General features: G+C 42.8%; 1 protein-coding gene across 1 annotated transcript; it reads left to right on the top strand.

Annotated features, from left to right (window-relative positions):
- The first annotated feature begins 83,980 nt into the window (after nucleotides 1-83,980).
- On the top strand, nucleotides 83,981-121,062 carry AKR1D1 (aldo-keto reductase family 1 member D1). The gene is made up of 9 exons (XM_065633428.1): nucleotides 83,981-84,243; nucleotides 101,010-101,177; nucleotides 105,664-105,780; nucleotides 110,674-110,751; nucleotides 113,013-113,135; nucleotides 114,847-114,956; nucleotides 115,453-115,618; nucleotides 116,398-116,480; nucleotides 120,906-121,062. The coding sequence occupies exons 1-9, from the start codon at nucleotides 84,151-84,153 to the stop codon at nucleotides 120,946-120,948; spliced, it is 981 nt and encodes a 326-aa protein (XP_065489500.1). The 5' UTR covers nucleotides 83,981-84,150; the 3' UTR covers nucleotides 120,949-121,062.
- Nucleotides 121,063-144,179: the final 23,117 nt, after the last annotated feature.

Genomic DNA, 144,179 nt, shown 5'->3' with positions numbered 1-144,179 from the left:
CAACCACTCATTTGGGCATGGCTATGGGCTCTGAAATCTCATGTGAGGATGGTGAAAATATGGCACCAACTCACAGAAGAGGGCTCTGATGATGCCCTTCAGCATTCAGAAGTCTTGCACCTGCCACTGGTTTTCCTATCACCACAGTCAACATAGTCCCATTCACTAAATTTAGATTAATATTCATATCCTATATTCAGAAAACACTGCAATATTTGAGGCTTATCTGTGCATTATGGAAAGACAGTGGCGTTTTTATACTCTTCCAGACCAAGGATATCCAACTGCTCGAACAAGACCTTCTCCACACATTGCAAACTTTCCCAGGAAAACAGAAGTTAAAACATTACCATTAAAATACTGGATCAGCCCCCTGACTGATCCAGCCCAATAGGTGATCTCAGAAAAGAGTAATACCAAATATCCATGAGTAAGTCTTGTGACTCAGCTGCTACTTGGACAATTGGAGGTGACTGCATGTACATTACTGGAAATGTGTCAGACAGTGATGATTTTTAGCATATCTCCATGATGCTGTTAGGTCTGACACAATTAAAACTGCTAACCGTGTTATGTCAAATCATTCTTTCAGTTACAACAGCTCAAATCTATTATTTTGCTGAAGTCCTGCTGTCTTCCTTTTTAATTACGTTTAACTTATCAACAGCTTACTGGTAACAAAAACTGAGAAAATGCGTAATTTTTTTTTTCTTTTTCTTTTAAACTCAGAGGATGCTAACTTAAGAAGACAGCAGCCAGCAGCTTACCTGCCATCTTCTTTGATCACTTCTATGTTTGCTTGTTGTCTGGAGAAGTGGATGTAAACACTCACTGGAAATGCTACAGCCTAGTCCAGTCCTGCTCTGAGAGAATCTTCCAGTGTGACTTTGCTACAAATGCAAACAACACAGACAGAATTCGTGTAACTGTGAGGCAACACTATGATTTTTGTTTCACTCCGGATTGATGAGAAATCAGGTGCCATTTTATTTTCAGTTATATCTAAATCTGAGATATTGGAAAAGGGAAAAGAGTCGTTATAATTTCTGTGATACTAAGAATACTAATATGGGCCTTGGCTCTGTTTTCTCACCTTCATCATTTTGTGATTGTGAAGAATAGCTCATCTTACACTAGTGGAAATATAAACACTTCATTTTCAGATAATTGGTGTCATTTTCCAGACTGGCTTCCTTTTCAGATTTCTCCATACCCCCATTAGCAACAGCCAGCCTCTGCACATCCCTTGCCCCTCATCAAAATGCATTATTTTCTTTTTTTTTAGCCCCTGCTTACAGCCCTGCACCTACAGCACATTCACCCTTCGATCGGGGTATTACGCGTTGCGTCAGCAGCCTCTTCTGTACGTGCTGCCCATAACTATGGGAAGTCCGCTGCTTCCCCTGTACCCTTTTCTTTCTCATCTTTTGTTGAAGCCTGCATTTATTTTCAAAGACTCCTCTACTCAGCCTTTTATGTGCCATGCTTTAAACCCTTTTATTCCCCTGAGCATTCCTAGCCATCCATTCTTTCCCTGAGAGAGAGGTGGATCTTCCTTGAAGTCATTATTCAGGGAAAGGAGACTGGGCCCCATTATTTGAGAGCCTCTGATTTCACAAGTAATTTAAATGAATGGTATGTATGCGCAACTAGCAAATGCTTGTTAAAATGGCTAATTTCATCATTTCTTTTCAGTGATAGTGGGAGAACATAAAAACAGCAAAATGAGTAGCTAAGCAAAATAGCAAGAATTATGTTTTGTCCTGCTTTCTTTGAAATAATATTAAATGACAACATAAATCCTATAGAAATACTTATGGGGTATTACTATATCTACCAAGAGTTCATTATATCTTACATTATTAGAATGAAAGGCAAAGAAATGAGTGATTAGATTATGATGTTAAAGCTGCACCATTTTCATTTAAGCAATTGCATTACTTGCTGTACAGTGTGCCAGAAAAATGACCAGTGCAGTGACAGATCTCCCTTTCTATTACAAAGCCCCTTTTAACATAATTAACAGGACAGAAAGATACAAAATATCTTTAAATGTAGGAAAAATGAGAAATTATTCTGATGATCTACACTAGCCCAAAGCACTTGCTTTTATGACAAAAATCACTGCTATAATTTGTCTTAGTGGGCTTCACGCAGGGGAGGTTGGACAGGAAGGACAGTAACAAAGGTCTTCAAACAAAAATCTTGCGACAATCTCACTTATGCATTGCTTCAATCCATACTAGAAATTCTGTGCTGCTTTTTTTCTATAAAAATAAATCCGTCTACGATGAACTTATTAAAACATAAACAACTTTCTGATTATATTTAATTAAAAGACCTTGAAAAAATGCTACATTGGCTATAAGTGAACTGGCTATGTTTCTGTTGCCAGACATTTGGGTATGATTTCCACTGACTTTGTCAGAAATTGCACCTGTAATCAGTTAATGGAGAGAAAAATATGGCCCTGGAAATAAAGTTTCCAAAGCCATGTCTGACAGTGTCTCCATTAAGGCTGTGACAATTGCAGGAAGTATGGATGGAAACCACACCACTAAACTTTGCCATGCAAGTGTCCTGATGACAGACATCCTGTTTGGAGACCTCATTGAGGCTTAAGCATATTCTTTAATAGCAGAGCCTTAGTTTTAATGCTAGAATTTCCTATGGGCTCAGTATTTGTTAACCTCCATCCTCGGTCCCAAGCTGGCCTCTCTTCGCTCAAATAGAGGAAAAGAGCTGCAGTAACTCACCATTTCTCCCCAGCCAAGGACTTCTCTCCAGCACATCCCCAGGTGCGTTACAGCCCATGCAGTGCCAAACCCTTTGCCATCACTTTTCGCAGCTCTGGTCCTAGGGGTATCTCAGGGATGGCTTCCGTGCAGAGATCCCCAGCTGTCAAATGCCCCCTAAAAGCCGTGGGCAGAAGGTACAGTTTTAGTTTAAGGACTAAATTAAAATGTTTCTGCTGTCATATTGCACTTGGCCATTGGACTAAATTGCCATAAGACATTCTCTTTACTATTGTGAGCTTGATTCCCACGAAGGACTGTTTCTCCTTGCTGATTAACCCTTCAGTTGTATATTCTCTATGTCAATAACTTTACTATACTCTTAACAAGAACAGTCATATTTCATGCATCTCTTTCTAGCAGTGGTTGGGAAGCACCTTGAAACTGGTTATCATTAAGCTTGCCTGTGCTTATGTACAGTTGGCTAACACTTCCCAGAACAGACAGCAATCACCCTTTGTTCCACATTGAGCCTTGAGCTTGTCAAACCCATGGCACTGGGTCCATCTTTATCAGAAATGTGCTCATTTCTTGGTTGAAACTCCTTAGCTCTTTCTGAAGATGGCTGGAAATAGAGTCTGAAATGAAAGGTCACTCTTACTGAAGTCTACGCAAAACAGTGACTCCAGCAAAGCAAGTATCCTTCAAGATGTACTGTGCCTTCCATACACAGAAAAACACCAGTCTCTTTTATGCAAGCATATCTCTGCATGCATATCTTGTATTATTTATGCTCTAGACTTCATCAGTTTTCCATATTAAAATGTGATGATTCACTCTGTGGCAGCATATGCTGATCATCCTGGAAAATATTAATAATTTTTCTACAGAGTCATTGTTCTGCCATTTCTATCTTCGCACTGGATGAAGGCTTACCCACTGGTGTCATTGTAAGATGATAGACTGTTACCATGTCCTTACTACAGGCATAAAGCTTGTGTTTAAAGAATTAAGTTAATAAAGAAATAGAAACTCAGTGGCAGGAAATAGCATTATAGACTTTAGAACATCAGGAGCATAATTAGTACTGTGGCATAATGATGAAAGAAGGCAATAAAATAGTTTTACTTCATTCTGTGATTCTGAGAGCAATGCAAATTAGCTTGTCAGCAGGGAAGGGTTGGTTTCTTTTCTTTAAATTTCATCTGTATGCTGTCTCAATGTTATTTTCTTTTAAAAAGATTTTGTAGACCACAGTGAATACTGTGCAACTGAATTTTGAGTTCACGTGGTACATGAATGATCATCCTCTTTCAGGCTGAGAATCTCATCTACAACACAATTACGAGGGTCTGTAGTGACTGGAGAGTCAGTGGTTCTCTGGTCCCAGGAAAAAACACAGGATGCAAGTGTTTGATCTGTGATCTCTGAAAAGCTGTGAAGGTTGAGGAGAGTGGAGATAATAGCAACACTGTGTGAGCCTTATTCAAAGCAAAGAGAAATCGTATTGGTGGCAATTTGAAAAATTCAGAGTGATAAGAAGAACCAACATGCTTGAATATTTAAATTTTGTGGAAAACAAACTCAAATATTATCTCATAAAATAATGACGGAAAAAAAGTTGAGGTGATAAACCACTAGAACAATTAGAGTAAAAGCAAATTAGAAACAGAAGTACAAGGGAAATGACACCAAATGCCATTCTGCTGATGCCCATGTAAAAACTTTCCTGCACTATCTGTTATTTCTACCATACATTAAAAGGTGATTATTTAAAGTACTGATCAGAGACATCAAATCATTTTGCACCACTGTTTTATTCCAAATCCTTATATTTTTTATTTCACAGATAGAACATGTTGTGCAAAATTCAGCTAGTTCATGTTAAACAACTGCAAAGGCACTGAAATCAATGTTTTTCCAGTACCAGTCCTGCATTTGCTCTGTAACCATTTCCCTGTTGGATATTTATTTCCTCTTGACTGTTTTGCAGTAGAGAACTGAAACATATTCATTTGTTTTTTATTCCTGGATGATAATTGAATGTCATCCAATTCTCTGCTTTCTATTTACCTTTACTATCTTTAGCAAGGTACTAGAATTCAGATTTCTTTAGAAAGAGAACAGTCAGTCTGAGTTTCCATATGTAGTAAGTAAATTTGCTGCTCTTTCATTAAAACCTAATTTAGACTGAACCAAACAGTTCTCTGAACTAATTAATCTGACATGGAAAACCGCAGAATACTAAATCACTAGAGGTCCCATTTTATGTTAATAAACATAGGCAGATGTATTAATGTCTTTTAGATTCATGTCCTTATGGTATAAAAACATAGAAGAAAAGAGAAGGGAAGGCAAGACCTGACAGGGACATAAGTTTAATGGAGCCAAGAGTGATCAAGAAATGGGACTGGGTTCTTTTAAGAAAAAGGTGGGTAAGAATTACAGGCCCAGGAGATGGGGTTTAAGGCAATTCAGGAAGCCATTTAGTCTGTTCCAGATGATGAAGGTGATATGGGAGAAGGAGCCCACTGTGGCGAGACAAGCAGGCAAAACACAGTATTTAAATGATTTCTATTGAATTACATAAAAAGCCTACATTCAAAGAGTGTTATGGTTGCAAAGTTGAGTACTCAGAGGATAGGAAATGCCTAACTTAAAGTTTCGCAGATAAATGAAACCGGTAATTCTTATATGCACTGTAAAATCTTTAATTACAGGATAGCATATACCTTTTTACACAGGACCTTTGGCCTTTCTGTGCACATGGAGGGAATACATTTAATGAGCAACTATTCATCAGTTTGTTTTATCCTCATTGTTGAGTGCATGGCCTCATGCCTTATTTGCTATATCCTATTTAAACTCTGCCCTGAATACACAATTAGTAATATCCTCATAGGATCCCCCATGTGATTTATTGCTATAGTACTTAGTGCTTCACAAACATTAATTAATGTCTCCAGCCTCCTTGTAAGGACAGGTAATTTTTCTTACTTTTATGGTTGGGAATGGTGTGAGATGACGAAGGACTGATTTTTTTTCAGGAAACCTGCATCCCTATGTCTCTTCTTGAAGAAACAACTGATCACCATTTTCTTTTTCCACCCTGGTGTGAAGCCGGGGCCCCTTCTCCTCCTCCTGCAGTAATACTGTGCTAGCTGTCTGACAAGCCAGTGAATCTCTGCACTTCACCATTTTGGGGCAAGCCTGTCCCACTGGGCTGCCTGCAGCCTGAGCACAGACCAGAAGTTTCCTTGGGCAGCAGGGGGAGAAAGTGAAAAACCACCTGTCCAAACCTACCACTTGAAGGAGAGAAGACCACTGTGTAACCGGAGGGAAACAGTCCTTCAAAACCAACCAGCAGCCTCATGGGAGATGTTGCTCCCACAGCTCCTCATGTGAAAGCTCTGGGAATGCGCGAGGAGGGTCTGAGTGCCTGCAGCACACAGCATAGGAGCAATGCTGCTGGCCAGAGTTGGTGGCTCCTACCAGGAGATGCTTAATTTGCTACATTGCCCCATGCAATGACAGCATTACAGACATCATATAAAGTCCAGCACTTTCAGCCTGCCATGCTGTGGTCTTGCCTGCATGGAGCGTACAGACACCCCATGCAGCCAGCCTGGTATTCCTGCTCCTTCCAGAGCCATAGCATCCTGTTGGGCTCTGCATCCTTGCTGGTAGGACAGAGCTTCTCCTCTGTGCCAGCCAAAGTGTGTTGCGTGAGCAGAGCCTGTTTACTATGGCTTTCCTGGGTTCATAGCCCATCACCGAATCATAGAATCATTCTGATTGGAAGAGACCCTCAAGAACACTGAGTCCAAGATCTTCGAGATCCCCTGGCAAAGCGAGTTCCCACACTGATACCCCCACTGGGACACTGCTCCTGGCCTAGAGAAGGTTCAGGTGGCACAGCTGATTCTCCTACACTTCTAGAAATACGGGCAAGTCTAGAGTGATCTTATCCATGGCTCTCTCCTTAACATCTGTGGCCACTCCAGTGCCTGTAGACACTGGCTCATGGGAGTTACAAAGCTGCCCTGGATTTCACAGAAGCATGCACCCCACAAGTTGCGCAGGTGAGCTACTTGGTACAAATCCCAGGGACATCACTCTAAAAGATGCAGTAATACTGCGATTCTCTTGTCATAGTCCTGCACATTCATGTGAGCTACCTTTAATTTTACAAGTTCTTATTTGCACCCGTCCCAGTGCAGCTGAAACAAGCCTGAGTTACTGCCATAGCCAGCAGGAGATCTTTCCACAATAGGAAATAGCATCAAGCACATTCCTCTGCCTTCCCAGCCCCATTAGATCCCAGCCTGGCAGAAACAGAAGTGCTACACATACTTCTTTGAAGAGCTGTAGTGGAAATCTCAGGCTGGGTATGGATGGGCCAGGAATGGGAATGTCTGGGTGTGGGAGAACAGGAGGAAGTAGAAGAAGAAGAAGGGATGAAAAAAAAGCATGTGTTAATGGCACCTAAGTTAGTAGGTCATGGAGTCCCCAAGCACAACCATCTGCAGTTTCTCTAAATATCTAGATTGAAAAAACAAAACAAAACAAAGGGCAACCTAAATACAACAGCCTGCACCCAGAGAGAGACAAAAGAACAATGAGTTAATCAGCCATTTTGCCTAATGATTCACAGAGGTGGGACAGCTGGAGGGACAATTCACAGTCACTGTCAACTTTTAAAACGTGTGAAAGACACATTCAAAAACCAACCACGTGGTTGCTAATAATAAGAACCACCCAGAAAACATGATGAGAACTAAATAACTATGTTCCCTCACCCTCTGTCACCGCAAATAATTCTGGAGAGGCCACATGCAGACACATCTTCAAGCTGCTGAGTACAAAAGAGCAAGCAACGCCTGTGAGAGAGTGGGGCACGCATGAGTTTATACGAAATAAAACTTTTCCTTCTTATGCTGTCTCTAGTTGAGGTCTGCGCCATTAGTTGAGCTTGGCAGAACAATGCTCCGTGGCTCCCCTCCCACCAGGCAGGTGAAGCCTCTCCTGCCAGGACTCTGCACTGGCTTGGCCTCAATGTGCAGTTTGGCTGTGCTGGCTGACCAGCAGCGCACGCTCCCAGCTACGATGTCCTGGTGGAAATCAGATTTGAGCCCCAGCTCAGGTGATGAGGGAGAACACAGGGTACAGCTTTGGGTGGGCACGTGGCTCTGGCTGTTGTCCAGAGCCAGAGCTTGCTCTGCTTGCCACGGGCCAGCAGCTGAGTGATGCGCTGGGAATGCTACGTGGATTGCGAAAGAGGATCTCGCCCGTCCACCATCACTCCCTGGCCCTTCATTCGCTCCTCCCTGATTGCTGACAAGCTGTGTCAGAGTCACCTCTGCTGCGTGCAGAAAGGTGACATCCATCTCCGCTCCTGGACGCCTGCCCATTGCAATAGTTTTAGGTCACCAGCTGCTGCTACTGAGGTACCCACTAAACTTCACAGATCAGGGAGGGGATCTTAAATACCAAAGCAAACACAGCCTTTACAAGCAAGTCACTCCTCCCTTGCCTATTAATGGCTTTGTTAACTCCTGTAGAATGTAGCTAGAGTACACATCTTTAGAAGTTTTATGAGCTTGTGATAGTCACCTATTCATCATTTATGGTAGGGCACTAAAATATTTTGCTGGCAATTGTATCTAATACTAGAAAGTGTTAATAAATATCAGTTACATAGTGAGAATTACAACTGTCTTACATGTAAGACAGTTGTAATTCTTGTGACATCAGCATAATTAGCATTTTAATTTTCAAAGCACTTTAAACAAGAATGAATCCGTAAGGATCTTCATGGCAGAGGTAGGAACTAAAGAGAAGTTCAAACAATTTAATTTCCATGTCTTACTGGGAATGTGAGGTTGGGTCAGAGTCTTATGCCACCAGGGCTGGAAGCTCTGCTTACATGTATATAAGTAGTACATCCTGTAGCTGTATTTCATTGTATACTGTATTCTGCTTTCCTTGCAGGTAAACTTTTAGTGTGGGCTCTGTGAAGATACTGTGAACAGGCAGTAATCAGAAACAGCAGCATTTTGCTTATTGCCAGGCAAAATAAACTGGTTCAGTGCATGGCTATCTACAAATAACATGCTTAGTCATAGTCAATATTCACACAGAATTAAGTTACTTTCCACATCTAAAAGTTAATCCTCTATTGTAAAACAGATCCACACCATTGTAAGCAAACAGAGAAAATAATGGTAAAGTAAATAATAAAGGACTAGTTTGTTTTCTCTGCATTGCTTCAGCAGTTCAAGGGGACTCCAGTGAGAACTATAATAATGGCCAAAGCCATTACACAGCACAGCTGTAAAATTAGTCTAACAGTCAGAGGCAAAAGGTAGATATTATGGTCAACACTCTTTAAATAGTTATTTTCCAGCCCAATCAACTCCCTGATCTGGTTTGTTTTACAAATAACCATCCTGGCACTGAGGGCAGAGAAGACCTAAAGGGTAAAGCGCTTCTCGAGCCCTCACCACCGGCAGGTAAAGGAGCTTGGAGCTGCAGCTTTATGCTCACAGTCCAATAGAGTTCATCTTTCAGTAGCAGTTTGTGGTGTCCTTCCTCGTGGTCATTAGGACACAATATTTTTAGAACTAAGTAATCAGGGGCCTGTACATCCAGGAGAAGGTCCAATCTTATGAAATGGTCAACATAATGTAAACATTAGGTGACAGCCAATCAAATATTGAGTCTGCAGAAATCTAGCAGCAATTTAGCTGTGATGTGATAAATAATACAGGAATAGCTTTATGGCTACAGCCACCAACTAATTTCTACAGATACGTAATAAATTTATACAAAACCCCTAAACTGCTCATGTTATTCAGACCTGAACTGAAAACTCAGAGGTGTTTTTTTCCAATCCTGGATGTGCCTACATTAACAGTGACTTCAAAAAGGACTTTAGTCTGATCAGGTATTACAAAATGGTGGCTACCATTTTCCCAGACAGAATTTTGGTCTGGCTGCGAGAGAATTAGCCTCTTTGCTTACAAAACTAGCTAAAACCCAGTTGATGGTTTTCTCAGAGTTCGGGACTCACCGACCTGATGATCCCTGGTAAAGTTTAATATTAACAGCTGTGGCTCTTCACTTAACTCCTGCTCAGATTTTTGGCTAGCACAGATCGTTTTAAGGCCTGGTGTATATTTGGAGCAGCACCATTAGGTCAAAGCAAGAGCACCAGGTAGGCAGGACAGGATGGACAGGATGGACAGGAAGAGATAAAGTGCCATTACCACCTGCAGTTCGCTGTCTCCTGCAGCCGTCATCTTTGCATATTGATTGTCTGGCAGTTTTGTCAGAATCTGCTGACTCATGGAAATGGCACAGACCAAACTACCAAAACTTCCAGCTTAACCAAAAAGTTTTTGAAGCAAGTCCAATAGCAACCAGACTGCTGAGGCTTTTGTGCTTCCCAAAGTGATGCAGGGGATGTCCACACCTTGTCAGAGGAGGAAGGATGAGCCCTCTCACCCTCAGCTGGGCAACTATTTTGCTTCCAGGTGTACAAAGTATGAGTTACTATTCATAGGTTGTGAGTCGCGCGTTGTGATTTAGAGAACTTGCAAGTGAGAAACCTCATAAACTAAGTGATGAATTAATGAATTCATGTGATAGGCTAATCTGTGCAAAGGGGACTGAGCCCTTGTTGTGTTTGTTTCTTTTCTGATGAGCTCATAAAATAAAGTTTAATTTACAGAGTATATTGCCCTGTAAACCTGAGAGATCCAAACGGACTGTGCCAACAGTCTTCAAAAGTTCAGTTTATTCCAACATTGCTTAGTCTATTTCTGCACAGAAGATTGGATGAGAAGTTGAAATAACCTACTTCAACTTATTTTGAAAGAGTAAATAATTAAAACAAACAAACAAAACACAGTTAAGGCCTGATGCATATGAAAGTTTGCCCAGGTGAGCCTAGGCAGCCATATTCGCTGCTTTGATTACATAACATTTCTTTGATGCCAGAGAGATACAGACCCCAAATAAACTGATTTAAAGCAGATTGGACTAGCTCTTTTGTTTTGTCCCAATCTACTACACATCTGCCTTTGAGGTCTGGAATTCAATCACTTCTGCTCCAGGTTTCACTATAGGGTTTCTTACATGACATTAGCAAACTTCTGTCATGTATTTCTAGAGATGCCAAAACTTCACACAGCATAGCTCTTATGCTTGTGGAGACTTTGAATTTAATTATACCACTTTGCACTTGGTATGGTTTGACCAAGGTGAACCATCTCGATTAACCTCATCACCAGCCTTTCTTGACTGCTTCATTTGTCTGTCAACAGCTTCCCTTATGAGGGCAATAATTACCATTGCAACACCCAAGAGTGCTTTCTTAAAGAGACTCAGTTCCTCTTCTGTGATTTATTTACAAGCATGGTCTAACGCTAAGAATTTGTAGGTAATTGTATGGTCTCTGTTTAGGCAATATAGCCTGTCAGCGTTACTGATTCCCTGTAAAATGCTTAAGAAAGTAACCTGGGCTTGAGCCAGTTCAGTATATTTTTACTGAAACAATAGAGAAAACAGAGGAAAGAGAACTGGATCTGCTTCACTGATATTCTGTCATAGAAGAGCTTTTACACCAAAACGTCCCTGAGAGCTATCAGCGAGTCAGTGTGCTGAATCACACGGATGCTAGGTTAGGATGCTTTTCTTTTCAATGCTGTGTCAATACCCCTGATTGTTTATGACATACCTTGTGATAGCTCTCGGAAGTGGACCAAGACTGTAGGTGTTGTGTTGACAGAGTAGAAGAAGGTCCTGGCCCTCAAAGCTTCCTGTATCCCTATGCAATGCAGGCAGGGTGAGATGGAAATCCCATCCAGGCACACTGGCTCCAATAGCCACAGCCACAGCCACAAAGCTGTGCTTGAACATCAGCGGTCTGATGTGCACCAAGTCTGCCTTGGGGTGGAAAAAGAGCATCGTCAGGTCTGGTGAAGTAAGACAGCCAAGAAATCAGCAGCTAATGTAGTAGTGTACGGCCCAAGGGATGGCCCTTCTCTCTTGGCCAAGGAATGGAGCCATGGCACAGAGGTGTTTCCTCACACAGAAGACACCAGGGCTGGCAACTGCACTGTTTGCAGACACGCTGCCTGGTCCCACGTAAATGGAGCTGGACAAATGTGGCAAGAGAAAACCAAACAGAAGGTCTGTCATGTGACTTGCAATAATAAATATTGTGTTGTATAACCCCACCCCAGCTCTCCTTGTGGTCAAGAAAAGCAAATAGTCACTGGCAAGGTAAGGCAGACATAAACAGACACACCAAAGAGGGGGCAGAAGCAGCTCCTTGTCTATAGCTGGCAATGACCTTTTTTCCTTGGATGGACAAGAAGCAAACCTGAGAGCATTCACAAACACACATATTACTGTGCCCACACACTTACAGTTCTCCACTTCTGAAAGCAACTTTGTTGTTGTGCAGACTTTTGTTTAAAACAAACAGGATGGGCGACCCAAATGTAGCTTGCTGACCTAGCACACACACTCTTGTTTAGATAGGTCACACCATGCCACTCACCCAGAGCAGCACTCAGAGATGGGACCTATGGGTTTGCCAGCACCACTGTGGCAGAGGCTGGCCACACTTGTCTCCTCATGCTTCTTATGTAGTATTTCCTGCTCTGCAAAATAATTTAAATTCTCCCCTAATGTAGCTGCATTCTTATAGATGTTCTGCTACTAAATTTCCTGTCTGGGAGGGTATGGCTGGTTTCATACTTCCAAGACAGCAAGTCAACTGCCAATGTTCCTTCCTCAGACAAAAGTCACTCACCAGGCATCTCTAGCTCTGAGTTGCTATTGTATTCTTTCTCGAACTGGAATATCCTTTCCTATTGCAGCACTTATTATCACATTCTCCACTATAGATAACTTAGATGCCCTAGCAGCCAAAAATCAAAGGATGCATTTCCCAGTTAGGTGGCAGGTCTTGTGCATCTGTTGAGAATGACTCTATTCCTCGTAAGAGAAAACAAGTCCCAATTTATGTTCTTTGAGCAAAGTCTTGCATCACTGTAAAATCCCACAGCAATTTGTTTAACAACTGTCTGCTGCATTCAGCTTTTATTACTGGCAGACTTGCAACCCTCAAAGGAAGAGGTGTCTGAAACGAGTAGTAGGAGGGCTCATTCCACATCCCTCAGGCAACACAAAACTTCTGCCACAGAGTCCACTGGGGCCTCTTTCCCTGCACCTCAAGGGCCAGAATTTACTGACCAGCAAAAGCTCATGACATTGTTCCAGCTAATTTCAGCTCTAATCTACATGCGGTTCTGGCCAAAACGTACCAGCTTCCAAAATTTCCCACTACTCAAAGCATTTTCAAATTTCACGTAATCCTCAGTAATCCCTGTCAAATCTCAGTCAGGGCATTGCTCTGCTCTTTCTAACCAAAAAGCTGCACAACTCACCCCAAAGCCCCCCTGCACCCATCTGGCACTTTCTCTGCCTCCTGTAGCCTTTTAATTACACTCATTCCTCTCTCCTTGTGTTGATGCTCTTGAGCTCTCCAGCTCAGGATCTGCCACTTTCTGACTGTGGATTTGCTCTGGTTGACGTCCAGCGCAAGGCTCCGATGTGCAGGCAGCCCTGTGTAGCCAGGGGGCTCAGCCAACCTGTCCCATATGGCTGCTTACATCCCTGGACAGGCTTTTGCTGCTAATCAGGTTGACCTGATTCCCATGGTCTCTGCTTCTCCAGTAAATGTTTCTGCCTAAGGCTGGTGGAGTTCACATTGCAGCTCCAGTGCACCCATTAGGGTATCCTGATACAATGGTAGCAGGCAGGCACACACAAGCCCGAAATCCCTCTCTTTGAAGGGCAGTAGCCTGAAATCTACCTTCTGTTCTTCTAACAAGACTCCTCCTTGCAGCTTAATAATGGTGCATTACCTAGGAGCTTTTACTCCCTCAACAACTAAAAGCATTTCAGGTGTAGAAAGCAAGTAGAGAGGTCTGCAGTTTCCCCATCCCTGGACATTGTAGCAGGTCAGCAGATGCGGACACAGGACCACGCTCAGCCTGGGATGTAGACAACGCTGCTGGAAGTGCAAGCAAAGGCGCTGGGGCAGCTGACTCCCAGAGACACTGGCTTTCTCCAGGTTGAAGCATTTTCCTGGAGCTGGGCAAAGACTCAGTTACAGTAGCTGTTCCCAAGCTATCTGGCTGCAGGAACACCCATCTGTCAAATCCGAAGTCTACAGAAGTAGCCAAGCGTAAATATTCATTTCCAACGAAAACAAGAAAGTAAGAGGGTTTTGATAACCTAAGATCCCAGGAGGCAACTTGTTGCCTGGCTTACTCTTTCTTGCCCTGCTGCAAGATCATCCCAAAGGCTTTGAATCAAAAGTCCAAAGATTCTTTGGGAATTTGAGTTTTAAAGATGCCTGAGAAACCCGCAACAGGTTGTTCAGTAAGAGGATCTGCAAGAGGTGGCTCTGCCAGCTCATCCTGAGGGATCAGGCTTAGCTCTGCCAAAGGATGCTGACACGTTTCTCCTGGACATAAAGAGACAGAAGGAAAATGTCATTAAAAACACCAAAACCAACCAAACAAACCAAAACCAAACAAAAATACCACGCACAAAAAAGCACCGCATGTGAAAAACCATGAAGGATGTAGCTACACCTGAATTACATCAGAGATGAAGCAACTTCTGGGTTTGTTAAGCTACAGCAGAAGATTTCAACCAACCAAAAGCCTGATGTATTTGGCCAAGTGCCTGAGTTCAGAGAAGTCCAGCGGGCTGCCCCAGGCCCACCAGGTGGGACAACCCATCCTGGCCCCCTTCCCCTTCTGCCAAGCTGCCAGGGAGGGGCCCAGCCACCAGGCCCAAATAGAGACCCTCAGTCCAGTGGAAGGTTCCATCCCTGGCAGCAGCAAGGGTTCAGAGGTGGGCTCTTGCCTCAGTGTCACATCAACGCCCAGTGGTGGCCACCAGAATGACGTGCCGGCCATGACACATACTCCAGCTGCCTCCGAGAACAGCAGCGCAACCAGAAATAGGATCAGTGGGGACAATCTCCCCATTAGGAGGAAAGCATTCACCGCAGAAATGAGCAATGAGCCTATAAAAGGATTTCACTATCGAGGGACCCATCTGGCTCTCACCAGCAAGCATTTGCGTGGCTCCCAACATTTAAAAGTAGAATTAATAAGAATCTTTTTCTTTCATCAGTTTGAGGCAGTAGGAGGAACAGTTGATTAGTTTGCTTGTTAAAGTATTACTGACATACCATACTGCAGTTTTCAAACAATCAGATCTTGATTAATTTTGGTCATGTAAATAAAATTCTTACAAGTATTATTTTCAGGCCTATTTAACTCTATATATAAATGCAGCATTATTTTCAAAGCTCAACTTCCCTTGCTCGAACAAACTAAAGTGCATGTTTTCATGCACATGGCACAGGAAATGAAGAGTTTTTATAGGAATATTTAAAACTTTTTCAGACAAAGCAGATTTAGAAAGCCTCATGGAAAAGGGTCATTTTTTTCAAGGGGCAAATTATGAGCCTTGGAAACAGCATTCATCCTCCCCAAATAATTTCATTTTAATCACACTGTTCACTGGTTTCTTGTAATGCACATAGAGAAGATTAAAGGTGGAAAGATGGAAGGATATAAATCGCGCAGAGCTTGGGAAATAACCTCAGATTCTGGCTTTGGAGAGAAGTCCTTTGGACATTCTTGGTGAGCATTCTTATTTCCATAACAAAACCAGAAAACAGACCTCTTCCAGATGCACTGGATGCACTACAGTGGCCTATGCCCACAAGTACATGTACTTTGCGAAAAGCCCAGATTACCAAGCTTCTGGGCCAAGGAACGAACAAACAGCAACATAAATGTTTCTGGGCAGAGATGGACTCTTGCCCGTAGGACCGCAGGCTTCCCTGGCAGAGCCAAGCATCCTCAAGGCAAGATGTGTTTCAAGAGCATGCAACATGCCAATCTAAATATAAATCTCTGATTCATCTCTCCTTGCACAGTTTCACACTCATACTTTAACTGGATGTTCCTTAATGAAAAGCGAAAGGTTTTGGGAAATAAAAAAAAAATATATATGAAGCAAGTCTACAAGGAAAAATCTATTGACAGCAACATCCACTTTACAAAGGCACAGACAGAATTTTCCTCACACCCCGTTAGCCTGTAACTCTATTACGGAATAAGCAGGGGACAGCCAAGACACACACTATGAAGGATATGAACAGTGACACAGAGCAAACGGCAGGAACTTTTAGATCATCAAGGAACAAAACTCAAATGTTCATCAGAAAAAATACAAAGTCAAAAGAAAACCTGTAAAAGTAGGAGGATATCTCACTGGGAGGGAAGGAAGAAAATTCAAGAATCAGTTCAATAGCAAGAGGAAAATATCTCAGCATGATTTTCCACAGGCAGTGCATTTTGGAAAAGAAAATTGAATAAATTAGGAAATTCAGGTTGAATTCAGCTAAATTCTTGGCTGAAAGGAGAGCATAGGAATAGGTTTTTGATTATGGCAAATCTTTCCATTCCAATGGTTTGCAAGTAAAATTTTGCACCTCATTTGCTCCAAGTGTCATTAAATTAAAAAAAAAAAAAAAAAAAAAGAGAGACAAGAATAATCAGAACACAAAACATTCAAGTAAACATTTTGGTTCATTCAACATTTTGACATGATGAGCTTTTTGGTTTCATTTTGCCAAAGAAAACTTTAGAAAATACTGACCCAAGACATTTTTTTCCTGCTTTTTTTCATTTGGCCTCTAAAAACCAAACAAACCAAAACAAAACACATCACCAAAGCAGTATTTGCCTGGATCTATTAGAGTCATTGAATGAAATTCTGCCAAGTTAACATCATTTTATCATAAAAAAATGAAGAGGCTAAAGCATCAGATTAATCCAAAGCAGCTGTTTGCCGTCTTATGCTTGCTGACTGCTGAAGGAAATACAACAGGAATGATGCGATATTACAGGTAAAGAATTCTGGAATATGATCTACGTGTCTAGAACCCAAAGATGATGGAGACTTTCTCTCCCTAGGCTTCTGGCCACACATACCAATAATATGCCGCTAGTTATGAAGACATGTGCTCCCCAAAACTTTTTGTTTTAAATGGACTTCACTGACAAACAGTGGCTGCCTTTTGCTAGCACAAGTATTGCCTTAGCCTTCACAGGTTATTTATCGGTGCAGTGCTGCCACACACTTCATTTCAAAAGACATTAAGTCATTTTAGCTGCAGAGTTATCTCAAGTCCTTTCATTTTTTTTTTTGTGCCCTCACTTTTGATGCCCAATGTTGTCCAGTAGGTGAGATGTGATGGTTCATGAGATGGGCACAGCCTCCCGCTGCTCCCTCTGCTTCATTCCTGCAGCTCCTATGGCCATTCCTGCCACCGCCGGGGCCACCACTGGGACCAGTGAACCGCTGCCAGCATCAGGAGGAGCAGCATGAGTGGAAACACGTGTATTGGGCGAGCCTAAGTTTTTAGAGCTCATTTCTTAGATTAAAAAAAAAAAAAATCTCATATTGTCTTCACCAGAAAATATATATACACAGAGCACCAATAAATAATAATGAGTAGGAACTAGCAAAGCAGTTTATTAATAAAGAAGGACTCCTCACAGTACTCTGCTTCTGGCAGCAATGATCTCTGCCCATGTTGATGATGGTCTCTGTCTGGGGTTTGAGGGACTGAGAGCAGCATTTGCTGCCAGGTAAGGAGCTGCTCCATGCCCCCTCCATGCTCCCTGCTATGGCTCCATCACAGAATGGTTCTATCTTATATAGAAATACAATAATTAAGCAAGCACCAATAAAACATATCTATTTGAAAAGCACCCAGTCAAACCTGCCAATTAAGTGTTACATGAAAGTATCAGTAAATGCAGTGTGTACTACAGCCAAACCAGAAATAGTCTTCCTGATACAACAGTAAACAAGAAAAGCAATGGAACAGTAACAGAAATGATGAATTAAAAACAGGGAGCATGACATTTTGATACTCATGCAAGAGCTTAAGAACATTCTTTTTGTACTGGCATGAAAACTCTAAGTAGAGTAATATAATAGGGTGTGATATTTTCAGTGGTTATTAGCCCATTGGCTGGCACACATGACATCCAAGCACTTTGACAGTGATATTAAGACTTGCTTAAGACCACCTGGGAGGGGAGACAAAGTGATTTAGAACAACATTTTGTGGTCTGGTAAAGCTCAAATTAGTATGCTACGGTTTACTAGAAAGGTCCAAAGATGAAGCACAGAGAAAGAGGACCTAATAGGGAAACATCTGCTTTTTCATATTTAGGATGATGGAAGAGTAACATCTACATATTGTAAATCTATGTCTGGTCATATTTTATTAAAAAAAAAAGAAATCATGTTGTATATAGTAAAGCAGTATTAAAGGAGAAATACTCCTGTCAGAAGACAAAGACACTGTAACTATTGGCTAAAACACAGACAGAAGACAAGTTGTTGTTGGAAAGAAGATTTTACAGGAAGCCAGGTAATGTGCACCCACAGGCATCCTTGCCCCTATTCCCACACTGCTTGAAACAGTTGCTCCCCAGAAGAACAAGTTTAGATTTAAAAGTACAATGTTAGGTCAATTTATTATTCAGCACATGGTGCACACAACAGGTGAGGGTTTCACTTCATAGTTTTCAGGTTTATAATGAAAGCATAAGTCAAAACTGCGTACACAGGCTGTATTTTAGATTGGGTGGGTCTGGTACCCTGAGCAGCTGCTTTGCACAAATCCTAAATAAAGGATAGAAAACTATTTTTACACTTACTGAACTTTTCTCTTTTGAAAATGAGGAGTCTCAGATAAAATTCTTGATGAGGTACTGAAAAAGAAGACAATTTCAGTTGTTCAGAGAACATAAAACCTGAATATCTGATTTTGAAGACATTTATGTTCTTAGGTAATTAACATAGATTAAAGTCTTAAGGACCCTTTCACCAGCACTAATGTCTATTCCCAGTATTGCCATGCATGAAACAGCAGGAGAGACGAGTTTGGAGACCCTCCCTTTAGACAGTGGTCTTGCCAAGACTAAATTACCTCTGCATCTTTCAGTGTAGAATCGATGTTTTTTGTTTCACAGATACACTTTGTCCATAGTATTTGTTCCACATAGCTTAGAAGATGCTACTGGGATGGGAGTGCCACTGCCTGCTGCACAGAGGATGCACCTTCACCTCAGGGACTTGCCTCCTTATCTGACAATGCTTGCTATGAGGAGCTCATTTTGAAGTGCTACAGCAATAGGCTGCATTTAAACTGCTGCTCACAGAAGTCCTGAAAATAGGCACCAAGGAAAGATATATTTCCGTTCTTCTTACTGGTCACTTGTATCAGGCAGACCAGACTGCTGACAGTTCTCTTCACTCCATCCCGTAAGGGCAGGTGAGACCTGCAGGCTTGGTCTTAATTTAGGCAGGCGAGAAGTCAAGCATGGATTGCTGGAGCTACAGAGTGACATGGCCTTCACGGCACTGCGTGACCAGCCTGTTGGGTTCAGAGCAGATGTTGCCCAAGTTAAGCATGTCAATGGGGACCTGTAGTACTAAGACTAGATTTTAGGCTCTTTGGTCCAGGAAAAGCATCTTCCCCTTTGTAGAGTGGAAGTAAGAAAGCTACAGCTTCCAAACGTGACAAAAATCTCTACTATAAATTATGCATTAGCTTTCTCTGCAAAGGTGACAGAGCAGCAGATGGTTTTTGAGTCATGTGTATATGTTTCTCAGCACAAGAGGTTCCTGTGGAAGCTTCTAGGCACAAAGAACACAGAAAACATCAGATAAAATCCTTTCAAAGAGGAAGAGGAAAAGATGTCATTCCAGTGACAACTTAAAAAAAAAAGTAATCGAATACTGAAAAAGGTATTTCAGTATATATTTAAAGTAGAAGTTTCCTGGATTTAGACACAAATGAATATATGAGGCTTCGTGCCTTTTTTTCCTTTTAGTGTTTTTTGAGCAGGTTGTCAGAGGGGGCCCTGAGAACATACTCATATGATAACAGGCACAAGACAACACAAGAGGTAAAAACACAAATCACAAACAGCTGAGGACTGGTCAGTAAAGGAATGCAACTTTGAGAGCTGGGCAGGGCTCGCTTTAGAACATAACAAAGAAGCCATAAAAAAAGGAGCAAAGAACATATATTGAGCAGGCATAAAACATCTCCTATATCACGAGAATGCAAAGCAAGCACAAAAGAGGAATAGAAAAAAAAGACAAACAAACAAACCCCTGCAAGACTGGGAACACAGGAAGAGCAGAGCAACAGGAGATGTCCCTGCACTGCACCTTCCCCTTGCCCAGGCAGTAGGAGCATCATGCCCAGCCAACACTGACCCACAATGAGTCCTCGCTTCCCCTCTGTGGAGGAGTTCTGTCCTGCTGAAACTCAGCAACCACCTGGCAACTGTTATATTTTTGCCCATGGGTTAAATAAAGTAGAATTATAAAGTTATGTACACGCGCAAGTGCCTGCACATGTGTTAACACATGCATGTGTCCCAGCCTTCCCACACAACAAGGTGATTGAGATGAGAGCACCAAGTCAGACTAAGGGTAGACTGAACCAGATTGTTTATTAAAAAAATAATTTAAAATGTGGAATAGTGAAAGCAAAAAAAAAAAATCTCCACAAAACCTCTAAGTACTTAAAGATTTATAAAACGCTGCAAAACTTCAGATATTGAGTAAATAATTCATTACACAAATACTCTAAAGACGCATTTCCTTGCTTGAGGAATTCCTGAAATTAAGCTTAGCAAATGCAACGGACCTATGAAAAGAACAGCATTAATTCCAGAAGGTTCTGAATTTAACAGGTTGCCACCTTAACATGAGATGGGAATTATTATTCCGTCACTCTTTCTGGAATGACATTAAGATTCAGATGCCGAGTGTGGCAATGGAGTGCGAAGGCTTGCTGCACGCCGAGCAGCTCCTCGCTGCACCTGGTTACGATCGATTGCCTCATTATCATTTCGCACAGCGGGAAAGAACACGGGTAAATTCTCCTTCGGAGAAAACTGAAAATTCACTAAGCTTATTAATGTCCCTTTCATGTGCAGCCCCACATGCTTTTTCCTGCAGGCCAGGCAGCACTACATGGCTGTAACAAGGAGCTTTATTGCCCAGCACAGGATGGCAAAGAATCACATCAGAGATGTCTCCAAGCTGCCAGGATGGCAAATGCATATGATAGAGCAGAGAAGTAGGAAGCCGTGCCCATATGATGTTTTGGGGGTTTGTTGGTTTGGTTTTGTGTTTGTTTTTTGTTTGTTTGTTTTCCCCCAAATGGGTAAATCTAACTGAGAGCAAGGATGGAATAACACATGGAAAGGAAGGAAGTAGGAAAACCATCACATTTTTCATGGTTTTGTAAGTCATAATAAAATACCATCCCTGACTATTTTCATCCCTGCTGCAGTTCACAGAACCAGCATTTGCGGTTCACAGCATGGTTTTTTCTTCCCAGGCTACTGAGGGCTAGAGACCCAGTGCTGCTGGGCTGCTCGCTGCCTTCAGAGCTGCCAGGAGGGCTTTGGGCATGCCTCTGGGCACTCCCCAAAGCTGACTCAGGGAGTAACCTTGACAGGTAGCCTCCTATCCCCTTGAAAATGAAGTTATTACAACCACAGCACCGTAAGACAAAAAAAACCAAAACAAAACAAAAAAAACAAAACAAAAACAAAACCCGAACACCATAGAGATGCATTTAATCAGTTCTGATGATCCTTCTGACAATATTTGCAAGCCCTTATCTCTCTTTGTTTTTCATATGCATACTGCTGAAAGCAGAATTTATTTGCACATAGGGAAAACTCAGCAGATAGGAAAATATATTCACCCAAAAGAACTACACGTAAGAATCACACATGCAGAGACTGCATAACCATCACACAGACATAGGTGACCAACCACAAGCCCCAAAATAGCGAATCACAAGTGAAATAGTTGTAGCACTGGAATATGTTTCCATAAATTATTCCCAGAGTAATTCTGAATATTGAATATGTACAATGTTAAGACAGTCTGGGAAACTCTGCACACATGCATTTCTCATTTTTGTAGATTTTTTCAAACACTTGTCCTGCTGGTCCCCTTAATTTCCTCTCTCCTCACAGCCTTTGCAGACAAAGGTGTAACTGAGTGTCCCTCTCCAACAGCAGACCTCAGAACTCAGTCTGACCAACTCCGAACACTAAGAGGAATAGTTAATAAGAGCAAAACGGTTAAATCAGGATTCCTTCATCACAACAGCTGCCTGTCCGTTATTAGCAAATCCTATTTGCTTGATGCTGAAAATACAGAAAATAAATGCTGAGCCGCCTTGTTCTATTTGCCACCAATGCATTGCACTGGCTTTTGGTTGCCCAGATCCTATGCTGACTAGTCCATAGCAATCTGTCACTTGCCCAAAAACTGTTTGTGTCTGTAAGGTGAGATAAAACACTAATGGTCCAAAAAGAGGCAGTTTGACACCGCTATTTATCTCCTGTAATTGATTCAGCACTATGCAAGTGGTACCATGCAACAATTTCAGTTCTTTTCCAGGCTGAAAGGACTCAAGAAAAAGAAATATTCCTTTCTTAAGATTCACAGAAGGTTAAGGTTGAGGATTCTCTTGATTCATCGTGAACAGAGCATTTGATTCTGTTCTGACAAGTGCATTAATTTAAGTCACTGCATCTTGGGTGGAAAAGGTAAGAATCAACCAATTTAATTTTAACTATATTCAGAAGTAAAAAAAAATAAATAAAAAGGAAAAAAAAAATCATCTACCTCTTTTCCTCTACTGATTCTCCAGCAGTAAGCAAAGAGTAAGAAGTGTTTTGTGCAGGGTTGTAAATTCTCCTACTAATCATGGTTCCCTCTGGTACTTGTGCACAATGGACTGAAGAGGAAGCAATGCTAGCTTGTTCTTGAAAAGAGAAGAGGCAGAAAATTAATGTCTGACAGGTAGAAGATGCCAAACAAAGAAGGGGAAGGTGGAAAACAGCAGAAGTCAAATGAAAGGAATAAAACAACCAACAACTTCTGAGAGGTTTCAGAGGCAGAAGCCCTCTGGTTTTGAGTCAGTGAGGCCCTAAGCAAAAAGTGGTTAGCTTATGGTCACATGCAATCCTTATTCTCAACACTGAACTCTGTCCACTGTCTCAGGATACATCTTCATGGCACAATGTCAGGCCACAGAGACCCTGAATGAACTCACTCAAAGAGCTAAAGCAAGTAAAGCCCTTCTGAGAAGTGTATTAGGAGTGACACTTTATCCTGGCTAGACTGCTTCTAGTCCTGAGAGGATGACTGAATATAAATCTCTCAAGGTATAGAGAAAAATGTAGGCATTGGGTGCTCGTGTGCCATCTGCATGATACAGTATTTTTCCATCTAGACAAATTCATCATTGTCTTGACTGATGCTGTATGTTTCTTTTGTGTGGCTAACTTGCAGACCTAGTGATGTAGGGATTATTTCAATTATTACAGGAAAAAAAAAAAAAACAATGTAAAACAAAACATAAATAATAATAAAATCCCTTAAAGAGTAAGGGAATCCACATAAATCAATAATAAAATTCACCACTGATCTCAATATTACAAGAAGTTCATCTTTACAGCTCAAAACCTCTTTTCAGAGAGGATGGAAAGGTCAAATTAGCATCAGGAACCATGTAGTCCTATTTGTGGTAAATTTATGACTTCTGTACCTATTAGGCATGACAACTTCACAATTGTTAGTACATTTATCAAGTATATGAATCATCCCAGCTCCATTTTTCAGGTACAAATTCAAATGCCCCTCAGAGAATGTCAAGATACTTACCATTTAACCTTAAACAATTTCCATGGAAAACAAGTAGCCATTATACCTTGAAGAATCTGACACTAAATTACTTCCCTCCAGTCTTACAAGTAATCAACCGCAGAACAGGCAACTGAATCCAATTTCCCAAGTTCAAGGCTGGCAACATAATCTCTGGACAGGTTCCCTCTCCTGAGTGCTAAAGCAGCAGCCTGGAAAAGGAGCCATTTGGTGCACATCCGTCAAGCCCTTGACCTTGTCATGGCACAAAGGGTTGGTGGGACTACTTAGGGCGGGCTATGAGAAGAAGGCTTGCTATACAGAGTAAACACTTACTAGAGGATCTTATTGCCCAGAGACATTTGTGTGGGTATTTATTGCTACAAGAAATATCACAAATCCACCTGATTTTTAAAAATTTATTTATTTTATTATAATCTCTTCCATTGTACAAGGAATTAGGAAACTCAACACTAGCACAGCCCTACCGAGAGCCACAGTGGTAATTCCACCATCTCTGAAGCAGAACATGTTTTTGGCGTTGCAAACACATGCATGTGCTGGTGCGTTACCAGCAGCCCCACGTGCTTCTCAGTATTGCTGCTAAGAACAACAGCTGAAGACCTCAAGGGAGAAGGGGACTACACAAGAAGAGCAGCCTTCTTGAGCTGAGAAGACCTGCAAGTTTGGAAGCAGATTGATCTCAGCTTCTCTGGCATGCCTTTGTCGTCAAGAATCTCATGCTTTTCTCTCCTCGGGTCCCAGAAGACTCTCCTTCCCCACCTCCAACCCACAATTGAGTCATAAGTAGAAAAACATTTCAAGGTGAACGTGGAGGTATTTCCTAGGCCTCCTGCCCCACTTCTGCAGGCTTTACTCAGGAGAGTGATGTAAAGCACCAAGTCTGGAAGGGCTCCTGTAATCCCTGGGATTTACGTGTAAAAATCTGATCAGGATTAGATCTGCCTTCCTCATCTCTAAAACAAGTGTATAAGACTTTGGATTTGTGCACTAAATAAATAAATTCTTTGAATTATCAAAGCCTCTTTATTCAATGGAGACAAGAAATCTGTTCCTCAGTGAGCTTGCAGGACTGTAGAAAAAATTCCACAGTTAAATACAGTCCTTAATCTTCAATTTCTTGTTCCTCATAATAACAACAGATTTAGATCTAATTAGTTTGTTTATTTATAATTGAATTATTCTTTTCATGAAAGATTGTAAAATCTGAATGATTGCTTGACAGTGGGTTCAGAAATTACTTAAACAAGGGCTTGATCCCAAGACTACTTAAATCAGTGCTTCCAATGAGTTTTGGATTATGCACTGCATAAAATAAAATTTGTAAAAAAAACCTAAACACATTCTGTTGTGTAGGAAGAGTCTAGAAAATCTCCTGCCTCCCTATACAATCATTGCCTTAGGATCACCTGTTGCTTCCTCAAAAAGATTTGAAAGACATTTTATTTGGAAACAATTTCATCAACATGTCTCATGCATAGTATACTTTCCCCATCACTCTGTTTCAGTTACTACTAGTATTATTATTAATAAATCACAATTAGTTGCTATGGAGATAATTAAATCTGCAAATAAAAAAGATTATGACTGAGCTTTGAAGCAAATAAGCAGTATCACAAACACATTAACCCTAAACTAGCAATGAGTTTATTTCCATGTAAATTGTGTAATTAGAAAAAGGGGGAAAGAAATAATTAAAACAAAACAAACAAAAAATCAAAACAAGTAAATCACCCTCTACATCCAATGTCTTCTGATGTCTTCCAGAAGACATCACATCTGCTAGAATATTTTACTTCAAAATCTGAATATTTATTAAACTACACTACAGCTATCCCAAAGACCAGGCACTAACTCGTTTTCACACCGACATGTTTACCAGTGGCAGCAAAGCCAGTCAAAAACAAGCACTAAATGTTCCATGTGTGCACAACTTCTTGTATGTGCTTATTTTAAGTAGGATTGCAAAGTTAAAGGCAAATGTACACTTTAACATTGATTCAAATGTAAGGTTCAGCATGTGAAAAAAGCTTTTAGTCTTGACCTTTGAATGTGAATGTACCAGGCCAAGTATTTTGCTTACAGTAAATGAGGGGTTTCTTCGTAGTTTAAGAGGCTGCTAACAGAGCCTCTTTATCATCTAGGCAGAAGATAGTTTCACCTAGCCATGCCCAGAAAATACAAGTATTTCTGAAAGTGAGGTGGCAGATGGGAGGCAAACCCTTGGGAAAAGATTGAAATCAACATTTTGATTAAATTACATTCTAAATGGAATGACAGAGAATAAATTAGGTATAAACATTATACCCAGAAAGGATCTCAAGAAACAAATTTGGTTAAATGTTTTTTTGCTGCACAGAGAAAATGAACTCGAAGAGGCTTTAAGTATGGGTGGATGAAAGAACAGTTTTCTTCTTAGTTCTGTCTCTAAAGTCCTTGTAATTGTGTTGCCGACATTTGAGATATGTAAACAAATTCTCATTTACATTTACTTTCATCTTTGCTGCTGTTAAGCATGATTTCAGGAGAGCTAGAAAGCAAGGAAGCTTGGGTGTTAAGAAGCCTTAAAACTCTCCGTGCTGGCCACTGCAATGCTGTCTGCAGGGCCTCCAGAAGGAAAAAGCTATGTTTTTCTGGAAACCAGAGGGGTCAGAGCTGGCCACTCACAGGGTTTGCACAACAGAAAAGTCCTTCTGCACCCACAATTAGGAGATGTTTTCCCCCGTAGCAGGTCACTGAGGAAGACTGCCAGCACCTGACAGCCTCACAATGAGTTTGTACCAAGCGTCCCTCCTTCCTTGCAAAGTTTAAGGAAAACACTCATCCTCATTAACTCTCTCTCCAAAGATGTTAGCCATCTGTTGTTCCCTTTCCCCTCCTTCCCAGCTTTCATAATAAGTGCTAATGGAATAAAGTACAGTCTCTCCTTCACAAGGTTGACTGCAGGTGGTCACGGTCAGAGTCTCATGTAATAGCGCTTCAAGAGCAATTCCCATTCTGCTAATTAGATGATGTTCTCAGCACTTCAAGAAAACAGAGAAGGAAATTTAAAGTAATAAAGTCAACAGCTGAGACATGATAGAGAAAACTGCTAAACAAACCTGAGATTTTTAAGTTCAAAGTAATAACAAAGACCTTCACAGGCAAAAGCTTGAAGACATATCTGTGGAAATAGAGCCTTTTTCTTTCTTTATAGTCTCGCTGATGCATCACTTCAAGCTAAAGACTGTTTTGACTTTCCAGTTCATATGCATGATGTATGACTATCACAACCCTGATTTTTTGAAAGTGTTCAGTACCCACAACTTTAACTAAACTCAACAGCATCTGGATTGTCCTAGTTCCGCTGAAAAGCAAACTACATATTTCTCTTCTCTGAGCAACCTTTTCAGCACACACCACATTGAACAAATATATATTTACAGCAATTCTACTTTCAGAAATTCTGAACAAGGCATCGAAGTATGATGTTCTGGCTGATTGCAAAAATATGTATTTTCCTTAAACAAAAGAGAGTCTACATGTGACCTTTTAATCCAAAATGGAAAACTTCTTGCATTATGGAATTTCCTGAAAAAAAGTGGAACCTCTGGTTCCTGCCCAGCTCTGCTCTCTCCAGCCTTCTTCCTACTCAAGCGTGAAACCTGGGAACCCAGTCATTGCCACACTCTTCTTTCACATCTCATGGTCCTGCCAGGTGGCTACAGCTGTGTTTTGTGCTGCAAAAGAAGAGGCTCAGCTGCTTCTATTGCTGAGCACAAAGACTGATAGTTTAGCAAAATTTACAATTGCCTTGGTATAGGATTTCTATTCATGGGCCATTAAGCTTCCTCTTTTATATATAGAGTACATAGGGAATTTTGTATGACAAATGAATTGCAAATGAAGACAATTTGAAAACTTCCCAAATATGTACTGTCTTGGGGAGGGAGGAGGGAGGAATCCAACACCTTTACATTTTGGTTTGTCAAAAAATATGCAAAGGTTTTCATCTTACTCTTCACAGCAGTCTGTAGTTACATGAATTTCCATGGTTCTTTGTAAGAGCTGTTGTTCAGATAGTTGCAATGTGTTCCTCACTGCTAGCTGAGCTCTTTGGTTAAACTATTATAGCTCCTGTGATGAATCGTTACTTAAGACAAAAAAAAAATGTTAAAATATTGAAAGTCATCAAAAGATGAAATTTTCTCTCCACACCCCATCATCTAGCTCTGCTTAGAAAATTTTGCTCTTTACTGAGCTTTACTTTCATCAGTTGTTTTCATACATTACAACCAAATGGGTTTGGTGGATGTTGGACAGGATCTGCGTAGAGCCTCCAGCACCATAAGCACACTCCTGTTATCAGTACTAAACGATTGCAAAATCTCATTCAAGACTAATCTCTCTTTAGTACATTAGTAAGTCATGTTTTCCATAGATTTAGCTGGAAAACCCCTGATGAATAACTTCTGAGGCTTTTATAAGCCTACCTGGGGCACAGCCAACCACATCAGTGAAGAAGAAAAGGTACCGTGGAATAACATGAGCAAGTAGCAACCATGATTTGCACCCAGGCACTTTGAAGATAAGACCTTGAGATTTGAAGCTGAGGGAGGAATTTCTACATTGGTGTGAAACTCAGGGTAAACATTTGTTTTCTACTCTAAGAGTGGAAGAGTACCATCTGATGGTAAGATCCCATCTGAATTGTTATCTCATCTGGATGCTGGATCTCAACTTAGTGTCTAGTCTTTGATGTCTGCAGAGAGACATAAGCATTTCTGGGGGTGATTCAGTCCACCTTATTTGGGATACCTAGAAAGGATATCTTAATTTTTGCTAGCTAAAGCTGGATCAAGTGAGTCTGGACTGATGGTGAATCTCCGTCAAGCTTACTCAGGGCACCTTTTAAAATGTATGTAGGGCCTCATTCTATCTCCTTCTACTCTGCCATGAGTACACAAGTGTCAGGGCCCTGAGGGCACCCACAGACTTTAGTCACCCTGGCCAGTTGGCAACCATCTTTCTCTGTAGTCTTCCTCTCACTTGGGTTTGGCTGTCTGTGCTCAAGGTCAGCTCTGATACATATGGCACTGGTGGTTTAGCTGTGAGCCCTTGAGGTGAAGAGGACCAACGAAGTACTAAGCGGTATTAGAAAGGGCATAGCCAGCAGCTGAAACAAATTGACCATCTTCCCTTCTATTCCACACTTGTGAGACCACCTGTGGAGTACCATGTCCAGCCTGGGGATCTCCAGTAGAAGCAAGACATTGACAAACTGGAACAAGTCTGGTGAAGGGCCACCAGCATAGAAGGACTGGAGGGCTGGCTTATGCAAATATGAGGAGAGGCTGAGGAACTGGTCTTGTTCAGCCTTAAGAGATGGAAAAAGCTCAGGGGAGATCTTATTGCTGTCTTCTACAACCTAATGGTAAGTTACAGAGTAGACAGAGGGAAACCTGCTTGGAGGTACACAGCAAAAGCACAAGAAAAAAAAAATTGTGCAACAGGCAACAGACAGAAGCTGCAAGAAAGGAAATTCCAGATGAAAATTTTCCGGATCAAGTGTGTTCAATTATGAGTGCTCAGAGAAGCTGCAAATTCTGCATCTTTGAGCTCAAAACTCAACTGGACAAGGCCATGACAACCTGACCCAGCTGCCCGTGCCTTTAGCAGGTGGGGCTGGATGACACCCCAAGGTCCCTTCCACCACAAGTCTTGGGTTTCACTCAGCTCCCACGAAGTCAGTTTCAGACCTTCACCTACTTTAGTGGGGCTTTGTAGCCATTCTATTCCATTACACTTGGAAAATAATGATAAAATTCATGCTGAAGATGGGACAAAACATTGAGGAAAAAAAAAAAAAATCCAGAAATGAAGAAACACTTTATTTCAAAATTTCCCAACCAAAACATCTGATTTGGGTTTGTTAGTCCAATTGTAGATGTGGTGAAACCCCCAATTTTTCTAACCTCCACTAGCACATGCATGTGTGAGGGTAAAATTATTAAGATTTAACATTGAGAGGTCTGGCTAAGAAGTTATCTTTACTGAAAGAGCATTACTTCTGTCTAAAATCTGACAGTCTATGATTGTTTCCAACTCCTTATTTCTGAGCTAAGATAACACTGGGTGTGCCACTGCTATGCACTCCACCAAGAGCCACCCCTCCACATTGTCATGTTATTTACTGATTGATTCCTTAGTTTTGTGGCAGTTAGCAAGATACTTAAGGAGTCCATTCTTCCCAGGTATGGATACCTGGCTTTGTTAACTTTGAACTGATTTCCTCATCCCTTTCTTTTGTATCTGAAACAGTATATAGGTTGGGGGTCTGCAACCACTTGGCAGGGAACGGGAGAGCAGAGAAGTAGATACTGAGTGTTCTCTCACCATGAACATAGCTTCTGTCTGACCTGTCCTAAATTGCACTTGCATAATTATGCACTTGGAGTCCCCAGATTCTCTGACACATGCAAATAAAAATTAAAATTGAGGTACTCAAACCTGTACAACTTTGTACTTTATAAGGGCTTTCACAGCTCACCAATATACAAACTGAACAAAACTCAAAGGTGCAAAAAACAACTAATCACCCATAATCACAGGACTGAAACAAGATGGAAAACTTAAAGGCAGTTTTCCTCCCTACAGTAGCTCACAGCAAAGCCAGTAAGGGGAGGGGAGGAAATCTGATAGAATCTACTTTGCATTCGAGGAGGCATAAAACAGAATTACTGAACACGTGGGGAGAGAAAGAGAGAGAAGTGAATAGGCTGGACAGTGTTCAAGGCAGTAATGGTTGTGAATGCTAAAATTCTTGCCTCAATTCCCAACTAAGCCAACTTAATGCGATGACAAACAGCAATAAAAACTCAACACTGCATCATGCTCCTACCATAACATCATGACACATGCATGTTGCAATTTAAAGATAATTAACTTACGTCATCATAAAATTTGGCCATGGTGTCTGGCCTTGAAGTATACCAAGAAGGTAAAGAAATTCTGCACCAAAGCAGAATTAGACATTTACAGCAGATTACCTCTCAGGGTGTGGTAAAATTGTACTTCTACCCAAGTACATGTTTCCTGGTTTAGCACTGTTGAATAAACTGCTTTATTTGTGGCCTTTATTGCAGCTCCCCTTTCATTAATTGAAGAAGAAAATTTATATAATCTCTCTGGCAGTTGCTTAGATTATTAAATCTACTCCCTGTAGAATTGGAATCTCACTACTAGAAAGGGTACAGATTTCTGTTACAAAGGATTTTGTCCCTATTTTTCTTGCTTTCTAGAAAAACAACACACCCTCCTCACTAGTGGAATAAATACTCCTTTCTTCAGAGCATGGGGATGTCCTATGGCATCTGAGCAACACTCCGTGTGACAGTGTGATCTATTCCTGAAATCTGAGGAGCTTGGATAAGGCTCAAAGCTGAGTTTCTTCAGAAATGGTGTTTCCTAGGCAAGTTTGATTAAAATTTGGCTGCTTCATGCAAGATTCTATGAAGAGCTCAGATAGTGAAACTCTTGTAAACCCATGGATAAGATGCTTTCTTCCTAGAACTACATGAGAAATCACATAGTTTCTGAATCAGAATCAAGAACCAGATAGGGTTGGTTGACTTCCAGTTTGCTTATATCTATCAGCTTGTTTTCTTTCTTTTATGCATGATGTTCCGGCTCAGCTGGATTGATGGTTCTCACATATTTTCCTCGGAATAAAAATACAACTATCTCAGAACAAGTTCCTGAAATTAATTATTTTACCACTGACCAAAATACTTTGAAGATTAACATCTCAATTATCAATTTATCGCTTGCAAGACTGTTAAAGATAGGCAATATATCTCAGATGGCTGACACAGGTTGAAATCTATGCTGTTACCTCTTTGCTTTTATGGCTTAGCCATGCCAGAATAAAAACCAGTTGCAGATTTTTCTAAATCTGGTGTGGCTTTGCTTTCAAACTGTGCTGTTGCTGGTGCAGGCTTGTTTAGTGTTCTTCATAATAGCTAGCACGAGGTTATGTTTTAGACCTGTGCTGAAATCAGCATTGATAACACAGGGATGTTTTAGTTACTGCTGAGCAGTGCTTGCAGAGTCAAGCGTTTTCTGCTTCTTGCACCAACCCACAAGTGAGCAGGCTGGGGGTGCACAGGAAGCTGAGAGGGGTCACAGCCAGGACAGCTGACCCCAATGACCAAAGGGATATTCCATACCATATGACTTCATGATCGGCGTATAAAGCTGTGAGAAGAAGAAGGAGGGGGACATTCAGAGCAATGGCATTTGCCTTCCCAAGTAACCGTTATGCAGGATGGATCCCTGCTTTCCTGGAAATAGCTGAACACCTGCCAGCCCATGGGAAGTGGTGAACGAATTCCTTCTTTTGCTTTGCTTGTGTGTGTGGCTTTTCCTTTACCTATAAAACTGTCTTTATCTCAACCCACAAGTTTTCTCACTTTTACTCTTCTGATTCTCTCTCCCATCCCCCTGGGAGGAGAATGAGTGAGCGGCTGCGTGATGCATAGTTGCCAGCTGGGGTTAAACCATAACAAAAACACAGAGTACCCATCCTCTCTAAAAGTCCTACAGTCTTCACCTTTTCATTCACACAGTTGAAGGAATGCAAATAATGCTGTAACTCAATAGCGTCAATGTAGGAAATCTCAATTCAAGACTGTATAGGAGGGGAAGGTGACTATTTTGAAGAAAAACATATTTCACCCACTGACACTGTCATACCTACAGGGATCAAGATGCACATGCCCAAGTGCATTTGAGCACCGGGCTTGCACGCATCCAGACATCTGGCCACAACTACTTTTTGTGGAGGAGGACAAGGTATACAGTTATCAAATCCTCATTGCCTCTTCAGGGCTATTCTCAGGTTAGTTTTGGATATATGTACCCTTCAAGAACAGGGACTGTGATTTTCCCTTTCTACATCTCCTCTTGCCTCTGTGAATCATTAGGATTTACATACAGCTCCTTTATCTCCATTCCTGTTATCTTCCCACTAAATCACTTAATGGCTGCAGACTGGCCTTTGTTTTCTTCATCAGGATGTCCTAAGAAACTGCACGTAGATGAGAGTGGATGTTGATGACCTGCTAATCTAGGTACTATCAGCACATCACTTGTACATCCCCCATTTAATTATTTCTCTGGATGATCCCATACCCAGAAGTTCCCCATCTAGGCTAGGGTGCTCCTTAGCCCACCACCTCTTCCTCTAGGCAAGCCCTGATACAAGGCAGCTCTAATCTTGGATCAGACTGGGTGGAAACAGCTAAATTCTGAGAAGGCGTGATAAGACTCAGTATGGGCTTTCATCCTCGGGTTTGAAGCTGCACTTGGTCCTTGCCTAGGACCATCCCTATGCTATGGAGAGTCCGCTAACCAGCCCCAGTGCCTTGTTTGCCTGGTCTCCTCTCACCTCACCCATGGGATGCCTCAGCATCACCACACGCCCAGCCACCCAGCTAAGCCTGGTCACCATTGCCACAGCCAGTGGCCCTCACTCTCCGCAGGCCATACCAGCATTAACATTTGATACAGGTCTCCACACTTTGGTCACATTAATGAAAAATATCTGTTAACAAAATGAACGCAGATTTTCTAGCACCACTTTTTATTCCCAACTCTGCTTGTAACATCTGGCAATCACCGTTGCAGCTTCTTTTCTGACTTTGTTTTCCACATACAAAACTCTTGAAGTTAATTCAATTATGAGTTTTTAAATTCACTTTTTATATATACTAATAACTGATTTTTGTTTCAAGCACCAGAAAGTGTATCCCAAATTTTGTTCTACACTGAATTACTGAATTATTTCAATTAATGTAATGGATTACACTTAAAAATATTTTCGGTACCAAAATTCATTGTTAAAGTAGGTTCCCACTTCTGTAAGAACTTTAGCATTATCTCACTAATATTCCCTAAAGCATTGTAGGAAGGTTGCTTGTAGTACATAAATCCAACTGAACTTACTTTTTTAACACAATGAATAAAGCTTTACAACTGCTTTTCGCTGAACATTCTGAACCTCATAAAATATCTATTGTTGACCTGGATCTCACTAAATCTCCCACACTCACTTTTGGATCACTAGGGTTTTATAAAAACAAGGGAAATTTTAGGCAGTTATTCTTTATCACAAAGCTTGAGGAAAACCCCTCGGTGATTCGTTTCTTACGATGGGTTGTTTTTGTTGTTGCTTTTCATTTTACAGGGATATCCTTCATATCTTGAATTTAATACTATAGATTATAGTCTGTTTGAAGATAATAGGAAAAGTTTTATTTTCACCCTGTTTACTAGCTAGTTTCTCTATGAGCTTGGACTAGAATCTGATTATCACCACACACAGGAAACGACTGTTTGCCTTACAGATTTTTTTTAAGCTGTGGCATTCCTGTTACTTCTAATATAAAATATATTAAGGATCTCTGACAAGTATTAACTTTGTGGTTGACATACTTCTCCTGGCACTGATTTATCATTACAGGGTAAGACTCTGTGAAATTTGCAGTCCCTTTGAATTCTCTAGATTGGCATCCATACAATTAACCCCCGCCCCCCCCCAAAAAAACCCCCACAAAACCCAACAAACCACAAAACCGAACACCAACCAAAAAACCCACCAAAGTCCCGTGTCCCCCATCCCCACCCCCCCAAAAGGGGGTGGGGGGAGGGGTGGGAGTGACAGACATACTGTTCTTTACCAGTTATAAACTTCTTCAGGCTTGAGTGATCAGACAGAGCTCGTTTCCTCTGCTCTCTTTATAAAATTTACTCTTTTCTCAAAATAACAGCTAAGGATTCCAAGTTGGTAATTAAAACAGAAAGCTGATTACTAGAAAAGAGACATCACGCTAATTTAAACCCTAAGAGCTATCCTAACAGTATATAACAAGGACCTTGACTGTAATTCTCATACCCAACTTGCTATTGACTTCTCCTCAAGCAGAGATTGATACTGCCATCTCTAAATAAAAATAAATAAAATTGTGTTAACCGCAGCCATAATTAATGACCTCAGTTTATCACACTACAATCTGGGTGCACAAACCTAAACTCTATTCCGTAAGCCTGATTTCACTGTCATAGTTTCTTTTCAAAAAGCGATTAAAAGATTTTAAATAATTCACAGATACATCTCTGAATATTGAGGAGCCAAAGAAAGAACACTTAGGTGAAGTAACTCAGGGATGTCTGATTAAAATTAGCGCACATAAGTATTAGCAAATCATTGTTTGTCCAGCTTGGCTCTATGATCACGCAATATTCTATAGTGTAAAATTTTCACATCTCAGTCATAGGCTTAAAACAGCCATAAAAATAAACAAAAATGCTCGAAGGTACTTTATATCCTCTCAAAAAGAAAATATGTTGACAAGTACACAGGAATTTTAATTTTAGATATGCACATATAGTCATATTGGTGTATGAACTGGATTTGCACACTAACTTTTCTTTTCTGTGAAATATATCATCAGATGTTTCTGGAAGCAGTTGTGCCTTGTTCTAATTTCTCTTTAACTGTGTAAATTTATATTTAATACTTTTCTTTAATTCCATCAAGAATCCAAAGTGTTCAGATATGTCCTGTTATTGTGTTAACCCTTTTAGTCTTTTTTTTTTTTGTAAGCTATTTTTTCTGCTTTATTTCTGCTCATTAATTACCCGCTTTTTATCAACCTAAGATGTTTTTCTTTCCATCTCAGGTACTCCTCAGTGTTTGTTTGTTTTTATTTAGCATGCTGACCTCAATAGCATTATATAGATTACAAAGCTAAGCAAGCACAGGGCTGAGCCCTTTGTTCCTAAGTTATTCGGAGTTTGCACATTTCGTTATCTGTGAACAGTTTTCCTTACTCTTAACTTGAATTATTTTAGTTATTAAATAAACAACTACTGAATATTGCAGAAGAATACTCTCCTTTCTGGGGACAAATCCTGAAGAATCAGTTTTCAATTATTCATTGGAACATGTCTCCCTTAGGAAAATAGTATAAAAATCTGAGTATGTGTATTTACTTTCTGTTGTTGTTTTCTGATAAATTTATTCACATTGTTATGTTCCATGAAAAACATCCTTTATATTACAGGTCATCCAACTATATTCAGCCCACTCTGCTTTTTCACTTAGACTAAAAATCTTTTCTTCGTTTTCAATGTATTTTTCTTATATTGTCTTTTACCAAGGAAAATTACTTAACTTTTTTTTTTTTTAAGCTTTCCTACAACAGTCTGCCATTTCTCATCTATTTATGCAAATGGATGCATAACCCAAACAGCCATAAATTCATGTTAAATGAGTTGCAAATAAAACCACCAAAAATCACTTTTATTCTATTTGAGCTCCTCTTGTCATAGGCAACGATGAAGAACAGCAGCAGACATAGGAAATGACTATTTGTACATCATGACCCCAAACTTAATTGTGTCTCAGCTTAGCATCTTTTTGAAATAAAGTAGTTTAATCAAAGGAGATCTCTTTGAAATGTTTTGCTGGCCCAAATGGCCATCCCAATTCCACAAGACACAAATCTAGACAAAACACCACCAAAATAAAACTAAACACAAGGGAGGTGAGAGAGATTGTGACTTGAACTTCAACAAAATTTTCAGTTCTCTTTGTTGCCTCTCATTCCTCCAATGGTGTTAATTAATTAAGAACTACCAAGACGTTGCTACTACCTCTCCCTACATCTGCTCCAGGAAAGGAGAGAGGAAAAAACCACAACACTGAAAAGAAGCCAGCCTTCTTTTAACAAAATTCTTCAGCACATGCTTAAGGTTAAGCCCACATGTGACTGCTCTTGTTTACACACAAGAATTACTAGATAAAATGCTATGGTCTGCTGCACACTTGTTCCTGACGCCTTAGTATCTGTGAAGCTTTCCCCATGACCCTTAGCAGCATCCATCGTTTTTGTACAGGAGCATCGTGACCTAATTTTTAAGATCTTCAAACAAAATCATTGGCTAATTTTAGCAGTCTGCTGACCCATTTTGATGTCTCTGTGTGTAGAGGGCTACCCACTGAGGAGATTCACCTCTCTCCCCAATTTTACTAGCAAAATTTCACCATCTAGGGACCACAGATGCTAAAAGTCTCCTGTAAGTCTGAGCTAAGATGGAGATTTCTCCTATGGACTACTACAAACAACGATGGCCTTCAGGAGAGATTGAGGTCAAGTTGCCAGCAGTCACGGCTAACCTCTGCATGCTAACAGAGCAGCTTATGGCCTTGCAGAAATAAATTATTCGGTTCAGTTTTTCTTTTCTTTGTCGGCAGCTTCCATTGATGACCTTTATTTAAAAAAAAAAAAAAAATATAAAAAGAGCACAGAAATTAAGACATCGGATTTTTGACTCTGCCAAGACATGTCTCTGCATGACAGGAGTCCCTCTACTGACTGTATCCAAAGGAGATGCTTTGAGTGTGATTCATAGTGGAAAATAAGAGCAGCAGTGCAGTTACTCCACAGTATGGGCAGGCATTAGTGATTAATCTAGTACAACAAACATTAGCAGTGTCCCTTCAGGGACTAAAGAGCAAGAACTGCATTAGTCTTCAGAGTCACATATGAAAGGCAGGGCGTAAACTGCAATATGACTTGCTTAGGAGCACGAATTCTACCAGGGACTAAAAACTTGAACCCTCAGGGTCAGTGTGACCCTGAAGATCCAACCTAAACAGGCTCTCACCGGCTGAGAACACCCCACAACAACAATAAAACAATAGGAGATTCGCCTAAGGAGGTGAAGTGTATAACCATGATTTTGGAGTCTGATCACACATCCCCAATTGGTCATGTGCCTCACCCCCTCGGAGGTCCTTCATCTGTTGGGCTAGGGCACCACTTCACATATAGCTAATATGAGAAAATAAATTCCCTTATTAATTCTGTAGTCCTGCAGTTTGTCTCCTCAGTTGGCAACAAACCAACTTTGATGCAGGAGAACACCGTGTCAATGAAAGGGAGAGACAGGTCAACCACCATCTCCAGTATCAGCTCCACCTTCGCAGTATCAGAGTTGTCAAGCAGTGGAACAGGCTGCCCAGGGAAGTGGTTGAGTCACCATCCCTGTAGGTCTTTAAAAGGCATGTAGATGAGGTTCTTAGGGACATGGTTTAGAGGTGGACCTGACAGCGCTAGGTAAATATTTGGATATGATGATCTTAAATGCCTTTTCCATCCAAAATGATTCTATGATTATTTCTAGTCACTACCAGAATGTCTGTCCTACCAGAATTACAGGATGAATGTCAATGTCACAGCATGGGGAAGGAAGGCTCTTACAGACTTTGCATTCTCTGGCATGAAGATATGCTGGACTATTCATTATTTTCTCATAAATAAATTAAAAAAAGGCAAATATATATTCATCAAAAGACTTCACTCCTCCGGTTTATTTTTTTAGGGAAAGTAATTGCAGAAGCTACCTTTTTTTGGTAGCTAAAGTTGTAAAGTCCAGGATGATGATAATCAATACAAGAAGCGTTTCCAATTTATTACCTAAAGGAAGTTTGTTTCCACTGCAGGATTGCTACAGATTGTAGATACTCATTCTTTCAAACCTAGAAGTGTTAAATATGTCTGTGGCATCTGGTGTGGCAATGCGTCCTACGCTATCAAATGTCTTTTCTGTATCAAATTCAAGTGCTCTTGCAGCTCTTCTGATTTATTTCATGTATATTCTCTATCATTTGTCTTGGATTATCAGAAACTGAACACTGTGGGAAATAAGTAAAAAGAGAGATTTTCAGGTTTACTGTTCTTACTAAGAAGGCCAACTGAAATCTTATTTAGCCTGTTAAGAAAGTGTTTTCATAGGCTTTTCAAACCCAAGCCTAGACATCTGAAATTATTGATAAATACAAAGAACAGTCTTCCTCAGGCTTTAGAAAAAGACTGCAAAACACAGCTAAAAAATATTATATTTAATTAAAGGAATTAATTATGGGAAGTCACAGATCCTGTAGAAATTTTTTGTGAGATATTACCCACTCCAGTCATTTTGTATTCTAATTTTAAACATTATTTATTTCCCAAGAAGGAAAAAGCCTCAATCATGCTTCTCATGCCTACTGCTAAAAGTTTTGAAAGGTAGAAAATAAATTAAAGAAAATCCTCATTCACACAGCAACTAGGATGTTTTCACATTTAGTCCATGGTAAAATCCTTTAAAGTGAAAAAAATAACGCAGAGGGCTTTATTCATATGATTCAGTAGAGTGTTTTTTCTCAGATGGTCACTGAAATGAAAAACAAACATCACGATATCAGTTTGGCTTGCATACCTGCTAGCACTTCTCTGATCTGAGCAAAGTCAATTATTTCAGAATATTGTACAAACTCATTGCAAACCTGAAGCATAAGTGATAGCTATGAAATTATGGAGGGAGGAATAAGCAGGTCAATGCCTTTCCAAACAATAATGAAAAAAGCATGATTCACATCTCTTCAGAAGATCCTGATGCCAGTCTTGTGTCACCCAAGGACATAAACTAATGGAATATTCTCCATCTACAAGCTCAGATCTGTAATCTCAGCTGAGTACTGGTTGTTGCCAGAAACTGAATAAGGACAAAACATCACAGATCAATACCATCAGAAACTCTGCAGCACATGCAAAATAAAATGCTTTTGGTGTCACTGTTTTGAAAGAACAGGACAGCAACGACCCTGACAAAGGATAAGAGAGAAATTTCTAAGAAGTCACCAAGCTCCAAGTGTGCTAATGTTGTTACATTACAAGAAAGAATATAGGTTTTGCTGGAAGGAAAACAAGTACCTAAAAAAAAAAAATCCAAAAGACTCATGAAATGCTAGGTATGTGCAACATGCCACATGCAGAGGGATGGTGCAAAATGTTGCAGTGAGGAAGATGGACAGTAAAACCTCTGGTTTTGCCAGTAAACAGACTGTGGCTCTACCAGATTGCTGACCTATTCTCAGATGATGGGGAAATTCCTGCAGGCTGCTCCTCCACAAAGTTGGAGGTGTGGGGTGGTGGAATGTGTGTCAGGGAGGGAGGTGTAAAATCAAGCAAAGTATCTAGTCTGGCTTTATTTGCAACCTTTACTGAGCAACTGCTTCTTTACTTACCTAATTACTACTGAACTTTTCTGTTATGTTTGCTAATTGTATGTGTCAGTTTAAGGTGCAGCACTTCAACTACAGACCCCAAGAAACAGAAATATTATTCAACATTTTAAAATTTTAACAGACAAAACCAGCATTTACCCACATGTATTATTGTATTGTGTTCTGTATTGCGTTATTTTTCAGCAAGTTTTTTTCATTATCCACAGGCAACCACTTAAAACAGCGAACCAAAGGTGAGACTATATTACATAACAAAGTTTGCAGTGTTACAGGCAAATCCCTCTGCTTAGAGCTAGTCACACACCCAGTCAAGGAAGCTGAGCTTCTCAAATAATCTAAAATTGGTTTACAACAGAAATAAACAGTTAGGGTGAATTCAGAGACTGTCATCATCAGGGACATACTAATCACTATGAAATTTACTGCACAACTCGGTGCCTCCAATGATGCATCCCAACCAGTCACAGCCATTAAAGAAGCTTTTGAGCTGTACTAGATAACAGGCTCATTTCCATCAACACAAAGGAGCACAGAGGAAACTTCAGTAACCTGATAAAAGAGAGAGGACTCCCCAGCCCTGGGCCTCACAGTATTTTTGCATTGCTCAGGGCTTATAATGGGATGTTTAAGAGGAATTGTAGATGGGAGAAGTAGGGAACAAGATGGTTTTGAGAAAGACATGTTTGGTATAACATAGGGATAAGAGGGGGAGAAAGGGGCTGGTCACCTATAAGCAGGGCTGGGTAGTATGTTTGTCTAACGTCAGATCACCACAGTCTTCACCATAGTTGCACCAGCATCAAGCAAGAGTGCATGGGTCAATGTGTGAGCATAAGCGAGTATCAAGCTGGACAACCAGAGAGGAAGGTATTGTAAGTGGCCTGGGAGCCAAGGTGCACACGTGTGTGCTTCTGAGACACAGAGGGCCCAGCTACCAGAGGGACCAGGAGATCCAGACCAAATGCTGGAGATACCATTGGGTCAACTGAGTGGTACATTTGCATGTATGTGTGCGTGTGATACTATATATTTCTATGCATGAGGCGGCTGGAGATGATATGACCCAAGGGCCATTTACAAGGCAGAATGAGTGTCTAAGGCCATCACCTGGATGGCCCGATATTGCATATTTATATGTATTTCCCACTAAAAGACCTTCATCCTGATCAGCCAGAAGTGGGAACAGGATGAGGCTGTTGGTGCTGTTTGTATTTGCATAAGAAATGAGTGTTCCTGTCTGTATTAATCCATGGGACTGACTACGTGTGTACCTCTGAGTGCATTGTATAGGCATGTTTGTGTGCACATCTATTGGGAATACACAGTCAGCCTCACAGCTAGTGGGACCTGTGGGAGTGGAGCTGTAGCAGCCTCTTCCCTATTAGACAACTGTATTTAGGAACCCCTAGCAATAGGTTCAGCAATAATATACCTGCCAGTATATCCAAAATAAGGTTGAAAGGTACACCCAGACAAGATTTACTGATGCTGACAAAGTAACTGGTTGCATTGGAATTTATTTGTGCGGAACAACAATTGGCTTTTTCAAGGTTTTGGTCTGCAATGCTACTAAAACTTCTACAGGTAAAGAATAGCTGGAAGCTGTGAAGCTTCAGCGAAGGGAATGAAATTACCAGCAAATCTTTCCCAAGCTGGATTTGAAAGTTTTGCACTGTTGTTTTCAAGGCTCCCCTTGGCTTGTTTATCCCAGTCACTGTTTTCCTTGGAAGTAATTAAATTTGTTTTTCCTCTAGTAAAATGCAGTAATCCATTTGTAGTAAAAGTTTCTCAGGCTTGTGGCTGCAGCTAATCTGGTGGAGCTGGTCTTGTTGGAGTGATGTTATTTGATTTCCACTAGCGGTATGAGTCAGCTTGCTCCAGTGACGGAAGCTCGAATGCTCCAGTTCTTATCAGATCTTTCAGAAATCTCAAGAATTCAGATTCCATCTTGAATCCCCCTAGAAGTGAGATTGAGGGCAATGAATGCCATTACCAGCTCTCCAAAAGAGCTCAGCTATTAGCCATCATAGAAACTTTTTAATCCAAGCTGAGCTTCTGCAGAATAGCAAACAAGAATTTAGGGCTGAAACTAAGTGTGAATCCAATGCAGTAGGGACACAGCTGGAAAGCAAGGCCATAGGGAACTCAGATGATTGGCAGATGACTTGACCATCACCAACCGCAGCAGCTCTGACAATTGTGAAATAGAACCATGTCTGTTCCTGCCAGATCAATGAATACATGTAAATTAATAACTGACTTCTATCTGCAGCACTATGGAAAAGTAGAAAGCTCTCCTACATATGAGTGATACAAAATTAATGGTGGGCAATCAAGACTTGGAAGACGAGGAAAAAAAAAGAGAACCATGATACTGTTCCAAATACACATCTAATGTCCTGCATGTGCCTTATAGCACAACACACTATAAAAGCAAGGAAGAAGTTATTACTGATTGTAACAAAATTCCACTAGTGGCTCTTATGCTTTTTGGTTAGTGGGTATCCTCCCTCATACACAAACAGTTTGCTGTTGCATAGCTGCAAAGTGCTTCCATTTGAGGAGTAATACCAGACTTGCTGCTAGTGCACACAACATTCACACTTAGTGCAAGAAGAAGAAAAGACTCAGATTTTACCCAAACTTCTACAGCTCTGGTGAGCATGGATCCCATTACCCGTGTGGTAAGGACTGTCCCTGTGCAATTCTAGCAAAGAATATAATGTTGTTAGCACCTTTCTTATTTTAAAGAACTGGTCTCCTTATAATCAGTAAATAGCAATACTTAAGGTGTAATGAAACAAACAAATTAAAAAACATGCTAAAGAAAGACAAACCAAACAAAAAACCTAAAGAAAGTCAAACCAAAACAACAAGAACAAATAAACCAAAACACACCAGGAGGGAAAAACACAAACAATACACACAAACCCCCCATGCATACAAAAAAACCAAAACCTGATCAAAAATCCCTCATTTATCAACTAGGAAGTGTCATCAGTGATTACTGCACACAAGGCAGTACTCAGCAAAGGTTCTTATACCTGAACTCAGTCCACAGACTTAGGTGTCTTTAGAAAGCTTAATCAGAATTTGCCATTTCAGGCTGCATCATCTGCTAAAGTTTCTGACACTTGGTTCATTGACTAGAACATGTTGCATGTTTGAAAGAAGGTCTGGTAGACATTCTGACCCTGACAAAGCAAGCACTGGCTGGATAGAGACCAAGGGGCTTCAGTCTTTCCATTGTCTGCAGTATATCATTGCTGAAAGGTTGGGGTTTTTTTAAACAACCATTTGGAAGGAGCAGTAACCATTGCAGGGAGGAGTATCACGTAGGTGCCAGTGACAGCTTGGCCTGTCACCCAGCAGGACTGGTAGTAAGGAAATTGGACAGCACTTCGGTGCATGGGCTGCATCCCCTCCCAGAGAGGTGAAGGAAGAGGGGGCAGATACAGGCACAGCACATCAGCACTGCTTCTCCTGTCCCTATGCAGACCTAAACCATGATCCCTGTGACCTCAAAGTCTAGTCTAAAGGGGGGTGCATGGTAAAATTTTGGGGAAGGGCTGGGTCAACACTCCTGAAAAACCCCAGGAAAACAAGCTGCTCCTGGGCTGTCACTGGAGATGCCGTTTATGAATGGTGCTCCAAACCACCTGAGTGCTTCACAGACTTGCCATCCTCTGTGGATTTTAGGGGGAGGACACCCAGGATAACTCAAGCCCCCACAGTATTTTATTGGGTGAGGATGGTAAATGAAGTCTAAATTATTTGAACTGGAGGCACAATAAAACTGACATGATTTATTGAGCCTTTGTCAAGCAGCAAGTGACTTTTTTTTTTTTTTTTTTAAAAGTTTAACTTCCCACCAAAGGTACCTAACCCATGTCAGTTGAAATCAAGTTTGGGTTGTCATAAGAATAAAAACTGAATGTGACAAGGAAGGAGTAAGGAGCTGTAAGTGCGGATAACTTTGCAGAGAAAGGACAGGACACTGGAGTTAGCAAGTGCTGAGGAGACAGGTCAGGAATGTGAAGATGTTCTTTCCCGCACAACACCTTCACCAAAAAAAAAAAAAAAGTGGAAATAGTAGAGAGAGGCCTCTTATATTCATATTTAGAGATTAATGCTCACTGAATAACTGACCCACAGGAACATGATGTGGCAAACTGCATGGGGAGAAGATCTTGCTGCCTGGAAATGGCATCTCGTAATATTCTTGCCTCTCAGTCAATGTACAGAAGACTGTGGCCTCACCCAAAGCAGTCTCCACGCAGGGGGCTGCACAGCTGCCACACCATCCACTGATAACTAGGAGAGTGGGAAAAAAGCTTTGTAAGCCCACTATTGCAAAGATGATTCCTATATACAGCAGGAAAAAGATAGCAAGAAGTAAATTACTCAGTGCTTTACCATGTATTAAATGCACATAAAACTTGATTTTTGGATTATGGATTATCAAATGCTGCCCAGGTCTGGTAGGAACTTGAGGTCTAGATACCCTGTTGTAAAGAACATGTGCCTTTCTCACCTTTCTCTTCACTCTTATGTCCTGACTGAGTAGAGCCATAGATAAAACGTGTCTGGTGGTAGTTTAACATACACTGTCTTTTTCCATCCAACATCTGAACCAGTTGTACTGTGGAGCACACAGCTAACCCAGGAACATGCACATTTAAAGCAAATTTCATGAATGAGTTCTGGAAAATTATTTTTACCATGTAACATAAGAAACTAGATCTCGATGGCCCTGTCTGCACTTCACTCTGACCTGTCCAAGTTACTTTTACCCTCGCAAGCTCAGGCACTGAAAGAAATTTAACCACAGAAACAGAGGACACCATCACTAGCATCCCAGATATTGACCTGTCTCCTTTGGTAAGTTTTACAGACTGTGCTGAAATCCCTGCTACAAATACCCGGGGAAGTTTCAAGTTAAATTAGCTTTAGATATGTCCACAAAACCACCCCTTCTCTCTCTCCTGGTCCTGCTTGTGAAGCTGCTGACGCTCCAGATCATAGCCCGACACTGGACATGGAGACCTGAATTGCTACAAGTGCTCGATAAGGAAAACAGAAGTGCCACCAAGCAGCTTCCCCAGCAGAGTAGTCGCCCACTGCTTAATATGGGGAAAAAAAAAATCCAGTGGATATCCTTTAAAGTTATACAAGAATAGAGGACGCTGGTCACGTACACACGTTGCTGGATAGCCGGAGATTTCAAGCAGCACTATTTTTGCCTGTAGACAAGCTTGAGTGTTAAAGCAGATAACTGTGACATTTTTCAGAGGGTCAGCTCTGCAGTGCCAGTGCAAATCAGAATTCTGGAGGCACAAGGAGGTATTAAATTAACAGGAGAGCTACTTGCAAGTCACAGAATCTTTGTTTTGGGAGGCTTGCACACTACACTGACAAATACCCAACTTCCCTGCCTTTAGCCTCATGTCCAGTGACATTATCCAGAAAAAACTGGTGTTGAGAAGTCACTTTAGGCTGAAGAAAAAAAAGAGATGCTGAACTGGTCATCTGAGGGCTGCTGGAAGCTGTTTTGTGCTAGGGAAAACGATAAGCCACATTAATACACTCCAACATTTTTAAAAGCGTAATTTAATTGAAAATTCATTTCCTCAGGGGAAAAGAAGCTCAAAATGGGATTTACTTGACCAGACATTGTGGTGGCTGTTATGGTGATTAAGAAGTCTGAGATAAACTGTGACTGGAACATATATTGACATTAAACCCTTTAATCAAAGAAACAAACACATCATTAACAAGCAATAACTCAGTGTGATGGATAATAATTACAGTTAGAATGAATTGAGATCTAAATCACAGGACAAAGTGGGAATTTTGCATGCCATAGCAAATATTTTGCATTTGGGATGACTGTGGTTTCACACTATTGGTAAGATGTGGGAAGTGAATTACACAGATTTTATCTTATGAATGTTTTATGTAGAATACAGTCATAAGGCATGTGAGTCACTGAAAGCCTCAAACCACTGTATTATACCTTCATAAATCTATTATTTGTGCCATTCTGTAGAACATAAATTTTCTTAAGTGTCCTCAAAAGTGATTCAGTCCCTATGTGGTGGAAATAAATCAGCCTAGGACAAAACTAAACTAATTTTTCCAGTGACTTACCCCTGGGATTTGAGTACAAACCCCTTCATCAAACAACATAATAGTTCACCCAGTCTTCAGCAGTGGGGGCATTTCTGTATCTCTGTGTTAGCAGGAGAAAGAGGATTAGCCCAGTTTTGATGCTGTAACATTAGTGGTTCTGACCACTGCTCCACCAAAGCCAAGTCCCCTTTGCACACAGTGGGTCAAGGCTTGGCACTAAGTTCCTTTTCAGTGGCACTATCAGCTCCGACATTTTCCAACACGTTCGTTCCTCCTGCACACATTTCCTCAGCAGCACTGGTGCTTTTCTTCCATCCCATGCCCTGCACTGGTCAAGGTGTTTGAATGGAAAAGGGGCAGAACACAGGTGGAGCAACAGAGCTGCTTGTGCTGGTGCTGCTGCCACCAAGCTCAATGCTGGTTGGTACACACCCAGGCTCTGGTCACAGATGTTTTAATAACTCAGTGATGTCCTCTTGATGCCAGTAAGAGTAAATAGCTAACATGAAAAATGCAAGGATCTTCTTTTATGTGAAAACCAAAACAAAACAATACAGCACTTTCAGCTTTTAAGGAAACCGCTTCATGAACAAAGGGCCCCATCTGTGCAGGAAAAGAAACCACTTCTGCCACGTGTAAGCCAGGATGGTAGATACTGGATGTAAGGATCAGAGATTTGGAGAGATTTTGCCATGCTTTTTTCCTGTTGCAGCAGTTCCAGAGAGCAGGGCCACAAAGACACATTCATATTGAACAAAAGCGTAGTGACCTTGACTGTGAATTGCCCTAGGGCTCCCAGGCCTTGGAGAAGATACCAAAAGTTATATTGGAAAATAGCCCTCAGCTGGGAAGTCTGCCTTTTGCCGAACCTGTGATGGCTCACAAAGGCAGGGGGAAAACGATATGCTCTTGGAACACCACAGTTCACATGCAATCACATTTTTTCAATGTTGGCAGCTAAAGTTTCTGCCTAGTCCTTGAGTTCAACCCAGTCTCTCCCAAGAGCTGGCTGTAAGTAGGGCTGCAGTGAGTCCATCCTACACCAGCTTTTGGGTGTGCTCGTCTCTCACCACCCGTGAGAGTGCCCCATTGGCCCTCAGCACAACCCTTTTCCTCACAATTCCAACACAAGACCTACCACATACATTGCCTCAAGGATCACTAAGTACATTGCAGGCCGAGGCTAAGACATATACAAAAGGTGATCTGCACTCTGCGTGGCTTGGAAGCAGCCCTGCAAGATGTGAGGGGACAGCCAGGAAGGGGACTTACAAATTTTGTCAGGAAGACCTCTTTCACCAAATCTCTGTAGAACTGACTGATTTTCCCCACAGAAAGATTTTCTTTATCTTACATACCCACCAAAACAACCTACAAAAAGAACATTTAGGTTCAGCAGTCAAGCCCTGAGCAGGACACCGCCAGCAGCAATGCTGCCACTCCCCTGGGGATGCCCCAACACTGCTCCAAACCAGCACCATGCCAGTGTGCAGCCCTCGGGCCACGTATGAACTCAGTGAAGAGATAGAGCTTTGCATCTCCAGCATGTACTAAAGAGAAACTGCTAAATTAATGTATTCTGTGATTAAGTTACAAAAGACGTATCCATCATTAGCCAATTGACATGATAAATGCTTTCTAACCACCTGCAAAGCAAGGGGATATTTTTCAAGTTTTAGATCCATCCGCATGACAAGAGGGAGACAGAAGATTAAGTAACATATTGTTTAGAAGCAGAGTGCTTAGCTTATATTTGACTAGTAATTAATAGATGTATTGTAAGTATGAAACTAATCAATTATAACTAACTTCATACTAACCTTATGATTATGCAATTATTTCTTAGTATAGATGTATTGTATGTTAAAAATATTCAAAAATTGTAATGAATATGTAATAACTGTGTGAGTATAAGCAATGCAAGAGCATCCAGTCATTGGAGCACTTATGGAGGATGATCCCCAGCGTTGTTAATAAGAGAATGCCTGCTTAGCAGTATAACTGACTTTGCTGTTAAGTTTAATTCTTTGTTTCAGTACCACATCCAACAGGCTACAGGAATTTCACACCAGAGCTGGCTCCCTCCTGGCCAGGTGGCAGGGAGTGCTGGACAAGCCCAGGTTTGCAGAGTACTGTGTACATATACCTTCAGCCTGCAAAACCATCATCCTAAGCATTGTACCTTTAGTCAAGGAAGTTGCGTAGGCCACATAGCTTTGCTTGGTCCTGTCAAGAGCCTCCAGCAATCCCTCCTTTATTTATTGCTACTTTCTATAAAAAAAAAGGTTTGTTTGTTTTTCTTTGTTGTTGTTGGGGCTTTTTTTTGTTTAGTTTTGTTTTTTGTTAAGTGTAAACAGAAACGTTTGGCATGAAAGCCTATTAACTTTCACGTGGCTTATGACCATCTTAGGATCAAAGACACACATTATAGGCATCCAATAACATCTTCCAGCTAAATGAGAAGCAAAACAAAACCTGGGATTTGAGTTAGACTTCTGATTACAGAAGATTTTTGAATCTAAAGTTAAACATAGAATTTAGTTTTGAAGTCTAAAGTTGTAATGTTGCCAAAGATTAAATAAGCTTTACTTAAAACGAATTAAAACCCTCTATTTAATGTATTTCAGATGGGACAGAGCTAACCTACTTAATATTCAAGGAAATTTATTTATGCACAACTGGATGAAAATTTTCTTGTCAACAAAGGAGGGAGCAAATATACACTAAACTAGCAAATTAAAAAATAATTAAAAACCACCCATGATGTTTGACCCTTGGGACAAAATGCAGAAGTTCCCACTCACTGGAAAAAAACCCTTAGATTTTGCAGAAAAGGATGAGCTATCAGATGGCATAGCACTGAAACATGCTCATTGACCACTGAAAGACAAAATATACTTAAACGCATAAGTTACAATAAATAAAAATGAGTGTAAAACCAATATCAGTTGTAGGTTAGAGCAGTCAATTTTGCCTTAAAAAAATAATTACTGACCTACATACTCAGCAATAGCAATTAACAACAGCCACATCACCATCCTGGAGGAAACTGGATTGGGAATCAGCCTCTTACTGCCAGAGACATCTGCATGGCTGCCCCACAAAGGGAATTAAGCAGGAGCCAAAGGTCACTCACCTTATCCAAGATCATCATTGAGGGATCCAGATCTACATGGATTGCTGGTAACAGTGTCCATTGACATTCTACAGCTCAGCAAAGAAAAAGCCAGGAGAAAGAGCTGCCTGGGAGACAAGACTGGAGCCCACCACCCCACAGATGAGGTCAAGAAAAGACTAATGGCCCCAGGCTGAGCTGAAATGGCCCCCAGGCCGTGGTGTGGTTGGAAGCCCCAGGTGGAGCTGATTAGGGTAGTTAAGGCCTATTAGTGCCCCATAAGGTACTTCCACAGGTTGTTGAGGCTACAAAGACTTTGAGCACAGGGCCAAAGACCTTGAGCACACAGCCGTGGCTCACAGTGCATGAGAAACTCTGCAGAAGTAACTGAGTTCCAGGTGGCTAAGGGACCTAGGACAAGGATGTAGACCTATGAACTTTTGTAACCTTCCCACGTGTCTGAACTTATGCATACACCCACTTGGCAAAATGAGGTCAGAAAGTCTGAACATGGAATAGGACAAATCTTAAGAAAGCTTGAAATGAAACAGATCAAAGGCCACTTGGAACTTTATGTTTAGAATTTCCCTTATTTTGTTTGTTTTTGTTTTCCTCTTTTAAGGTTGTAATTTCTTTTCAAACACAATGTGTTTTCAAGCACTATCACCAAGAGGTCTCTAAGCTATCTCCCTTCCCCTAGCATGGCAATAGCCTTTGAAGAACAAGGACTCCAGAGGTCCCTTCTGGCCTTGATTATTCTGATTCAAAGCCATTTTGGTTACTCAGCTCACAGAACTTTTAAGCAACCAATTTTCAGAGGATGGATGCTTAGAAAAATTAATGACTCCTTGAGTTGGAGGAAAGCAAAAGCATTGCCTACATTTGAAGGTGCCAGGATAGAATATTTCACTGGTGTAAGAAAATGTCATAGAGCTTGTTTCCTTCAGTCAGAACCTGCAAATCCCATTATGGGCCCTAAAATAACTATGCCTTTAAAGTTCACCAAATACGGTTCTGACTAATCTGATGACCTGTAGGCAAACTGAAATTAGGTCAAATTATCGACCAACCTATTTTTTCCTGAACAGAGCATTAAGTCCAGTGGGCATACGGATAGCATGTACATTCATACAACAGTAATTTCCCTGAGGACTTTGCAGCGCAGAAGCTAGCAATTATGTTATGCAACATTTTCAAAACACGCTCCATACGTTCACAATTAACCACAGAACTATGTGCCTGTACCTATAATTTTGGTCTCTGAAGTGTGGTTCTTCGTGGGAATCACTGTTCTTGCACCAGTGCTCTTCGCCCGTGGTGAGGTGAGAGGAATCTGAACCATGAGAGGAATCTTGCTCAGGAGCTGGTTCCAGTGGCCTAGTTTTCACCTCGGATTTCCATGATCTGCGAGTTTACCAGCTGGAAGATGACAATCCCAAATAAGAAGCCAGTTAAGATGAAAGCAGCAGCTGCAGAGTCCTACAAATTTGTGGCCCCAAACCCTGTGCTTAACTTCATCCAGGGCACCTTCCTACTGACAGTCTTCCTGTGCACTGCTGCTGCTATGTCATGACAAGCAATTACTTCAATTCATCAACGCCAGCAAGAAACCTCTTGTGTTTAACCTTTAAACATGACCTTTAAACAGCCATGGTAAGACACAGAACCTCAACAATCAGTGGGAGTTGGATGCCTAAACTGAATACAGAATTGGAAGCCTCATGGGTTGCTCACAGCACCATTAGATCCTCAGATTTGTTAGAAATTTTACTATGTACCTGCCTCCTAGGATTTTTCAGTGAGACACATGCTGTTAGACATCTTTAGACATCTCAATACGAAAACAGGACTTACCTGCTTCTGACTCACACCTTATCCTGCAACCAAAGCACAACATTGTTTGATTTTTCTTTCAAATAATCCAAAAGACTAAATTAGCAGGATGAGTTCCTCTGGCATCTACCTGGTGTTCCCCACAAGACAAATGCACATATTTTTTGAGAAGCTAATAAACAGCCAAACTGCCAGAGTTGATTAAACACTAGGGCTACTGGAAAAACCTCTGACATTAGACACACAATTTGCTGCTATCCACAATTACATGAACCTGAACTAGAAAATGAAAATTAATGAAGATGGCAGGTGGGAAACACTAAAGCTGTCAGATACCTTCTAACTTAGGTCACACCAGGGTTCTGAGCATACAGGTAGCGGATATGTCTGTGAGCTCCTATGGTTTTTGGGCAGGGAACAGCCTGTTTTCCCCATGGGAAACAACAGAAAGATGGTGATATTTTCGAGACACCACCACCAGGCATGCCATAGAGCAATGCCTGCCATGTTGAGTGCAGAGCAGTTTGAGAGATGAGGCTGTAACAGAGCCCTAACTGCTTTAAATAGTCTGGTTTCTGCTTACAAGCATAAATGGAGCCTGCTTCTTTCAAAAATTTTAGGAAGTCCACCTCAGGTCCCCAGTAATGCAAGTCCTGGCTTTCCCTTGGCTGCATACATGTGCCACAGTGACATTACTGCTGTGTCCACAGCTCAGCAGGAGTTGCTCCATTGCACAGACACAGGCTCACAGGAGCTTCTCAAATCGTTAAAGAGCCCGAGAAGAAAACTGAAAGGAAACTATTTATAATAACCAGTGTCATGGCAGAAAAATAAATAACCAAACCAAGTGGAAAAGCAGCCCTGTCAAGGGAATACAAATTCTGTTCTCATATTTGTTTTAAAGCTTTAAGAGGTGAAGGTAAACATTGCAACTCTTGAGTCCTGCAAGCAGGAGTCCATCTGCATGGTGCTCACGTAAGAACCTCACAATTAGGAAACTGCATTCCCAGGGGGTGATATGTACATTTGTTAATGAGGTCTGCAATGAGGAAGGCAAATATTTCAGGTCTTGTCTGGTCTTCCAGCAGCGTGCAGGGCTGAGTTTTGCTGACCAGCATTGTTCATGTGCTGTGTATGGGTCAGAAGGTCTGCATTTCCAGAGATTTCTGGAGATCGCTGTGTGGTACAGCAATTTTGTGAAAATTCCTTGTGTTGGAAGTTTCAGAGCACTGAAACGAGGGCGCTGATGGTACTGCTTAGTCAACACATATGGTGCTTTGCTATGATTTCCATCTCAGAGTGTACTATCACTTATTCTCTGTTTTTCTCACAGCTGCTCACTCCCAGTGTTAGCACACCCAGAATAGTCTGCTGGCATATAAATAGGGCTCTCCCTCTGCCACGCATGGCAGTGCTGCAGACTGTACTGCTTCCCACTTGAGACAGTGTTAGTGCCATTAATGTCATTCTGTGTCTTCCCAGCCCCAAGACTCTGATACACCACAATTTCCTGGAGTTGCTCATTCTGGGGGGTAGGCTAAATGACAAAACAAATAATTACATTCCAGTTTAATCAGCAGAGAAAGCAATATCAACAAAATATGATCTTACTAACTCCAAGATCTTACTAACTCCAAGTATCTACCACATGATTCTCATGAGTTTCAAAACGAGCACTCAACAAAGCAGCCCCACCTATATTGTTTTCAAAGAAAACCCAGGTTTTGGGCAGCACAGTTCTCCAAAGTCAAGCTTGTGGTATATCACCACCAGATCCTGACTACGTGACCACTTCGGGCACTGTCACATTTCCCAACCAAGAGAGATGTTCAGCCCTGACGTTTCACTCAAGTAGTTGTAGCCAGACCATGGTGTCCCCAGCTATTTCACTTGTCTGTCCTGTTCTAAAGTGTTGCACAGCCTCCCATGTCATTCCATCAGGTATCGGAATTCAGTTTTCTGAGACATTGTGAGGAGCAGCAGTCCCTTCGCACCTCGTGCTGACCATAGAGAAGGATTATAGAGTGCAGTTACAGTAGGTGAAGGTGACAGTGCCTGAAAAGCTAAAGAGGAAAGATTAGGGAAGAGCACAAGGTGTATAAAATAATAATAATAATAATAATAATAATAATAATAATAATAATAATAATAATAATAATAATAATAATAATAATAATAATAATAATAACAACAACAACAACAACAATAATAACAATAATAACAATAACAACAACAACAACAACAACAACAACAACAACAATAATAATAATAATAATAATAATAATAATAATAATAATAATAATATTTTAATAGGGAGCACATAAAATAGGTACCAAGAAATACTGAGGCTTCTGCTTTTTTCTCCAGCTTGATATATAATTTCTATTTTCAGTATGCCCTTGGAAGAAGTTTGAAAACTGTGTTTTGCTCTCAAAGTGATTTTCCTTTTTCCATTTGGCAGATTCCCTGCCATGATGAACAAAGATGAAACAAAAAAAATGATGAACGAATCAATAGATCTTTTTTGTCTCTCTGCCCTGACCACTAGTATCAGGGTATTATTTTAATAAAAATATTTACATTCTCTATTTTTATGGACTCTCGTATGTCAGGATCTTGAAGTCTGGGTGGCACTCCTAAATGTCACTGTAGTAGAATGTAAGTATAAATTAGAAGGGTTTTAACTGTTTGCTTCAATGTATTTTTAACCAATAATTACTTTTAAACCAAAGTTATAAATACTCTGTGGTCTAAAACTCCTAGTTTTCTGAACAATAAACCTGACAATCAATTTAAAATAGTTACTTGCACTGTCAGCAAAAGTTAAGATTGGATTTTTTGAAAACTAAACCACTCCAAACCAAAACATTTTCTATTTTCATGAATGGTCAAGGATTCTCGTAATTTTTACACAACAAATGTGCTGTCCAAAAATACTGGGAGTAATTATGGTCATGTTTCCAACTACTTGGTTAAATTAATAATGCCACACAAATGCTCCCTCTGTTGGTTGATTTTCAAAACTTATTCCAAATATCACAGTAGCATGCACTAACAGAGTATTTTTTTTTCCTGGGGGGAAGAAAAACAAACAAAAAAACCCCACAAAACACGCCATCAAGCACACTCCATAACCCCAATTATGGCACACAGAATAATTCATTCAAATTATTGCCAATCTGCAAAACAAGATTAATTAAATTTGAACAGCCATTAAGCCAAATTATTTGGATACAGAACTAAATAATACTCACACATCTGAGCTCTTAAAATTTAATTTTGGAAGGTTAGCATAATATTTTTTTTCTGGACCTGGAGAAGTACTTTCTTGCAGAGGAAAGAATACTACTGTTATTCTATTTTCCTGTGGAGTGAAAAGACACCGCTATGCATCATTAAGAAAACAGTTCTCTACTAGTATCAACAACAATAATATGAAGGAGGAATTTGGGAGTTCTGTTTATACACATTACATTTCCAATAAGTAGTTCTTTAGGAGCTGGAGCAGTTTTGTGCAGTGAGAAGCCTTCCCGAGCCTAACAGTTACCATCAAGGAAAAATATTCTGTTTCCATGGAAACACCCGAGGTGGACCAAGCATGGATTAATCAAAATACAATGAAGCCTTTTTGCAAGATACTAGAAAAAAATCCTGTTTAAAGTGAGCACCACTGCCCCTTCTTTCCATTCACACTGGAAAGCATGGGAAATTCTCCCCAAATGTCTATGCAACATACAGTTTAATTAACATTGTAAAAAGTTAGGCTTTCTTATATTTATAATGAGTGCGTGGTTGTGAACTAAGAGCCAAGGATATATTAACATGAAAAAAGAGAGGGAGTGAAATAATTTAAAATTACATTTACACTCCTCTTTTATTTGCTACTGATTTTATTGAGTCAGTCTCTTTATGTTTAAAAAAATTTGGGTTTGGTTTGGTTTGGTTTTGTATTCTTGGTATTGCATGCTCATTTCTTAATACTGAAGGCGCATCCTGATTTTCAAAATCCAAGCTATGGGTTAGGGATTCTTTTTTTTTTTTTATGATTGTACACGATACTATATCATTCTCAGCTACCATCAGAGAAGTTTCTGCCATCAGAATTTAGCTGCGAGTTCTGCCATTGCTCAGGGATGAACAAAAGAGAAAAACCAGCTGCTCTTCACCAATGTTCTCAACAAAGAAAAACGACAACACTGCTCCATTTTTATAAGAGCACTTCCACTAGAAGCAGTTCTTTTGTCAGTTCTTTGCACTAGCAAAATAGACATCTTTTTTAATGACAGCTGAAGTTATTTTCTAATTATTCTATTATCAGAAGGTGTTAAAATACTCTGAAGGTGGAAGAGCAGCACACAATAGTTACATCAGAAATCAACAAATGTCAAATGGCTGCAAACCCTCCATTTGTTCACAACAACATGATACTAATGTCAGAGACAAAAAATGCACTTCCACTTCTAATCCTACCTCGGAGTGAGGCTCTGCTCTGAAAAATTGCCAGTAATAGCATTGGCAGGGTTCCACTTTTGTGTTTTTCAAAGGTTTGGTAGCAAATACACTCACAGATTTTGTTCCTCTTTATTTTATTACTTTCCAGCAGGGATCTGAGAATCAAGCTGGGTTTCCCATCTCCAGCATCACCCTTAGTAATAAAGGCTATGTTGGCCAAATTATGATCACAATAATCCGTGTGTAGTCCCCCTGTTATTAAGAGATTTGCTCAGACGTTACTTGGTGAAGAAGTCCCCAACTGGCAAGCGGCACGCATGGATACCTTGGTGCATGAGGAGGATGAGCGCTACGTGCTCCTGCAGGTTTAAATGAAGTAGAAAGCAGCAAATGCTTCATTTCTGTCATTCAGGCGGGCAGGTATGACTCCGAATACACAACAGCTTGGTTCATGCAACCACCCACCGCAGCAGCACGTCCTAAGAAACAGATTACAGTCAGTCAGTTATTACTTACATTTGAGAAATTTTCATAACATGATAGATATTGTCAGGGCAGATAAGCTGCTTTCAGGGCCATTTCGGGGGCATGCACGCCCCACCACGTGTGGGGTGGTATGTGCAGAAGGTGCATGGAGCACCACAGGGGACCGTGAGGAGTTGCCTTACACAAGTTCAGGTGAGTCTTTGCAAGGGCACAGACATGCCGAACGGCGCAGATGTCCACGCCAAGGTGCCAGCCACGGGAGCTGGGGACATATGGAAACACAGTGAAAACATGGCCACACATCAAGGGCACAGGGAGGAGTTAACTCTTAAAGGACTGCGAGACAGGCCGGCACACTCCCATTGCTGGAGGCTGCCCTCCTAGTCCGGTTGTCGGACTGGTCTGGAGAGGCGAGAGCCCCCCCCGGCATGGCAGGGCCGGCACAGCGGGCTGGAAGGATGCTCAAGCCACATGGCAAACACGAACCGTGTGGCCGAGCAGTGTGGACTCCACGTGGGGCTGTGTGTTGGGTGACACAGGGCTTGGGAAGCATAAGGAGAGGTTCTGGGAGGCCAGGTGGAAGCAGGTTTGGGAGGTTTCCCTGTGCTCCCCCCCAGGCACTGCCTCCAAGAGCTTGCAGACCCTTGCCCTTAGCTCTGCCTGGTCTATGCCTACAGCAGCCCGACCAGCCCTGTCCCCTCCCTCTGGGTGCACATGGAGCCTTTGGGGCTATAGCTGCACCAGAGAGTCGGAGGGGCCGAGCCTGGGGTGATTCACAGGGAAGGGGAGAGGTGGCCCTGGGGACCATGCTGAGGAGCCTGGCATGTGGCTGCTGCTGTCCCCACAGGGCTAGGTCTTCTGCTGGACAATGGCCAACTCCTGCTCTCCCAGCTCACACAAAGCAGGTGATCTCCTGCCCCTCAGCAGCCTGCAAAGAGGAGGAAAGGTTTTATTTGCTATTTCATTGGCTTCTGTCTGAATCAGAGACCAGCTGGTCTTCCCCCCAGTATGTATTCTTCTCCCTGCTGCTAGTAGAGAGTGTTTCAGGTCCAGCAGCTCTCCAGAGAAGTGACCTCTTTTTCTGGCTTTTTTCAATATAAACGTGCCTAAAATGGAAAAAATCGCCAAGGAGGTGCACGGAAGGCCCACAGGTACTTGCCCCACTTCCCCATGAGCTTTGCTTATACAGGCTGCCAGGAGCTCACCTTGCACCACACAAGTCTCTGTCAGAGTTGGCAAAAAGTTAGCCAAAGCCACAGCGTTAGACTCACTAAACCAGCATTTCCTACTGTGACTTTATTTCACCAGGAAATATTTATTTGCCCTGGTGGAAATACTCCTTCAGAACAAACACCCCCCTACAATGGAGTATCTTTCTCTGAGAAATTAAATGAAAATAGAATAAAGAAGCAACTTTCTCTTTGCTACCCATGACATTACCTCGCAGGCTAATATAAGACTTTTTTCTTAAGGCAGACACAACTTCTCTTCTTTCTCTGGGAAATTAAATGAAAATAGAATAATGAAGCAACTTTCTCCTTGCTATCTATGACGTTACCTTGCAGGCTAATACAAGACTTTTTTCTTAAGGCAGACACAACTTCTCTCCGTATTTGACACTTTAAACATCATACACATCCGCAGCGCAGGGATGGGGACAAGCCGCCTGCCTCATTGGGTGACAAGGGACATCTAGCGTCATCGCGGCTGCCAGCTCAGGCCGCAGGGACTCAGCAGACACAGCCACCTCACCTGTCCCCATGGCATCTCACCCCGCCGCAGCAAAACCCCAAGGCTGACACAGGGAGTACCAGCTCTCAGTCTTCCCCAGCCTCACATCTCACTGCTACATATAGAACCACAATCCTTTGCCTCCTCCTCTCCTCTCTCACTTGGGTCTGCTCAGCACTTTCAGTCCTGCTCCATAAATTTTCTTAGTGATTTAATAACATATTCTATATATAATAATAATATACATGCAGTAAGAGGCTGGTTACCTCAGTGGCAAAGGCCTGTAATGGGTAAGAAAATGCATAGACTGCTCCCTTTATTCAGAGAAACATATGGCTTAGGAGGAACACACATCTGCATGAAAGTAGAATAAATCAGAACATGGTTAGAATAGGACTCTTGAAAATTGCAGCCACATGTCCTGGAAATATTTTCATTTTGTTCAATTAAAAATTAAATAAATAAAAATGACATGACATCCAACTCAATTATTTGCATCAGTAATCAAGAGTCAAGACAACGTCATTAGAAACAGATCAGTACATACTGAAGAAGTCAATCTGACAGAATTTCAATCTCTTTCATGAGTGATGCCTTGTTACATGGCTTTTCTCACATCAGTGAGGGTCCCCGGTGAGGGAGTCAAGTCCAGGCAGGGAAATACCAGTCCCTGGAGACTCAGGGAAGAAAGGAAGGGTGGTTCGGGGCAAGGAGGAGAGATGCAAGGCCATCTGAGTCTGAATCAGACCTGTCACATAGTTGTTTCATCGGAAGGTAAAATGCTACAGGTAGTAAAACACAAAGCCCGGGGAGCAGTCTTTTATCTACTCACTGGTCAGAGCATATTGTGGAGCTTCATAGGATTTCTGCAAGTCTCCAGCTGGAAGGCGAGCAGCAGGACTGAGTCCTGCTAGGAAGCCAGTAGGAAAGAACCAGTCCTAATATCTTATTCCTTCTGATCATACACGGGTTTTGGGGGGTTTTTTTGGGGTTTTTTTGATAACCTTAGAAAGTTCGTTGTGGGGGTTCTTCAAGTGGAGCAGCTCCCCCAGAAGGGATGTCCCATTCTTGTACATTTCCCGGCATTTCTGTGCTTTGTTTGGTGACTCTCCAGCAACTTCTGGCTTCCCACCCTCAAGCTTCCAGACGTGCCTTTAGTGACTCAAATAAGTTCCTGCTGTTGACTAAATCCGTGATTTTCTCTTTATTTTTAATGAACAGATTTTAACTGCTATTTTATGGATTCAGCCATAATTGGTACAAATAAAATGTTAAAATGGCAGACCCTGAAAAACTCCTAATGAGCAACATAAATCACAAAACCTTATAAAAAACCCAAACCCTTTGTGAAATGAGGTTAAAACACTAAATAAAAACTTTTCTCTACTCAGCAGTTTAAAGTAAAACATGGCAATTAGGCGATTTAAGCAATGACATGCAAAGAAGGAATCCAGCTGAATGCCTTGTAATAAGCAGACTATAAACACAAGTATTACAATAACATTTCTTATTATAGAACTTTACTCTTGTTACATTTATAATGTCATTAGATTAAATCTATTTTCATATATGAATGTGCTCTTAATGCCAGCAAGTAGAAAACCAGAATGAGTACTGTGTGGGAGGAGGTGGAGGCGAGAGAAAGACCAGGATGATCACCTGGGGTTTGGGAGACTGGATTATCTATCTCCCAAACACTGAGGTGATGTTACACATTGTGGCTTAGGTCCACCTAACAGTTTGCTGTCACTGACAGGGGGTGGTTATAGAATCATAGAATCATTCCAGTTGGATGAGACCCTCAAGATAATTGAGTCCAACCATAACCTAACTCTGGCATTAAACCATGTGTCTAAGAACCTCATCTACGTGTCTTTTAAACACCTCCAGGGATGGTGACTCCACCACTACCCTGGGCAGCCTGTTCCAATGCCTGACAACCCTTTCCAGAAAGAAATTTTTCCTCATATCCAATCTAAACCTCCTATGGCACAACTTGGAGCAATTTCCTCTTGTCCTATCTCTTGCTACTTGGGAGAAGAGGCCAACCCCCTCCATGCTACACCCTCCGAGTTTCAGGTAGTTGCAGACAGCGATCAGGTCTCCCCTCAGCCTCCTTTTCTCCAGGCTGAACAGCCCCAGTTCCCTCAGCTGCTCCTCATCAGACTGGTGCTCCAGACCCCTCACCAGCTTCATCACCCTCCTCTGCACTCTCTCCAGCACCTCAATGTCTTTCTTGTGGTGAGAGGCCCAAAACTGAACACAGGATTCGAGGTGGGGCCTCACCAGCGCCCAGTACAGTGGGACGATCACTGCCCTGGTCCTGCTGACCACACTATTCCTGATACAAGCCAGGATGCTGTTGGCCTCTTTGGCCACCTGGGCACACTGCTGGCTTATGTTGAGTCGGCTGTTGACCAACACTGTCAGATCCTTTTCCACCAGGCAGCTTTCCAGCCACTTTTCCCAGAGCCTGTAGTGCTGCCCGCGGTCGTTGTGACACAAGTGATACTCCACTCTCCCCTGCACACTTCCTCGTGTCAGGTCTGACGCTCACTTCTGATAGAAAAACAAATTAACCTGTGAAACTAATATCCCCATTCTCCCACTCCCACAAAAGCTAGTTGAAAATGGGTTATGAGAGAAGTCGATTGAGTGGCACTTGCAGGTGTTTGCAGCACACATCCGACATGATGTAGTTATTTTGATCTGCTTCGACCATTTCTTTCTCCGCCTACAGCTATTACAATAATTACAACCATTTTCTGGAATATACAAAAGCGTTTGCTAAGAAACAACAACCCCAACAACAACCTCCTTACAGTTTTTGAGCTCAGGGCAGTGGTGGTTTTGTGCTTGGTGAGGGAGGTCTGGGGACACATATGGCTCATTTCTACTAAGTATGGCTTTTAGCCCCTGTATGTGTTTATATGCAGGACCCAAATCAGAAATGAGAATAGTCTCTGCTCTTCTCCCTCTTCTTTCTTTTCCAGATTATTAGAAAATAGGACTGTGAATTTATCTGGGAAGGATATGGCTAGTATACAGGTCAATAAGTGAAAACTATAGTAGAAACAGAGGGTTGGGATATTGTCATGTTTGCACCATGCTCAAACAGAGGGAAGAGCCCCAAAAACATGCAGTGGGACCTCAGAAAACATTGAGTTTTGTAGAAAGAAAGGAAGGAAAGGAAGGAAAGGAAGGAAAGGAAGGAAGGGAGGAAGGGAGGAAGGGAGGAAGGAAGGAAGGAAGGAAGGAAGGAAGGAAGGAAGGAAGGAAGGAAGGAAGGAAGGAAGGAAGGAAGGAAGGAAGGAATTCCTTAAATTAAAAACTCCTTTTCTGTTTATTTGCTTTCTGCTTTCTCAGATATTAGGCAATACTTGAATTTCACTTTCAAACCAGCACCCCTAGGAATCAGGATATCATAGACTGGGATTGTCCCCTTATTGCTCAGATTTCCCACTCCTGACACTTAGCAAAGCCCCTGACTGCCTCAGGACACACAACATAAGCAGCACCACATTGCACACAATTTCTCCTCTGCTGAGGGGAGTGCGGTGGCCCTTCCATCCCCAGTGGTGCCCAGGGCCACCTCAGGGCTCGGAGAATGGACTACAGCAACAGGTTGGTGGGAGCTACTTTTGTCATAGGATTTATAAGCTTCACCTGAACCCCCCACCCCGCCCCCCAAAAAAAAGACCCCTGAGGTTTCTGTTTCACAGGAGGAGTTTCCATGTTCTTGTCTTTCAAGGTAGCATCAAAATGCCTTTTTTTTTTCCTGCTTAGTTTAGATTTCTCTATGAAGGGATTGAAAAAAACCCAAACAAACCCAAAACCACAAAAAAACCCCAAACAAACAAACAAACAAAACAACCAACAACCACGCAGATGAGTGAAAGGGTAACAGAGCTCTGGAAGAGGTACTAAACCTGCTGGATGGCCAAAGTTCTCTGATTTTGGCTTAGAGACCCTGTGTGGCTGCAGTCCACCTGTGCTTCAGCCTGGGCTTACCACATATGTTTAAGAATAGCTGATTTATTTGTTTTCCTCTCATGTTGTGTTAAAAAAAAAAAAAAATGAAGACCATTTGTGGCTGGGAGGAAGGAGCAAAAGGCCCTTTGGGAGGTGCAAGAAACCCACAGAAACCCTGACTCATCAAACTCACTTTCAGTTTGTTTGGCTGCCTGTCTCTACTCCTTTTTTTCTTCTGCAAACTTTCCCCAAACATCTCTCCTTGGTTTCTTGCTTTACCCATTCACCTCTTTTCCCTTTCTCCGCAAGGTTTTCTTAATATTTTTTTCCCCCCCAGTTTCCATCCATGTCCCCTTCTCCTGCCACCTCCTGCAAACACTGTAACCACCTAGAAAAAGACCACAGTCCAAAAAGGAGAGGAGACAGGGCAAATACAAAGCCTTATGGAGCAAAACAAAAATGAGAACATCTTCTTATGGGAAACTTTTAAAGAAGCAGACCAGACTCTTCCATTCGATGTTCCTCTGGGGAAAAAAAGAAAAATCCATTTTTTCTACTAAAGCATTTCACTGAAATTGTAACAAAACAAAACTTACTGTACATCTGTACATTATCTCCTTTTTCTTACCCTTCACATTCTCTTTCCCTGTGTGGTACCCTGTGCAGAAACATGTAAATGACTGTCCATTTCCCTCAGACCTCATCATGGCCATAACACAGGAACATCTCAACTTTGTAGCTGGCAAAATGCTGCCACAACTGAATGATCAAAAAACCCCAGGGAACGCATGACAACTTTCATGCTCAGAGCAGAAACCTTCTCCTTCCTCCCAGCAGCCAGCCTTGTGAGACTGGGAAAGATCGGAAGAGATGAGGAACTTTAAAATGACAGTGACAATTAGTTTTAAAATTAATGTGAGAAATGTTGCAAAGAAAACTAACCAGCACGGGCTTACCTGGCCACAACGGAATATTATTTTGGTATGGAAACAAGGACAATCAAGCTGAGATATTACTGCTAAGTACCCAAATCATCGGCAAAGGGATGCTGTGTTTTAGGTACCGAAGCCCTCAGAATTAACCCTACAGGGACAAGGGCCCCCCGCACAGCCAGTACCTCGGCAGGCCGGGCTCAGCAGCCAGCAGCTGGCACTGTTGCTCCACGGGAGGAGCGACAAGCAGCACCGGCCCGGGGATGCTGCACCGGCCCGGGGATGCTGCACCGGCCCGGGATGCTACACCAGTCAGGGATGCTGCACTGGCCTGGGATGCTACACTGGCCAGGAATGCTGCACTGGCCCCAGGATGCTACATTGGCCAGGGATGGTGCACTGGCCTGGGATGCTACACTGGCCAGGGATGCTGCACAGGCCCTGGGATGCTGCACCAGCCCTGGGATGCTGCACCAGCCCCGGCCAGGGATGCAACAGTGGCAGCAGGCAGTTAAAGTGTGAGCACACAGACAAGTCTTCTGAGCATCGCTTGAAAACACGGTCATGACGATACATATTGCCTGCATGTAAACACACCCGCATTAAATACACCCTCAATGCAGACATGTCATGATAAAGGAGAAAAGATTTCCATTCTGCATACATGTACCACCCTTGCTTAGACCCTACGAGTGCAAATCTAATCTGTCCATTGAGACAGGTGGAAAATAAGAGTGATGTGCTGCAAAAGATTTGGGAAATTCAAATTGATTTGCAGTGTTTCACAAAGTAGCACATGGTACAATCATTCACAAAAGCAACAAGATACTTCAACTCACTGCAAGAATATCAAGAATATGGAAGCTTTCTTCCAAATGGGAGGGACCCTCTTCTCTTTCAGAGGTTCACTGTTTGCAGTGGCAGCACAAGTAGCGATAGTTGGTGCAGATGAGTGAGGCAAGGCCAGAAGAGGGGATATCACAGTGGAAAGGCAGCCTTGCAGAACTTGCTGATAAAAAGGCATTTGCTATCTTTTCCTATCGCAGAGCACTTCAGTATCTCACAAGTCTTGGAAAAGTCACAGCACAGCAAAAGGTAAAGTGAAATCCTATGACTTTATAGTTACCACTTATTTTTCAGAAACTGGTTAAATTAAAACAACTTACACTTGTGCAGCAAGGGTAGGAAGACTCTCACTGGGGAAAAAAATACTATCTCCACTCACAAATCTGCTCTTCATGGATTTTAGTACATCTTGGCAAAAATGTAAGTGAGGAAGAATGGGAAAGAATTAAATAAGAACAAGTTAAATTTTCAAAAATCAAAAGATAAGCAATTGGAAACATCTGGGAGGTAAGAAGGAAGGAATAAAAAAAAATAAAAGAAAAAACAATAACCAAACAAACACAAAAAACCCATAAAAACAAACAAACAAATAAAACCACAAAGCCAACCACATTTCATTGTGAATCCATGAAGAAGGAAACCACTTAAGTACATCACATGGGAAATTTCATCTATCTCCAAGTACAGGAGTATGAAAGTTTATCTGAAGGAAGGGTACGTGTCCAGGCTCTGCCTGTGCTCCCTGCTCAGCACCAGAGCTATTTCACCATTGAGAGCTGTTCTGTAATCAAGGTAATAACTGGCCTTGAGCACACAAGCCAGAAGAGCAGAGAAAAGTCTGGGCTAAATAAATTAGATGGTTAAGGGTGAAAGATTCTTATTCAAGCTCTTTCTGCTGGTCACTGGTTTGAGGAGGGAAAAAAGACCACATGCTAGGAGAAAGAAAAAGAAACAAGAAAGAATTATTGAGAAATAGCAAAGAGACATTCAAAGAAATGAATTCTGGGGTTCAGAAAAGAAAACTGGCCAAGGAACTAGAGCAGACGTTTCCTTGTGTATTAAGAAAACCCCAAGAACAAGAGACAGCTTTGTCTGATAATGTGCCACAAGAAAAACACGGCAACAGCAGCAGCAAAATCCTTCCCTGCTGTGACTGCAGCAGCAGCAGTTCCAGAACACATCAGGGGGCATGTATACATAGCATTTGGTTTAACAACCTGAAAAATAAGTAAGTAGTTCCTTTACATTGAGGAAATGATACATTTCTTAGACTGAGGAGAAAGAAGCAGCAGTTTAGCAAGACATTGCAACATCTGCCTGTTGTAATGATCCTCATCAAGGTGGACCACCCCTTCGGGAGCCGCACCTGAGTTTCTCTACTAGTTATTGGCACAGTCTCAAAGACCATTTTGTCAAAGAGTTGTGCCTCTGAGAGTACACTCCCTCAGAGCAAACCTACCACCAACAGTATAATATTTACCAAGGAAAATATTCGTAAATCCTAAAAGAAAATAAGATTATATTAGTGATCCTCTTCTAATCTCCCTGCAAAATTTATTCACTGTGTTGTCTTACATTGCTACCTACAGTTACATACATTCGCTTTAGTCGAGCAGGATACAAGTATGTGCACAAGGGGGATACAGTGTTGTCTCTTTTTGTTTGACCCCATGCTAAGGCCCCAGCTATTGTCCAAGAGAAGGTGATACATGATGAGAAAATCAATGCACAGTATTGAGAAATCAACTGCCAATTTCTGCATGTCTGTGTCATACACCAGGGTCTCACTGCACTGCCTAAGTCAGGAATGTCTTACACATTCTGTGTGTTCACATACAAAAATCAAATTACAAAGTTTCAATTACTTTTCATTACAGTCTGGGGTCTCTGTGTGCAGAGACAGAGGCCACGTAAAACTCCTCAGGCCGAGTCAGGAAGACAGCAGCGGTTTTGCACTAGTTTTGCCCATTTTGCATTTGGAAGTCCCACCGCCGCCAACGGGATTGCTGCACGGAGACTAAGAGCTGAACTTTGCCTGCATCCAGCAATTAAAGTTGGGAGTTTCTTTCGCGAGGACAACATGACACAAGATACCTTTTATCTCACTGCTGCCTCTGCCCGTCGCTTTCGAGGAAGCTGCAGCAACAATGGAAAAACTAGAAGCCTTTAGTTACGTGGAAATCTGGATCATAAAATACCACCACTAGACGTCCCCTTAGCTCCAGCCAACCAAGCAGAAGTGCTTCTGTAGCCCTGATGGTTTCTTCCAGCCACACCACGCAACACAGATCAACACAAGCAGGAGCAAGGACTCCCCAGGGACTCTACCTACAGCTTTGTGGTTTCTAGACCATGTTGGCCGCACACATGATTTATGTGCTACAGCCGCACCCCGTGTTTGCCAAGCAGAGACATACCTTAAGTGTTAGCGGTTGGCTGAGAAGAATGGGTCCATTCACAGCTGGTCGCAGCCGGCTTTTGCCTTCGCGGCTGCCCAGGTAGAGCCACTGAGGTGGATCTACAGCAATCTTGATCGCAACAGGTCTGGAAATTTCCTCTGATACCCTAATTAAGAAGCCAAGGTTCAGGTGGTGTAAGGCAAAAAAACAGCTGTCAAGGGAGCGATGCCAGTCTAGGCTCTCCGTGAATGGCCCTTACCTTTCAGAAGAGAAAGTCTTACATTTCCCACATCCTGCCTGTGACATGAGGTTTGATAAAATGTGTTTAGGAGGCACGACCTGGCCTGTGGCCCAGCTGTCTGGCCACAGTAACCACACTCTTTCCTTATAAACAGGACACTGTTCCTTCTGGGTATCTGTGATTTGCTAACTCAGCTTTATTCATTTCACTAGAATGATTTTTTTTTTTTTTTAAATGAATTTTCCAAAATCAAAGCAATGGCTGTGGAACACTGTTCAAAACCACTGCTTTTCCTGCAGATTTGGTGAAACATGGAGAAATCGGCTGTTGCATGGCCACTTGAAATGGGTTGCTTACGTACTTGAAAAGATGTTAACCCAGTTCTCAAGGAGACTTCGCTGTTTGAGAGCTGTGTTCATCTTCTGAAACTGACACTCACTTGCACCTTATGTCATAGCTCACAAGAATGACATCATTATCATCACTTCGGGCGTTTCAGGCTGGAATAGAGAAGCAGTTAAGAGCCAAGGTAAATGCTGCTCTAGCAGAGTGTCAGGAGAATAGAGTAAATGACCCCAGGGAGGATTTTCTGTCTGGTCTCCAGTTAAAGCAAACCACCATTAACCTCCTTACTAATCATTTTCCCCCCTCGTTGACATAACTGCAATATTCTTTCTACCAACAGGGAATATTGTGGATAACTCATCACGCCACTTACCTATGCACAATTACAGATATCCTATTAATAACCACCACAAGATTGCCTGCTGTCTTGCTCTGCTCAGGATCTCACTGTTGATGCTGGTACGCACCCGTGGTTGCTCACCCTAACCTGGACGAGGTTGCAGAATTGCTGCTGTTCCTGCTCCTGCTGGATGTTCTCTCATGAATACAAATGCTCTATGTTAAGGTAGGCAGAACATACATAAAGTATACACAATGCGTCTTTTGCGGGGTTAGGGCAAGTAGTAACAGTCTGTAAATCACAGGCAGAGAGATTCAGGTGACAGGTGAAGGCTTGTTTTGTGGCAGCAGGGATGACGAAGCAGTGGAGTGGAGCACCTGGGGATGGTGTGAGACCTTGGACACTGGATGTCCTTCAGGACAGGTCGTGAAAGCAACGCCGATAAACATTTGGCTGCAGCTGATTCTCCTGAACATGTCCCCAGCCCCATCACAGCTCCACAGCAGGGGCAGTCTTGCTCCTCTAGTTTAAAATGAGATATATTCTTTCTGGGAACTGCGACAATAGCAGTTGCAGGAGATGCAGGAACCCTTTCTCTTTCAGACCTCAGCTGGGGTTATTTCACAAGGACAACCTTCCAATCAAAAAGGGGACAGAGCTAACCCATTTCTCTGCCAGCTCCACCCTCCATGAGAAGATGGCAATCTTTCTTTGAACTTTGTCCCTGAATTAGAAAGGTAACCAGAAGGCATCAGATAAGAAGCTGGACACATCAAAACAGTCAAACAAAACCCGAAGGACTTTGATAATAAGCACACATGGAGTGAAGACACTTTCACGTGGATTCCTTACTTCAGCATGTAGGAAGACCCACAGCAGGAATTTTGTTTAGGAGAATAAAATACAACATTGAGATCTTTATAGTAATCTCTAGACACTCTGGGGCTTTTTGTCCCATACACAGACCTCAAGCTCACAGAGGTGTCATCTTTTGGGCACCATACAAACATGAGACAAGTGCAGGAATGCCCTTGATGGTAACATAATACAAACAGAGATAAGGGAAAAAGAACACCAGTGAACAAATGCAAATGCACTGTGATGATCAGAAAAATCCTGGCTTGCTTCCTAGAAAAGCCATGGTAGCACCTGTATCAAAGGGGCCTCCTGGAGCAGAGGACAATGTAGTACTAGCCAAAATACATTGGCTAAGTAAATCAAACAAGAATTTCATCAACATGACAAAGCAAAAGATACCCAGAGAAGTACAATTAAAAGATTCAGTATAGGAGCAATGTACTCATGCCAGTGTAAAAGGCCACTAAAACAAACTAAAAACAGTTCACCTGGCTTAGCTTATTAGTTAATTTATACAGCAGTGTCATGCCAGCACAGCAAGGCTTGCTCAGAGCGTGGGAACTAAGCCAGCTACATCCCCTCACCAAAACATCTCTCTGGGCAAAAGCTGGATGGGAGATGCAGTGGTGCTGGTGGAAATGGGCTCTGCTGCTCCAGCCCGTGCCCCTGGGAGGTGGCACAGCTTTGCTGGCCTCCTGGCATGGTGGTGGCAGTGGCAGTGCTGCTGCCCCATGTGAAAAACATGCACCCACAGCCGTGTACACCAGGCTCCTTCAACAGGCTTAAACTCACCCCTGAATCTGTCTGTAACTACGGCCTCCTCCACATTCCCTCCTAAACTGAATACGGTTGGTACCAGATCCGCCCTTCCTCTCCCTCTCTCAGTCACATCCACACGCACAGAGACATGCTAAAAATAGATTGAATTCAGTGTTCATTGAGTGTAATTTCTTGAGTTTCACTTTCCAACAGACATTCTCCTTGGCTGCTAGCTCTTCTTCAGGTTATGGCCTGGTTATGGCCTTTCCCTCTGGTCTATTCAGAAAGAGTAGAGTTTTTGCTTTTCCTTCAGTTAAGCAAATGAACGAGATTTTCACACCACAAAACCCAGCTATATTCATAACTGTGGCATTAACATACAGGTGAAATGGAGACAACTGGAAAGTCTTTCAGCTTTCAGTGTCAGAGAGTAACTCTGTGTGGACCCATGAAAGGAATTATTTTTTTTCTTTGAATAGTTCTCTCTACTACAACTTTGATACCAGGCTGCTATCTCTACTTGAGTATGCAAATCTGAGCTTGCCACCAAAACAAGTGTGAAAAACCTCCCTGGGAATAAAAGTGCTGTTTGTATAAACTGTCGCATCCTTCTCCCACCTCCTAGCCAAAGGCTGCTCCAGCAGCTGGTAGGATGAGGCTCTTCCAGTGAGATGGGAGCGGAAAGACGACAGCTTATCATTACACACCGTCTTCAGTGTTTTGCTGAGTTAGGAAGGGACAGGACAACCAAGCACATTTCCAGGCACTCTGCCAAACTGGGGCCCAAAGGGTAAGCAGAAAGTCATGTGCAGGATGCAAGTGTCTTTAAAAAAAAAAAAAAAAAAAAAGCACCAGATGCTCAATGAAGTGATCCAGAACAAGGGAATGTGAATGAACATTTCAAGTTCTGCTTTAACACCTTATTAAATGTATAAGGATCTGTGTCTTAGGAGTGGGCTGTGTTCTGGGAGAGCCACGTCAGGCTGAGATTTTGCAAACAATACATCTCCTCTGCAGTCACCAGTGAAGCCACCACCTCAGCGCCCAAGCATCCCCCTCCTTCCAGTGCTACCGTGAGACATAATTACCCCAGTCATTTTTTCCCTAAATAAACTCACTTCCAATACCTTTAAGCAGTAAATTACCACAAGCAAGTTTTGTTCATTTGCTTTTTGACTGCAGCCTCACATAACACAGTGTGCAAACCATAACGAAAGGCATTTGTACGCCAGTGCAGGTCGATACCGTAGTTTAACAGAGAGCAGCTTTGTGAAGGGAGAACAAGGCTACTGCAGCATGCTTTAGGGCTTTTACTTCCTATGGGCAGCACCAGATTTCTGGTCCACATTAATGAATGGCTACTGTTCATTCACCAGTCAGGGTGGTCTGGTGGGACTTGCCACCATGGGAAAATTCAGAGGGGCAGGACAGCGTGCAAAGCCCCTTCGCTTCTCTGACTGCTTCACGTCAGCAATGCTGGCAAAATTGTCCATGCGTATCACAAAACTTGGGAAGCCATACGGCGTCATTTAGGTTTCATGCTGTTTGGTTCAAAGACACAGTGAGCAAGAAAAGGGCTTTGCTTCTCAGAGAAATAGCCAAGATGTGGCCATCGCAAAAACTGTGTCCCTTTGGCAGAGGATTGCAGAAGAGCTTTTGGACTATCACAAGGCCCCCTCATCTGGTTGGATATGCAAGAAGCCACCCACCCACATAAGCTGATGTTCCAGTGATTTGAATTCAGCCTCGACAGTCTCTTAGCTACTGAATAGAAATCCCTTTCTAAAATTTGAACACTGAAATGAAATTTCAAATGTCAGAAATTTCCACACTCCCATCCTCCCATTTCTCTGCAGGGAAGCATGCATTTGTTCTTTAAGAGGTCACGAGCTAAAATCTTGGGAGCTGCTATAAGGGGCCACACACTGACACAGCAGGAAGGAGCCTGTGTACAGTGAGGCACAGAAGATACCTGGGGATCACTCTGCAAAATGAATTCCAGACGACCTGGCACAAGGGAAGTCTGTTCTTCTTCTGGAACAGTTTACCAAGCTTTGTCCAGGCATGATTTTCTACAAGTTTAAATGATGCATCACATGCTTTTTTGATGAGGTGTGAAAATGGTGTATTAATTTCAGTCTGCTCTTAATTGATCTAAGATAAAATAACTCAAAAATCAATCATTAAAAAAATATTCCACCCTCATGCTGAAATAAGAGTGCAGGCACTTGTACTAGTTTACTGGAAATCTGCTCAAAGACATAACTTTAATTAAAAGGGTGTAGCTCTTTTTTACACAAGCCTGGAGAGGCAGCCTTGCCTAGGAAAGGTGATGGAATAGGTGAGGAAGGCCAGCCCACGGAAAACCTGGCAGTGTGACTGCAGGGGATTTTTCCTGCTTTCCTTTTCTTCTCTGCCATCTGTGCATCCCGCCTGGGAACCTCGCCACCTTCCTAGGCACGCATGAAGAACGAGTCATGCTTCCAGCCCATCCTCTCTGTACCGTAGCTTCACCAGCCTCACGACAGCTCAGTCAGACTCCTCTTGCCTTTCTTCTCTCTCCCTCGAAAAAGTAAATAAAATCCCCAAGCCTCTTCAGTGCCAATTACCAAGCAGAAAGGAAGCAGAAACCCCAAACAGAAACATTGCCAGGAACAAGATTGTTTACAAGCTCAGGAGAAAGAAATGCAAACACATACCCAGGGACTGCTCTATCCTTTTAGTTTCTATTACCTTTTTGTATTGGCAAAAGAAATAGCCAGCAAGTGACTGCAAGGTCAGGGTATCTCTAGTTACAGCAGCATCTAAGAAGCGTTGTTCTAGTAAAATGATATCATGTACGAGCCACACTATATAAAAAGCGAAGGAGGCACAGGATACGAAACACTCCAGACGCAGACATAGCCACGCCAGCCTTAAGTGATGATACCCCAGCTACAGGTCCTGCCCAAAAAGCAGGATGTTAGCCCACGCTAAACTCAGCATGGCCCTGGCAAAGCTCTTACGATCAGCCAGAAGAGTTACTGCAGCCTGGGTCCGTGGGCAGAGCTGGTACCTCCTGCTGTGTTGGGAGGGGGTTCATGTGCCTGACAGACCTCTGGTGCATGCAGGTAATGTGAGCAGCGCTGCGCCGCCCTGGCGACACCAGTCATAGGGCAGGGGGAGAGCAAGGGGGATGTCCTTACCCAAAAGTTTGGGAGACAACCGGTCCCCCTGCTCCCTGCCTGGTGTTCCTGCTAGTGCAACACAAAAAACAGCCGCTTTGGTTTTTGCAGGTGTCTGTACAAGATTTCCTGTCCCAGGAGCATTCCTTCCTCTTCTTTTCTGTTTGCTCTGAATCCTCAAGCTATTGAGTTTCACCTGATTTCAAAGAAGTAGCAGAAAATCTGTGCAGGGTCATTAAACATAGCGGAGACTCCCCCAAAGGTTCGCAAATCTTTCACTAAGCTGGCCAGAGCTTCAGCTTTCTACCAAAGTGCCTGAAAATGACTTGTCTGCTTTCCTGTTTCATTAGGAGGCTCTTGCACAGCTCTACCACTGATATTGGAGCAAGGACCTTTTGAAGCTGCTGCTGGGCATGTGTTTTCTGTTTATTTTCTAATAAAAAAGAATCATGTGCACTAAGTTTTCTAAAAAGCAACTGTACCAGCACTCAGCCACGCAGAAAAAAAATTGTAAAAGCCCCTAATGCTTTCTGTTAACATTAAATTCAGACAGGTTTGTTTACAAATAGGACTGACCTCTTATTTAGTTAACTTTTTTAAGAAATAAAATCTGTGAGAGTTTATTAGTCCACTATGAAAAATACATTCTCCAAGCAACAAACAGGCCTCTGATCACTTTCGCTTACATCCAGACATTCCAGAAATGGTTGAGTAGATGTTTTCTCATTTTCAGTTAGGGGGGGCTGATGACAGTTCACACACTGGATCCTTTTCCCATTAAAATCATCACCTAAATCCTCACCAATGTCACTAGGAGGAAGAGAGAAAAGGAGTGCTCGAAGCCATGTGCTCCTATAAAAAATCTCAGTTTTTTCACACAAAGCCCCACTAATCACATTTCAATAGCATCCTCACAGTAATGACGTGTGAGAGTTTAGCAAAGCCTCCCAAATTACTCTCTTTTTTTTTTTTTTTTAACTCAACTTTCTAATTATACTTGCACAAAAGCCCATAAGATGTTGCATAGAGGTATAACCAAACGACAGCTGTCTTCATCAAATCCCATTTGCATTCCTGGAAGCGATGGGAAGCACTTTGTGGCAACTTTTTCCCAGGAGAAAATCTTGAGTTGCTGCAAGTTCCCAGCCCCAGGGAAGGTCTGGCTGGTGAGAAGCAGGACGAGCCCCAGCAGCCGCAGGGGTTACAGCGCTGGAGTAGAACATAAAGAAGAACGTTTAATTTCTCGTTGAGACAGATTTCAACAAAGGCTTGAACTTCTGCCTCCTACATCACACCCAGGTGCCCTGCTCTTATGGTGAAGTTAGTAGCCATTTGTTTTCTCATTTTTATTCTCACTTTCTTAATCTTTAAATATTGATCAAGCGGGGAGCAGCCCCAGCCAGCATGCTCACAGAGTCAGGGACTTCAGTTCCACATCCAGGTTCACCCAAGCTGTGACTTGAAGCCAGTTGCCCCTTCACCTCCCTTCACCTCCTGACATCTTCCCTCCTCAGGTTTCTTCCCGCCATCATTTATAAAAGTCTTGCTTTGCTTTGATGAAGTATGAAAACCAGACATGCCAATCTCGACTTTTTAATGGGAAAATCTTCCATTGCCATTTCCTGCCAACCCCAACTGTTGCCTTATTAACACACATGTGTTTCAGGGGTACAGACTGCCTCAACAATAGTGGAAATGTAGGTAGGAATTGTGGAGCAGGGGCATAATATACAACACACAACACAACAAGAATCTAGGTAAGGAGCAAATTAGGACTATCAATATTTGTACAGATGTGTTTCTATAGTATATACAATGATTTCTGCAGAACACGGAGTATTTCCAAAAATGAAATGGGGAAAAACAAACAAAGAAAGTGAACAAAGGAGAAAGGAAAGAAAATTAAGAGATTTATAAGAGAAAGGAATCTTTAAAAATACAATGATGGGGATATAGTGAATTTAAATACCAGCCTGCAACAAACTCCGTGTAACAGGATCCCTGAACAGAGCCCAGGTCTGAGGGAGGTTTCAGCTCCACTTTCCAGGCCTATCTTTTCGACCTTGTCTCCGTCACATAAATGAGCTGCCATGAACATATGTTTTTAAGTTTGTTTCTAAAATAACCAGACTGAAGCAGAAATACTGTGCTGCCCACACTAGTCTCCCACACACACCTTCCTCAGGGGAAAGAACAGAGAAAAACCATGCGCATTAGTCACATCAGATGAAGTGCTACAGTCATGCGGATTTATACAAAACAGAACCAGGAGAAAGGTCTGTCGGGTCCCAAATGCGAGTGCAGGAGGTGATGGGCCAAGGCTTGCTCAGCCCCAGCCTTGCTGGGCTCCCCGAGATGCATGTCAGCCCTGCAAGTATGCGGGAGATCACCAGGAGCGTCGCAGGGATGGGTCCGTGTCCACCCTCTGCAACGTGCAGAACTGAGGATGGGCACCGAGTGCACCCTGTAAATCGATAGTGCAGGAGGGGCAAATACTGCTGCTTCAGCCTTTGCTGTTCTTTCACATGCAGGGGTAGATCACATCAAGGGAGTCCAGCTACCAAGGAGATGCTTTGGTCCTTCAGCGGATGCTACAGCAGCCTGAGAGGTGCCCCGTCAGGCTCCCTTCTACCCAGTTTCCCTGCAAGTAAGACCTACTCCAAAAATAAGCCCTAGTTACAGTTCATAAAAAAGTCGATTTAAATAGCGTCCAGGCAGCTATACATGTAAAAAAGTAAGCGTCTTTTGGAGCAAAAATTGTATAAGACCCTGCCTTATTTTTGGGGAAACAGGGTAAAGAGCAGGGAGTTTTATTCAGGGTTACTTCTAAATCTCTTTTTAATTGTTAGAGACGTGTGGTTCTGGGAAGGAACAAGCATAAGTAGGGAATAAATACTGGATGTAATCAGCTGCTTCCCGGTGAGAGAGGAGACGGCTAAAAGAGCATGCACACTTTTCATTTCAATTGATCCCAACAAAAGTAATTTCTATTTCAAAACCAAATCATGGAGAAAATTGCCACAATAAAGTTATCTAGTCTAAAAAGCTGTTCCTTACTTTTTCTTATTCCACGCTCAGCTGACAATGTAACCTCAGGTGTGCTCATTTTATTTACAAGTTTATATCCCAAGGGATAGGTTTGTACCTTTTGGAGATGGGGAGAGCACAGGGCTCTCGCATCCTCCAACCTTTTATTCCCATTCTGTCTCTTGGCCCATACTGCATGAAACTCAAGGCAAATCCTGTGCCTCAACATCAACGATTCCCTCTAGCTCCTCTGCACGTTTCTCATATCGCTGCAAGTACATTGTTACCTACAAAAGGCAACTGTGACTGCGTCTACAGCCACTTGTCTCCATTCTACCCTAAACGCTGAGCCCCACAGAGCCCTTTCCTTTCACAGGGTTGCTTGTTCCTTGAAAATGCAGGCTGAATGCTCCTCCCCCACCCCAAAAAAAGGACATTTTACACTTGTGTCTACAATAAGCAGAACAATATATTTGAAATGGCATCTTAGCTTTTCATGAAAGCAAATTTTCTTGAAATTCAGATATATGGACTGTCTAATAATTATTATTATGCTCACTAAAGGATGTTCTCATTTCTCACTTTGGAGATGTTTTCAGGACAGCCTGTCTGAAAGAGGTATCATCAAATTGGTAGGAGAAACCAAACTCTCCTGTCTAAAATGTCACTTACTAAGACTATGAGTAAGATTTAAAATACTTGTGTAAATGAAGGAAGCTAGGATAAATTATTTTCCACTTCTGAGCATTTACTCATCTGCTCACATCAATACTGTGCATAACTAGTCGAATAGCTGTCACACTATAGGGTCAGTATCAGCAGAGCATACATAGCTTTTTTTTTGCTTTTTTTTTTAAAGTAATTAAAAGTTTCAGGACCTAACACTTTAGAGGTGCTTTGACAACAGCAGAAAAGAATTACTTCACAAAATTTTAAAAAGCTGGAATTGGAAATGTCTCTTTAACTGGTTTTAAAACATTTAATAGAAGTTTTATGGTACAATCCTACCCTAGGGCCACAATTAATCCCTTATGGCTATGAAAGACACCAAGTAACCTATGGAAGCTGGAAGAGAACATTTTGTACTTTGTTTCCCACCTATTACTGCTTACTAAACTAATTACAGAAGATTTAGCAAACCATTTCAGAAAAAGAAGTTGCTGCAAACTTCCCTTTCTTGTTATGACAGGCAGCCCCATGACTTATTCTGGGTTCTAGCCCCAGCTCTGCCCCAATTGTTTTTCCAGTCTTAGGCAAATGAGGAATTGTTTGCCTCCATTTCCTAATCCCAAATTGAATCACTACCATTTGATTTGCAGAGATGCTACACAATGCCTCTGAGAGAGGAAGTTCAACATCATGCTGCTTTGTTGCACAAGATGACACAAGGCACAGAAAAGTGGTAGAGTAGAAGGATGGACCTTTAATAAAAGGCAGCTATTTGAGCATAAGCTTGAATAAACCTGACAATGAAGTTCCAATGGGCAAGGTGGTTTGGAAGACAATCAATAGGTTGGTAGTGCTTAACAGAATATGACATGCATGCCATACAACACAGCAGTAGATTTCCCAATCTGCCAATGCACATGTGAACATCAAAAATCCAGTGGCAACGTGGGAAAAGAAAAGCAGGTGATGAAAAAAGAAGTTTTTTACCTTGGCTGCAAAGCAGACAAAAAGAATGGCCATTGCAAATTGGAAGGGTACTGAGAGGAAAAAAACACCTTGTGGTCAAAGTGCGGAACTAAACATGGAATGAGAGTTGAACACAGCTGCAAGTCTCACCAGCCCCAATAAAACCTCTGTTCATAACTCATAGACACTCAAGTGGGACTTTGCTTCCTTTCCAGCCCCATTTTGCTCCCCCCAGCATCACACTCCTCCCCAGCTGCTGAGATACACCCCTGCAGAGAATGGAGAACTCTTCTGGCACACCAGCTCCCGAAGTACTAACCCATGCAAAGCTGAGCTTATCTGGCCTTTTAAAGCACCCTGGCACACTTTAAAATGTGTGCAGGTAGACTAAAATGCATCAGTGGGATGCTTTAAAGCCTATGTTTCTATATTTCCTGTTGCTGCTTGCAGAAAGCATTGCCCACTAGCAGGTGGCACCAGTAAAACCCACAATGTCTTCTATTTTTAAAGCACCCACAGGAAATACCTGCAAGCAAAGAAACCAGCAGGCTGTTAGACTTTACCTGCAAGGTTCTCTTTACGAGCTAATATTATAGTTTCCTCTTCCTGACATTGGCTCTGGCCCAAGTGAGATGTACTTCAAAGCAAGAGCCTCTCTGGTAGGGATTTAAAGCTGGAAGTGCTGTGGTCAACGGGAACTGGCCATTTTGGGACCCTCATCTCTAAGCCTGTGTTGCTTTCACCCTTTTGAACAGTGTGAAATAGGAGAAAGAAACTGCAAGTGCATGTTCCCTGCTATTTTATCTCAAGACCACTTGCTAGGTGGTGTGCTGTGGAAAAATGTGCGTTTTGCATGCTGTCCTGACTGCAAGAATGTGCCAGCACGGCTCTGTTGCAATTAGTCAGATGTGTCTGCTTGTTGCTGGAGGCAAGGAGAGGAACGATGTGTCAGCCAGGTTCTTAAACCAGGTAACATGGAAAACAGCTGTTTATCCAGCGCAAGGAAGTAAAATCATCATTCATCAGAGCTGAACTAAGAAGATCTCCTGTGCAGCCCTGGGGTGGACCCAAGGGAGGTGTGTGAGGTTATATGTCAGGTAAACATGGGAGACAGCTGGAAGACCGGTGGTGTGCTGAAGTAAGGTAAGCTTGGCCACGCTCTTTAAAAGGACACAAGACAAATGTCATGTTTTTGGAACATGTTGAGATCTGGTGATGCTTCTTACTCTGTTCCAAGGGCCTGATTATAAGTGAGGGACTCACACAGGGGCATGGCCCTCTCAGCAGGTCACTCACACTGAATCAGGAGGGAAAAAACCCAACACAATCTCCAAGCCCCCAAAACACCTTAGTTGCATGACACAGGCAGTATCAACATCTTCCTATGGTGGCTATCTCTCTTTTGTCTGAGGAAGAGAGCTGACAGAGAGGGAGCCACCACGGCTCCTCTGTCCCTCTTGCCTCTGTAAGAGGGGTTGTGAATGCATGGCCACCTCTTTTTGGTCTGTTCCTTCAGCCACCGCTTACTCAGAGCTGGGTGTAATGCACGGGGTATTTTCCAGCGGCGTCAGGTGATGGCATACTGGATATCATCAAGACCGGGGCTTAGATTTGCAGGATGCCGAAGGAAAGGCCTTTATATTGGACAGGATCAAATAGCAGACCAGAATAAATGAGGTGAGATATGAGGACACTTACTCAGGGACAAAGGTTAATGACCCACATGACAAGGGTCGGTATCTGGGGAATCCTGAGGCCACCGTGCAACTGCTGACCTTTGCCCGAGGATCTGAGAGACAGTGCTCATCAGCTCCAGGGTTGTGCATGTACCATAGCAGAGACAGTCTGCGCCAGAAAATGAGTTACTGTTGCTAGAAGAAAGCGATAAGTTCGGTAAACAGACTGAGGGAAAAAATAAGGTAGCTTCTGGCTTGATTCATTGCAAACTCTGCTAACATCAACTCAAGTGTGAGGACAGTGCGCAAAAGACAGCAGGCTCATGAAACACTGCCTGTGTAAGTGAAACTGATAAAAGACTACAGGATTACCTTTCCAAAGGATTAGGAGGATTACCTTTTCAAAGACAGCATCTCTGGCCCTTTCCTGATGGCTCCACAGGAGCTGCTGGTCTTCCACAGGGCTTTTCAGCCCATCAGTAGCACTCCCCAAAGTCTAACAGAGCAACTCAGCACCTGAAATGGACCTCAACGGGAAAAAAGACAAAATTTAGAGGCCATAATGCTAGTGCCGGCCACCCTCTCGTTGTGCCATAGGAAACATGGTGGCGGTGTATAAACAGTCTGGCTAATTTTTGCTCTCGTGTCATCAGATTTTCCTTCCTCTCCTCTCTCTCAGCTGTGGAGAGGGCAAGCTCTTCTGCATGACCGCTGCCTCCAGTACAGCATCCACCACAGCCACATTTGGCTGCTACAATCCAAACAAGAGGGGGGTTAAACTGCTGAGCAGGCAATTGTTACTCGTACAACCACCAGCCCTGGCAGAGCAACCCGTGGCACCTGGCACAAAGGTTGTGGTAACCTGCATTTGAGGTGATGCCACAGCCCCGGGCTCTGCGCCCGCTCCCAGCCAGCATGGGGACAGGGACGGACTGGGACTGCCATCACTGGGCTGGCCTGCGGGGAAGCCCACGCGGCTTGCTGGGGTGCGAGCACAGCTCTGCAGCCGCTGGAAGCAGTGGGAGGATAATCCAGAGCAGCTGCTGGCATCCCTCCTGTACCCTAAGAGCAATCAAAGCCAGTGGCCTGACTTTTCCGGTGTTCCTAGGAGCAATGGAACAGCATCAATGATACCTAGGAATTTCCCTTTTATTGCAGCTGTAGCCACAGCGCGTTTATAGAAAGCAGAAGGGATATGTGACCCAGCCATCAAGTATTTTCCTAATTCTCTCCACAGGCACAAGTGGTAGGCACATTTTCTCCCTGTCCTCGTGCTCTCCCTAAGGATCCAGAAGTCCTGCACCAGTGCTGGAAAAGTGTGGCAAGATGAGGTCTGCGGAGGTCAGGTACTGCTTTGTGGGTCTTGCTATAAAGAGTTTAATTATAAGTGCACATATATTATGCTCCTCTTGTTACCAAGCTGTAGGTCAGATCCAGTTTGAAAGCAAACCTTGGGCCTTCAGAGAAGGACTTACCAAGAACAAGTCCTTAGCAGACATAAAAAAATATTTAAATAAACAAGAGCATGTCACTTAAGCATTCCATTGTTTGCAAAGTAGTTTACATGCACCAATAGGGAAAAAGTGTCTGCATAGAAGCTGCTAAGAAAGCCTATTATATCGTACTTCCCAACAAAGCCCAGGCTGTTTTCCCGGCTGTGATCAGCCTCATTGTGCAACAAACATGATCAAAGGGAAGAGATCACAAATGCTTCCAAGAAACCCCTTGGCCACAAAGGGAGGGAATCATGCAGGTGGTATAAGGTAGCACTCGTCTCATGGGGTGTCCTTGAAAACTAGACCATGACATATGTGACAATAATTGGAATCTGACAATAAAGAGTAAGAAGATGCTACAACATTTTTTTTCCCGAGAAGAGCTGTTCTCCAGTTCAGTTTGTATCATTTGTTTCCACACTGGAAGAAGTAGCAAGAAGAAAAAAAACCCCACAAAAACAACAACAAAAACCCCCTTCATTTATAGTCCCCCTACAAAACACTACACAGACCTTATTTCTTAGAGTTCAAAAGTGAAACTAGAAGGGTTTTTTTGATATGTATTGGTTTATCTTAGCAGTAAAAAAGGAAAAGAAATATTAAGCAGGACACATGCTACCAAAATCTCTAAGTTAAATAGCTGAAAATATATATTACAAATAGACATTCCACATGCACGACAGACACATGCTAGTTTATGTGCATTATTAAAGGACTAGGCTGAAAATATGCAGACTTTAAGACTGTATTTTAAGAAATTTTAACTAAAAACACATGCAGAGCACACATTCTAGCAGCTAATTACACATAGCGTGGAGCGGGGCTCATACAGAGAACAGGAACAGTGTAGCAACATGCACTTTTTATCTAATGTAGAAATACGTGTATTATAAAAGTGCTTCCTATTTTCCTTTTAAATAAAGCTAAATTTTAGGCATTACAGGTCACCTACCCCTAGAATCTCACTAATCTAATCTACAACATGTAAACAAACCCAGATTTACAAGATCCAGGAGAATACTGTTTTTAACATCTTCCCTTGTCCAAAACATTAGCTTGCTTAAGGAAAAAAAAAAAGGGGGGTGGGGGGGAGAAGAGCAACCCACAATTCTCAGAAAACATGAAACCTAGAGGATGACAAGGCCAGTCCTTCCCAATCAACAACTCCTTCTCATTCCCATCTTTTAACTTCCAGGAACAGTGGAGGCTATATTTAAAGGCTTCACACTTTTTCTCCCATCCCCAGGACACCCAGCAATTTGAGATAAAATCAGTAAAAGGGTGACCTCTTTACCTTAAAAGATTGCTGACAAGTTTTGTTCAGGTAAGGAGGCCGTCAAGTTCTTTCTTTACTTGAGATTTCTGCAATTTTTTTAACAGTAAGAAACCTCAGATGTCTGATCTACTTTTCCTGTAAAAAATTATATGTAATTTTTCTTTGTATTTTTAAATCTCTTTTGTTTGTGGGTGTATACAGGCGAGGGGGAAACCCACATTTAAGTATAAAATGCTGCTTTTCAAAACCCTACTCTTTAGTTGTCTGAGTTGACTAATGTAGCTATAAATGTCTGTTCCTTCAGTTCAGGAATCATGAAACTACCTTAGCCACTTTTGAAAGTGGTTTTGTGTGCTTTACAAGCTTTGCTAGAGATTGCGAACTTGTGTTGATAGGATGGTAATTCTCATTACTTGCCAGTAAGCCCAGGCTGAAACCTCATTGTTTTTGTTTCCTAGAGAAAGAACTGAGATCACATCTGCATTTTATAAAAGCTCCTGAATAGTCGCTGATCAACAACAACCAGCAGCCAAATCTTTGCCTCTAGAAATTTGCATTGTTTTGCAGTTGGAGCTTGCTAGATACCATGTCCTCTTAAAAAGTCTGGTTAAGTCATTTAAGCTCTGAAACTGAGAACTGTACTCCCCTGAACAGCTAGAAGAAATTGTAACTAACAAAAATTATATGCAACAGGCTCTGGGCTGCATTATTTGACTTCCTTTGTTCTTTAAAGGATATCCATCCTCAGCTCAAGACCCGCTAGTATTTCTAGTTTCTATGAAATAAGGCTATTTTGAGTTAGTAACTCAGATGTAAATGAAAAAGAAATTAATTTTCCTATCTGTTTTCTGGGGTTTAATATAAAATCTGCAAAGGCATTGAAACAGTAGGGTAGGGGAGCTAGCGCTTCTATAGGAATTAAAAAGTCGCACATACAAAAAAGCATTTGTTCTTTTTGCTGTCGGTTGAGCCATGAGGGTGCCGGGAAGGACTTGTAAAACCCTCTGCCTCTCTCCAATTTCTCTGACAAGCACATTGGCTGAATTTTATGAGGACCGGTCTCGCAGTGATTTTAGAAGAGAGGTGACTTTTGCCTGTTAGCCCAGGGCTGTCTGTCCCACTGCCGAGTGCCGGGGGGCTCGTGCCTGTAGTGGGGCAGGCGTGCCTGAGGCTGCCTGGCTTGCCTCGCTGGGGGACGGACCGCTTTGCTTGGCTGTTCCTAGAAGCAGGAGTTGTTCTCCTGCCCAAGCTCCCTTTTCTGTGAATTATGGCAAGTCTGTCAGTCCTTCTTTCTCAGTTGTTATCAAGGGCTATCGTGTATCAGCCTGGTGTACTCCTGCCAGAGCGGCTCCTTGCACTTGCTCAGGACAGGCACGGCAGACTCAGTTGTGCTTTGCTTTGCTCAGGATCACATGCAGCTCAGGGCACATGTTGCTCTGGTGCCAGAGCACATGAGCAAGCTGGATGTGTCAGAGCCTGAAGCAAATGAGCGAGCTGTGCCATAAAACCCTCCTCAAGCTGCTGGATTGGGAGGAGTTATGGAAAAGTGGGTTCTGGGGTGGACTTGGAGTGTGGGAGTTCAGGGGTAGGAATCAGTCACTTGACAGCAGGGCTTCTTCATGGGATACTAGTAGAGAGCTGGAAATGGGGAGGTCTCTGAATGCCCTCTTCCAGATCAGACTCTTCTCTACTCACTCTGTTTCCATCTCTTCCCATGCTTTTGCTCCTTTGTTGGAAATACTGCAGAACAAGGGCTATAGCTCAGAGATGAGGCAGTCTATTCCACACACTGGCATTGACGTGTCCTCCTACAAACACACAGTGTGCTTAGGCATGGCTGGCATGGATAGAAGAGATAAGAGCTTATCCTGTAGCAAGAAAGTGGCAGCCAGTTACATGGGAACAACAGGGAGGCATGGAGAAGGTCACTGGGTTCTCTTCCTCCACGTCACATGCAGGTACACACAGCTTACAATAAAACACACGTGAGGTCTAGCAGGTCCAGGTTGTCTACAGCAACTACAGCCAGGCTGTAGTTTGCCCCAGCTTCCCCACCTCAGATGAGAACCCAGCCACCTTACAGCTAGTTCTTTGCCTTGTGTTGTCCAGGTAAAGCACAGGCTGTCAGGAAAACCTCAGCCCACCTCCCAAGGAGCATTTTACACCACAGCATGCTACCTTTGTCTTGCAGGTTGTCCTGGCTCTCTACAAGTCTTTGGGCAGGGATCAAGTGGGCTTGCACTCAGTCATGAGCTGCTTGGCATGTTCCTACTTTTAAAAGTGGCAATTCTTCCATCTTCACTGGAGACTCTTGCAGGTATCTAACCTGTAAAGCTAAAAAGGTCTCTTGGTGTGGTGTTCTCCAAGCAGGTCCCCAGCCTTAACAGCCACTAATCCTTTCCCCAAATGCAAACTAGTGCACACCTATTGATTTCAAGAACCCTGCAAAGGTAACTTACCACAGTGGATCCATTAACCCCTCTTGGAATTGCATAACCTGCTGAACTATTACCATGCACGGGAAGCTCGTGGGGTATTAGAGGAGATAAAACAATCTGCCAGGCAAAAGACGTTGTTATGGCTGAGGAATAATGTTCTCCGAGGTGTGCATTTTACATTAGTCTAAGCAGACATACAAAAGCATACACTGCAACATCAAATGGGGAGAACTCAACATAGACGCAGTTGCAGGACACAAAGCAGCTGGCTCAGGCTACATCTCTGCAAAGCAGTGGAAAGGCATAGCCCTGAGTGCTTTATGAGGGTCAGAAAGGACAGCAAGAGCCATGGGTTCAATTTCATAAGGGCATTGTCTTCTCCTGGGATATCAGTGGTAGTAAATACATACATTTTTTTCCACATTGCAAGAGGACCAGACTCTGAGGAACTTGAGCCCATTCACCGTAGTTTGGGACTCACGCTGAAGCAGACAAGCAATTCATCAGTCTGCTCTCTGTGATTTTCTTCGTTCCTTCCCTGTCCCTACAGCAGTGGTTTTCAACCTGTGGTCTGTAGCCTTTGGAAAGGAGAGGTGGAAACTGTACCTGGAGGACACCAAGTGTCCCTGGTAATCCTGAATTTGGGGTTTTGAAACAAGGCTTTACACCTCCGTGGGAAAACTTCCAAGATCTGCCACCCCAAGGCTTAGGAAGCCGGTGCCCTGCTGCTGGGGCAAGGTTGGCATAGCAGACACCCCGGTAGGCGGGTGATGGACCCCTCGCCGGCAGGGCGGCCCCGAGCGGGGCTCCGTGGCAGCGGGCAGGACCCCTCGGGGTGCAGGACGCCCCCCGGCCCGCCTCGACTTTTCGCATGAAGCAGCCTCTGCCCTGCGCGCAGCTTCTGCCGAAGTGACCCCGCGGGGGCTGCGGCGGGGCCGGCCCGGGGCGGTGCGCGGGGGTCCGCGGGGCGGTGCGCGGGGGCCGCCGGTGTCCGCGGTGGGGCGGGGCGGGGCGCGGGGCGGTGCGCGGCGGGGCGCGGTGCAGGGCCGCCACGGGCACACGTGGCTCAGCCCCCCAAAAAGGCAGTCCCCGCCGGTGGGAGCGGGCACTTCGTACCACAGCCCCTGCAGAGGTGCCGTCGGTCCGGTCGGTCGGTGGGTGTCGGTGCGCAGGGGCGGCGGTTGGTTGCAGAGCGGCGGCTCCCGCCCCTGCGGAGGCAGCCCCGGCTCGGGGCGGCCCTACCTGCCGGCACTATGAACCTGACAGCCGAGAACCACCGCGTCCCGCTGAGCGACGGGAACAGCATCCCGCTCTTGGGGCTGGGCACCTACGCCGACCCCCAGAAAGTAAGTCCGGGGGCGCCGGGACGCCCCGCTTCGCTGGCGGGGGCAGGTGGCAGCCGCCCTCACTACTGAGCCCCCGAGCCGGGGCTCCCCGCCTGTTCCCCAATCCTTTCCTTCCTTTCTTCCCGGCTATTTCTCTTTTTGCTTCTTTCCCCGTGCAAAGTTAAAGCCCGAGCTCTCCCGTGAGCAGTACGGACGGCGCGCAGAGGAGGAAAAGGTGGGAAAAAAAAAAATAAACCGTGCCCAGCTTGCAGAGTGGTGCTCACCGCACCGCCGCCCAGCTCCGCGCTGGTGGGCACACGGGAAAGGGGTGCGGGGGACGGGGGAGCAGCTCTGCCGCTGTCCCGGGGTGCTGGGGGTCCGGGCGGTGCAACCCCGGAGCCGCTGCGGTTACCGGGACGGGATGTGACACCCGGTGAGCGCCGGCTCGCTGATAGGGCGGCTTGGAGCCTTCGGTCCCGAGAAGCCCGGAGAAGAGGGGGGACGGTGTCACTGGGTCTCCCGGACCGGCCCCGCTGCTCCTCCCTCCCTGCGCCCAGCGCAAGATAAGATGAGGGATTTCGGACGGTCTTGCAGCTGGCCCTGACACTTTCCAAGGAATGTTCCTGAAACAAAGACCCAAATTCCTGCATCCTGATGCCTGCCAGCGGCCAAACCACTCTCAAATATTCTGCACCCTTTGTTTTTGCGTGTCCCGGGCAGGCATCCCATCTAACTGTCCCTGGTTCAGCTGCATCGAGGCAGTGGAAGCACACCTGATGCTTCTTCCTTCTGCGCACCTGAGAGCACAAAGGGAACTCGCTAGCTTTGCCTTTTGCTCTTCTGAACTGCCTGGTCTTTCAACAGTTCTTTTTGTTTGTTTGTTTGGAGAGTAGGAACAACGATATCATGGCCAGAACCCTTCTTATGTAATAGTATCACAGTTTGAGGTGCAATATTGTGTGTATGACTCCAAATACCACAAGGTATTTAAAAATACCTTTTTAAAGAAAACTCCTGATCAAGGCCATTTAATGACCACGCTTGTACTATAGTATATTAATAACAGTGTCAAAGAAGATCTCCAATAAACACTGCTGCAGGCAGTGCATGAGTGATGCAGAAAGGGTGTAAGAAGTCCCCAGTGCTGCAGATCTCCCTGGTTAACAATGGTAGTTTACATGGGAAAAATTAGTAGGAATCTGTAATTTCGGAGGCTGGGCACCGTCCCCCCCATCACTAGAGTTTTGGGAGATATTTTTAGCTAGTATGTTCTTTGAATAGTGGTTAGGGGAACAAAATTAAGCTCTCTAACAGGAATTTTAATGTAGCAAAGCAGAACGTTGCATAATTCAGTGACAAAATAGCTGCGAGCAAACTTGAAGCATCTCTTCCTAGACTTTTATATCATCCCCCCAAACCCCGAGTTGAAATTTTACAGTAGTTTTAAGTTGAGAAAAGCGAGGCTGCCAGTAGAAGGGGTGCTCCTGCCTTGTTGTGCTTCCCACCTGCACTCCGGGTGAACCGTGGCCCAACGCTGGGGCATTAGCCAGGCTCAGGCAGGGAGCTTGGAGCAGCAAGTAACCTGCCGGAGCTGAGAGGGGAGACAAGTGGGATGCCACTTTCAGAGGCAGCTTCTCAGAAATGCTATAACCCTGCTAAGAGTTCGTTCCGCGGAAGTTCAAACGTCCCCTAATCATCACAGCAACGGTCCTGCTCCTTCTGTCTCAGCCCTGCAAACTCCTGTAGCTTCCTTTGCCCTCCCGTGGGTTGAGGTGGACGGTGAGCCTTTGCAGGGACCTCATCCAGCAAAAATGAATCATATTTAGTTAGGTTTTTTTTTTCTTTTCAGCCGAATCAGCCCCGGGTAGTGGCTTTTTGCTTTTTGCATGTACCTCCTTTGTTTTCTGGTGACAGAAGGGGACGACAACAAGACTATGCAGGCAGGGCATTGCTATAGCAACTCCAATTTAGAGCAATTGAAGCTGCCGTGTAACTGCACCCTCAGTGGGGATGGGTGCCTATACCCAACCACCCATTCTCCCTCCCCCCCGGCTTTTGTAGGAGTTTGATTTTTCTGAGCTTTCTCTTTCTACGTGATAAACATGTTAGAAACTTATGGGTGGGAAGTGAAGCTGAGAAGACGTAAAGAAAGACTGATAAGGCACTTGTGAAAGTCTCATTTTCATAGAAGACCAGGTGAAACGCTATATGTTTATCTAGAGCAGCTGGGCTGGAGCTTTCTGCTAGGATTAGGACTGTTTATTTGAGTCGGGGAATTCATCACAGAGAGCAGCTGGGGAAATGCGGTAGCAGGGCACTACGGAATTTGTTGCAAAGAGAGTTTGCAGCTACTGGTTGGTGACGGGGCAGGGCGTTTAAACAGGTCATGGCTTAAAGCTTGCCCATTCAGAAAGGCTGCTTTTGCTGGTAAGAGGATGGGGTGGGGGGAGCTTCTGTCAACACCTTGCTGTGGCAGCGAAGTGTTGCTTAGCTGTGATAAGCTGCTCTGCTGAGCTATGACTTCTGCATGGTGCAACTTCCACCGGGATGCCCGGTGAGGCTTCTGACCTGCTTCTCCCGCCTAGAGAGTTGAAAGGTTTTGCGGCGACTTGGGACGGTTTCAAGGTTTATCTTAACAAGCGAGGCTATAAACTAGCACTGACACGTTTCTCTTAAAATGCTTGACTGTAGCCTTTTGTGGCTGAATTGCTTAAGAAGCGGCATCTGAGCCACCCGTTCTCCAGCAGTGGGGGCAGGCAGCTGATGGTAGCAACGGTGCCAGCCGTTCCCAGCACACTATTTCTGCTCATGAGTCAGATCTCCACAACTTCTAGTCATTTCGTGCCTTGATATAAAATACAGAGCCATTCATTTGTCAGATTATTCGTCATGCTCTTGGATACAGATTTTTTTTTTCCCCCAAAGGTTATTCACCCTGGCACCTCCATGTCAGAGCAGCTTGTCCAAAACAAATCTGTTTTCTCAGTCTCACACTACAGCCCAGAGTTGTCTTCCTGAAGCGCAGGAATGCGCTCACTGGTTAAGCAAACTAGGCAGATCTAGTTCACCACGGAGCAGGGAAATCTGCTGCTTCAATGGTTGGTTAGAAGAAAACGGAGGCAGGAGGCCAGCTTTCATGTTTTGGGCTTTGTCTGGGTAAACTGCACAGCAGTGCCTTCTGAATTGAAATGTGTCGGCAGCTTGCCTTGCTCATCTTAAACAACTGAATTGAGCCATGTCATCTTTGGGAGATAAGTCATGCTTTTCCAGTTGTGAAGCACTGAAGAAAAAATAGATCAATTGACCCAGATTAGGTCCCATGTACAAGTTTACTGACTCAACAAAGTACATCGCTCAACTGGAGCAGAGCTGGACCACTGCGGAAAAGGTCTGTTTGAGAATCAGATTAATTTAATTGAACACCCTTTCCCCCTAGGTGTAAGAGAGCTTTTCTTCTGACAGGATACAGGTCAGGATGACAAGAATTAAGTTAAGTCTTGGAGACCGAAAACACTGGGAGTGTAACGTTGGGGGTTTGTTTTTGGTTTATTCCCCTAGCACAGCAGGAAAGTGCAATGAATCAATCCACTTGCTATCAGCTCATCTAATAGCAGAAAGAAAGAAGTCTTCACTGGGTTGTAGAATTACTGATAAATTTGGGCTAGTTATCAAGAAAAGCACTTAGAAATTTTTTTTTCCGCTTTAATTGGTGTTTCCTGTCTTTATTTTTAAGGGAAGGTAATAATTCTATAATGAAAAAGCCTAGTTTGCTTTTTTGTTCAGACTTCAGTGCTCTGAAGTTGGTTTTGTGTTCTCCTTCACACAGGGAAGGAAATGTGTATGTTGTATTTGAGTTTTGCTTACGTAAATTAGGCTGTTCACCCTAGCAAGGACGGATTCAGGTGAAACACTGAAAATCTCAGTCACCAACTCCTTCCCCTATTCCCTCTTCCTTTCCCCAAGTATTCTCTCTTCCTCTTGAGTCTGGGAAGAAACCACAGCAGGAGCAGCAAATCTGGACTATCAAGACTTTCCAGATGGCTTTAAAATTTGAGGCCAATTCTGACTCTGTCTGGCTCTGCGGATCCTTCTGGCAAAGCCCCGCGCGCGCAGGAGCAGCTCTGCCAAGGCTCCAGCAGATGTGCCGTGTCCAGCATTCCCTCCCCGAGGGCCCCCCAGCCGCTGACCCAATTCTCTGGGGTATTAAATAGATAGCGGGGGGAGGACGACCCCCTTGATGAGCCCGTGGCATGGCCACAGCACAGCCGGGTCAGCCCCCTGGGCGCCCGCCGTCTCCCAGCATCGATACTCAGTTCCCAGCACGGCCCCGCGAGCGGCACGGGTACCCATCTGGAAGCAGGATGAGGCGTGGGGATGAGCCGGCTCAGAGGGGAAAGGTGCTAAAAACACTCCTGAATCCTGGAAATCCTACACCTCATTAAAAACGGCACTTATAACCGCTTCACTTTATAACTCATCCCTGTCAACACAGTTAAGATCATCAGCCCAGCGTCTTCACATAAATACTCGCTGTCTCCCTGGAAGGTCAAGGGGCCTTGGCCGCAGCTCCTCTCCTGCCTTCCTGTTTTGACTGAAGGAGAAGAGGGCTTGGAAGGAAGGTTGTAGCAACCACACTGTACCCAGGCACTGCTTCTGAAATGTAAGATTGGGCAAAGCGCTCAAGAATAGCACCGGGTGAGGGTTTTTGGCAAGTTGTGACTTTGCTAAAAATGAGGTTCTGAGGTAGCCAAATCCATTCATAAATTGGAAGCAGTTTTGTGGAATATTTTCAGGCAAAACAAATGGCAAAGTATTTCATTTTGGGCACTGGCAGTACAAGCTGAGGAATCAAAGGATTATTAAAGCACTTGGAGGTAGCAGTTGCCTTTCTGTGAATAGCCTGGTGGTGAGGGAATCCACACGGGACGTGGGAAACCAGGTTCAGTCCTCTTCTCTGCCTCCGGGGATTAAATTCATATCACACAGCTCAGGGAAATAACGTGATTGTGGGGGTATGTGATAGCAGAGAGAGGCAAGAAGAAACATGCACAGGCTGGAGCAGGACGAGCACCCTCCCCACGGGAAAGCGCACTGCCCACCAGCCCCACAGCTTTGGATGCCGAAGAACTTGGTGTGGCATCCAGCCAGGAGGGAGGGAGACTCGTTTTCCCCAAATCCTTAACTACCACAAAGTAACCCTTGTGAGCGCCCAGACAGTCTGGGTTTTGTTTAAGAAGAAATTGCTGGTTTGAATCAGGGAGAGGAAAAGTTCATCCAGGGCTCCCGTATCCAATCTAAGTGACCAAGTAAAAAAAAAAAAATCTGTTTTGGATAAGTAAAAACACTGTTTTGGCACTCTGAATTACTTTTTACACCCAAGCTAGAAGCTGAACAGAGTAACTTTTCGTTGTACAGACCTCGCAGCCCCTAGTGCTCTCACCAGCAGTGCTTTCGCAGGACCTTTTATACCAAAAAAGTTCCTCCCACAAGGATATGCACACACAAACTATTTCAATTGCTCTTAATGATGCAGGCTGCATGTCTGCTGCAGGCTGGCTGCCTTTGGAGCTGCCATGGGCTGCCTTTAAGTCAAAAGAGGTAATAAGTGACGTGTCCCCTTGATGCGACCTGGATCTCTGAGCTGCAGTAAGCGGGGGGATTACACACGATTTAACTCTCTCTGTTTTCCTCTCGGCCACCACTGGCTTCTGAAACATGATCATGATGGAGACAGCAATGATTTCAGGTGACTCGTGGAGAAAGTCACCTGGCCTGACCCAAAGCTATGAAATGGGTTGTGTATTGAAAGTCCTAGGCAGGAGTGACACTTAAGATCTGTGGAGAGAGAGTTTAAATTTCAAGACCTCCGGTTCTTGATCTCTTTCCTACAAATTTCTCCTTCTCTGGCTCAGACAACTGTTTTCCTCCTTCGGTAAACCTCCCACTTGGCTTCTAGATTTTTTCTTGAAAGAGATAAGAGAGGCAGTCACAAGAGCAGGAATTGCCCTGACATGCAAGTGTCCTTACAGCCTTAGCTTACTTCCCATGACATGCTATTAAAATAAATGTATAAAGAAAATACCACAGTCCTTTTAATGTAAACAATTACACATGAGTAAGTGTTTGAACTCAGCAAGTCCTGAGTCCAACTTAGCTCTGCCATGAAGTGAACTTTATGAACCTACATGAAATCGCCACAGATGTAGGCCAGGGAGATGTTTTGCTGTTTTCATCTGTAAAAAGGGTACCGGGGACCTGATTTGAAGAGAGCTGGGGGGAGTCAGCTGGGATATTTGGCTACAGAGTCTCATGTTTATGCCCTGAACTTAAGTGAAGAAAGTCCCCAAAACAAAATTGGTTTTTTTTTTTTACGTTTTTGGGCTGTACTCCTGACCAGCATTTCCAAAGGAGATTGTGCCCCTTTACAGTCCCTTTTGGTAACCACTACTGGCTTTCTCAAGGCATTTTCTGTTAAAGCAGCAGTATTACCTCATGCAGTACTAATTCTTCTTGTCTTTGGGGAGCGCTTTGGAGCAGAGGAGTCACGGCTGGCCAGCACATAGCAGCACACGGCCTTTCAGGGTCAGGATTTTTGAGATGTTTCAGAGGGTGGCCTTATGTTCCCTTGGTCTCTGAGGATATCCTAAAACCATACTCCTGAATTGAGACATGTACACTTGAGGTAAGGGCAGAAGGAAAGAAGATACATCACTGCAGCCTAGGAAGAGAACTGCACTTGATCTGCTACATCAAGGGTGTCAAACTCATTTTCAGTGGGAGCCACATCAGCCTCGCAGTTGCCTTCAAATGGCCAAATGTAATTTTAGGACTGTATAAATGTAGGAGTAGTTGCATTTATACAGTCCTAAAATTGCATTCGGCCATTTGAAGGTGACCGTGAGGCTGATGTGGCCTCTGGTGAGAATGAGTTTGACGCCCCTGTGCTACATGTTCCACAAGGCTCCTTGCCTGCCTGCTGGCAAACTCTTATTCTAGCCTTCATGCTGAAAGACATTTATGCTGAAACCATATATCTGTAGCCAGATGACTCACTAAGTTGTGACTCAGTTGCATGCTTGGAGGACTAAAGTGTACTAAGATGATCCCACAGATGGGATGCTTTTCCTTCGGTGGTGGGTATCCTGGTACTGAGTGATGCTCTTGTTGCTTAATCTCTCAGATTTTACTCCTTATTCCTTGACTAAGTCACAGTTACTGGCAAGACCCAGTTGCCAAGAGCAGATAAAGGCAGGATTTCTTGGTATCCCCAGATGCCTTGAAGAGGCACAGTAGCAAGTGTCAGCAGAACAACGTGGCTGTCAGGCAGGAGCACGGCTGCTCACTGGAAACACGATGAAAAGCACCGTAAGAAGATACAGGAAGAGAAGTCTGCATGAGGACTCAAGAAACTGCAGTGGCTGTGGCGTGTATTATTGTCTTAATCCATCCCTGCTGTTTGCTACAGAGGTGGCAAATATGCCAGAGAATGAGGGATGAGCATTTAAGATACTGCTTTCACAGATAAGACTTCTCATAGCAAATAGGTGAAAGTACAGAGTAGAATAATGCATTAAATCAAAAAAGTCTCAGACAAATTGTGCTTTCATCAATGACTTTGCTAAAAACTTAATGTTGCATGACGTGTTTTAAAGTTCCCTTTCATACATGATTTAACGGCATATTTACCACCTACGAAAAGCAGAGTTCTCTTATCTTACATTCACCTTTTCTGTTCTGTCACTGGAACAGTCTATCTACATTTCTGTGCCCTCAACGTGTTGTTGTCTTGGTGTTCAGCCATGACCTCTCCTCCCCTGCCTGCAACCACCTCTTGACGCCTCAATTCCTGCTAGCTCCCTGTAATCTCATGTTATACAATGGAACATTTTTGGCTTGCATAAATGCAAGATTGCATCTTTATCTCATTAAGAAAGGAAAATTAAGTCATCTAATTAGGAAAAACAGGTAATCAGAAAAGGTAGCTACTTTTTTCTGAAATGCGGCAGACTCAAAAACTCCTAGCTTTTGTGTAAGAACTGTATTTTAACTACTAAAGTTGGATTTTAAAGTTGGATTTGATAAAATGACTTATCACTGTCAAGCTGAAGGAAAGATTCTTCCATGCAACTTTTTTGACAACACAGGCTGTGTTTTTATGACTTCGATTTGCACAAAACCTGTGGCTCTAAGACACAGTTGAATTTGCAGAAATGCTCATTTACCTCTACCTATCTTCTCTCCCGAAATCTCTGTGGTCCTTCATTTCTATGAATCGTGAAGCTTAATAGAAAACAAATTGATAGTATGACTAATCTCTCCTTCATGCCAATGGTTTCTGTGGTGTTTCCAGCTATGAACGCAATTAGTGCCTAATCATGTGTGGCAGATTAAAAGCTGCGTTTACTGAAACAGTAATTCCTGATGAGGATGGGCCCAGCCTTGTAGATGAGGGTGAATGGAAGACTAACTTTCTAGCTACAAAGTTCATCAACCTGTGGAAGACTTCTGAGTCAAATGGTCACAAAATTGCTAGTCCTGGAAAACAGTGGACTTTTCAGTTTGCTTTATGGAATAGATTGTGTTCAGAATGACTCCCCCACCCCTGAATCTGAGCATGCCTTGAATTATAAGCCTTCAAAAAAACCTCTTCTTAAAAAGGTAGCACCTCTAATCTACGCTGACATCTCAGCTGCTATGTGAAAATGTTTTCAGACTGCTCCTGGACTGAGAGATGTGTCCCCCTGCAGAGCACAGGACTTCTACTAACAAAACTGTTGACAGCCAGATAATCACCTGGCCCTGTGCAGCGATGCCTGCCAAAGCCAAGTGGAGGGTCTGGCTCTTACAGCCAGTCTGGCACGGCGTCACTTGGCTCCCCAACACGGTACCGACACATGCAGACAGGGACACCGCAAGAGCTCTCCAGAGGAAATGTTCCCAGAGCAAGGTGACATCTAGGAGATGACAACTTTGTCAGGGAGTCACTACGGCTTTCAGGTGGTGGGTATCAGATGTTAACATCACCCACCGAGCTACATGTCTGGCTATGACATAGGGTAGAATTTCATTGAATAAGCCCAGAACCAAAAGTAGTAGAAGGTTAAACCAGATAAGCTTTTAGGACAGTAGCACTACACAAAAAAACTCATAGGGATTCTTGTTTGAAAAGTAACCAAACAGAAATCAGGCCTTCCATAGCTGTATTCTGCAGTGACAAGCACTAGCTGTTTCAATATAGCCCTCTTCTAAATCCTGCAAAGCTAGCTGTTACCAATGCAATAGTATCAAGGCCAAATACTGACACACACACACAAATAGATTGTTTTTTTCTCTTTTTCTCTGGCTTTCTAAACATGCTGGATTTTTAACCCCACTCAAGAAAGCCCTCCTATATAAATAAAAGTTATGAAGGTTGTTTTACAGAAGACGAGACAGGGAATCACTCGCGTTGTTGAAGAGGAGAAAAACTGAACCTCTACAAGCGAGCAATTTGAATTGACACAACTGAGGGATATACTTTTTGGCAAGAACACTTAACGCCAATTTTCCAGACAAACCTCCATTTTCTAAAATGCCCCCAACTGACTCCATATGTTAAACATGGCTGCGCGCTCCCCTGTGTCCTTGATTCCTCACAGTTCCCCAAAGAACAGTGTAAGCATGTTCTTACAGCTCATGTGGGAAGCTAACATCTGCGTTGTGTCTTCGGTTGACCTAGGAGGCCAAATTTGTCAAAACTTGAAAACACTGTGAAGAAAATGCCTCTCTAGGCTTCTTCAAAGGCAACTTTTGTTGGTTCAGCTAACTAGGTGGTGGAATTCCCCAAGTTTTACATCTGCCTTTGCAAACACTTCTTCGAACTGACGCCAGAAACCTCTCCCCTTTAACTCTAGGGAACGAAGCAGAAGAACTACTGGCAACCTTTCCTTTCTCCTCTGTTATTGCACAAGCTGGTGCTTTATCTTTGCCTTGCACCTCACGCATCCCTGGGATCACGTTTTTTGTCTGAAGAGTGTTTTGGTAGCATCCACCCTTCCACTTAGATCCGTGCTTTCCAGGGCTTGCCAGCTGGCTATTGTGTCCTCCAGCTCTTCAGGAAACTGTCCCGGTCCAACCTGCTGGCACTGCCAGTGTGCTACCCAGGTGTGCACGTCATTTGCTCGGTTTGCTTTAATCCTCTAGCTGCCGACCAAGTGGCATGGCAGCCCTTTAGCTTAAGCTTCCCTTAAATGAACTTGCGTCAAGTGAAAAGTTGCAGCGATCCTAAAACTGAGGATTCTGCAATCAAGCGGTAAAAATAACTCCAGCAGCCTCTGCCAGCTACAATAATAAGGCTTTCCTGAAGACAGCTTTGGCTAAATCCTAGAATAACAATGTCACAGGAATTCTAGAAATGCTGAATCTGCAGTTATGCAATCTAATTTTGGTTGTAGAGGCAATCAAACCTCACGCTTCAGGCCACTGACAGGACATCAGACTAGAGGAGAAAGGCACCCCTTGTCCACGCCCATTCACAATATGACATGAGGCAGAGAGCATCGCTAGTCCCCCCATCTTCTCTGGGCACAGTTGCTGTCCTCCACTTTCTAAGGCAATGCACTGGATGACGTAAAGCAAAGCTCTGGGCCAGTATAGCAACTCGTGGCTCTCAGCCCTGCTCTCTGCCCCCGTTCTCAGCTCTACCTGCTTTTGCAGAAGTCCCTTCACTGGGTTTTGCTTCCTGGATGGTGGCTGCCAATGCTTCCGGGGGATGAAAGCCAGATTTTCCTGTGTACGAGAGAGAGAGATGTGCTGGCGGTTGCATTTTCCAAGAAAGAGGTGTAGAGTACAGCTTCTTCTTTACAAGATTAAATAATTCTAAGAATGTACCCTTGCGCGGCTCACATCCTCTGGCTTTGTAAACTCAACCTATGCTTTCCTGTAATGCTTTTAGTACATGTTTTCTGTGCTGTGTTCCTAACATCTTAAGCCAGTCCTCTTTGCTACTTTGTCCAGAAAAGAGGCAAATGGAAATAAGCAACTGGGCTTCTAGAAACTCGCATAAGAATCTGTGTCCGAGTGCTGAGCTCTGGCGAAGGAGGCTCTGAGCCCAGGAATGTACCTACTTTCTCCTTCCTGTATTTAGCTGACTAAGATTCTTAAACAGCAGCTCCACATCTTAAATTATAGGTTAAGACTGGAAAGCTCAGCCCACAGTTTGGAACTCTTGTGTAATTCGGCTGCAGCTACATTCAGATTTTTCCAGGAGGTGGCCCTGTCTCTCCCAACACCTCAAGCTTTTCCTCTCAGGATCATTGTTCCCAGCTGAGGGGCTGAATACCACTGCACTACCCAGGTGGGGTGCCCAGGACTAAGGTAAACAGCTCCTTCTCTGAAGGAGCTGCCAAGACTGGTGCAACTCTGTAATGCTGCATATATGAAACAAGGCAGAGCAGAATCTGGGAACCCAAGTCAGACTGTTTTCCTTTACTCTATGCACTAATAAAGAATAAAACATAGAATGGTTTGGGTTGGAAGGGACCTTAAAGATCATCTAGTCCAATTCTCCCTGCCGTGGGCAGGGACACCTTCCACTAGAGCAGATACTCAAAGCCACGTCCAACCTGGCCTTGAATACTTCCAGGGATGGGGCATCCACAGCTTCTCTGGGCAGTCCATTCCAGTGCTTCACCACCCTCATGGTGAAGAATTTCTTCCTTATATCTAATCTAAATGTATCCTCCTTCAGTTTAAAAAAAAATGACGATAGTGATGTTAAGCCATTTATAAAAGCAGTGCCTATTGTAGCTGTTCACATGGTTTTGCAAGATTATAATCTACTGCTAATGTGTCTTGTTAGCTGTGACTTTGGAGGTAACCAGAATCCCTCTTTATCAACTGAGAAGCTGATGGAGATTGCTGACCAGAAAAGGATGATATAGAAAAAGCAAATTAATTGGAGGCCAGCTGAAATGCAACAGTAAATAACAGTAGTGAGTAGGACAATCAATAACACTGCTAAGCAAATACTGTTCTATTTGAGAGGGAACACGGGTATGCCTGCACAAAAAAATATTCTCCTGTGGCTTGGTCACATGCAATCACGAGCAAAACTGAAGCTGTACATTTTCTATGGTAGGGAAAATAGTTTTTGACAAAATGGGATGTGATGGAAGGTTTCTGGAATAAACATTAAAAAACCAAAAATGTTCATGGTCTCAGAGGAAAAAGAGAGCAGACCCTTTCAGACAGGCAGAACTGATGAAGCACATTGCTTTTTCAGATTCACAAAATGTGGTAAACTGGCCAGTTGGCCACTTCATCTATGGAGAAGGGGCCAAATTGTCTCTTCCTTTCTTTCAGTGAAGGTGCAAATCTTAGTCTACTCCCCCTGTGCTTCTGACAGATTGATTTACTGTGGAAACAGATACTGGTTTACTCTGTCATGCATGGTGGTAAATCAGCAGTTTTATAAGCTATCGATAGATAGGGGGGGATAATTGCATGTGTTGTTTCCTTAAACTCTATGATCTTAAAAATAACCTAGGTGCTATTGAAGAAGTTGTTAGTCACTGAGTGAGTGGCTCTAGTCAACCAAGCAGTTTTTCTTTTATTGTAAAACATGTAATAAATTTAATACTTTTTTGGCACAAATTAGTGGCTGACTGTGAGAGCATTGAAGATAAAAATCTGACTTACAGCGTACAAGTGGTTATAAAATTCCTGTTCTAAAACAACAGTCCTTGATCAAAGTAGCACAGTTGCAGGGCACACTGATTAGAAGCTGAAACATTAATTACAGCTAAGGATCAAACATACCTCTTATCTACACTTAAATAAAAAGTAATAAAGAAGCAAAGATTTGTCTTAAGGCCAAAGCACCCAGAATTACTACTGACAATGCACAAAGGTTTAAAGCACGAAGATATTTCAGTACCTCATCCGGCATTTGTGCTGCTCTAAACACGAACCCTGCTTATTTGGGAATGGTGCAAGAATAAAAGCCTACCTGAAGCGAGTAGACAGCATAGGCGACTGTGTTTTAGGTAACATACACTAGTGAGTATAACCCACAGTAAGGAGGAGGAGGTCTGGATTTCCTGGTAAAGGTGGTTGCTCCATGGCCAGGCAGCCTGGAAGTCACTGCTCCATCATCTGCTGTGACTGAAGTACCGACCCTTATACAACATCCCAAGATGTAAAAGCAGCCATAGCACAAACTTCTATTTGCACTTAAGTAAAAGTTGTTTTTCAGTTGGTAATCTCTGATCTGGTTACTATTAAAGACTTTCTTTCCATGAAAGGCAGAAGAGATTAAAACTCCCCAAGCTGAGCAGTGAGACAGAGGGGAAAGATCCGGGTTTGTGCCTGCTCTGATGGATGAGCACTGGTAATCCAAGTCATCCAGCTTTAATATGGTCTGTCAGGAAACAATGGAGTAAGATATGACACTTAAGGCAACACTTCTAAAAAGTGGCAAAACCACAACATGACTGGCCTGTGCAACTCATCAGCACAGTTTACCACAGCCTATTACTGCAGGATTTGGAAGGATTAGATATGTGAAATGCTAGAAATGACAGTTTCTACATTAGAATGAAAATAAACATATGGGATAAAGTTTCCAGACTCACAGATGTCCCAGGCCTTCAGCTGGGAGAGTTCAATAGAGGCAGGATTTTCCAAAAACTGTTCCCTAGGTTGCCTTGCATTTTTATATGAAGCACCTTAGACCAGAATCTGTCAGAACTAATATACCACATCAGATGAAATGAACTAGTGCAATGAAAACATTTATATTTAATGTAAACCCATCTCCGGCCATTGGTAATCAAGACCTGATCCAAAAAAAGCTTCCTCAAGCCCCTGAAGAATAAGATTATTCCTTGAAATGGAGGAGGTTTTCACAAGATTATTTGTACAGATGTGTGTAAGTCCCATGCAAAAAAATTAAGAAATACACAGAAGTTCAGTTCTAGCATAAGTTAACTGATTCAGCCAAAGGCACTTGCAGTAACAGTGAGCTTTCTCATTTTTCTCTGTTCCACACTCCTCCCAAGTCTGCAATTATGCTGCTCCCCTATATGTCTGCCTTTCTTCACCTGTTCCTTCTGCTTTTGTTACTGACCAAACTCACCCTGGTGTCTGAGAAAAGATGCAACTCAAAAATCAACATTTCCTTGCTTGATGGAGTTTAGTTTACAGCTTCAGGTAACAACTGGGAGCCGTGTTAACGAAATCTCTCACGAGTGCAAAGAGAAGAGAGAGGAAATTCTAGGATTGGATCCACATGCCATTTCCAGAATCTTCAACAAAAGGGGAAAAGTTAAAAATATATATATATATATATATATATAAAAATCTGTATTAATGTAATACATCGCTGTGCTCTAAATGTTCTGCTTCCATACACTTGAATGGTACAAGTCAAACAGGCAGAAGCAATCTAGAAGTCACACTTTGAAAGATCAGCACAATAGAAAAAAGACTGATTGCACTTTAAAAACCACATTTCTCTTTTGGGTAACTAGTCATCACTTAGACTTGAGCTCACAAGACCTTTAAGCTGAGCCCCATTGCTCTGTGCTAGTCAGCCTGAGCTTTGCAACTGCGGCTGAAGCCTCCTGCAGCTCATTGCTGAGACAGAGGTCTGAGGTTACCACCATCAGCAACTGCAGGCTTGTAGTACTCGTGTCAGAGCTTTTTGCCTGGTGCCTTCCTTAAATCCTTCCTTGCAGGTTCAGACAGGGACAAGGCAGTGAACACGTTGGAGGTTGTCACTGCTCCATGCCTCGTGCTCCTGTGACGCTGCCCGACATGCCTCGAGTGAAAACTAGCCATTGACAGAGCCTGAAAGGCTTTTAGCTGCCGTGGTCTTCATTACATCTTACTAATAATGAGGAATGGGCCCTGGCAGGGGCTGAATGTGCCTTTGGGAGGCTCTCGCAGCAAAGCATTCAAACAAGAGTTTCGTTGTCTCCCTCAATTAAACAGACAATATTGCATCGGTACTGCTATAAATACTTTAATGTGCCAAATTGTGATGTTTTGCCTCTCAGCCCTCACTCATGTCTTCTATAACAATTAAGGGCAAGCGTAAGCGGCTTTGCGTTTTAAGGAGCCTTTAGGCACTGCGTCATGGAGTGGAAAGTCCCAAGCCTGAACAGAAGTCAGTCCAGCCGTGTCTGATAGCAGCCAGCCCAGATGGGACACTGAAAAGCAAAGTGAGCCGGCAGGGACACGGTCCCATTACCCCAGAATAATCTGCTCCCAGCCTACAGCTCTGGAACTGAAAGAGAGAGATGTTGACCCTCAGGTGTCTTCAGCAGTCCTTCATAGATGTTTCTTCCATTAGTGTGGAAGGGCAGGCCAGTGTCCTCAGCCACTGCAGCATCCTGTGGCAGCTACAAGTTTCACACTCTCTAGTTCAGCAGGTGGTGGAAGAGCAGCTGCTTATTTTATGGCAAACTCCTGGACAGCCAAGCCAGTGGCTGCTGTCACAGGACAGCTTGGAGAGAGAGGAGGGAGACTGACTGCTGTGGTGGAAAGTGGTCTTTCTCAACAGCAGCTATTGCCCGTCTTGCTTCTTGTCTTTCCTTGGCATCAACAAAACCAACAAACTTGACATCCCCTCTTCATACTCTGTCTCATTTCCAGATGTCTCTGGCATCTGTTTTTTTCATAGAAGTAGCAGCGTGGTCTCGGCTCTTCACTTGGCGGTAGCAAAATTCCCCTCTTGGCATCTGCTGCTGGCAGACAGCCGCGCAGCAGAGCAGGTTGACTTACCCTATTTCAGTTTTCTTTTAAGTGAATCAGTTGTCCTTGTCTTAACAGTGCAATACCTCTCAAAAGGGTGGGAGAATATTGTTGCCACGTGTTGCTAAGAGCCCTTGACCACCACCACTTAGAGCTGCCCTCTAAGATGTTTTCAGTACAATTTCAGTGATCAGTCAAATGATTTCAGTAACTAGACTTACGGTTTTTTCCTTGGTTTGACCTACCTGTATTTTGCTTGCCACATTAGCTAATAAAAAATGTGACTGTTCTGAAAAAGCAAGCCTACTCTGAATTTCAGCAAAGATGAGTACAGATAAGTGCAGCGCACAGTACAAAAATGCCACTTGGACTTGTTAAGAGGTTTCTTGGGCTCATCTTAAATGGAAGCAGTAGGATGTATATAAACATACACTAAAGCTTCTACTGGTTCTTATTCACATGGTAAAGCAATTGTCCAGAACTGGGAATACCAGTAGACAGTCCTGAGCTATCACCCTTTGGATTTTGATACTATCAATGGTAAGTTGATTTGAGGAGAAAGTGAAATCCAGATTTCTGCCCTGCTGAAAGCTCTACTGTGCCCTAAGGTATTCAAGCAGCCTCTGATCAGGTATGTGGTTGACAAGCTGTGCTCAACCAAAAAGCCCTCTTCCACTTGAACAAGGGATTTTATCAAACGGCTTTTGTAAAAAAGCCCTTGATTTTTAGATAAGAAATTCTAAAATAATTTTAGTATCGAATACATTCGATTCTACTTTCTGAGGACTCTCACACTCTGTTTGCCAGACACAGAGAGAATTTTTTGCTTTGCTCCTTTTTTGGTCTAATTCCACATTTGCAACAGTCTTGAAGAAAAGCACACAGCACGTTTTTATTCAGAAGCTGAAACACAAGTGTCTGGGGAGGTAAAGGATGGTTAGACTGGATGAACTCCGACATGAACTTTGTGCATATCTCAGGGACCCTATAGCATTGCAAGAGCAGCAAGCAGAGGGCTGAAACTATGTTTATTCTTTTTCTTCTCCCATTAGACTCCTAAAGGTTCCTGTTTGGAGTCGGTGAAGATTGCCATTGATGCTGGTTACCGCCATATCGATGGCGCCTTTGTCTACTGCAACGAGCATGAAGTGGGACAAGCCATCCGGGAGAAGATCGCTGAAGGAAAGGTCAAGCGGGAAGACATTTTTTACTGTGGCAAGGTGAGAAGCTGCGCTCAGATTATTTACACTAAATCCAGGATTCCTGTGAATGGGCTTTCTTAAGAATGCCAGTGGTCAACATCTGACATGCTTCCAGACCCAACATCCTTTATTTTTCTTTCCTAGCGTTACCATAATGCCTCAGAGCTTTATGAGCACTAGATTTGCTGTTAAGTGCAGGAATCACTGTTGTTCTCAGTTTAAAGCTCTGTTAGCAGTGGGAACCATGCAACATCCATTCTGCCTAGTACTGTAGGTACCTGCAACTCAAGACTGTTGCTACACTCAGTGGTGCTGCCTAAGCTGTTACTACTGCCCCATGTGTTATGCTGGCACGCACATTTGTATAGTCACACCGTGAGCCCAAACTGTACAACGATCCTGCAAATGAGTTATTTTCTGTTAAGAGCAATTCCCTGTACAGGTTTGCCCTGAGGTTGCACAATGAAAGGGCTGGGAGCAAGCACATGCATGCGTCTGTGTACGGGAGAACAGCAAGTGCTACGTTGGTACTACTACCAGATAATTACTTGTCAAGCTACACCCTTAGTTACTGTATCACCTGTCATTAAAAAGTTCTACAGTCTTAAATCAACTCACTTGGAGAGAAGATGTCATCACACTTCAGCTTTAGAGCAACAATGCTGCAGTAGTGCATGAGCTAGTTAATGCTTTAAAGTCACAGCTGATTTTCTGCTAGAAAAATGAAATCCCTTTTCTGAAGAAGCATCTGACAAAAGCTGCTACAGCTACAGTAACTTGATCTTAGATATAAGAGAGAGAGAGAGCTCATTTGCACATTGCAGAATAAAGATCAAATGGCCCCAGAAAGGTCATGGTGCCTGTCCAGTTTCTAATGGAGTTTATGGCCTCAAGTTCCCCTTCCTGCAGTGCTTCTTTGGACATATCAGCCTAATATTTTCCCTTTTTCCTTTCCCAAATAAGACGTAATCCTCAAAAGTTACTCAACAGCCTTGGAAATAAATACCACGGTTCCTAGAGTGAAAGATCCCATGGGATAAAAGGCCCCTTTAAGTGTGAGTAATTTAGGTAAGCTCTGTGATCTGGGAAACTGAGCTTTGGATTGGGTAGTTCACAGACCAAGTGGATTTTCAGTAGCTATAGACCAATTTCCAAGCAAAGCAATTTCCAATCTATAAAGTATGCAACTCTTTTCCAAGTTCCCTGCTCAGGTCTACTGGGAACAACCTTGCCATCCTGAGAAAAGATTCACATTCTCAAAATTTTCCACCTTTATCAGAGTAGTCTGTCATATGCCAAGTATGTTGATTTGGATCATTCAAAATATTTTGTTTCAACTGTTTTATAGTTTCATTACTGCAAATTACCAGTAATATTTGAAATCAAAACCACAAAGTTGTGCCAAAAGGTTAGAACCAGATGTCCTAACAATTTCGAGCCTTCAACTTTCCCAACAGCTTCCCCTGCAATTTATTTTCCCATATAAAACTTTAGGTTCTGTGGCAGTGCATATCTTGTCGAAATTTTATCAGGATTCCAAATTTATTTATTAAGCCTTTCTATATTCAGTTGTCTGATTTAACCACCGGATGTTTTTCCTAGCTGATGATCACTACTTAAACATTGAGCCACCTGTGAAACTTCTTAATTGTAAATTCAGTTGTTCCCTAGACTGCAGATCCTACAAGCCTCAAGGCTGCAGCTCGCAGCACCACAGTAGTCAATGCCTGTGGTTTTTCATCATGACTTGTGACCATGAGATGGGACATTCCTGGATTTATCTTTCTGTTGTGTCCTGTTTGTGTTTGACAAAACCTCAGGTGCTCAGGGGAATAGCTCATCAGAGCACCTCTGTAGTCTTTAAAGAGTTCAAAGGCAAAAGTGGAAAATAATCTGCAACCAATTCAATCCATCACAATCCAGGATTTTCATAGGTTTCCTGAATGTTTTCACAGCAGCTCTGAACTTCCCAAGAGGAGTGGGACTGGATGTTCCTTGTCTTATGAGCTTATGTATCTTCAGCTTTATGCACCTTACAAACTTTCGTGTCTTATGAACTACAGACAAATATCAAGCCACTGGTAGATACGTCAGCCATCGATTGGTAACTGTCTGATGTGAACTGTTGCATCTTCTGGGAAATGTGGTAGATACAGTAGACCATTCTTGAAAGTAGTCTGTACAACAAAAGCTGGTTTTGTTTTCAGCCCTACTGACAGCAGAAGTACTAGAAATTCCCAAGACCCATCAGAAACAAGCCCCTCATGCAGATCTTTCCATAAACAAAGATGATGCAAATTGAAGGCTGGTCCATCAGCAGGGACTAACAAGAAGAGCCCTGCTGAGTGGCAGCGTTGCTGGAATAGTGACTTGGTGCTATCGGGCTGCATCTGCCAGTTGAAATCATCAGCACTTGCACTTGGCTCTTGCTGCTGGCTGGCTGATCAGGCAGAGCAGCTCAGCATCCAGAAATTTTAGAGGTTTTACATCAACTGCCAACATCTCGCTTGGCTTATATAGCAAGATCTTTTTGGTCTCCTCTTTCATCCCAGGATATTTCTTTCATTAAACTAGAAGTAACATTTCCAGGAAACGTGGTGTCCTGAAATGCCAGAGCCAGCTGGCAGCTTTGACTGCTCAAATGTCTACATGGGTTCTACTTAGGTAGATAATACAAGAACTTGTACAAATAATGAAAACAGTTATGAAACTCAAGTTTCCATGGCATCTATGTATTAACATAGTACAAACGTTTGCTATTTCTACAGGCTGTTTCTTTAGAACCTCTGCAGTTTTTTAAAGGGAAGTACGTTTACTGGCAAGTACTGAGCTCAATAGCACTAGGCCAGAAAGGATGCTCGGAAAAAACTGCTTCTAAACTATCAACATAACTCAGGTTACCAAATTTCCAAAACATGGTAACAAAACAAACTAAACATCAAGGGTATACAGACTCATTTCTTTACCCACATTTAAGTCCAAAACAACATGTACTTTTACATGTAAAATGCTTATAAAACCCCCAGACCAAAGGCTTTCAGGAAATCCAGTGGAACAGCTTGAAACTCTGAGAGCAGGACCTTGGTCCCTTTACCGTAGTACACCTCAGCCTGTGCAACCACCACCTAGTGATCATAAACTCTTCACGCCTTGCAGCATACAGCTGGGGAAGGCCTAGTATGATTTTCCAGGTGCCAAACCCTGCTTTGGTTTGTCAACTTAAGGCAGGGTCCGATCTGTTGCTCTCAGTACAAATGAACTTCAAGACAATGTGTCCTTGCCTCTGCTGGCAGAACTGAGCAGATAGTCATTCCATGGGAAAACAATAATCTTGTTTAAAAAAAATCAAACATCTAAAATACTTTAAAACTTACCCAGGCTGTGTCCTTTGACACCTATAATCATTATCTTCTCCTGAAAATGGCAATTCAAGTGTTTCATGTCTCAGGAACGAATTGATTCCATACCTTGGCATGAGGTAACCACCAGCTTTGGTGGCAGAACTGTCTAGACAATGACCATACCAACAAACAGCAGGTTTTCCCATCCAATAAAGGTGCCAAAAAGCTCGACATGACTCCACATCAGTTTTGTTCATTGAAAAAAAAAGATAAAATAACCCAGCTTATTGTGTGCAAGCAAATGGCACTTTAAACCTTCTATTCTGTGTTAATTCTGGTTTTTTGTTGATTTTTACTGCAGCAATCAGTTTACAAAGAGCTCTTGGTTACTAATTACCATGCTATGGTTTTATTCTTGCAAGAGATTTGCATCAACAGAGTTCAGTTAGAGATAGTGCTGAAAGCTAATCAACTAAGCACACTCCATAGCAACCTCAGGGCATAACCCTGTAAGGAAGCAGTTGTGATTAAAGAGGTTGAAAAGGCTGGGCTTTAACCAGTCACACCTGCCTTACAGTAGCTGAACAATAATACAGTTTTCAGTGGGGACTGGGGGCGTAAATTAAAACTTCCCTAGGTCAGACAGTCACTCAGGCTCCATGACCACAGGAGAAAACCAAAAGATTCTCTTTGTGCCGGGTCCTTGGCTGTTCAACAGCTAACTCACATGATCTGAGCTTCTGCCTTCAAGCATAAAACTGACCACAGATTTCTTGTGGGAACATAGTTTTCCAGTGAAAGCACATGCTTGGAAAGCTCAGAAAACAGAAGGAATCTGCCTAAGTTCATTGAGCAAGAGTTTACAATATACTCAAGTCAGAAGAACCTGTTTTGTAATAAACAAATGTGTAACGGCTTTACTGGGACCGTCCTGGGCAAGGATTCCTGTCTTAACCTCTCCATCTGCCTCTGGCAGAGAACAGAATAAGGCTCCTCACCTTTGTCTTGCAGTGATGTAGACCACAGTGTCATTGCACTGTGCATAAAGGGCTCTGTCAGAAGGACAAGCGTGTGTGTGTGGTGGGGAGGGGGGGCGGTGTCAGCTGGAGGGTGCTCGCTGTTCCTCCTGGCACCCAAAAAAGAGCCTATGCTTGCCTCCCCAGCTGTGGAATACCTGCCACCCCCCAGAGCTGGTGCGCCCTACGCTGGAGAAAACCCTGAAGATCCTGCAGCTGGACTACGTTGACCTCTACATTATTGAGCTGCCAATGGCTTTCAAGGTAAAAAGAAAAACTGCCCTACAAAGTGCATGGCCGGCTTGAACCAAGGTCTTCATCTAGCATCCTCCTTGCAGCTTCCAGTCCATGTTGAATATAGCACTCTGGCCAGACATTTTTTGATACATACTGCACGCATGCATTTCTGTGCGCTACCCACAAAGAGAGAGACTTATAGACAGTTGCCGACAGCTGCAATGTGGGGTCTCTCCATGGGAAGAACAGGTCTCCTTACTGGGGTTGAACACTTCTGTGCTGAAAAATTACTGTAGCTGAAGCAGCACATGTGTCTGAATCCTCTCTGAGCCACGAGGAGGGAGGCACTGGACAAAAGTGGTTACACAAAGCAGCAGAGGGCTAAGGTGCAAAGTTTGGAGGGGGAGAGGGAAAGGGGAAAAAGCCACAAGGTTTATTTCCCTACTCTGTCCCAAAAAACTGGATAGCCTCAGTAGTATTAAAGCTACTGGGCAAATCATGGTTGTGATCTTAATCTCCACAACTCCAGCTCTCCTCTCGGACAGCTACAGTAGATCACAGGTGGTCCCAAACAAGGATTGTCTTACTCTCAAATGTCTAAAAAGTTAAGCCTCATATTCCTTCACACTGCTGGTTCTGGGCAACTTGTACCGAAAACCTTTGAACACGCGAGCTCCCATCAGAGTTGCACGCCTCTCTCGCAACGAGCTCTTGCAAGTCCCCAAACTCTCTTGTTTCACAGCCTTTTGTACCTTGCTTTACAATTTTCCTCTGCAAGTACATGATATAAAGGCAAATTAAATAACATTGAAATTAGAAGAATGAGATTCAAAACATATTTAAGTGGTTTTGAACCAATTAATTTTTTTTATTGTAAGAGAGAATAGGGTCAGACAATCAGTTGGCTAATTGTTTCCCTGGGATGTTGAAGCTCTAAACTGGCCTCTTTTTGCAAGGCAGACTATTCCCTGATTATTAAAATTATATTTTACTGTGGACTCCAAACTGCCAGAAGTATCAGATAAGAAGCGATTTACCAATGAAACAATCACCATAGACCTGCCATTCCTTTTTCCCCAAGGAAGCCATATCCCATTAAGACCGGTATACAAATAATTAGACTCAGATATTAAAACTTTATTTATACAGTCCTATGTATGAAACCTTTTTGGGAACATTTTTGAAAATTTCCCACCACTTGCAATTTCCTGTTTCCCTTTGCTTGTGTTTGTATTCTCTAGTAGTTCATTCTCCCACATAGTGAAGGTCGTTGTCTCACAATATAAAGATATAGACAGCTGGCTTTAAAGTAATATACATCTGACTCCCTGAGGCCTGTATCAACAATCTGAATTGTTAAAAGAGTATCAGTCCTGTAGATTCATTCATGTCCCCCTTGAGAGGAGAGAAAAAAGAAGTCGCTTTGTCCCTGAAAAATTTACATTTTTCTGTGCCAAATAAAAAAGGAAAAAATCCCGCCCTTTTGTAATGGTGACAGGTTTCCTTTTTTTTGCTCCCTCTGACAAATACACCCATCCTGAATGCGATGCTTGCCTTTGGTGAGCAGTGTGCAGGTGTAATGCCAACACACTCCTAGTCTGCCCTAGTCTGCAAAAATTGCAGTCTCTTCAAAAGCCTTCAAACAAAACTAGTCTCTGCTTGGAAATCAGTGAAGAACTTGAGACAAAGCTTACGGTCCCACTCAAACCAGTAAGAAACTTGCCCCTGCAGGGCCCAACAGTGCAAGCTCTCATTAGGGACTTCTAGGCAGAGTAAGAGGAATCTGTTTTCAGAGAGCACCACTCAGAAGAGGAGAGCCTCACCACACCAGCACTTCTAGGTGGATCGGGAATGGCTGAATTCTGGGGTGACATTATTCACTGACCTACCAACTTTAGCCTGTACCTCCCTGTATTCTCCCTCACACAGATTCCTTGTTCAGGACTTGTGTCCTTCCTCCCTTTAGCCCAGCAGTGGTGCTTAGCCCCTCTACCCTAGCAAGGTAGATGATGAGCAAGACCAGGTCTCCTCCAGACCACCACATGCCCTCTGCCTGAGGAGCTCATACCCACTGGCAGGTTTTCTAGGGGGCTCTGCTCAGATGACTGATCCATCAGTAAGCAGGTACCTGTGCACTAAATGTTCTCCAAATACCCACCAACTAAATTATTCTGTGATCTAGCAGGAAAGAAGCTACATTAGCCTTCTGTTGAACATCTCATCCAAGTATCTTCTTGTCGCTTTAAGAGAATAAATCAAAACAGGCCAATAGCCTCACTATTTGACTTCCTATTACCTGTTTATCTTATACAATAAGCATTCACAGGTTGTTAAAATTGCTCTCTTGAGAAAGCCTGCTTGTCAAACACCATTGTATGAAAGCGATGGGACATGCAGAGCTGCCTTCCTGCATCTATGTTGGTGAGGAAATCATTATAATGGGAACAGGGCTTTTCCTCTCAGTGGTTACCGACTGCTGTGCTTTAAATATGCAAGTAACTTGACTGCTAGCTTTTGGAGTGACCCCAGACTTTGAACATAGAATCATATAATCATAGAATCGTTTCAGTTGGAATCATAGAATTATTTCAGGATCAGCAAGTCCAACCATAACCTAAGCTAACTGTAGCACTAAACCATGTCCCTAAGAACCTTATCTAAATGCCTTTTAAACATCTCCAGGGATGGTAACTCCACCACTTCCCTGGGCAGCCTGTTCCAATGCCTCACAACCCTTTCAGTGAAGAATTTTTTCCTAATATCCAATCTGAACCTCGCCTGGCACAACTTGAGGCCATTTCCTCTTGTCCTATCACTTGCTACCCAGGAGAAGAGACCAACCCCCTCCATGCTACAACCTCCTTTCAGGTGGTTGTAGACAGCGATAAGGTCTCCCCTCAGCCTCCTTTTCTCCAGGCTGAACAGCCCCAGTTCCATCAACCACTCCTCATAAGACTTGTGCTCCAGGCCCCTCATGACACAGTATGATTCCTGCACAGTGACAGTGACTGTACGGTGTTGCCCCACCTGCTTCAGTGCCCATATGGCAGCACGGTAGGAAGCCACCTTATGTTCAGTCTAATGTGTCTGGTTATCTCCAAGAGAAGACAACAGCATTTGCGGTAATGACTGGTGCGGTGTAAGTGCATGAGAACCCAAAGCTGAGAAACATGACCAGCTTCTAAAGACCTTTTCAAAAACCTAGTAACCGCCATCCTGTCACCACCAAAACACCGCCTTTCTGTCAGCACTTTAGCTCTCTTTATGCATCTGCAGACAGTTCTTCCATCCCGAAACTCCCTTGCACCAAAAGGTAGCTTGGTGGACAAAGTAGGGAACTAGAGAACATTGAGCAGAGACAACTCTACTTGAACACCTTGTGCAGTTCCCCAGAGGCAGGAGGAAGAACTGAGCCTTGTGGAAATGCACAACAGGTGGCACCACTTTTCTCAGTCAAGATAAGTTCATCTTCAAGTGTTGTTCATCCTGCCTTTGTTCGCTTTTTAAGAACACAAGTGATAGAAATAGAGGAAAATGGAGGGATGGTAAATTAGCTGATGTAATTGCTGTATATTGACTACTATAAAAAAGTAATGTTGAACAGAAGTTAGTGAATTAGAAGTGGAAGAGAGTAAAAAGGTCTTGAATTCAGAGTCATCCCCTGAACTCAAAGAAGTCCAACTCCTATGCATTGAACTTGTAGTCTTTGGAGAGTCTGTGGGGATATTGTGAGGATATCATGGGAATGAATGGTTTATTCCAAAATGCCATGGAGTGGTTTTGTAAATAGAGATTCTCCACCTCAAGTTATAAAGGCAAACTGTTTGCTTGCTAATAGAAAATGTACCAAACAGCCACCTACCTCCTAGTCAAGATTTTCTTTTTTTTCAGCAAAACACAGCAACAAAGGCAACAAGTTATCTTTGTGGAATTCTTTGAGGAAAACCACCACATACTTATGCCTGTAATTTAGACCTTGGCCTCTGAAATCTGAGGCTGTGTTTTCCTTAGGCTCACTTTTCCCATTAAATGCCTTGAATTTGAACTTCTTGACTGAATTAAGAGGCGCCAGTTCCTGATCATATTAGTCACAGCTGTATGTTCCCAAGTTATCATGTCAACATCTTGTACCCAGGCCTTTGAAATATAGCAGTTTGCAGTCAGATCAAATGTCAAACATCACTGAAGGGTTTTTATGAAAAAAAAAAAAAGTAGTGAAATTGCAATCAGACAAAAGGGAGGGAGGTGTTAATATATCACCTGCAACAGCAGTGAAATGACCAGCAAATAAAAGATAGCTGTGCACGTGAGATATTGACTCATAACTCATCTCTGAAGTCTTGTTTATGAGGAATAGAGATAGGAAGAAAGATTTCCAAATGCCAAAAGAAAGCTGGATAATGCACTTAAGAGGCTCACAGCCTGTAGTACAGCTATACATGTAGCCCTTTACTACTAGTAAGTAACTCTTGGAAATGGTCCCTCCAACTGTTGGGAGCTGAAGGTAGCTGGTACTCTTCCCAGGTGCCCAGGACACAAGCAGGATCAGGGGAAGGGCTGGGATAAAAGGAGGGAAGAAATGGAAAAGAATACAGGTTGGTACTCTAACTCAGCCCTTTGGAAGGAGACTAGTCCTTTGGAGGCCATAATGTAAAGGTCAAAAGTTTATTGCAAACCAAGGCCATCCAGGAACTCCTGAGTGTGCACTCATGTGACAGTTCAGAAGTGCATCCAAGGATGATCCAGAAGTAGAGGATGTGGTAAGCCCAGCATGAATGACCTGTTGAACTTAGGGTGTTTTTGAGAAAGCTTTTGAATTTTTTTTTTTTTTTTTTTTTTTTTGCTAATAGAAACAGAGTCGGTGGAAAAATCTTGTGAAAATTTTTCTTTAAAGCACAAAAGTGTGGTTTTACTTTTCAGCCTGGAGATGCAATCTACCCAAAAGATGAAAATGGAAAAATTATCTACCATGAGACAGACTTATGTGCCACTTGGGAGGTAAGCAAACACAGCATCCATCCATATATGCTTTAAATACACAAATCCTCATTCTCAGTTTTACTTGTAGCCTTCATAAACAGCACCGAGGCATATTAACAGGGCAAATGGATCAAATTCTATTAGCTCCATGGATAAATTTTACTTCTGTCCCTAAGGATGTTGCTTCTTGCCGTCACTTAATTATTTTTATAACAAATAAAACATTATTGAAATATCTGACATCCACATTCCTTCTTTCAGAGAGTGCAGTCTACGTTTGCTGGTTGAAGTATCTGCAGGTTTTTACCATTCTCCACTCTTTATCAGATCTTTACAGCAGGAAAAAGTTGGAGCCCTAAGATGTGACCGAATTCTCATCAAAAAAGGAAGGTTTTCACCTTCGAGATAAAATGGAATTTCCCTTAAAGCTCACCATTAAAAAAAAATTTTAAAAAAACACACAAAAAACCCCCACCCCACAACAAACAAAAACACCAAACAAAGCCTTGCCATCAGAACAAGTTGACTCCTGATTTTTATTATCAGATGAAAATACAAGGTTTTTCTCCTAAGAAAAACTTGGAGGATAGTAGCATTTGCCTGAAAGATTGCATCCTAAATTTGTTTGTGATGCACTCTAGTCCCGTATCTAGATGTCTCCTTAAGCCTACTGTTACTTGGCATCAGGATCCCAGGTGAGGCAGAAAGTGAGATTAACAATCTCCTCACCTTTCTGCCTTTCAAAGCCTTGGACACTCTTTAGTTCATGGCCAAAGCTGGTCAGGTCTCCTTCTGCACCAGGTCTGCTGCAGAAGCATCAGTATTTCATCCCAGTTCACACTGAGAGAGATAACATGGGCTGCTACCTGCTCCACTTCAGCTTGCACCATCCAGAGCTGGATAGTCACGTCCCAGTTTAGCTTTGATCGAGATGCAGCAGATAAAGATGGAGAATGGGTGAAATTCTGAGTGAAAGTTCAGGGTCGGGGAGAGCCCAGGGCGAGCTTGGGCTTTCCCCTTTTCCCCTGGCAGCTGAGCCATCCAGGCTGGGTCTTGGGGGGAACGGGGACTTCCACGTTGGCTGTTTATGTTACTCTTGCCTTTGGCTGATGTGGTTCATTCCTCTTTTTCACAGGTCAGTTGCTCAAATGTTAAAAGCAACAGCTGTCTGAACACTTACGTTTTTATCTCCAAGCTGGTGCTTATGGCAAAGGACAAAGTGTAGCAGGCCACTCTCTTTGGCTAATAAGCCAAGAGAAAAATAGGTGGTGGTGAATGCCTGCAAATAATAGCATCAATCTAAATAAAACTGGCTAAACTCAATCCAGATAATTTCACTCTCTCAGTATGGTGCTCGCAAGCAAAAATGGCTCCAGATGACTGTATTTGCTGACTTGTCACCAAGTGATACAAAGCATACGAGGCCAACTAGAGGTCATCAAATACATGGTGCCTCTTACCTCCCTGCTTTCAGCTCCTGTGAGACAGAAAGGAATAACAAAACCGGCAGAAGGGGCATTCAGCTCCACGGTGGGGTCTGCTCTGCCTCAAACAGTCACCAAATCATTTGTGTGCAGAGCTCCTGGGAGCAAAGGGGGAGACTGTGGGAAAGGACCCTCTTTCCCCTTAGCAACCCAGCAGATGAAGTTAATGAAGACCAGGGCATGTATCCATATCCAGTATTATGACTTTCTCAGCTATTAGGATTTGTCTGAAGTGCAGAATATCTGGAATTCCTCTCTCCCTTGATTTTTTTTTTTTCAAGTTTATACTGTACTGAAGTTTTCTGTGCTGGATTTGTGATTTGCCTTGCCATATATTTAGGGGATTTCACTGGATAGAGACTTCATATGAAAAATCCTCATACAATCAAAAGGAATAAATTGACTTATCAGGAAAGCAATCTGTTTTGCTCACACTCCCTTCTCCAGCTTTGAGGCAGTGCTAAAGCAGCATAAAGTAAGAAAAACTCTTTGAAAGCAGAAGTCTGGCACTTACATATCTATATCTCAGATTAATCTTTCTGCTCTCCAGATAAATTCTACCTTCACAGGAGGTATAAAACTTAAGGGTTTGGTCTGGAAAGGGGGCCTATGTGGGAACAGAGTTTAGAATAGCAGGATGGCACTAGTCCTCATGCTGGTAGAGCTGTTAGTTCTGCTGCAGCAAAGGTTTTTCTGCAGTCTCAGGAATGGACTATCTTCCACCTATCTCTACAAGCATGCTCCAAGGAATCAAGCCAACGTGTGGGACTCCACCAGTCTTTGCTTTCTTTGCAGGCTATGGAAGCATGTAAAGATGCAGGCTTGGCAAAGTCTATTGGTGTATCCAATTTCAACCGCAGGCAGCTAGAGATGATCCTGAACAAGCCTGGACTTAAGTACAAACCTGTCAGCAACCAGGTATGACTGCAAGCCAACAGCAGCACCCACCATGGTGCCACCGCCCTGTAGGGAACACAGAAGCAACACGTGGCCAAAGCCATCACGTGCAGAAGGGTGACATGCACTTTGCCACAGGTGCTGCCCTCTGTACTGTCACACTTCCATTTCTAGCTTGAAAATACTACTCATCCTACTCAGGCTAAAGATAAACATTTGAAAATGCTGGAAAGATTGCTTTCCTCAGTTCCTGCTCCAGGACTATAAAACTGGTGCCTCTGTGTGAAGCTCTGTAATAAGGTTGAATGCTGAGTGAATGCAGATCTTAGCTCTCTGCCATGTACCTTACTTCAAGTCCAAAAAATTCCCAAGACAAACCATTCAGGGCTAATCAGTCCTCAATGAAGCCATGTCTACCTCAGCTGACACCAAACCAAAACAACCCTAAATATCAGGGATCCTAAGTCACTCTAAGCTTCCCAAGTTTAAAAGCCATTAGAAGTAACTCCTTCATTGCCTGTACTTGCTCTCTTGTGCCTTTCCTATAAGACATCAGTAAGAGTTAGAGAAAAACCTAAATTAAAGAGAGCCATTAAGCAACCGACTTGAGCCAAACAATGTCTGAGTTAGAGTACAGCAATGGGGCTCAGAGAAGGCAGTAAGAAGCGGTGACCCATCTTTATTCCCAATACCTTTGTTTCTGGCATTTGGCATCTCACCGCATTTCACTGGGAAGCTCTTCTGACTCATCTGGCACAAACAAATACCCGCATTAGTAGTATCAGAGAAGAGGTCAGACCCCAGTTGGGACCAACTTCCCATCCTCAGCTGTTGCCTGGAGGGATAGGATTGACATGGACCAAGGCAGGGCAGCTGGCTGTAGCCTTCACTTCTGTCTTTGGCCTGCAGGTAAAGGCAGCCTGTGAGAGGAGGAAATTCCAGTTCCCTTCACTGGTATTAACAAGCCCAGCGGGTGCAAAATGCAATTGTTGTTTCTGACGTGCACCTAAGACTGCACTGAGCATTGCTGCTGCTGCTGCTTCCCAGGGTCGAGGAAAGCCAGGCAAAAGATTAAGCCCAGTTTAGGGCAGATAGCCAGCATGCACAGATGTGCCAGCTAGCTTCAGTCTGCCTGCAAACAGTGGTTGCTCTGTCACCTTGTAGACATCCCTTTCCCAGAGACTGAGAACACAGCCAGAAAATCCTTGCTTGTAAGGGAATGATGCACAGTATTTGCAATGTAGGAGGGCAGAGCATGTAACAAGGTCATAACTGTTACGGAGATGTCTCACCTTTTACATATACACCCCTTACCTTTCTATCTGGGACAGCTTATGCCAACATTTGCCCTAAAAACATCATTCTGAATGCAAAGATCTGACCCACATGAAATGGGTTGCCTGCTCAGCCTACTTCTAGTGAGCTTCCCTCACCTCCATCCCTCCCCCTCCACTTATTGCCACCTTTCCACTGGGGGCCAATAAAAATTCCCTGCAATCAAATTATAATCACAGATGTTGATCTGCTGTCCACTCAAAAAAAAAAAAATCATCTGTCACCCAGAAATGCACAATTGGAACAGTAACCACAGATTGAGTTTCCCTGTCCCTGAACTTAAATGAATCCTTTCCTGAAAGTGTCACCTGGTCTGTGGCTCTCACAAATATTGGGACACCACCTGCTTCTGTACCTGGTCTGTTAATTAATAATTCTTTCTATGTTACTCTTGTAGGTTGAATGCCATCCCTATTTTACCCAACCCAAACTCTTAGAATTTTGCAGGCAACATGACATTGTTATTGTTGGGTACAGCCCATTGGGAACCTCAAGGGATGAAACATGGTAAGTCCCCATGTTACTTTCTAACAGCAGGGCCACTATACAGGAAAAGAATAATAGTTCTCCACTGCTGGGTCTCTGTGCAAAATAACTTTGTCCCCATTTTTCAAAGTAGTTTTGAACTTCACTGTCTAAATATTACTGTTGTGAATGTAAACTTGCGACACTCCTGCTGCATGCTGTCATCAAAAAGTGCCCAGTGTCTGTACAGGGGGTCACCTTAGGTCTCCTCTAACAGAAAGTATCTGTAACTGGGAATGTCTATAACTGGGAATACTGAGGCTTAGGTAATGAAGTAGAAACTAAGTCAACATTGGGACACGACATAGGAAGTTGCTTTTGACAGCCCGCCAACCTAAATGCCAAAGCTTTTCTCTCATCTTTCACACTAGTTGTCAAAAAGGTGAGGTATGATGTTCACAAACAAGTAGATGCTGCTATGTTTTGACGTTAAGGGTAAGGACAGCTTTTTTGTTTTCCTTTTCCAATTTTCTTCCAGGGTAAATGTGTCCTCCCCTCCTTTACTGAAGGATCCTGTGCTGAATGCCATTGGCAAGAAGTACAACAAGACAGCTGCACAGGTTGCTTTGCGTTTCAGCATCCAGCGAGGGGTGGTGGTCATCCCAAAAAGCTTCAATCCACAACGCATCAGGGAGAATTTCCAGGTCAGTTCATACTCTGAGGGTGCATGGATTAATTCACTTACATTGGCTTGTGCCCTATAGAAAGTGATGTTCCCATTTCTTTCTGTAAACACAAGGCTTGACCAATGTCAAGCTTTGCCACATTTCATGCTTTTTGTCCCCTCACTTAATGGTATTATGATATGACAATAACAGAGCAGAGCAGAGAGGAAATGTCAGTGTCTTCTAACCCTCTGGAGTGGCTAAAGTTCCAGCTGGGGAGTACCAGTTGCTGCAGCAAGCAGCGCAAGTGAGGTGAAATAATTCAGTAGGTCAGCAGCCCTAGGTATCTGGCTGTCAGCGTTTGGGAATGACTGGCTTGTTCTGCCCAGTCTTCAGGTATGCGGCAGCTTTGTTAAGGAAGGGTTGTTGCATACCGATGTGCCAGAAAGGCTCATAACCACACCACCATGAAACATCTGGCTAGAACGCCACACCCAAGTAAGATGAAGCATTTGTTTCCGTGTGTCTTGCAACACTTAGTACCCACACTGCTTCCTGCTTTCCCTGCCAATGTATTACTTCCAAAGCTGGTGGCCCAGTACTTGCCAGACTACCTTCTCTTCTTGCAAGAGAGTATAAGGAATTGTGACTGGACTTATTCACGTCCTCAAGACTTTCCTAGAAGTGCAAGCAAGTACTGATTTGTAGGGTGGCTGGCAGCGGGGGATAAGGGGAGATTTGACTTCTGAAATCTGAAACATATGAATGTTGATTGTGTCAAGAAATGTTAACTTATTCCTAACATCTCCTTCCATTAGATCTTTGACTTCTCCCTCACTGAGAAAGAGATGAAAGAAATTGAAGCCCTGAACAAAAACGTTCGTTATGTGGAATTATTAATGTAAGTCCAGGAGGAATCCTAGATCCTCACAGAACTTTCCTATCTTTTCAGAGGATTTTTTTTAAAAAAATCACTTTTTAAAATTGATTTTTGTGTAAACAACCTTATTTTAAGGTAAGGCTTAAATATGGGAGGTCTTTAATGCAGCCTGAATATGCTCCGGGACCCATTGCAAAAATAAGCATGCAATACTTGCTTACAGCTCAGATGCCAAAAGCCCACCCAGTAGAAACTGAATCTATCAGGCTATTCAGTCTCTGCTCCATCTCCCTAAATGCTTTCTGCTATGTTATAGTGTTGGTCTCAGCCACTCGCAAGGTGTAGCATTGCTCCTGTCTAGCAGTGTGGACATCAGAGCAGAATTGCAAATAGGAGCCCTTTCTTGTCTTTCCTTCCCATCCTCACTTCCAGTGCTCAGCAAACCATGTTGCTGCTTGAGTACAATGGCTTATGGATTGTAAACCTAGTGATTCCAGAGGCAACTTGTCCTAAATGCTATGTGGAAGGCTAAGAGTTAAAGAGTACTAATACATGAAACAACAAGGCTAATTTAAGGAGAGCTCTGCTCCTCCTCACTTAATACTTTGGTCAGGACATCAAAATTTGCCTACCCAGCTTCCTCATAAAAGATGATACACGTTAGTGACCACAAGTGGTCAGAAACTGTATTTTGGCTTTTCCTCTGATGCTGTCTTCTTCAGCAACCTCCCTCTTCTGCTGTCAGTTGAGTTGTATCTTTTTATATGGAAAGAAGAAAACCATGCATCATGTTTGACTGCAAGACCGCTTCCTCATTGTCTCTTCTGATAAGTAACAAGGCTTGATCTCTTGCTGTTTGTGAGATAAAGCTTACCATCCAATGTAGTCTTGCTTCACCTGAAGGCTGCTCTACCCCTGAAGGCTCGAACTGACCCAACATCTCTTCTGAAGAATGAGGGCACTTGTTTTACCTTCAGCTCAAGAGCATCTACAGTTTATGGCCAAACTTTACACTTTCCCCTTTTCAGGGTTCTCAATGTGTAGCCAAATGCTAGAAGTTAGTTTCCATGCAATTTTCTCATTACTTTGGATTATCTGCATCTTGCCAAATTGTAGTGTGCTCAAGCACTAAAAATGAAGAGAAGGAGCTTCATTGCTCAAAAGATGGAAGGAATGTTGCAAAGGAACAAGTAAACCACTTACTGTGGTTTACTGCATAAATACGATACAAAATATGAACTAAGTTTAAAACATCATAATGGTGTTCATTGTTCACATTTAAGCTCAGCCAGGTGTTCCAAAGCTTTAGTTTCTTAAAACTTAAAATAGCCTTCCATCAATTATAGAATCATTTTGGTTGGAAAAGACCTTCAAGGTCACAGAGTCCAACTGTTAACCTCACATTGCCAACTCCACCTCTAAACCATGTCCCTAAGAACCACATCTATCTGTCTTTCAAATATCCCCAGGGATGGTGACTCAACCACTTCCCTGGGCAGCCTGTTCTAATGCCTGACAACCCTTTCAGTAAAGAAGTTTTTCCTAATACCCAATCTAAACCTCCCCTGGTGCAACTTGAGGCCATTTCATCTTGTCCTGTTGCTTGTTACTTGGGAGAAGAGACCAACACTCTCCATGCTATAACCTCCTCTCAGGTAGTTGTACAGAGTGATAAGGTGTCCCCCTCCAAGATGGTGCAGAGACCATAAACGGTTGCTTTCATCTCCATGCTGAGGCTGATTCTTTAAGCCACACAACACGGCAATAGAGTAGATGTATTTTCCTCCTAGGGCCATTAAGCAAAACAACGTAGCCAGTCTAAAGAGCAGCCACAGCAATTTGCTCCTACATTGGTATCTCTTAAAGCTGGTACAGCCTGGTTAAATCTGGCTGCCTAAAATTGATTTGTTCCCTAGCTATTAAGCTAGATGGCAGAGGCACTGGTACCTGCTTTGGTTAAATGACATAGCAGCAGCAGGCTGATACAGAGACATATCAAAATGAGGAAATGTAAACAACAAATGTGACTTTAATACATTATTTATACCAACATAGCTCTTAAACAGAGCAACAAAAATGCAATGTAACTGGTTTATGCAGGATGAGGTGATTCCATCGATACTTTTTAAAAAACATAGCAACACATAGTTCCAGAAGACCTCTCACAAATGACCTAGCAGATTCTTGTGTGTTTTGGTATTTGAAATTGTTTGGTTTTTCATAGCTAAGTTGAGCTATAACATCATTTAAACTTTTAGTGAATATATACACAAAATGTAATCTTGGTGCAAATGCAACAGCCTTTTCCAGAAGCAAAATTAAAGGATGCAAATGCCCACATGAGAAAAACTTCCTAAGCCACCTATCAAAAAACTAAATGTTTTGCTTTATTAGACTAAATTTGATCACAGGAGGCCACTGAAGACAAGGAAAACAGGATGCATAGGACGGACATTGCCAGCACTATTTTTTGCAGGAGTGCCATGTTTGCAGAAAATGCTTATATACACTTTGACCTCAACCGTGAAAAATGCCTTCTTGGAAAAGTGATGTTGCCATGTAAGGAGCAGCTCAACATATTCTGCCCTACTGTGTGTTCTAACACTGAAGTGTGAGACTGCAATAGATGAGTTACCAGCCTAAAGAGATTTCTTATTTCATCCAGCAATAAGTACCTGAAAAAAGTCAAACCATCATACAGAAAGACTTCTAGTTAGTCAGCTTAGTGCAGAACCTTCAACTGCTGTGACACAAATGCCAGCAGGAATGGAAAAATCCAGTTTTCCTCTGTGTTCCAGTTATCAGCTATCATGGGTACTGTGTGCACATCTGTTGTTCCGATGGTGCTAGTAAGCCTATATGAACAGGATATTGAAATCAGTGGAAAGACTTAAGTATCTGAAGTGAAAATGGAGGTTTTATAAAATTATGAGTATTCCAGGAACTCTCGGTCTGAAATGGTTTCTTTTCCCCTTGAAGAAATCTAGTAGTATTGTGCTGGGCAAGTTTTACATTAATCTTGCTGCTTGATTTATCTTGTTCTCCCGGTCTCTGCTACAGTTATTCTTCCTTACCAGTTATTCCAAGCTGCCTTGACTCCTCTGAGTGAATCATTTTCATTCGAAGGACTCAGACCTTTGAACATACAAGATCTGATTAGCGTGCTCCACAGATAGAAAGTAGAGATTACAACACTGGCAACTCAGACATTGTCAAATTATACTGAAATCAAACAAGCCAAAGTGTTGTGGCTTATTTTTTTGAACCAAGTAAATCTGTTAATGTGTAAACACTTCAGCTTGGCTGAATATCGGAATGAAATGTTTTGACACAACCAATTCAAAATGTTTGATGCCTTGCAGTTAGTTAACTTCAATGTTGTGAAATGTATTCTTCCCAAACTGGAAGGATTCACAGCTGGGATAAATGCCAGTACTTGTTGTGCTCTGCTGTAAGGCAAGGCAGCCAGCTGCTGTGGTGCACCTGAGAACGTTCTTCAGAAAATTTTGATTTTGCTAATGAGAAGTGTTTGTCAAGCCAAAGCCTGTGGTTTAGTGTCATCATCTCAAACAAGAAAATCCCCAGAAAAACCCAACTACCTCTCTCTCAAGTCTGACAATAATAGGCAAACGATGTTATTTTTTTCCACTTGCAGTTGCCCCTGGGAGTTTTCTTCTTGCCTTTTATAATGATCCTGGATCACATGCTTTCCCTGAGCACAGAGTTTTTAAAATGAAACCTGAAGCATCCCTGCCTTTGTTAGTATGCAGCCACGAACATCCCTTTCTCCCCTGAACTGGGTCACCCCAAAGCTCCTTTGTAAATTCTCTGCCGCTGATGCTATTAACCTTTAAGAGCATCTACATCCAGGCTGAGCTAGAGGACAGCCAGACTTACTGTGGATATGGCAGCCACTTGGAGAAAGCACTATACGAGACCCAGACCTGTTCATGCCAGTTCTAAGTGCATAAGCCAAAGTGGTAGTTTGGTGTGCCCACCTCTCGTTCAAATATAACCTTTATTTCTGAGGGTCCTTCTAGACATCTGAACAAAGAAGTCTTCCCCTTCCACAATGCACACATAGTGAAGCCATCCCATTTCCCAACAACAATTCTGCTAACCTGAGTTAAATCCGCAAATACAGCAAGAATAGCTGACATCCAAACTCTTGTTGATTTTTCCCATCTGTCCTTAAGGTATGCGGTCTGTAGGCCTGAAAAACGGCCCTTCGCTGTCCTCTCCTTAAATGCACAGGTTTGCTTCCAACTCTGCAGGGAAGATTATTCAGAGCAGACAGCTTCTGAATAAGCGGAAGAGCTTTCTGTTAAGGCCACCTATGTAGTGCAAAGAAGAGAACAGTTTTGCTAGGCATAGGACAACTGCATCAGTGATGCGATAACCTGCTTCTCCCAAGAAGCTCACTTTTTCACTCTGACCTATCCACAGGTGGCGTGATCATCCAGAGTATCCCTTCAGCGATGAATACTGAAAACAAGGTGTGTCCGGGCAAGCTCCTAATTCTGTGCCATTGGGCTTCACTGAAAGAAACCCAATATTTGGTGCTTTGACTTCATGGGAGACTGTTCAAATCAGCATTAAAAACATGACATTTACTTCCTCTTATCTTGTCAGTCTTTTATTGCTACTGAAAAGCAAATCTACTTAACCTATTGAATTTCTGGTTTTGGCTCAGGATACTTTAATTCTGACCACTGAAGCTTAAAAACTGACAGCTGATAGAATTGAAGATTTATCTTGAAAACAGGCTCACTAGTTTAAGCCAAATCATTTTCACTCAACGGCACATTCGTCACCAAATGTGAAAGAAGAAGTTCTGCTCAGTAGATGTGAAGCAATATGATTTTGTTTAACAGTTCAAGTGAGAGAAAGTTAGGAATGGGAACTAATTGCATTTGAGATAATCATATGCACACATTATATTTATATATATATAGATAGATAGATATATTCACTGCTTCATGCAGTAAAACCTTTTCACACTGATTGCAATATTCTTCAGCTGCATACATGAGCTGCATTCCATAGATATACCCCAGCTGGCTCCACATACAACTAGTTCAAGCCCTAAAGCATTATAAACATGTTCATACCTCCCCCCCATCTCAGCCGAGACCCTCAGTGAAACACAGGAGAGTCTACAACTATTGCATCTATACTTGAGCTGCTATACGAGGATGGTATTGCATAGTGTTGCATATGCAACCTGGAGCTTGCACTAGTGAGAGCCACATCTTGTGAGATGAAAAAACCCTTAACCTTCTTTCCTGCTCTGCAAACTGCTTCAGCCAAGAAAATATCTGTTTTCTTCAAAATTCTTACAGTCTTTTGTATAAAGTTCTAACCAAGACAATACTGAATTAAGAAACTGAGTTTTAAAGAAAGAGGAAGTTGTATTTTGTTAAATACCACTTTCTACCATGCTTTGAGACTGGAGAATACTGGCAAGTCCAAGAAAGGGGTAGGAATTAGGCAGAAAGAACTAGCCTGAAACCTGGACATTTCTCCCAATCTGTCCTCAGTTCCCTGAAAAATGAGGACAGAAGCATGGACACCAGAGTAAGGAAGACTAACTCCTTCAGCATGAATTTGTTTTTCAGAGGACTTGTCTGCTCAACAAGTTTTGCAGCCTATAGGTGCATCAGACTAAACCCACACCCACAGAAGGCTCCTTTCCCTTCCTCTGGTTCCCACCCACCCCAGTTCCCTGCCATAGAGGGGCTACACTAGAGAGCTGTAGGAGAAGAAACTGAACCATACACAGAGTACTTCATGTACTAAAACATGCATACTGCAATTGCAAAAATGGGTCATACATAATCTTCAGTCTATAGCATCTGCTTTTATTTATTACCATTGATATTTATTATCCCCAAAGTGACTGGAACAGGAAAACACCAGAGTGTGCGGTTCATGGAGACACTTCTGTTGGGTCAGAGTGTGCTCCTCAGAGCTGAGGCAGAGGCATACAGGGGTGATCATTTCACAGGAGGGGCAGGCAAGTCTCCCGAGTGGGTCTAGTGACAAAGCAGCCCTGGATGAGCTCAGTAGGCACCACTAAAGAAGCTCCTTCATGGAGACATGATGGTGGCCTTCACATAGCATTTATAAATCCATTTATAAAGCTGTGTCAGCAAAGAAGCGTTCTGCTCACCAGAGGTTATCCAAGGGCAATTCCCATTTTATTCTATTACCCACTTAGACTAGAGGGGGGTAGGAAAGGAAAAAAAAAATGACAGAGGAGGTATCGCTGAGGAGGAAGATAACACACTAGAAGTCTACTGGTATACATCTATGGACAATCCCAAGGTGAGGTGGAGTTCTGTGCCCAGGGATGATCAGAACCATTATCACAGTCCTGCTTTGCCACTTTGCAAGCAGCTGAGGGTCTGGCCAAAAACCTGAACAAAATCCAAGTCTAAATAAAAGAGGAGCACAGTTACCACCATACCAAATGTATTATTCCAGTTGCTTCATAAGTACAAGCCTTAAATAGAGCTATCAGGGACTCAACTGCTTAACAATAGCACTGTACAAATTTTTGCACTGTAATTAGACCAGCTGCAGGTCTCCGGCCACAGCCAACATTGAGGCCGGGTTTGGCAAAGGTCTTGTTTTCTACACTGCAAATGTCGACTAATGCTCAACTTAAATGCTCACACCAGCCTCCTCACAGCTATCAGCTTCTTCCAGACATCCACCCCAGAGGTTAGGCAGTGCTTGAGGTTCCTTCGTTTGACCTCGTACTTGTAAGAACGGCGACATGCTGAAGCGTCTCTAACAGGAAATAACCCTATAACCAAGTCTTCAATCTCTACCAAGTTAACAGATTGTAAGAGTTCCTCCAGCCCAAGTCATGCCAGCAAATCCTTTTTTTTTTTTTCCTCTCCTCTAATCTTAATAGAATCCTCCTTCTCCTTTGCATTGCCTCATTTGAATCTGATGAAAAAGATTCAGTCTCTTCCCAGGGGCAAATGCTCCCATACTCATTTCCATCGGTTATGAAACTGCTACTGACGGTTAGCCTAGTTTTTCCCTCACTTTTCTCAGTTTCAGACCATTGCTCCCCATTGTTCTCCATTTTGCCCTACAAAGAAAAAGTTTAGAGGAGGGAAAATAAACAGGGCTGCAGATGGGGGCTTGGGAAACGCATTCCACTGGCAGCTGCACAAAGAGACGGAGAGAACCCAAACCCTGGCCCCATGCTCCTCTGCTCATATCTAGCGAATTTCTGAGGCTTATTGAACTCACTGCCCGGTGCGAAACACATTGCTTAGAAGAGCCACTCACAGCCCTGCTCCAATGGAAAGGGTCAGGTGCGGACAGAGAGGGCTCCAGTACCTCCTGCTCTGATAGCAATCGTGCATGGCAAGAATAAATCCAAATGTGTACCAGGAAAACTTACTTTTACTGTAAGTAACCTGAGTAGTTTGTGCCTTCCTGTAGCTGCAAAGCGAAATGAAATCCAGACCAAAGAAGTTTGCTTTGACTATGCACAAGTGACTTTATGGCAAAGAGAAGAACAAGTGATGTGGCATTTTAGATTCTTTCTTTGCAGCCCAAGAGCTGCTCTGCTCTGGCCAGCAGCAAACCAGGCGATATGCCCATATCCACAGCAGCAAAGCAGTTACCACAGCTGTACATTAGGACATGGGCTTACCTGGCGGTCAGAGGAACAGGTATTGCCTCTCCTTGAGCACGTGCTCAATAGTGCTCATGTTCAATAAGTGTGGCAACAAGGAAGCACTGTCAAGCAGTTCTTGCACGACATGCCAACACCAGCCCCACCCTACATGGTTAGCTGAATTTGTCCCCCCACAGGGAGGCAGAGCTTCATCTTCCCCAAGACTAATTATCTGGAGTCAGACTCCGTTTCAGAAGGAACATGCGTCTGATTTTACCCGATGCTGTGCAGGTGCCTACAAGAGGAACAGGGAAAAGAGTAAGAGGCAAAGTGGGATGGGCCCTGTATACATTTTACAACCTTACATTAAAGAGTGCCCTTTGGATTTATATTGCACATTTTTGTACCATAAAGCTATCAAGAGGTTTTACAGAGGTATATGATGTGTCCTGTGCAGGAAAGGGCAAGTGACCAAACCAAGCCATCAGCCAGAATTAGGACACACTTGTGGTTAAGCAGGACTGGACACAGGGGAGAAGACAGAACTTCCCACAGTTTTCATCTCTTGTCTGTCATTAAAACCTAGGTGCCACAAAGCTGGGTGGTCCACAGTAAAAATGACATCTCTCTTCTCCTGGCCAAAGTGTAATGACAACCGAGGACAAAAATCTAAGCTTTGTGAACAGTAGGAGAGGATCAGAGGCCACGAAAGACAAAGCCTTTGGTTACATAGAGCAGGTCCTCACCTGATAGGACTTCCTTACTTCATTCCTTTCTTGAATTAAACAAACCCCAAAATCTGCTCACCTCCAGACTGGCAGGATATTGAACCATTGCCATATCCTTGGGACTTGCAAAGGAATTCAACAGCAGAGAGGCCACTATTTTCCTTAACTAAGATCACCATATAACCGGAATCAGAGTGGATTCTTCAATTTAGTGTGTGAATCATTTAACTCTGGAAGGAAAGCCAGTGTTGCACAGACTCTTAGAGGAAATCACATGCCTGTTGTGCAAGATATGTCCTGGGACTCTGCAGCAAGCAGAGATGACAAACTCGGATCCCTCACATAAAATAAGTCAAACTTATAGATTTAAGATGAGTTACCACCTTCCTCGTTCTGAATGGCAACAAAGTTCCTTCTTGCCTTCTGCCAAATTAAAGCAAATCAGTTTGGTATTTGCAAGACAACTCTCTCATTTTCTGAGGGAGAAGAAGGGAGGGAGCTGCTATTCCCAGACATATTTTGCCTTGTTCTCAACAGGACACAATTTGCAGATCTAGAGAAAAGCACTGAAGTGGAGAAGAAAGTCCATAAGAGAGTGACATGTTAGAATGAGATTCAACATGCTTATTTCACTTGTGACCTAAACTGCAAACACATTTGCCTTTGGGGTGGGGTAATCAACATACAGTTGGGTACTAATCCAGTTTTTATACTAATTGATTCTCAGCAGTGCCATATTTCAGCTCTTCCCAACATCCTACTACCCTGAAGCAAAAACCCTAGCTTATAATAAAGGGCTTTGAGAGTGTGAAAAACAAAAAAGTTCATTTTAATTTTTCAGTGCCAGACAGACTCCTTAGGGAACCTTAACTCAACATGCATGAGCAATACTCACAACAGGACAACACATTATAAATAAAATGCAAAGCAGAACCAAATGGAAAAATAGGAGGGAGAGAAGGAGCTGGAAAGACAGACACGTGTGCGTAAACACACACACACGCACACAAAGGGGCACCACTTGATGAAGCTGCTCAGTTTTGCTCTGTAGACTGCAAAGCTACCTGAATGGAGGCCTCAGACCAGTCCAACGTGACTGAACATAACAAAGGCAAAAATCTTGCACTGGGACAAATGTGTTGCTTGTAATTGAGGGCACGATAGCTCATGATGACCTAGAACACATCCCAGAGCAACCTCACGTATAACAAGAAAAAGGCCATGCAAGTGCAGTGAGTGGAGGATGCTGGATAGGATACTGCTAACATTTCAGCATATATAAATCAGGAGTGACTCTGCTGACTCAAGGCTCATGTCAGTATAGGCGCACAAAACAGAAGCCACGTGCCCTCAGTGCAAGGAAGATCATCTCAAAGTTTCTATTCCCCCAATCAGCCTGCCAAATGTTGCTCTCCCAGGTCAGCACAGACCCTGGGAAAAGCTTGCAGAGTATTTTGTCTTTGTGATCTCGCGGCAAAAGAGATCCTGCTTTGCTCCTCATGCCACCCTGCCTCAGCTTCCACCTACAGGGCAACACCCAGAGCTCCTCACATGTGAAACAGAGAGATTCCTCAGCCACGTGTCCCCACCAGCCAACACTTTCACTATTGATGTCCTGCACAGTCCAGGATACCCCAGGCAGCTCCTCCCTGCTTTTCCACGGTGGCAGGACTGCAATTCTGCACTGCTTTTCTCCAGTAAGAGGAAGGAATTGCATTTACCTTTCATTGACTACATTGATCTGTATTTGAGAAACTTTGAAGAGGAACCATCAACATTCTGAAAACTTCTAAGTCACAGATCAGAAATCTCTACCCTTATTCAACAAGCCAGTGCTGCCTCCCTGGTTCTCTGTGAGGTACAGTCCTCCCAATATGGAGTGGAAGAAACAAAATGTGAAAGTAAAATGTAACATATTAGAAATACCCACATGACTTAGGTTTTCTACTCATTTTTTTTCTAGGTATAGCATTTATAGCACATCAGCAGTCATGACTTTCCTTGACAATCTACACATCTCTGGGCCTGGGTCCACCCAGTTATTTGGTTCATCCTCAGAAAGCATGGTTGGAAGGAGGGGAGCATTACAGTTCCCTCAGCAGTTAAAGCACCAAGAAGTGATGCAGCAAGTCAGGTTCAAATTCTTATGGGGGTTTAAACCTACGTGTCTCACCTCATCCAGTTATCAAGCTATATAGCTGTCTGCAAGGGATCTGGCTCCATCCATTCCACTGAACTTTTCAACTTTGTATGATAAATTCCCAAGAGTGAAACAGGAAGGGCTTGGTAGCTAAGAAACATGATGTACTTTCTTGGGAAGGAGGGCACTTGAAGTCCAGCCCTCACTCAGGTCACTGCTGACTCAAACACACTCCTGCAGAATGAGGATCAGAACTTCCCCTCCTTGTACTATGGCTCATTTCTATGCTATGTGAGTTGCTCGCGCTCTGGCGTTTCTTTTGGACACAACACCAGTTATATTATCAGAGAGGATTCTGTGTTTTAGAAAGGGTGATGTAAATGGCCCTTCCATCGCAATATGTAGAAATATGAATTTCACTTCACTGCATTTCTAGAGTTTATTAGTCTGGTTAGAGCAAACCCTAGACCATCGCTTAACCACTGAACACTTAACCCAGTAGGCTGCACAGAGATACTACAGATCAAACTGGACTAAGACATTAATTTGCACCTCCCCTTGACCCAATTTCTCCAGCGCTCCACAGACATCAGTGATTGACCTTGTGTGATTATATCTGCCTCCTCTAAACCCTATTCCTTTGACCCTCTTCGCAGCAAAACACATTCATCCAGGTTCTCTGTTTGCTCCCAAGTTCCATTTTGCCACATACCTGAACAACTAATTCAATCAAACCTGACTGCTGAGCGAGGGTCCCCCTCACATGCTGTCACTCCCTGCCAGGATTGCTTGGACACTTGTCCGCATTCTTCTGGTTTCCTCCCATCCACTGAAGAAAGAGGCCTTGATGTAGACCACCTTCATGGAAAGGTTGCTCACCTGAGCTATTTCCCAGCTCTGGTAAAACTCAGCACTTAGAAGGAGTATTGGGTGTGAAGTATGCCTTTCCCATGGCACTTATGATGGAAATGTGGATATGCTGTGCTAGACCATAAGAATTACAAACCACAACTATTCAGGAGAGAGAAAGCATGAGGAAACAACATTGTACGCCTTTCAGTAGTTTTGACTCTGTGAAAGATTATGAACTTCGTGTGAAATAAAAGCCTGATGTGCCTTACAGAATACAGCCTCTGGCAGAGTCAAGACTGGAAAAGAGTAAAGACAGTAATGGGGAAGCTGAGGAAGCCAGCTGATCAGTTATGAAGACTGGCCTTTTAGAGTGCTATGGAGAGAAGCAAGATTCTCCTATTGCAAACCATATAATAAGGGAGAGGCACTAACCTCTACATTTACAGCTATATCACAGTACAGGAATGAGGAAATACTCATAGCAATCAAAGAGCATAAGATTGGTCAAGATATGAGTTCTTAGCTACACAGGGACATTCTGGAATTCATGGCTACAGCGGTTAAAGGGCCAAATAAGGGTGTTGGGGTTTGAATCTGATGGCTTGTATAACAGCCAGTGCAAAATGCCTCTGTGTCAGATACTGCCTAGATAGCTGCATGGGAAGGCGATGGGAAGAGGAGAACTTTCCTACCTCAACCCGCATGCTGCACACGGGTTGCACGACCGAGTACTCAAAAGGGATTTGGCTGATGCCAGGGTCACACACGACTCAGGGTTTGACACTTTCAAGTTGCATTCAATAAAAGCACCTTTTTTAAAGAAATAACCGCAGTGCCCCAAGAGAAAGGCCAGAAAAACCATAGATATTTGGAGCTTTTCAGCCAAGAGGCTGAATGTGTTTATGATTGCAGGCTCGCACAGACGTGTATGCACACTGGCTGGGAGTCTTGCCCTCTGCAGAGTACTGCCAGACGTTTCCACATGAAGGTGCTGGAATGAGACACATCAGCTTCTACAGGCACCCAGAACACCTCACCTGCTACAGCCGTACATACAGCACTTTTCTGGCACTAAGGAATCACAGGCTGAGAGCAACACAACAGCCTAAACTCAATGTTTGTACCACAGATACAGCCTCCCAGGGAACATCTCTGAGGTCTAACAAATAAACCAAAATATTTGCACTAGTTTAGCACCAGGTTGATATTAGCCACAGTTTAACTGGTTAGCCTGCAGTAGATTACTTCACACCCACTTTGTTTTGCAGCTTGACGCTTTCCATTCACAGTAAAGGTTTCTCATAAACAGGCTTGAAGCACAACCAAGAAGCATTTTCCCACCCTGCACTCACCTAGTCTTTTTCAATTCCTCAGAGATCATTGCAGCATCCCACCTTGCAGATTTATCCCCTGATCAGGGAGCAGGCAGGTTCCTGCCTCCACAGAAGGAGCTCCAGATTAAGCTACCAGATCAGACTTGTTCACCTGATACTTTTTTCCTTTCTACCCCCCTGCAAGTGCAAATGTCTTACCTGAGGGAAGGAAAAGGTGCAGTAAAACCAACAGCTCCCACCTCAACAGCTTCAACAAGAACCATGAGAAGAAACAGGCTACTCTGATATCTAAGAAACCTAGATGCTAGGGTGAGTTTATGTGCTGTTAATTTAAGAAGTCACAGATGCAGCAAATCTCAGTTACCCCACCCTGAGAGAGGGAAGAGGTAGAAAAACAAGCCCCTGAGGAAGTATCTGCACTATATTCTTGGTTTTGGCTAGGGCCCAGGCTGTGAGATAAACCACTGAATTTGGGAAAATAACAACCTATGTACGGCTTTTAACTTATTTATTCTTTCCCCTACATATGAAACTTATCTCTACTGTTTCTGGGTCATCAGTCTATGGATCTGACTTAGTCATCCAGCTAGGGTGTTCACAGAAGAACAAATAAATGAATCACATTCTTTGCAGGCATCGCTGTGAAATAACTCCCTCCCCCTCGACTTCCCTGTATTTCCCAAGTTGAGGAAGCCAAAGCCTATAGCAGTTGCAGAGAGCATGCTTTGGTCATCGACGGTCTCACTGGGCAGCTTTGCAGGAAAGCCACCTGTGCCCAGCTCTGCTGCTGCCTACACGTGGGGGCAGCTTGTGCTCATGGGGTCCATCAGCCCCACTGCCTGTGGAGGGAGGTGATTCTGCCCCTCTGCTCCGCTCTGGTGAGACCCCACCTGGGTCCTGTGTCCAGCTCTGGAGCCCTCAGCACAGGCAAGACATGGACCTGTTGGAGAGGGGCCGGAGGAGCCCCAGAAATGATCGGAGGGCTGGAACAGCTCTGCTGTGAGGACAGGCTGAGAGAGCTGGGGTTGTTCAGCCTGGGGAAGAAAAGGCTCTAGAGAGACCTTATTGCCACCTTTCAGAGCTTAAAAGGGGCCTATAAGAAAGGTGGGGACAGACTTTTTAGCAGGGCCTGTTGCAGTAGGACAAAGGTTTTAAACTAAAGGAGAGGAGATTCAGGCTAGACATGAGGAAGACATTTTTTACGCTGAGGGTGGTGAAACCCTGGCCCAGGTTGCCCAGAGAGGTGGTTGATGCCCCATCCCTGGAGACATTCAAGGCCGGGCTGGACGGGGCTCTGAGCAACCTGATCTAGTTGAAGATGTCCCTGCTCATGACAGGGGGTTGGACTAGGTGACCTTTGAAGGTCCATTCCAACCCAAACTATTTTATGGTTCTAAGTGGAAGGAGATGTGTTACAATTTGCCTTGATTTGGGTGCAGGGGGTGCCTTGGACAGTGCAGTGCTGACCACTGCAGTGCTGACTTTTGGTCCCACAATGTTTGTGACTTTAAGGTTGCATGTCAGGCTCTGGTGGGCAGCATGACCTCCAAGGGCCTTCAAGGGGCATGGATGTTAGGGGAATGTTCAGAAAGGAGATATAAGCCTCAGTCTGCTCTTTATATTTTATATTTTACATTTTATATTTTACGTTTTATATTTTATATTTTGTAACAGAGCTAATTTAAAACTAAGTTTTGGCTGCAGGAAGGTTCCCATTTCCAATTTACCTCTACTTGAGAAAAACACGGAACTTTTCCTTCTGAAAATCCAGAAGATAAGTATTTGGTCTTTTGGAATCTAAGCATTAAGCAAGGCCATAGAAGACCTTGGTTTTCATCCTTTTTTGACCCTAAAAGTTTTGCCCCCTTTGGCATTTTTTGAGGGAAGTGTCCTAGCGCAAGGTTTTAGGAGATGACTTGAACCCGTGTTTCCACAGCTCCTCCAGGTTACACAGTGAGTTTAGACAACTCGCAACAGTCTCTGCTGGAAAGGTCTTGCAGTTCATCTGGAGGGTTAAAGTTTGTTTGTCTTTAATTGCCTACTGTTTATAGCAGGAAACGCAAAGAGCACTCCCAGGATCCTACAAGCAATCACTCTTGACTATTTGTAACTACTATGTTGCATTAAGATGGGACTTTCCACCCATCTGGTGAACAGTATACTTTGGTCTAATTTCTCAAAGAGTGAGTTGCTGGTGGGATCATTTCCCCCTCCAAGCTGCCCCTTGTTGAAAGCTCTTGTTAAAGAGCTGTGCAGAAGAGATTTATCTGCAAAGTTACGTCATTTTTTTTTTCTTTCCTTTCACTGTTTGTTTTTTTTTTTCGTATACCTCTAGTGATCATCATTAAAAATTGTATTTTGCTATTTACTGGGTGTAATGTTCAGCGTGAATCTTCTGTGCATAAATTAGTTCAGATAATTTCTCTGAACAAGCTCTGAGACAAGCCAGTTCTCAGGACTTGCCCACAGTTAGTTGTTTTCTGCATTTCTAGTAATTAATGGAATAAAATTACTTGGCCTTCAGCATTTTAATAAAACTTCCCTCTTCCAAACAGGTGTAGAGGTTGTTGATATAGCTCCACAGAATAATCTTTTCCTCCAATGGAAAACTGGTCCTCTGGAAATATTTCAGCTTTGGAAATACGTGTGTAATAAAGTTATAAAATTTTATCTCTTTATGTATGTTTTTTGTACTTGGATTTACCATTCTGTTTATCACTTTATTTATCCACATTTCTCTTCTGTGAGTTTGTGTTGTCTTTTAACGTAAGGAAGCATATTAGCACTGTGTAGAGAGCAGTGCATTTACCCTTTGCCTTGATACTTAGTACTGTCTTCATTCCCCACCAAGCAGGGTCCCAGAATTTTAATGAGTACTCAGTGTAATTCCAGCAAGTTTAAAAAAAAGCATAACTGAAACTCCATGGATCCTTTTGTACAACAAATATGCTTGATAGCCTAAAGTAAGCAGTCATCTGTCTGTTCAAGTGATCAAACGGAACAGAAGACAGCTAGCCATAACACATCCAGTCTTACTTACTGGCTCCTCTTCCTGTTCCCAGCTATACACACAGATGTCTGACTTTACTGGAGTGATTCATTTTACCAGTGACAGAAGAGCAAAACACCGTAATGCTCCTGCGAGGCTCCCAGGGCTGCAGCTGATGTCAATACCCTGCCCGCACTGACCTCCACCGCTGTGTGGATATCTGCATTCTGAGTCGTTGGCACTCGTGGGTCCCCATACGTTGACCTTATGCATGTTAGCAAGCAGGGACTCCTGGATCACACATCACAGAGAGTTTCCACCTTCATGAGAATTGCTAATCAATGCAAGCTTTTGGAGAATCTGTGTGTGGACAGCAGGATTGGTTTGAGCATGAGTGAGACAGCTGTGCTCCCAGAAATGGGTAAGGTGGACCCCAGACTAGTTTTGGGGTGGTTAGAAAGATGGGGTGTAAAGTCATGGTCCAGCTAAACTCTTTGAAAGTCATAGTTTCAGGAGATTCCCAAGGTCCCTGTAATTTCTGAGGGTTTCCTGTGCCTGTGGATGTGATCTTAGATAAGTGATGTTCCAGCCGATAATTTTTTCTTCTAGTTGGAGGCTGAGAGTACTTTGTACAACAGTCAGAGGAAATTTTTCAGAGGAAATGGTTGTTTCAGACGAAAAGGTTGAAAATTGTTTCAGAAGTGATTTCTGTAGATAAATCATGGTAGGAGAGGAAGAAACAGCTAACAAATGTTTTGTGTTCTATAGGAAAATATAGGGAAAAGAATCTGGACAGGACCACAGAAGGCCATCCAACCCCAGGATGAAGCAACCGTACCATTTTGACAGATATTTTTAAAGACCTTCCTGAATGAGATCCTCACTTTCCCCAGCAGCCTGCAGAAGGGCTGAATTGTCCAGCAAATCTTCCTTTGCTCCTTTCACAGTCTATGTCTCTTGCTCTGCCCAACAAGGACCGAGCCCTCTTGGTGGGGCTGGCCTCACTCTCTCCTGTTCCCACCAAATAACACACAACTGTTGCAGAGCTGGGTCTTGATGGCCTTGGGAAGCTTTTTGAGCTGGTTGGAGTACATGTTCTACCAAGAGTTTTGAACTAAACGTCTACAGCTTGCTAGCAAAGGAGGATGGGTCTCAATGACTTGTCCATCTCCTTCCAGCACTATGTTTTGGTACTGTGCAGCTCAAGTTAGACACTGTTTTCATCTCATGTTGTCTGAGCACTTGAGAAGGCTATGTTCCCAAAGCACACAAACTGCCACGTCAGATCAGATGAGGTCATCTAGCAAAAATTATAAGAGAACAACTATGGGAAAATCTGTCCATTGGCGAAACTTTATTTTAAACACCCATCAGATACTGGGCTCAGTCATGCCTTGAAATTGTGAGGGAGTTATACTTAAAGGTAGTTAATGTAAATTAGAGGGGAAAATATTGCTTTAGATCAGCCAAAAAAAAATCTTACCAGCAAATTGAAAAAAAAATGTAACAAGATGAGTTGTCAGCCTTCTGCAAATTAAAATGAAAGGACATTCCTTAGGGGAAAATTGTTTCAAAATAAAACAAAAAAAGTTGAATTTAGAAAAATCTAAACCACTGCAATTTTCCCAGCTTGCTTCGTTTGGTTTAGCTTAAGGCACTCTGGATTTGTAGAGCACATGCTCTATCACCTGCCTAGGCTGTCCATGCTTTCTTTCCCCGTTTTCCTCATTGATTCATCATCTGCATATGGTTTCCAAGAATCCTGCTTCTTCATGCGGTTTGCACTCTGCACATGATTTGTGGAGGATGTCCTAGAGAGAAAGATTCCAAAGACATCAGACAAAATATAGTCAGAGCCTTTTCCACAGCTCAGGAGCTTCACCAATATATCCTACATTTGCTGCCAGCAGCAAAGTAAACCTCATACAGACAAAAGGTTAAAAGTTGTATTAGATCGTTGAACTTGTTCTTCACTAACTGACCATCACGTTATTTAAATTCAATGGGGGGTCAGTGGGGGAGTGTTGGGGTACACCGTCCCTCTTTTCTGATCAAGTCCTTCAGTCCTGTAACAAGGTCAGCATTCATTTACATGCCAGTCACTTGTACAGAGACCAGGAGGCTTTGAGAGTCCAGGAGACTCTCAGTGGTTTTGATGGCTCCTCATTACTGCAAGATGGATATATCTCCCAGTCTTGAATGTGTTTACCCCCACAGCATTTATCTGGGTCAAAGCAGTGACCTGACTTTATGGACTGGGAACTGAACCTCGGAGAGAATAAAGACTGGAGCAGCTTGGGCAAACACATGAGCCCCTATGTTTCTGCCAGGCTTCCTCAGCTCCCACTGTCATGACCACAGCTAAACATTCACATGAGTTTCATATCACACAGTTCGGCACCCCAAGACTGGCATGGGACCAGAGCAGCAATGTTCATTGTTTGTCAGGAAGGAGGAGATGATGGGGAGGGTAAGAAAAAAGAAGGAATTTTTTTTTCTTTTCCTGTGTCTATCTCTGACTGCTTTTTCAGTGAAGTATTAACCAAGAAACTGCTTGGATACACCTTTCCATTTGGTTTTTTTAATTGCCATTATTTACTTGAAGCACACTGTTGTAGACGGGCAGTGAGTTTCCAGTGCTGACTCGTAGGTGGCATAGCAACAAAACATACACACATGTATGTCCATGCAGTGGGTGGAGGACGTGACACTGATTACTGCTCAGTTGCCTCATCCCTCCTATTCGAACACCTTGATTTTCACCACAGCTAGCTTTGCACTGTGTAAATATTGAAATTTTCCATGTTAGAGAGCTGCTTCTGTGTGGTTATTATTGTTATTTAACAACATTAATGTCCAAGGAACATTGTAACATTTATTCCATGAGGAAAACTACTCCTTGTAGCAGAACATCAAGTCTGGCAGAGCAGTAGTTTTCATGGCAAGGCCATGTCTTTTGCTAATCCCAGGAAAACCTTCCCAATTTGGTCAGTTTATAAGTCTTTGCAAAATTACACTTCACAAATGTGCTGTTGAAATGCCTTTAGACTTCTTGGCGCTGAGTTCCCCTATGGTTTCTCTGTGTTGCTCACGCATTTGAACAGCCAGTTCTTGGGACTGCAGGAGACTGTAGTCTTCTCTACCTTCACTTCTGGCCTTCCCTTGCTAACATTTTCAAGAAATCACTTTTGTACTCTTGACAATTTCTTTAATTTCCTGATTTTTGTGCATATGTAATCAAGTACAGGCAGGCTATCTCACAGCAACAGCCTGAACTAATTTAAAAAGATTAGACGGTCTTGGCAGTAGATTCTAGAGGAGCATGAAGTGTTTTCTATTGCATCTATTTGCTTGTAATGCACCTCTGCCAGAGCCATAATTCAATTTATGCATACGGATAAACTTTTTAATACCTTCCAGGAATAATTACTATCATCATTTTATGTTTTGGTGTATGTATTCAACTAAAGCATGTTGCAATTGGATTGAGAAGGTTGAATCTTGTTTTGAAAAGTCTCATTTAAAGTTAATGGGTTTGGGCACTTTCAGAATAAAAGTAATTGAAAAAGTTTTGATGTAGCAGTCTCAGAAATACATTTTTGCAAAATATGAAGACATATATTCCTCTGTGTTCTTACAGAATTTAGCCGAATGAAATATGATTTCATTTAGTATCTTTCAATGATACATACATATATATATATACACTTGCATATATAAATATATATATATGAAAACATAAAGTCCACAGCCTCTATGTTCCAAATTATTTTTTGCAGTCACCTAGGACTATTTGAAATTTGTAATTATTGCTTCTTGACTTCATTTAGAAGCACATTCTGGTGCAGTTGCAAGAAATTGCCAGAGCTGTATGCTAAGATGCATGCATTATTAATCATGTGGGCAGGTATGAGCAATACACTGCAATCCCATATTGCTCCTCCAGTTGCAAGAAGTGCAGTCCCATGTTTGTCTCGGTACTTTAACTACTGAATGTCAAAATATTAAACAACAGTCCCTTAAGAAACCAACATCAAAAATGTATGGTCAAGGAGCATTGCCAAAATCAATAAAGTCATTGCCTGTGGTAAAATTTGTCAGCACTCTTATGAACCATAGATACATATTATCAGTTGTTTTCTATAGATAGATTTGCTTTTTTTATATTTAATTGTTGGCTGAAAATTGACCTTCCAGTCGGCCATGAAATTAATGTTTATTTTCATGGACAGCCACCTGTCTGAGATGGCAGACACCTCCCAAACCCCCCAAGCATAAATATGCTGACAGGAAGGTGTTGTCTTTGCACAGGAGTCATCCACCATGTCAGTGTACCTCCTGTAGCTTCTGTTTGTGTCCGTGTACCCGACTTCTCCAAGGTGAGCACACAACTGGAGTGAGCATTAGTGCAAATCAAGCCTTGACTGTGTCTGCTGTCAGGTTCACAGAAGATACTGCTGGAAAACACTGTGGCTGCTGTGTTACACCTTCTGTCTCATCCACCTGCCATCTTTGCAGCCTGTGGAGACTCAGCTCCCTAGACTTTGAGACCTGAGGTTCTTCTGCAGTGTCCAAACCCCAGTGGGCACTGACGTCTGGCCAGTGCTCCACATCCTTCCCGTCCTCCAGCATGGTCCCCGGTGCCCGGGCTCATGTAGGGCCTGTTGCAACAGGAGGGGTAATGGTTTTAAACTAAAAGGGGGGAAATTCAGGCTAGACATGAGGAAGAAATTTTTTACAATGAGGGTGGTGAAACCCTGGCACAGGTTGCCCAGAGAGGTGGTCAATGCCCCATCCCTGGAGACATTCAAGGCTGGGCTGGACGGGGCTCTGAGCAACCTGATCTAGTTGAAGATGTCCCTGCTCATGGCAGGGGGGTTGGACTAGATGACCTATGAAAGTTCCTTCCAACCCAAACTGTTCTATGATTCTCATCGGCAAAGGAAATGCCAATGCCCCACTTCACATTCGTATCATGCACAAAAGTGGGACTGCAGTGGGACTGGACGATTTGGCCAAATACCATCCAACACGCTGTACTTCAGCAGTGACATGATTCTGCTGTAAATTTATTAGGGGATGTTCCCACACATGCCTTTTGGACCTTGCATAGCAGAGATCTCACTTTCCCAGGGGACTGTGGACGTGCTACCACACCTTACTGATAATGCTGATAATTTGTCAGAGCTATATAATAGACATCTATTTTTTCCACCCAGATGGCAGTGGATCTACTGCTGCATGTAGGCAAAGCCTTCTAAGAGATAGCGACAGTTTATTTCTCACAGTGACTACAGTTATAATATCTCACTATGTTTCTTGTCTAGTCACAACAGTTTATAATGTTCCTCATGTCAACCTTAACATAGACTGAGTGTTTCACTTGGTATCATTGGTGAGGGAGAGACCTTTTCAGTAAAAGCCATCAGTAATATCTCTGAGTGCAATAAATGAGAACAAATGAATTAATTTGATTTTTCACTAATCAGCACTCAGTAATAGACCATGTTGTTCTGACCCCAGCTGAGCAATCAATGAAGTTTTATTCTAATGGATTTTGAAGTTTTCTAGATCAACTGGACTGATTTTCAAACTGCTCTTCAAAAGCATAAGCTGCAACTGGAGGTATTTTTTCCAGAAATAAAAAAAAAAAAAAAAAAGAATCAGAATAACTTTTCAAATTACTTCAAGAACAGCTACTATTAAAGATTATGCTTTGGAGTGGGAAATAGCTTGTGGTTTTTTGTACAGCAGACATTTTTTGTGGCACATGGTCAGCACCACGTCCTCTTCTAAGAAGCTGGCCGATTTTAGTCCTTGGCGTTGGCAGGGCAATGACAGCCCCCGGAGGGAGAGCGGCTGCAGCCACCCTCCCGTTCCCCTGCTGCTTCAGCACGCCTCTAGAATGAGTCCTCACATCCTTGTTTTTCAGAAAACAGCAACAGGCTTGTTTCACAACAACATTTGCTATATTTTACTTAGGTTTCTTTCTCTTGCTCCCTTCAAGGAAGAAAACACATGAATCCAGCCTTTGTTCAGAGTGGCATTTACACGGCTTAACCCTTGCTGCCCCAGAGACACGCAACGTCGCAGCCTTCCTGACACAGCACCCGCCGGGGACAGGGCACACTTTGTCACCTGCACAGTCATGACAAACATGGAATCCCACCTCTATATGACACGATACGCCTTTGTTGTTTTCCAGTCTCAAAATCATACTTTACCAAATCCAAATCTTAAAATTGAGGTGCTTGTGTTCTGCTTGAGACTGAAAATTATTAAATACAGTATATGTTACTGGTGGTTTGCGTATGCCTTACTGCTTAGAGTATTGTAACAGTGCTGGCAGCTGACAAACAACTGCTCTTATTGTCAGGAGTAACGCTGTCACACATAACATGAGAGAACTTTAGCGTTTCAGGGATACAAACTTCAGCTTTTCCACCTCAGACATTTAGATCTCTGAGTTTTTTCCCAAACCAATACAGCTCATGTATTTTTTCAGGAACACTGAACCGAACACATATCAATATATAATTACTTAATTATTGTCTTGAATGTTTTTAAACACTAACAGAAGAAAGAGCATACAAGCATCCTCATACATTTAATATCCAAGTCACTGCACATTACTGTTAATGGATGCCAGCCAGCCCAGGTTTGTGGCAATATACAACATGGTGTAGGGCCACCTTAAGTTATTATTGGTACAACTTAGAGAGAAAAAACCAAACAAACAAATTGCTAGAAACAACAAATTCATGCGTAGGAAAATGAGCTGATGAACCACAAAAAGAAAGAAATCAGGAAACTATCTATGAACATTAACATCAGGAAATTTGCAGTAGACTTGTTTCAATAGATCTTGCCACAGGGGTATATTAGGCAATGGTTTGTTCATTGGACACTGACACTGTTATTTTTAAAAAATATTGAAACATTTCATAGAAAATGCTTCTAATTTGGAATTATAAAAATAAACATACAAGAATGCCTTTTTTAAAAGCTCCATGCTTTTGTTCTGTGTTTTCTTTGGTCTTTCATTATTTTACTCCGAAGGGGATGGAATCTACAATAAATTTGTTGTTCAGGGTTTCACACTGTGTCAAGAACTGAAGTGATCCAATACTGAACCCTGCATTTCAGTCATTGTCTGGTGATTTTTAACCCAGATCCACCTCATTGTTTATGTTCCCTACTTTGAGTTACTGATAATACCGAGCCTGACACTGGCTGAGGTTAGATGTTAACAAGGTTATCTCGAGTACCACCCGGGGCTGGCAGGTTCTGCTGCTGCCAGGGTGAGTGATGGAGTGGGTGATACCAGCTATATCCAAAGAGTCAAACATCTCACGCAAGTGTACCAGCCCACATCTGGCTGAGGCTGGAGAGCTCTTGGGCACACTGAGAAAACCCTATAGAGCACCCCCTAACATTTGCCACACTTTCGTGAGTGCTGAAGTTGTATTATTTGTTATTCAAGAAATAATTCCATGAGTCTGGGGAAAAATCCTGAAATTGTGGGTGAACTGCAAGCCTAATGGACAGCCTGTCAGAGGATTTCTATGGGTCCAAGTTTGAAGCTGAGCTGCAGTATCAGAACACGCTGCACAAAGGAGTGGATCTAAAATGCGCAAAAGGAAGAGTGCAGCTGTTGACAGCCAGACACTGAAACAATTTGTTTAAAAATAAAACAAGTCAAGAAAACATACTAGCAACTTCAGTGCCTTAACAGAAGCAGATGCAAAACCTTATAAAGTGATAATTAGAGTGAACTGCCTGGATGCATAGCGATGTTGTGCAAGACAGATCAGTTTAGAAATGTACAGCTTGTGATGAAATATTTGCTTGTTCCAAGCCATAAGAATAGAGAACATTGAGTTTTCTGTTCTGAGGGAGTGGGGATGTTTGGTGGAGCTGAGGTCCTGCTGGTCAGAGGGCACCCTCTGCTGCAGCAGGCACCACCTTCTGATAACGTTCCCTTCCCTCCTGCGTGGTAAGACAGAACCTGGGAGGGGGATTAATAACCCAAACCAAACAGATCTCCCACAGTGACAAATTCCAAGCTTGCACTATTTGGTGGTGCTGCCAAAGACAGTGGCAAAGACGATGCCAACACCGCATGAATGGCATGCATTTGATTTCTAAAGCCTGCTGAAGAAGAACAGTATGTGTATGCATGTGTGCCTGTCTGCACTGGGCTCTGACTTTGAAATGAAGCTGTTTATGTAGGAGAGCTAAATCTCCAGCTATTTTTTTTTTCTTTGCATAAGAGCTGTCTGGCAGTGTGCCTGATTTCAGAGCAGGGCTATTTTGCAATTACTGCTGTCTGGTTTGTCTTATTCTTCTTTTTCTGTGAGAGACACAGCAGCAGGACAACCCCTTGGTGTACTCTCTTCTCCTGCTTCTAGGATGCAAACCCATGGTTGAACAGAGGCTGGGGACGCAGTGGGGCACTTGCACCGAAGGAGGACCACAGGGGTGATCTCTGTTTGCGTATATGCATGCCAGGGTTATAGACCATACAACAACGTATGGGAACAACCAGCCCTCCTCAGCTACTTCATTGAAATAGAACCCAACCCAAGGGGTTGCTTCCCTGCCGTTAGTGTGAACAGCACTGTGGTCCAGCAGAAAGCACCTGGGGCACATTTCCTAGGAGGGGGATCTGGGTAAGGGCTCAGGTACAACTGACCCTTGCAGCTAGGGGGTTTCCTTTTAAGTGTGCCTAAAGCTCCTGCTTTGCTATGAAAGAGAGCGAGGGATGGGGCTCAGCCTCTGACCAAGGAAATCAGCTGGAGTGAGTGTGGCTGCGTTGTGAGAGATGCTCCACAGTTACAAATGCAAATTTCTTCTCCCACCATTCTCTGGGAAAGATGAAGGAGCACGAAGGGAGGACCTTGGGTGGAAAATACGCCTCTGACAATCCCAAGCTGTAAGCAGACACCATTTCTAAAAGCAGGCTAAGTAGATGTCACAATCCCCTTACTCATGTTAGGATATTCATTCATCCCTTTTAGGTTTTAAAGGAAATAAGTTACCCTTTGTGTTTTGTCTTATCCCCTTATCTGAAGATGTATGCCAGGTTCTCTTGTACTCTCAGGTTCATTCACCCAGAAATGTAAAATCCTAACACTATCTTAGTAAATGCATTTTTCACTAATGAAACTGCAAATCGAAAATGCTCAAGTTTCATTTGGATAAAACAAAAGTTTATGTTAATATGTACTCACGTTCACACCATGTGTGTGCATATCTATATATGTTTGTTTTAAGCTGTTCAGGAAAAAGAGTGCCCACTGTTGGATACACAATTTTAGGATCAGTCTAGTAAAATTAACATTTTAAAATGGAAATAGAGAAATTAAAACCATGGTGAGCAGGAGGGAGAGAGGTAAAAAAGTGATTTTAGAGACTAAAAGAAAAGGAACAGCACTGTGCTGAGATGCTAAAGTCAAAAACACATTGCTGGAAGTTAAACAAGGTGCACTACAGGTTCAACTTTTTGAAACACAAAGATCACCTCTTATTTATTTTTAAAGGACATTGTGACTGGAAACACCAGCAGGTACTAAAGTGTGTCTGATACGGCCATCAAGCATGAACTTCGGAGTTTTCAATACGCTTTGGAGTTACCGACTATCTGATGGATTATTGTCACTGTTGCTAAGCAGCTGAAACAAACGGTATGTGAGGTGGACAAAGCATCATTTCAATAGCACACAGAAGAATTCAGATCAGCAGTATCGCTTTTGGGAGCCTTGCCCACAATGAAGAAACCCAAAGAAAACATGGCCATTAGCTCAAGAAATGTATAGTGAACTGGGAATCCTCATTAATTCATTCAGTAAGGGGGCACTCTCTAATTTGTTTGCCAGGAGCATTAGTAAATAAGATCCAGCTGAATGTGACATAAGCCATAGGACTTGTTCTCACCCAACTTGGCAAAATAAGAGCAATTAATAAGGCAAAGAACATATCCTCCTAAAAGAAACTGAGCATTTGAAAACACTGTTTTTACAAAAGAAAAAAAAAATTAAAGACCAGCTGGAGAAAGGACATTGTGTTGTTTCTGCATTTTTAGCACACACACATCTCCTTTGCTATTAGTAGGGCTCAGCCTGAAACAGGAGCAGAAAACCAGAGGGTAATCCCCAGTCTCAATAAATGGGAGTCTTTCTGTGTGCTGTCTTCTGCTCACCCAGCCTGTGCATTGTAAACTCAGGGCCCAATATGGGGGAAATAGAAGATGACAGATGACAGATGGAATTGTTGCTATTTAAGGGCAGATATTTGTGTATGTCATTTGTTAAGATCTGCATTTTGTCAAACGCTTGGTTGCAGGAAGAAGGAAAAAAACCCAAATGATTGATTTCTTCAGATAAAAGGTATTTTGTTCCATCAGGGTTAAAGAATTTCACATGCTTATGCTACTATGAAACTAAAGTAATTTCAGAATTTATTTCAATAAAATTTGTTTAGAATTAATTAATAATTAATTTAATAGATTACAGTATTTTTGCAATATGTTCAAATGCTGGTTGAAAAACAAACAAACAAACAGTTGGGCTTTTTTTAGTTTATGTTTAAATATCCTTCTCTTTCCTTCTGATAACCACCACAATGTAGTAAAATTAACATAAAGGTGCCACATTTGTAACCTATACAAGAAAGAAGCAAGGTACAGAAGAAATTCACACTAAGGACACTTGGTGGAACCAATGGGAGAAGAAAGAAAATTAAATGTACATACTGAAGAAAACTAAGCATGGTTAGATCCCAGATGCATTAGCTGTGCAGTGGTCAGTTGAATCCCAGCTTCTGCTCCAGGGAATATTCAGGGGTTTCTGTACAATGAAATGATCTGAACAACAGTACAGACCAAGGGGTGCACTTCAGAGAACTATATTGCTTTGGTGTATTTGACGTTTTGAAGGAGCATTTGCCACAGTCGCGCGTATTTGAAGGAGTTTCATTTTCCAGAGTCTAAATACTGACATTTAGATTATCTTGCTTAACTTATCTTAGATGCTTGTCTTTATAGTCCCTGCACCTCCTAAGAAACAGGTAATGTTTTTTCTTCATATTACAATTTGTCCACTTGAGAAGCAGTCATTTGATGGCAAAGCAAATTCGTATAAAGCAGCCACAATGACATCCTAATGAATATGCATGATGTATCTCGGTCCTCAGAGTCCAGCTCATATTCAGGTAGCTGCTGTCTCCAAGAACATTTGAAGGGGAGCAAATGTAAATACTAAGTGTCAGAACACAATGCAAATAATTGCTTCTGGCTGATTCGAGAAAACTTTTTTCTACTCAATTTAGGCTTTAAAAAACTCGATTTCTTGTTTCCTGAAAACTAGGGAGGGTTGTTAAAAATCTAAAATTTGCTACTGTAAATTTCAATTTTGCAGATCCACCTTTTTTCTGCAAAGAACCTTCCACACTGGTGATGGCCATCTCAACACCTACATTTTAATACTGGCAAATGAGAAGTTGAGTAATGCACACAAGATAGCGCATCTAATTGGTACTGCTCAGGCAAACAGTGTCCTGACAGAGGCTTTGACCTTTGGCTATTTCACCTGAGTCAGCTTTCTGTGACAAACCCAGCATTTCAGTCAGCTTTCTAACCTGCTGGCAATTTTGAGAGGGCTGAGGGGCTTTAGTGTTGCTCCTTCCTGTACAATGTTCATGCATTTGAATTGTGTTTTAATATAGAGTTCAAAACTCAATTAGTGGAGCTTAATTTCACTCTGAACAGTTAACTCTCTCTAAGAGGAAAAAGATGGACTGGAGCTGTAATTCTGTTTTAAGCAATAGGGTATTTGATAACGAAATTAGAAAAGGATAATATTAATGTTAAATTACCTTAACCTTGCTCTGGATGCCACCTGACTACAGCAGTTTATTGGAGAACTGCTGATTGTGTGGCTTTGCAGTTGTGGTGCTTTATACAAAAAGAAGTAAAGACAATTTGAAGCATGAAAAAGAATTCTGAAATCCATGGGAAGACCACTGGTTTTCTTCCT

The sequence above is a fragment of the Caloenas nicobarica genome, chromosome 1 (assembly GCF_036013445.1).
Source record: "Caloenas nicobarica isolate bCalNic1 chromosome 1, bCalNic1.hap1, whole genome shotgun sequence".
NCBI classification, from domain to species: domain Eukaryota; kingdom Metazoa; phylum Chordata; class Aves; order Columbiformes; family Columbidae; genus Caloenas; species Caloenas nicobarica.
Note: the sequence above shows the minus strand (reverse complement) of the source record. Positions and strands in the feature narration are given on the sequence as shown.

What these genes read in the sequence shown, in the direction of transcription:
- AKR1D1 (XM_065633428.1), top strand. Translation starts at nt 84,151, where the DNA reads ATGAACCTGACAGCCGAGAACCACCGCGTCCCGCTGAGCGACGGGAAC. An exon ending in ACAAACCTGTCAGCAACCAG is followed by an intron (nt 113,136 to 114,846) that starts GTATGACTGCAA and finishes TTACTCTTGTAG; the next exon opens with GTTGAATGCCATCCCTATTT. An exon ending in ACCTCAAGGGATGAAACATG is followed by an intron (nt 114,957 to 115,452) that starts GTAAGTCCCCAT and finishes ATTTTCTTCCAG; the next exon opens with GGTAAATGTGTCCTCCCCTC.